The 121,896-nt window shown below is 41.0% G+C and overlaps 2 protein-coding genes and 2 long non-coding RNA genes across 7 annotated transcripts; 1 reads left to right on the top strand and 3 right to left on the bottom strand.

The window, feature by feature from the left end:
• Positions 1 to 4,155: 4,155 nt before the first annotated feature.
• Positions 4,156 to 94,523, top strand: pitpnm2 (phosphatidylinositol transfer protein, membrane-associated 2). 4 transcript variants are annotated; one of them, XM_080418879.1, is made up of 28 exons: positions 4,156 to 4,307; positions 14,436 to 14,545; positions 19,657 to 19,962; positions 29,350 to 29,564; positions 30,634 to 30,755; positions 33,153 to 33,386; positions 38,268 to 38,600; positions 40,218 to 40,313; positions 40,707 to 40,811; positions 41,707 to 41,771; positions 42,834 to 42,924; positions 44,453 to 44,606; positions 45,761 to 45,950; positions 47,897 to 48,016; positions 57,970 to 58,190; positions 74,271 to 74,446; positions 75,779 to 75,949; positions 77,898 to 78,035; positions 80,030 to 80,212; positions 81,032 to 81,298; positions 82,531 to 82,679; positions 84,139 to 84,255; positions 84,445 to 84,561; positions 85,612 to 85,760; positions 87,106 to 87,255; positions 87,730 to 87,913; positions 89,275 to 89,403; positions 90,574 to 94,523. In XM_080418879.1, the coding sequence occupies exons 3-28, from the start codon at positions 19,885 to 19,887 to the stop codon at positions 90,967 to 90,969; spliced, it is 4,350 nt and encodes a 1,449-aa protein (XP_080275005.1). In that variant the 5' UTR covers positions 4,156 to 4,307; positions 14,436 to 14,545; positions 19,657 to 19,884; the 3' UTR covers positions 90,970 to 94,523. The 4 variants fall into 4 exon arrangements, with proteins under 4 accessions (XP_080275005.1, XP_080275004.1, XP_080275007.1 ...); XM_080418878.1 differs by lacking the exon at positions 4,156 to 4,307 and adding an exon at positions 6,792 to 7,083; XM_080418880.1 differs by lacking the exon at positions 4,156 to 4,307 and adding an exon at positions 13,067 to 13,195.
• Positions 94,524 to 99,152: 4,629 nt separating this feature from the next.
• On the bottom strand, positions 99,153 to 103,610 carry LOC308078441. Its single transcript, XR_013932517.1, has 3 exons — positions 103,525 to 103,610; positions 99,368 to 100,509; positions 99,153 to 99,337 (listed from the first exon to the last, which is right to left on the bottom strand). It is a non-coding gene; the product is annotated as an uncharacterized lncRNA (long non-coding RNA).
• A 1,006-nt stretch (positions 103,611 to 104,616) lies between these two features.
• On the bottom strand, positions 104,617 to 106,065 carry LOC308078440. Its single transcript, XR_013932516.1, has 3 exons — positions 105,870 to 106,065; positions 105,593 to 105,692; positions 104,617 to 104,664 (listed from the first exon to the last, which is right to left on the bottom strand). It is a non-coding gene; the product is annotated as an uncharacterized lncRNA (long non-coding RNA).
• A 1,597-nt stretch (positions 106,066 to 107,662) lies between these two features.
• On the bottom strand, positions 107,663 to 115,568 carry LOC308078753 (uncharacterized protein). Its single transcript, XM_080420087.1, has 3 exons — positions 112,144 to 115,568; positions 109,908 to 109,986; positions 107,663 to 109,540 (listed from the first exon to the last, which is right to left on the bottom strand). The coding sequence occupies exon 3, from the start codon at positions 109,501 to 109,503 to the stop codon at positions 108,313 to 108,315; it is 1,191 nt and encodes a 396-aa protein (XP_080276213.1). The 5' UTR covers positions 109,504 to 109,540; positions 109,908 to 109,986; positions 112,144 to 115,568; the 3' UTR covers positions 107,663 to 108,312.
• Positions 115,569 to 121,896: the final 6,328 nt, after the last annotated feature.

Below are 121,896 nucleotides of genomic sequence, written 5' to 3'. Positions count from 1 at the left end.
GCAATTTTGAGCAGTTTGAAAAACACTTAAACCCAGGGTTTTTCAGCTATTTGCGTGAAACTGTATCATCTGTGTGATCTCCTTTTTCACAGGTTCTTGTCTGTTCAATGGCTTCTCCCTTAAGTGAGTGCCTCATGACTGCAAGGTTGCCGATTCAAGCCTCACTTGATGCAGACTCAATTAAGTTGAATTGCAAAAAACATGACTGTATCAATGAATACATGTGCAAACGGTAAAAATAACATGAAATGCTTATTTGAGAGTATGTTTTTTCAATGTATGACGTACTTCATTGTTAAAATAGCCGATCTACAATCTCACAACTTTTCAGATAGCAACGTTTTGTGAGCTTGTAGATCGGCCGCTTTCACTGGTTTCAGTTTCGAGGAGACATACAATTTCTCCATTGGTAAATGGTTTGTGAACGAGTGATCTTAGTGTTAGTGTTAGTGTAAATTCTTTTTTCACTGGTTCTGTTTTGTTGGTCCAATGGCGTCTCGCTTCAGCATCAGCCGCTGGATAGCAGGGTCGCCGGTTCAAGCCTCACCTCTTGCTGGCTACTTTTCAATTGTATCGCACAAAACATGACTGTATCAATTAATGCATGTGCAACTGTTAAAGGTAACATGAAATGCTTCTTGGAGAGAGTATGTTTTTGCAATGTATGACAAACTTCATTGTGAAAATAGCCGATCTACAATCTCAAAACTTTTCAGATAGCAACGTGTTTCTGAGCTTGTAGGCTGCTTTCACTGGTTCACTTTTATCTTCAACAGACAACCTCAGCCTAGACAAAGCTATAGCACTATAGGTAGTGTTGCATCCTGTCAGTCCGAAGGTTGAGGGTTCGATTCCTGTTAATGGCAATAGGTTGAGATGTCCAATCAATCCATTCTGCTTCCATCTCTCTCTCTCTTCAATCTATTATGTTTCCTTGTCTCTCTCTCTTCAATCTATTCCGTTTCCATGTCTCTCTCTCTCTCTCTCTTCAATCTATTCCGTTTCCATGGCTCTCTCGCTCTCTCTCTCTCTCTCTTCAATCTATTCCGTTTCCATGTCTCTCTCTCTCTCTTTCTCTTCAATCTATTCCGTTTCCATGTCTCTCTCTCTCTTTCTCTTCAATCTATTCCGTTTCCATGTCTCTCTCTCTCTTTCTCTTCAATCTATTCCGTTTCCATGTTGCTCTCTCTCTTTCTCTCCAATCTATTCCGTTTCCATGTCTCTCTCTCTCTCTTTCTCTTCAATCTATTCCGTTTCCATGTCTCTCTCTCTCTTTCTCTTCAATCTATTCCCCCTCTCTCCCCCCTCTCTCTCTCTCTCTCTCTCTCTCTCTCTCTCTCTCTCTCTCTCTCTCTCTCTCTCTCTCTCTCTCTCTCTCTCTCTCTCTCTCTATTCTTAGACTTACGCGTCTCCTCGGAACAGAAACCAGTGAAAATAGCCGATCTACAATATCACAACCTTTCAGATAGCAACATTTTGTGAGTTTGTAGATCAGCTATTTTCAATGGTTTCTGTTCCGAGGAGACATACAATTTCTCTATCGGTAGATGGTTAGGGAACCAGTGATCTAGAGTAGTTAGCGAAACAAAGGCCTGGTCCGTCAGGGACGGAAAGACTTATATATATCAACAGACACTACCAGGACTATCATATCTCTAGCTCAATGAGAAGAAAGGCAGCCTATGAGTCCGGAGGTCACCGGTTCGATCCCTGTCCCCGACGATGTGTTGAGGCAATCATGATGATCTGTCTCTCTCTCTCACTCTTCAGTTTCCATGTCTCTCTCTCTCTCTCTCCAGTTTCCATGTCTGTCTGTCTCTCTCTTCAATCTATTCCGTTTCCATTTCTCTCTTTCTCTTTCTCTTCAATCTATATTCCGTTTCCATGTCTGTCTCTCTCTCTCTTTCTCTTCAATCTATTCCGTTTCCATGTCTCTCTCTCTCTTTCTCTTCAATTTATTCTGTTTCCATGTCTCTCTCTCTTTCTCTTCAATCTATTCCGTTTCCATGTCTCTCTCTCTCTTTCTCTTCAATCTATTCCCCCCTCTCTCTCTCTCTCTCTCTCTCTCTCTCTCTCTCTCTCTCTCTCTCTCTCTCTCTCTCTATTCACTGGCCCCGTATTATCGCTGCTTGCAGCTATATTTATTAGTTTATTATTCTACAGTATAAAATGGGAAGGCCAGGTTGAAAGTGGTTAGTGACAAATGATGATGAGTAAAGGGACCAGATGCCACTGTGCAGCCTGTGTCCCCCCAATGCTATGCAAGGCTAGCAGGCCAACTGTATATTACCCAGCTTCAGGGGCCTGGAAGCAGGCCAGACAGTAATGGTATTGGATGGTTAGCGGAGCTCCATCTCTTGTCTTGATTAACACCGCTGCCAACCTCAGTGGTGTTAGTGGTCTATTGTCTCTTTCTCAAACGATAACGTTCATAATCATTCTTGCCCTCACACCCTCTTTTTATTGCGCATGCAACTGTATGTATGCTCTGAGTGACCAGTTTGAAAGAGGATTAAAAAAATGGGTTGATTGGTTGATTGATTGATTGACAAATATGCTGGTCCTTTAATGGAAACAATGATGGAATAGAAACCAATATGTTCCATATGAAATGGCAGACAACTGCATCTTCACAGACAAACCTTGTAGACATAATATTGCAATAATGAAGGATAGGATACAATGTATTTTGTGGAAAGCCAACACCACAGTTGACTTTCAAGCTGGCGTCCCTATTTTGGGCACGTCATATAGTCATGCATTTCAAAAATAGCGTATATAGCTGATCTACAAGCTTGAATGGCTATTTTCATTACTTATGAAAATGCTTCTTTATAAAACAACGCTTAAGCGAAATAAAAGGTTGTTTGGTGGTATCATTCTTGTACTCCTGTACTGTCTACTTAGAAGCGGTTTTGTTCCACATCAGTGTTTTGGTCGATTTTAGACGTGCATTTCCATAATGTTCAACAAACATTCACATTTGTTTGCATGCACAGTACATTTACATAACCAAAAGGGAACAGGGCCACCTCTGTGCTTCACCAAGTGAGTTATGCCAACACTGCAAAATAAACATTAAAGTATGATCTCATCCAGGCCTATAGCACCAAAAGCTGAGATGCTAACACGACAAGATAACAAGATTAGCGATTTTACAGTCTGGTTTATGCCTTGGATTTGGGCCTAGAAACCTTCTGAGTGATTCCTTTCATCTTTCATGGCAGTAGTATATTTCCCACACAAAACAGTCAAAGCAAAGCTGCGCCCTTCCTTTCTTACGGCTAGAAACTTCAAATGAACCAAGTCATGTCAGGATAAAACGTAGAAATGCCTCCTTTCACTGTTGCTCCATCACAGTAAAATGAATGAATGTATTAATCCATTATTATAATTTATCTGTTTGTGCAACTCTGAGCATTGGTAAACGCAAACAGTGGAGACTTCACTGTGTCGAATGTGTGTTTTTGTGTGTGACGTAAACCGAGAGCTACAAAGCATGAACAGATGAACAGACAGTGTTTGATGATTCGCTGAGATCCCCCGCCTCTCTTAGGGGGTCATTTATTGGCGTCACTTAACAGAACCAAGGAGACATGTCACAAATAATATCCCTCACCAGCCCAAATGCCAGCAACCACACACACACACACACACACACACACACGCACACACGCACACACGCACACACACACACACACACACACACACACACACACACACACACACACACACGTGCCAGGTCTAAAAATAGACTGTCTTTGCTCATCATCAGTCAGTTCTCACTTCAGGGGCACGTTCGCACTTATTGACTGTGTGTGTGTGTGTGTGTGTGTGTGTGTGTGTGTGTGTGTGTGTGTGTGTGTGTGTGTGTGTGTGTGTGTGTGTGTGTGTGTGTGTGTGTGTGTGTGTGTGTGTGGCCCAATCATCCCTCACTTCTTTCTTTTGTTATTGTGACATCATGATTGCGTCTGTTTAACCACATCCTTTCTGCGTCTTTTTTTTCTCTCCACATCTTGCATCCTCCCCAAGAGAAGTAGAAAAGCCGTTTTGCAAGTTGTTCATAGGCTTAGGGGCTGTTCATATAGCTGTCTCCTTTAACTGAATAAAGGAAGGAAGTTGGTGGATCATTTCAAAGCTGTTTCATAACAGACAGCAGAGGGTGGCCTCTCTTCTATATATTTTTTTGGGGTCAAACATGGAATTGATTAGACAATCCATTCTTTGTTTTGTAGATGATAATTGTTTGGCGTAATCGTATATTTCTCATTTGCAGGAAGAAGAATGGAATTGAAAAAGGACTCTGGGTAGGTGGCAAACACTTCAGTACTGTATGTTACCAAATCTGACATTCATTCAAGGATGCTTTGATCTAAATACGATTTATGTTTACCTTGTGTTATACCTGATTACTTACTTTTCATGGTAAAATTGTGCTGGACTAAATAATCTTAAGAAATGTACTCATACCCCAACAATGATGATAACAACATTGAAGTCAATAGATCTTATCTTTAATCAATTCAACTATTAAGCGTGACCACCACTTTCCACTACACTGGCAGTCTAATTATGTCACATTTATTTAATGTGTATTGTGGCTCTGTCACCTAAATAATGTGGGCTGAACAGGTACAAAGGGACACTTTAAACCCATGCATCCCTTTTTGTTGCATGTCATTATAGACATATTTAAATGCTTTTAAAACGTCATATAGTCAATCTACAAACTCAAAATGCGTCATGATGCGACGTAACATTTTAAAATGTACATCTATGTGACAATATTTTAAAATAGGGCTTAGGTGGTTAATGCAGGGATTGGTTGGGGGGGCGTGGAACCAATGAAACATGTTGACTAAACGTGTTACTGTTGCTAATATCCAGTGGTGGGAAGTAATTAAGTACATTTACTCAAGTACTGTACTTTAGTACAATTTTGAGGTATTTTTTACTTTACTTGAGTATTTCCAATTTCCTGTACTTTAACTTCTACTCCACTATATCTCAGAGGCAAATATTCGACTTTTACTCCACTACAATTATTTGAAAACTTTAGTTACTAGTTAAAATAACCAATACTTTTGTCCTTTGCCTCAAGTACATTTTGAATTCCGGACTTTTACTTGTGTATTTCTACATTGCAGTATTGATACTTTCACTTGAGTAAAACATGTGAGTACTTTTTCCACCACTGTGTGTGTGGAAATGGGTCTGGTGTGGAACACTGATAAGGTGTAGATGTAACATCATTCACACAGGAGCAGCGAGTGACATTCATATGCAGGAGGGAGCCCAGTGGAACGGAGGTGTTTAGTGTAATGTAATAGATAGAACGCAGGCTGATTCTGTTAGCTGGCTTCTGCTGATCATCCGATAGGGAAGGTGTGTGTGTGTGTGTGTGTGTGTGTGTGTGTGTGTGTGTGTGTGTGTGTGTGTGTGTGTGTGTGTGTGTGTGTGTGTGTTCTGGGTGGAGTACCCATCAGCAAGCCATTTCATTGTGACGATGTGTGTCCGTCTCTGCAGCTCTGAGAGAGAGAGAGAGAGGGGGGTATACGGAAGGATTTAAGATTATTCATTTAGGATTATATATTGTATATTTAATACTGACGTCATAACTATGCTTACCTTGCTAGTCTCTTTATCGTTGTGCACCAGGCGGGATGATTGTATACTATAGGCCTATAGGGTGTGTGTATACTGCACGTCTGTATACTTTTGAGGGTGTCTTTATTGTGATGTTGCTCATCTGTACCTACTATACTTCTATGGCCTGTATCTGTAACTTTTACTGCTGCGCCGTCTGGCACCTGAATTTCTCTGATAATCTGTCTATGTATTAGGATTTGGCTTTCAAAGCAGTGGGCATAGGTTTGTTTAGCGGAGGTTCTTGCTGCTGTTCTTGCCAATATATTGAATTTAGATTTCCCCAGATGTATCTGTAGGCGGAGAGGGTAAATGGTGCATTTATATGGCGCCCCTTACAGTGTGCATCCCATTCTCTCTCTCACACACACACACACACACACACACACACACACACACACACACACACACACACACACACACACACACACACACACACACACACACACACACACACACACACTCATTCACAGATGGCGTGTGTGTACCTCTAGAGTGGAATCCATGTGGAAAAAAATAGGTCTATTTGTAAAACACATTTGTGTTATTCATCAAGAGCACAAGCACATTGTTCATTCACTGATTTGATAGTCAAAGAGCCGAGGCCTCACGACGGCACGACACAGATGGTTCATTCAAATTCTGTGGATAGTGCAGGTGAGTAATGCCTACACCAGGAAAGACAACATTTCTAAAACACTTGATTTGATTTTTATTAAATATACATGCTTTTTTATTGGTTTTATTAATATTTCCCCTCTTGCTGCATTATATAGGAGCATGCACTTGTATAATAGGATATATCAATACATAATCTTGTAACCATTCTTAATCACTATGGCGTTTGTGGAAAAAAAGGAATGAAATGGATAGGGAAAAGCATGGAAGAGCAGGATTTGCTAGAGGAGACGGAGAGAGGGAATCATTACAGAGCCTATAGTTGCATTTATTAACTAGTAGGCTGTGCCCGTCGGACTTCCTGCATCACAACAAAAGCCACCAATCGGGCGGCAGCCTCATGCATCTCCATGGTAACAGAGCTTACCCGGTCCTGAGGAGGGCAGTGACGGAGAGAGAGAGAGAGAGAGAGGGAAGGGAGAAAAACTGAGCGGTGGGTGGATGAGGCAGAGGGAGAGAGAGGGAGAGAGAGAGAGAGACCTGATACCTGCTCCTCTGATTCCACAGTGAGGATTTAAAACATCAGCGTTTTCATCTGCGTTTTGCGGTTGTTTTGAGCCAGATTTGCAGACAGCACTCTGACAGCAGCTTCACAGCAGAGCACCCTGGTCAGTAGCAATGTGGCTGCTAATACAACGCCTGAACTGCTACATGTCGTTTGTGTTTTGGGATCAAGATGTGGAATGAATGGCCCGCTCAGCAGCCTCAAACTCAGCGGAACGCTTGGTGTAGCTGGGTTTAGGTGTTTCCTACTGTAAGGTAAATGATTCTGCCTTGTTATGTGTGTGAATAATGTACTGTCTCTGTTCTGTATAGCCTTTAGCATGGGAATGCACAGCACAGCGTGGCTCTCACTCTCTCTCGCTCTCCTCTCTCCCCATGTCTGCACCGGTTTAACCACATGAACCCTGTAGCATCCCTATTCTTGAGCATGACATAACAGGCAAACATAGACAAACATCCGAGCAGGAACAGACAAACGAAAATAAGGGCGAATATTCCCACAAATACAGACGATCTACCAACTAAGTCTACAAGCTTTGTAGATTAGTTATTTTTGCTGTTATGCAACAAAGTGTATAGGGTTTTTAAGTGGTTAAAAGCACAGGTGGATGAGATGATGGGAGCTACGTGGAGGAAGGATGCCGGGCTGTTACAGTAGGTATTTGACTTGCACCCCAGAGCAGTTTAACCGCAAATGGAGGAGAGATGTGTTTGCGGAAGAAGACACCATAATTATTCTGGTTTAGAGGTAGGCGTCAGTGTTACCACAGTAGGTGGGGTGGGATACATGATGCAATGCATGGCTTTTACTGCCTTGTGGCGTGGGCAAATACACATTTGCCGTTTGTGATGAATACCGTACGTTTTTGGGTGCTTGCGATTCTATAATTGATAAGTTCACCACTAACGGTGATTGCACGCACACTAATCCAACGAGGCTTGGGGGGGGGGGGGGGGGGGGGGGCGCTCCGTTTGCTGTCCATCCGATGAGGCGAGATCGGTGGTGTGCAACATGTTTTTAATGGTGGTGGTGGTGGGGTTGGGCGGTTGTCATGTGCGGCACGATCAGTCAGGAGCGGACGTTCCTGACCACTGTACGCCGGTGACGGTGGGAAATCACCCGGAATACATAGTAAATCCCCAATGCTAATCTAACTCTGAGAATATACAAATGTAACCAAATGGACATTTGTATTCTCTCTGAGTTACAAATGGATAAATCGACACTGAGGATTTGACTGTGCATCTAAAGACAGTTTGAATTGTGCCATATTGATATTGATAGTTGTATGTGATGACCTATTACTGCTTCTGTCGTTTTCTCTGGACTGAATAAATGTACAGAATAAAGTGCAATGTCAGATCAACAGGTATGTTTGTACTGTACGAGGAGGCACAGCATATGATTGGAGTGTATAGTATAGTATATAGTACTTTGAGGTACAACAGTGCTTGTACTTGATACAGTATGTGATCAGAGTGTATATTGTAGTACTTGCCTGTTGGTGTTATGAACGTGTGTGTTGCTCTGGCGTGTGGCTGCATCTGATTCATTATACTTAAGATCTGAAGAATATTGTAGTACTGTAATCAGTGTATATCCTACCATGGTAAAAAAGAAAATTGACCAGAGGCCTGGCAAGGATCTTCGTTTGCACAGAAAAGGTATGAAAACCAGTGACTACAGTGTTGGCTACAGCAACAACAACAAAAAAACAGATCGCTACTACATCTGTGTTTTAGTGCATGACATCTTGGGAAAACAAGGTTTATAGTGTCTATAGTGTGTTATCAAGTAGCTGTTTATTAAATGGTCTTGACCAGTGGTCCTCAAAGGGGTCCCTGAGAGGGTTTCTGGGGGTCAACAGGGGTGAGGAACAGTTTAACTTCAACCCTATTTCACAAATAGAGAAAATAGCATATCTTACAAGCTCACAACATGTTGCAAATGTGCAATGTAACGATGCTGCTGGGTTTCCACTGGCAAGTCCCCACACCACACCACACAACACCACACCACACCACACCGCACTGCCTACTTGTGCCGTTGTTTCCATATACAAGTCTGTGCGAGGCCATAAGGTGTGATGTGGTGCTGGGCTAGCCTGGCAATTGGCTAGAATGATCACGTGGATTCACTCTCACGTTCCTCCCTGGTATCAGTCTGGACTTCGGCCCATAGGGAGCGAGTATGAGAAATCAGAAAACGATTTTGATGCTTTTCACTGTACTGTTGTACGGACTGCAGTTGAAACGCAGTCACTGATTGGCCCGATCATTTTCTGATTTCTCATACTTGCTCCCTATGGGCCGAAGTCCAGACTGATTCCGGGGAGGAATGTGAGAGTGGATCCACGTTAACAGTCTGGTCAATGCCAGGCTAGTGCTGGGCTGCTATGTGGAAACTGGAAACCCTGCATTTGTGAGCTTGTACTGTCTGTAGGTCGGCTATTTTCCCTATATCTGAAACATTATTCCTATGCACAAAATAGGGACGCCCATTGAGCTATATTATATCTGGAGAAGGAACGCAAATCCCTGCTCACTCATCTCAATGAAACCTGCTCATCCAGCGCATACTTCCTGGGTTTGGGCCAGTGGGTTTGATGACATGTTGGGCCCATAAGCTTGTGCATTATTGTCCTTTATGCGTCTGCGTTATGAACGACCTCGATGCGCAAGCCCGCAAGTCGAGGCCATTGGTTGAGCCCATTTAGGTCGTTTATGTTTTGGGTCCAAACTTGCAGGGCCAGAGTCGGCCACTTGTCAACTCTTGACAACTTTAATTTCCCCAGCTACTGTAGAAGCCAAGGTAATACAGTGAGCGAATTGTACTGTATAAGGATGACAGTTCAGATTATAGGTTTCTAATTCTGGCTCAAAATATTTTCATGGCGTAACACGTATCAATTTGGGGGTCCTTGGCATGAAAATGTGTGAGTACCACTATAGTCCACAATAGACCTTTACACACAAGCAGAAATCTGGCTTATGTAGTAGAAAAATATACACCTCACATAATGCAAGAGGTAGTACCGTTGCAAGATGTGAGAACAGCCCACTGTGCAGTATTCAGTCATCAGTGAATCTTCTTGTACAGTATGTCTCTTTTCTATTGCTATTGCACAGGTATTGACTCAGCCATCAGCTGATATCTCTCCTAGTGTGGTCGATGTTTATTCTTTGGCCTTGAGGCAGAAGTCTAGCCTGGTAAACTATCCCTGTTGCGTGAAGACCGGTCTGCAGAAGACGCATGATAATGTGAATTCACGCGACCGGGATGGTTTACCAGGCAAGCAGAACTCAACCAGACTGTGCTTTTGGGTTTGAGCTAGGGCTGGGCAATATTTTGATATTGCCCAGCCCTAGTCTTTATACATTCTAATTAATTAATGAATTCATTTATTTATTAATGAATAATATAGAAATCAAGTTTCAATTCAACGGTTCAGTGTCTGCTTGCCTCGGAATGTTTCCTGAAACTGACAAGAGAGTAATGGCTGAAAACAGAATTCAAAGAGGATACAAATCTAACCCAGGGAATAGAAATAGAACCAAATGGACCCGATACAGGGTTTGGATCTGCATTCCTCCCTCCCATGAACACTACGCAGGTGTACATTCTTTCTATCAGCCTGTTTACTGTCTATGCTAGGACACATAATAGCCCATTCAGATTTCAGACGTACCCATAACAATGTGAACGTACAGTACAATGAATTAAATAATGCAGTCATACAGTATGAGAATGAAGCTGACATTCAAATGAATAATACAATTCATAGACGGGAATTATAAAAATGTATTGGCGTCATAGTGCACAGGCAGGGTATATTAGGGTAGGCCTAGACCAGCTGTTTCCCAAACAGTGGTCCATGGACCATTAGTGGTCCATGAGATGGGGTGGGGGGTGGTCCTTGGAAGGTTCATACTAGTGGTCCAGAGCTCAGAAAGGTTTAGAAGCAGTGTCTAGGCGCTGGTGAACAGGTTGGGTATCGGCGTAGGCCCAGACAACAGAAAGCATTGCCCAGACTGGCTCGAGTGAAAGATGTAATTGAAGTGCAGTTCATCATTGGTTCTCAAAGTGGCCCCCAGTGGTCCTGTTGTACATCTGCCATTTTTGGACATTTTTGAAAAATATCAAATATTTGGATGATTTTGAATAACACAAATCTTCTCCTCTGGGGGTCCCTGGCACAAACTCTTTTCGGATGGGGGTCCGCAGCCAAATACATATCAATTTGGGGGTCCTTGACGCGACAAAGTTTGAGAACCACTGCAGTACATGAGATGTGCCAGGCAGCTCAGAGCCCATGCTGCAGAATGTGTTTATGTGCAGGCTAGTAGTGCTCGGCTCATTAGTGGTGACTGAACCATAACCTGCAGTGTTGTGTGTGTGTGTGTGTGTGTGTGTGTGTGTGTGTGTGTGTGTGTGTGTGTGTGTGTGTGTGTGTGTGTGTGTGTGTGTGTTGCTACTGGGTATGCAACACAATATGTTACAGTTGAAACACAATACAGACAACGCACTGTATTACGCACACAAGGACACACACACACACACACACACACACACACACACACACACACACACACACACACACACACACACACACACACACACACACACACACACACACACACACACACAGTGTACAGTAGTAATGTGTAGAAATGACATCTATCATATACAGTATGTACAATGTACATAGTGTACAATTTGACTCACTCTGATAGGATTTAAATAACGATTTCAGTTTTCTTCCTTGTCCTCGATTGATTGCTTGTGTGCCGGACAGACGGTTAGACAGACAGACAGACAGACAGACAGGTTTAATTAGCATGGCCCTGAAGGTAGATGATAAACTGTTAAGTCATGTAATATCGCTGGTCCAAGTCGTGGCACACACTTTCCTTTCAGAAATGGCTTTGATGTGCTGATTCACCAGGATGGAGAAATGCATGGTTGTCCAATATGTCCATGCATGGATCTGTCTGTTTCACTCTTTGCTTAATGGGGGTTTTATGTCTCTTTTTCTAGACACTTCATCAGGCTGTATAAAAGGCTTGGTGTTTATGGGTTTGTGGCTTATGTTAAGTGGTCATATAGCTTGGTTATGTAATGTAGTTTGTCAGAGATCTTAGATTAAAGCACAGAGCAGACGTGATATGTTGTGGATAAAGAAAGACACGCAGCTTTATTTGCAAGCTATGATACCGCTTAAACCTGGCTTATACTTAGATGACGGTATTCCCAAGGGCTATATATACTAGGCCCCCCTCCTGTTTTTGCTCTAAATATCTTTGCCGAAAATAGCCGATCTACAAGCTCAGATCGGCAATTTTCGCAGAATGCTCCATCAGAATAAAGATGCTAGGGTTCATGTGGTTAAGTCTTGCTTTCTCTGTAAGTCTCCTTCTGTAATCATGTTGTTATTCAGAGATTGCCAGGTGACTCTAAACCAGTGGTTCTCAACCTTTTCTGGGAAGAGGCCCACTGGGAAATCTTGAAAGCGTTCGCGACCCACCCATGGGTGGGCCATGTACATTTTTTGTGTTTATTTTAATGATCAATCAATCGACTATTCTGGCTAACATAAGTTCCTATTTATCCTACCACAAAGAAACCTAATTTCTTTCAAGGTTTTAAAGAAAACATACCATGACTATGTTATATTATCATAAAAATGGTACTGTTTTGGCAATTATTCGGCTGTACCACCAATCCTCACAACCCTCCAGTGGGCCCTGGCCCAAAGATTGGAGAACCGCTGCTGTAAACCAACCACTGTGTGTCTCATCACTGGTACAGCAGAAGGTCACTCTGAGGCAGGTGAACTAATGCGGCACAAACCTCTAAGACCAAACCAAATGTCAATAGGTAGCATAGACCTGCACCCCCCCCCCCCCCACACACACGCACACACACACACACACACACACACACACACACACACACACACACACACTGTTCCCCTCTCACGCACGACACAGCCTATAAAATGCATCTTGCTAATCCCCCCAAGATTAAACGGGCGAGGTCATGTGACTCCTCAACTGGTCTATGGCATTGGCTGCTCCTTAGTGTGTGTGGGTGGAGTCTGCTGTTTACTGTGGTGCTTTGGCAGGTGCACACATACAGTACTGTACAGTACTACAGTCTGTGTCCACCGAGGTCAACATTGCACACTACACCTGTGGGCAGCTGAGGACACCTTTGCTGGAGGAAATGGACAAGAAACCGGCTTATGTGGATAATGGCATGTTGACATTGGATGGCTAGCCAGCAGTTTTTTTTCTAAGAGGGGGCTGAACATTCCACTTAACCACTTTCTACCTGGCCTCCCTATTTTGGGAATGGCACTATACTGTAGGTGAAAATTCTATTATACAGTACATTTTTTAAATGTAAAAAAAAACGTTTAAAACAATCTAAGATTGCAGATCAACAAGCTGTTGTAGATCTAATATCTTTCAGAAATAAGTGGTTCAAGGGGCATGAAACCCTAGGCCGATTCTGTAGTTTGTTTTCCGGTTGATGTTAAAAACTACAGTGTGGCAGGCTAGTGGGCAAAGCAGCTGCAGCTAATCAAATTCATAATGGGTGTGTGAGATTTGCATGTGCCTGTGCCATGTGTGCAAGCGTAGTCAGTATTGTGAACGCACAGTGACACACCTAAATCGAACACACCCTTAAATAATTGTATCAGCTGCAGCTGCATTGCTCATGTCTCAGTGTGCAGTGCAGGTCAGACTGCCATGTTTTTTTTACCCTGCTGCATTTTTTAACCAAAAACAAAATCGAAAGTTGGACTAGGGTTTCCTTCCCCTTTTAACGCTCTCTCTTCACTGAGGGGAGTGAGACGCACCGGCACGAGGGCTTATAGGTCTCTAGAGGTGTATCTACTGTATCTGCTGGCAGAGGCGTGGCCGTCTATCACTGCTCCCTGTGCACAGTCTCTTAGGAACAGCCTTTGTTACTTTCTGACTGGTACTCTGTTACAAGTAAAAGTCCGGAATTCAAAACGTACTTGAGCAAAAGTACAAAAGTGTTGGCATCGAAATGTACTTAAAGTACCAGAAGTAAAAGTACTCATTATGCAGAATGTCCCATTTCAGTTTTCAAATGTATAAAAATCCTTAAAAAATAGCAGATCTACAAGCTCACAATGCGTTGCATCGCGGCATTGTTGTAGATCGACTATTTTCAAATGGCCGAAATGTATATAGGGCTGAAGTGGTTAATGTATGTTTTGTAATAGCAATCTGAATCTACAAAGTAACTAGTAACTAAAGTTTTCAAATGATTGTAGTGGAGTAAAAGTACAGAAAATTGGAAATAGTAAAGTACAATTTTTTTTTTTTTTACTTAAGTACGTAGCCTACTTAAGTAAATGTACTTAGTTACTTAACACCACTGCCGGCACACTCGGCATAGTTCCTGCACCCGACGAAATGAAGGGACCTGCTTTTTGTACGGCTACAGACAAAGAACCGTCTCTCTCTCTCTCTCTCTCTCTCTCTCTCTCTCTCTCTCTCTCTCTCACCCTCTCTCTCTCTCTCTCTCTCTCTCCCTCTCTCTCCCTCTCTCTCTCTCTGTTGGGATTTAGGTTGCCTGAGCATTATGGGGATGTCACTGGGTCACTGGATTACCTTGTAATATATCTGGAGCAGGGATGGTGAGCCACGCACCAGGACACACATGGGAAGTAGCTTACTAGTAAGTAAATGATATATAAATGAAGAAGACAAAACAGTGGGCTGTGGTGGTGTTGGTTTGGATGCTTTAAAGTTATATATATTTTTTTGGTTATTAGAAAAAGCTTATTGTTTAAAAGCTGAAGCTCTGTTATTACACATTCCATCCAACCAGGAGAGAGAACGCCACAAAGACAATTTAGCAGCTTGTGTTCCAGTTCTAATTTTGTGTGCTCATTCATCTGTTTCATCACTTCCAATTTCACTTTGTTTGGTCCTTTATCCATGTGTGAGTTCTCTCTCCTGATTGGATGAAGTTGTTATCCTGACCTGAAAATGTATTTTCTGTTTGCTAAAGAGCTGTAGAGACAGGGAAACCCCACTTGTTATTGAACGAACACTCTAACAGCACTCTATTGTATAGCACTCTATTAGCACTCTATAGCAGTGGTGTAAAGTAACCAAGTACATTTACTCAAGTACTGTACTTCAGTACAATTTTGAGGTACTTTTACTTTACTGGAGTATTTACAATTGTCTATACTTTCACTTCTACTCATCTCAGAGGCAAATATTGTACTTTTACTCCACTACAAGCTTTTTTCAGACATTTTAGCACTTTTACTTTTGGTACTTTAAGTACATTTTGCTACCAATATTCTTGTACTTTTACTCAAGTAAATGTAGAATTCTGGACTTTAACTTGTAGCAGAGTATTTCTATCATAGCTGATGATGAGCCACAGCATGAAGTTACAGTATGAGAAAGAGTAGGTTAGTAGAGGCTATAGCTAAGAGGAGAGGTGACATTTATCTGCTATTTTTTTATCTTGAACATTTGTGCAATTCTTTGAATATATATATATATATTTTCAAACAACATTTTTAACCACAATCTTTGACCCCCCAGAAGCAAAGATTGTGGTGGAGGCTGGAACAACATATCATTTTGGGGGGTCTTTGAAAAGTTTGAGCACCACCGATATAGCAAGATATATGTTGAGACATTTGACAGTTACAAATGTTCGCTTTCAAAATATATATATATTCAAAGATTTGCACAAATCTTCAGGTTTTTTCAAAAATAGCAGATCTACAAGCTCATGCTATGAGCTTGTAGATCTGCTATTTTTTAATAGTTGATGAAGAAGCACAGTATAGAGAAGGTCAGGAGGACTTACACTGTGTCTTTGTGGACCTAGAGAAAGCATTTAGGGTGCTGACTGCTGAGCATTGGTGGAAGAAGTACTCGGATATTTTTACTTAAGTAAAAGTAAGACCACAATATAAACATACTCTTGTTACAAGTAAAAGACCTGTGTTCAAAATGTTACTTGAGTAAAAGTACAAAACTATTGGCAACAAAATATACTTAAAGGACCAAAAGTAAAAGTACTAAAATGTTTGAAAATAGCAGATCTACAAGCTCACATATGCGACGCGTTGTTGTGAGCTTGTAGATTGGCAAATTTCAAATAGCCTAGGTATAAAATAGGGCTAAAGTGGTTAATGTATGTTTTAGAACATAATATTTTATATCTGCAAAGTAACTAGTAACTAACGTTTTTAAATAATTGCAGTGGAGTAAAAGCACAATATTTGCCTCTTGAGATGTAGCGGAGTAGAAGTAAAAGTATTGAAAGTTGGAAATACTCCAGTAAAGTAAAAATTGTACTTAAAGGGATATTTCACTTTCAAAAAAACTTTTGGTCATTTTATCATCTACTCAGGCTTTTGTGAGCCCCCCAGACCGTTTTTAAGTTGCTTGATTCAGTATTTAGATATATGATATTCATTTTATCAGACACGCCCCCTTCCTATACAAACCCATTATAACTTCAAACTCCATTTTAACCACGTTAGATTTATCAAAAACACCCGTCCTTGGTTCTGGTGACTCACCCTGCCCTCCTAATACGCGAGGGGGCCGTGTTTTTTTGATAACTTTTTCCATTTCTTTTAATTTGTTTTTTTTATTGTATTTCATTTTTTTCATTTTCCAAAAATAATATTAAAAATAAATGAAAAAAGTTATCGAAAAAACACGGCCCCCTCACGTATTAGGAGGGCAGGGTGAGTCACCAAAACCAAGGACGGGTGTTTTTGATGAATCTAACATGTTAAAAATGGAGTTTGAAGTTATAATGGGTTTGTATAGGAAGGGGGCGTGTCTGAAAAAAGGAATATCAAATATCTAAATACTGAATCAAGCAACTTAAAAACGGTCTGGGGGGCTCACAAAAGCCTGAGTAGATGATAAAATGACCCAAAGTTTTTTTGAAAGTGAAATATCCCTTTAAGCACTTGAGTAAATGTACTAGTTACTTCCCACCATTGTTGCTGAGAGAGGCGAGGTATTGCATAATGAAGTCAGGAGTGGCAGAGAATATAAACACAAGTGTCCAAGAAGTGCTGCTTTGTTTCCCCAGTGTGGTGCAGACTGCAGACTAACAAGGAAAATAAATCCAAGGCACTTTCTGTCTTCTGGTGAAAATATTGTTTTAATAGAGGAAAGGCAACAGGTGACAGCCCTACGTGTGTCTAGGGCTGCCTGTCACGATCATGACATTTTATTTACTTGACGATTACTTGTCACTCAAATAATTGGGATAGACGATTTTAATTGCGTTTTTTGGCATTGAACATTAGATAAAAATGTGATCTCTGTTTGGCGTAAACAGAAATTCCACAGGGCAGATTATGACAAATAACTTAAATTTGCAAAGAATTGACTGACATCATTTAATGACTTTATACTTTCAAAATAAATAAGAAAGTGGAAGTAGCCGACCTACAAGCTCACAACACGTCAGGTCTTTTGTTTAACCTATACAAACAGGGAAAGCATCTGTGTCATTTTAAAAAAACTTGATTTTTTTTTTAGAACAGTGGTTTAGAACAGGGGTTCTCAACCTTTTTGACTCGGTTCCACAGATAAATATTGTGAAAATAGCAGATCTACAAGCTCACAACGCCTGGCGTTGTGAGGCATTGGGAGCGGCCGCTATTTTCATTTTTTTTCCCTCTTTCTTATATTATTTAACAATTTGGCCAATGTTTGACCGGTTTGTTTGTTGATTACTTTTTTATACAGTAATGGTCATCTTCTTTTAGTTTTTTGGTGTAAAGATGTCTTAAAAGTCCTTAAATTGTCACTTCACTGTCATCTGGGGACCCCCCCAAATCATGTGGGGACACCCCTGGGGGTCACAACCCGCAGGTTGAGAACCACTTGGTTTAGAACAGGGGTTCTCAAAAATAGCAGATATACAAGCAGATGTACAAGCTGCAAGCTTTTTGTTTACATTTTAGAAAAATCGTGAAATTGTTTGAAAAATTCAGATTTTCTTTTTCTTTTTACACAAATCTTCTCTTCTGGGGGGGTCCCTGGCACAAAACATTTTCAGATGGGGGGGGGTCCTCGGCCAAATACATATAAATGTGTGGGTCCTTGGCACGAAAAAAGTTTGAGAACCCACTTATTTAGAAGGCATTTGTAGAATTGGCCTCAGGTCTTAATGGGTTAAATGGCAGAAGAGTATGTCAGAATGGTGCAGGATATAACATAGCCTCATATTATGAGGACAGCGTTGACAGTGGTGACGGATGGATTCAAGGTGGAGGTGGGTTTACGCCAAGGATCGTCCCTGAGCCCTTTTCTTGTCTCGTCTGGAAGGGAGGAGAGAAGAGGAATTTTATGCAGCAGCAGTATGACAGTATGTTTGTATGCATGTATGCGCGTATGAGGTGGTGAAGGTGAAGGAGTTTAAATACTCGGGTTCAATTGTATCCCAAAGTAATGGGGAGTGGAGAGGGGAGAGATGAAGAGAGTGCGGCCAGGGTGGAACGGATGGAGAACAAATTGTCAGGAGGAGTGATTTGTCACTGAAAGGGTACCAGCCAGAGTGAAAGGGAAGGCGTATATAGGCCCATAAGACAGCAGTGAGACTGGCTTACGCTGTGCGGCTGGGAAATGGTGGCACTGATGAAAAGACAGGAGGTGGAGCTGGCGGTGGCAGGACTGAGGGCGCTACGATTCATTCATTAGGAAGTGACAAGGAGGGACGAGATCAGGAATGGACGACATTAGAGGGACAGCCCGGGTTGGAAAGGTTTGGGTGATAAAGCAAAAGCAATACTGAAGATGGAGCTGCCAGGCAAAGAGGAGTAAGAGGAAGGCCAAAGAGGTGGTTTTATGGATGCAGTGAGAGAGGACATGCAGGTGGTTGGGACTGGGAGTGACCGAGGAAGATGCACAGAACGGAAATAGATGATGGCCCGCTGTGGCGACCCCTGAATTATAGCCAAAAGAAGAAAAGGAAGACTCTATCGCAGTGATTACTATCTGAATATAGAGCAATTTAATAGTTCACCCCCAAAATGGCGTTTTTTCTATCTATTAGTCACCCCATGGAGACTTGAATTCATGGATATTTTTTTGTTGTTGTCGCATTCCTAAGCCAATAATTTGATAACCGGCAGCGGTTCCGGTAGGAGACACAAATAGTCTCCTTTGTGTCTCCTACCGGGACCGGTGGACCGCTGCCTACCGGTCCGCTGGTCATCAAATTATTGGCTTAGGAATGCGACAAAAACAAAAAATCTATTATTCAAGTCTCCATGGGTGGACTAATCGATTGGAAAAAAAATATTTTTTGGGGTGAACTATCCCTTTAACACTCATTTAACCACACACAGCTGGGTTTCCACACAAGTAGCCCAGCACCACTCTGAAACACACCTTATGGCCTCGCACAACCTCGCACGGCCCAGCACCCAAAATATCTCCCGTTTCCACAGTAGTACCCCCCTCTCAAATCCACAGGTATGCATAGCAGAGTCCGGTCATTGACACTCCTTTGTAATGTAAGTACATAGTGTAGGTGGAGGTCATTGCTTCTTGCCTAACAATGTAACGTAGACAAGTGGCCAACTGTCCTGTTTACAAATGCAAATCTGTAGAGCAGAGTTTGGCAGACAAAACAGTGGACTGTGGTATTGTTGGCTTGCTGTGGCCAGTAGATTTTCCATTTGTATGTATCCTTATGCTGTAAATATCTATACCCTGAATTGATATTATATTCGGAGTATCATATTTTTTTTTTGCACTGTGCTTCTTTCTTCTCCTCGACAGGCCCGAGTGACAATGACGTCAAGCTGTTTGCACATGGTGCTTGGGTAGTGCACCTCCACGAGGTCCGCTCTCCTCATATACTGTAACCACACACACACACACACACACACACACACACACACACACACACACACACACACCACACACCACACACCACACACACACACACACACACACACACACACACACACACACACACACACACACCCTACCCCGTCAAGCACAACCATGTTAATCAAGGAGTACCACATCCCCATGCCGATGAGTGTGGACGAGTATCGGATCGCTCAGCTCTACATGATCCAGGTGAGTTGATTGATTGATTGATGCTTTCAATGACAGCTATTTTCTGCGAAAAGATTTAGTGAAGGGGCTGAAAAAAGGAAGGGCCCTATTATAGAGCCCAGGGGAACCCCGGTCAATTACTTACACAAGTGTTTTAAGTGGTTAACCTGGTGAGGTGAATTCGGGTTGATGAGGGTGGCGAGGTCACTCACAGGGGTCAGAGACGTCATAGTATTGTTGAGCAGGAGAGGGTCAAGAGGGTAACGCAAGTTCCTCTGCAACACCTGCTGCACCATATGTCTTCTGGGTTGTGTTTCTCTTTGTTCACACACACACACACACACACACACACACACACACACACACACACACACACACACACACACACACACACACACACACACACACACACACACACACCATTTTTTTCCCGTATCCTGAGCAAACCTACTGAGTCGTGTGTTTTTTTTTATTTTTTTTTATAGGTGCAGTAAGTGATATTTATTTCTTAAATTAAGTGTTAAATAGCTCTATGTTCTGATAGTACTCATTGCTATTGTGTTTGTTCAGTAACAGGGTCTCCCTGAATCTCCAGAGAATACATTTTCAGTTCAGGATACCAATTTTATCCAATGGAGGAGAGAGAGCTCATATATGATCATATCATTTATGATGACATAAACAAATGACCGCACGTAGTCGTACACATGCATGCGACACACACGCACGCACGCACACACGCACGCACACACACACACACACACACACACACACACACACACGCACACGCACACACACCATCACAAATGCATACTGCTGGACCCCACCTCCTTCTATGCATCACAGTAGACTGCTGCCATAGTAACCACCAGTGACATCACCTGTAGCATAGCAATACTGTATATTCTGATATGTACTGTATAATTATGTATTTGAGAGAGAGAGAGAGAGAGAGAGAGAGAGAAATTGTTCTGCTGCATTTGTTATGACAATATTGTTACCAGTTTTGTTCATTGTTTATATCTATTTGTACAGTACACTATATTTCTATACGTGTACTGTACAGTGGTATGTTTTAATTCATTAATTAAATGTACTAATCTTTACTCATTGTGGTATTTATTCAAGTATATGTAATAAAATAATGATAGTTTTGCAGTTTGAGGAACGATGGTAGGAAATTAATTTCTAAACGGTAATGAAGTGTACGTTGTCACAACAAAATCAGACAGGTTTATGCAATCATATAAAACTAATTACAGGTTTATGAGACACAACATCATTTCGTCGCTGTTGGGTAGAAACCTTTGCCAAAGACTGTAACACGAAATGGACAGAAGAACCTGTATTCTAATGATCCAATGTAGTTATTATTTATCATCACAAGCTCTTGTTAAAGGGATATTTCACTTTCAAACATGGCTTATTTTTTTGCCTTTATTGATAGTGAAGTGAAGTCAGACAGCTTGGAGAGAGAGATGGGGAGTGACATGCAGCAAAGCCCGTCGGGATTGGGACTCGAACCCACGGCGTGCTGTCAGGCTACATCAGAGCCTAGGTGCCCAGACCACTATAGCGGTCCGGGCCCACTTTCAAACATGTTTGGGGTCATTTTAACGTCTACTCAGGCTTTTATGTGCAGTTTTCAGACAGTTTTTAAGTTGCTTGATTCAGTTTTTAGATATTTGATATTCATTTTATCAGACACACCCCCTTCCTATATATAAACCCATTGTAACTTCAAACTCCATTTTAACCATTTTAGATTAATTGAAAACACACATCCTTGTTTCTGGTGACTGATATTGTCCTTCTTTTGCATGAGGGGGCCGTGTTTTTTCAATTACTCTTTTCATTTATTTCATTTTTTTATTATTTTATAATTCTTTCTTCCCCCAAAATTATAAAAAACGAAGGAAAAAAGTTATTTAAAAAACACAGTGAAATATCCCTTTAATACTTTTCATTAGTTAAATATTTATAACACTCACAGCCAGATGTAAACTGCGAAAATAGCAAATCTACAAGCTCACAACGCGTGCCATTTTTGACACGTCATGAGTTGTCCCTACTTACTGTATGTGCTACACTCTTGTACAACAACGTTATTTCATTGTACTAAGAAAAAACGAAATGTTGAAATGTGGAGAGCAACAACTTGCATCCAAGATTCAAAGACAGCGGAACAAAGAACGCTCTGCCCCAGTTAAAAAAACTATCAAAAGATGACTCACAAACTGTGACCTCAATTCCACCTCAAAACAAGTTGAAAGTGTTATCATCGCCGGGCCAAAAGCTACAAAGATGTCACTGTTGGCCGGAAGAAAGTCTGGTTCAGAGATTCATAAAAATGTTAACTGTACGGTTGTAATGGTCAGGCGTCGGCTGCATGAAGGGTTAAATCGGCATACAGTCAGTGGAGGTTAAAGGCAACATTCTGGTTCATCCATGATTTGCACGGGATCAACTGCACACTGACCAAACACAAGTAGGCTAGCACTTTGTACTGTCATTATTGACCACAAATAAAGCACACATTGTGCAATCAATTAACACTATCGGTTAAATGATTGATTAATTAATTAGAAAATGGGTCCTGGCCCACTGTTTGGGAAACACTGCTGTACATGACAGTGTCAATAATGATGGTAAAGCACACCCAGTGTAATAATGGAATTATACAATGTTTTTTTCTTTTTAATTTAGAGTATTCAATTCTTTTTTTTACCTCCGTCCCACTCCTCCCGCACAACACTCCCTGCTGACAGGTGCCGCCCCAGCCTTGTAGGAGTACGTACAGTGACAAATATCACCCTCCCCGCCCGGCTACCCTCCCCTGAACACGGGCCAATTGTGTTCATATACGTATAGACACCCGACAAAGCCTGATGCACTGATGGATTCAAATCCCTAGACTCCACGGTGGTGGGCAGGTGCTTACCACTGTGCCACCAGAGTGCTAATTATATAATGGTTGCCAAAAAAACTAAATAATATAATATAATATATATATATATATTTTTTTTTTATATTTTGCGGCAATTCGCTCTCAAAATAGAAACGTTTTGCTAGTGTTATATCTGAAATACATGAGGTCTTGAATGAGACTATAGCCAACTTCAGCTAATGCTTTCTAGAGATCATAGGATTTCCGTAAATCCTATGATCTATAAATACAACACATACAGTACTGTATAAAAACATCAAACTTCCTTTTTTAGCTTAATCTTGTTGTAACTTCACATGCATTTCTAAAATGGTAGCGTTAGCGCCGCGTCACCAGCACAGCTGATGGACGATGCCATTAGTCATATCAAGGGTGAACAGTTGGCTTTATTTCTAATCATTGGCAGACTAATATTTTATAGTGATGTATTATTTAATTTGAACACGGCTAGGTTTCCTTCATTGTGTTTTGAGCACAGCTGGAGAGCCTGTTCCAACTCATCAGAATGCTTGGCCGGAACTACCCGTTGTATAATCTGGCTTACGGTTGTGTGGGAGAGGATTAATTTCCCGACAGCACAATGATTTGAAGCACGCATCAAAGATTTGCCAGGACTATTAATGTCAAGGAAGAGCAATGACTGTTGGCTGTGGTATATGGTTTAGCTTTTCCTCCACAGTCAATAGGCTTTAACCACTTAAGCTCCACATGCTTTGTTGTACAACGAATACCAAAAATAGCTGACCTGCAAGCCCACGTAACATCACATTGCGATGCATTTTGGGATTGTAGATCAGCTATTTTCGCTATTGTATTAAAAAAAAACGTGTCCAAAACCGTTACTTTTCAGAATTCTAATATAAAAATGGCCAAAATAGCCGATCTACATGTTCAAAATGCTTTGAGCTTGTAGATCGGCTATTTTTCCTACTTTTGTGTGACACTGTAGTGGCGAAGTAGGGCATTAATTTACTAAAAAACATAAAAAGTATAAAACATGGTTTCTGCAACCAATAATAATAAAATAAAAATATTATATATACATATATTATACGTATTTTATTAAAATCTATTATTTTTTATAATCGATTAAACCTATTAGTTTGATTAACTTACGCACCCCTAAAATTCTGGCCATCCAGTGAATCCAGTGAAGGCTGATGTGGTGGCAGCTAATGTTTGCTACAATAGGACAGTAGCGACCAGAGGATGGAAGGTAATGTACAGCACAGTGTGACCTGCTGCTCTATATGGTCACCTTGCTGAGTCATTAATTATTCAGGGTTCAGTTCAGCCTCGCAGAAATGAGACCCTCGGCAAAGTCAGGCCCATGATGCTGTCCCCAACGTGTACAGTGATACCCTCTATTTGTTCTTGGACCATTTGTTTCTCTCATCCTTTTCTCTCTTACTTAACTTGTGTACGTTTCATGCTTGTGTTCTTTCTCTCATTTCCGTCCGATAAGCCACAGTTAGACTGAAACATTTTTATTTATAAAATGTAAACATTATACTGTGAATGTGATATTTGATCTTGGTGTTCAGGCTCGGCTATATATTTCTCCCTGCTCAGCACATTTAGAAGACAACCATTTAAGAGCACAGAGGTTATTATTTTACAGAATTATACAGAACCCTGGCGGTGCTGGGGTGGTGGTGGGAATAAACAAACAAACGCATACCAACCTTCAGTGACGCTGACAGCATGAGGAACAACTGTGAATGACCTGAGCTTAAATAGACCGCCAGACTGGTCAACTGCTTGACACGTCAGTGTTGCAGACACCTCACATATACATCGCCCACATAGTCTGTGTGTGTGTGTGTGTGTGTGTGTGTGTGTGTGTGTGTGTGTGTGTGTGTGTGTGTGTGTGTGTGTGTGTGTGTGTGTGTGTGTGTGTGTGTGTGTGTGTGTGTGTGTGCGCGCGTGTGTGTGTAAACCTCTCGAGTGTGTCTGCATGAACGAGCTCACAACCAGCCACGCATCATTCTTTGTCCACTATCCATTACACTCTTGCCTTCTTGCTGCGGTATTGAAAATAAAGCAAGCCAGGGAGCAAGTTCAGGCAGACCACTCGAGTAAGCACCGCTTCACGGATTCAGGTCATGTACAGTATCAGATATCCATGACAGTTCACAGTCAAATATGGAGTGTTTGGACCTATACAGTATGAGTCGATTTTTTTTGAGTGAAATTAACATTGTGGATTTTTACAGTGTAATAGGGCAGTCTCCTTAAATACTAGGGCCAATTGATGCCTAAATTATATTTATCTCATTATACTGTATCATCAATCATCAAGATATCTTTACTTAACCCATTAAAACCGGGAAAGCATCTGTCATTTTAGACTTTAGCGTTGGCTATTCAAAGCAGATACTGTACAAGCTGCAGAATCCCACCTGAGGCCCTTTGCTGCATGTCCTTTCGTCTCCTGCCATTTCCTGTCGCTACCAAATAAAGGCTGGAAAATGCTCCCAAAATAACAACCACAACAGCAACAAAAGCCTTCAAATTGTTTTTGCGTCAATTTGAAGGGACAAACAAAATAAATCTTGTTTGCATTTATCAAATGCGCCTATAGCGATTATGTCACTGGTAGGCGGTGAACTGTCCCCAGCCCTCCTCTGAGACACAGAGCAAGTAGGCACTAGACAGAAATGCTATCATCATATAATGAGCATTAGTGAGGACCAATTATATGAAGACAAGGCTGAAAATGAGTGCTCCTTTAAGTAGCATGAAGTACTTTGCCCCTGCCACAAAGTAAGTGTGTGTGTGTGTGTGTGTGTGTGTGTGGGTGGTGTGTGTGTGTGTGTGTGTGTGTGTGTGTGTGTGTGTGTGTGTACACGTGCACGCACACGCGTGTTATTGCTCATGAGACACCAACAGCAGCAGCTACACCGATTCTACATCCTCTGTACTAATCCTGTGTCTGTTCTTAAAGGGATAGTTCAAAATGACTTGTTTTCTATCGATTAGTCACCCCATGGTGACTTGAATTCATGGATATTTCTTTAGTTTTTGTCGCATTCCTAAGCCAATAATTTGATGACCGGCAGCGGTTCTGGAGAGACACAAAGAGTCTCCTTTGTGTCTCCTACCGGAACCGCTGCCTACCGGTTGGCTGGTCATCAAATTATTGTCTTGCGACAAAAACAAAAACAAATCATGAATTCAAGTCTCCACAGGGTGACTAATCGATAGAAAAAAAGTACATTACATTTGTACACTCTTCAGAGTTGAAATTAACACTAAGGATTGAACTATGTCGTTTCCTGACAGTGTAGCAGGGAGATCTGGGTTGAAAGCAGACCAGATTCGGGTGAAGGTTATGTTCCTATGGTTATTGAGAGGTGTACAAATACTGCTGTTCCCAGGGTGGCATGTTGTCACTGTCGGTGTCAAATGTGGCCTCGAGTATTTCTAGAGGTGATGTTGTCCCAGACTGTTGGGGGAAAAAACAATGAATGGTGTTGTTTGTACCTGATGAGCTGTCATTCTGGTCATGTATTCTAAAGCAGTGGTTCCCAAACCTTTTAGCTCGAGACCTAATAGAGAAATTTGATGTCTCCCCGGGACCCAAACAGGGAAAATAGCCGCTCTACAAGCTCACAACACGTTGTGATCCGATGTGTTGTGAGCTTGTAGATATGCTATTTTCACTATTCTTAAATGTATTTTTTCCCCTCTAATGAATGGATTATTATATATTTTTTAGAAAACCTATGTTTTTAACTTAATTTCGATTTTTTTTGGGGGGGAAATCTTTTGAAATAATATTTATTAAAAACAAAAAACAAAGGATAATGTGTCCGCGACCCACATATGAACACTGTTTGGGAAACAGTGTTCTAGAGAGCTCTGGATCTCTTAAAGCTCCTATGCTCAGAATGTTCATAAGCTCATCACCTTACAGCACCTTCATCACCTCTTGAATCAGTCTTATGCCTGCCATGGTTTTACCTTGCCGTTTTGACCTGAACTGGAAAACCAAACTACATAATCAGCCTGTAGGGTTTCATGCTCCTTTAAGTGGTTAAGAGGTGTATGGTACAGTACATTGAATCGGAGATGATTTGTTACCGATCTAATTCTGCTGAAATCCAGCCCTGTGTCTCAGAGAAGGCATGCAGAGATCAAGGGAGATGATGTAAGCCCTTAGCTCCTTTCCTAAATTACATTGTCTGCAAGATTACATTCATTTCCAAGCTATTTGCCTCCTACAGCCTTCATTACCAGCAGTGTTGATTTCGTCGACTAAAACTATGACGAAAAATTTTCGTTGACTACCTTTTTTCACTGACAAAAACGAAAAAAAAATCAAGATGACTAAAACTATGACTAAATATATTGACAATTTCGTCAGCAAATAAAAACTAGACAAAAATGTTAGGGAGGGACGAGTGGAGAAGAGATCCAGTTGAACTAACACAAGTTATCATACATGGGTGCGCGCGGGTGTCACACACCGAAAATAGCTGATCTACAAGCTCATGAAATAGAATATGACTAAAACTAAACAGAATTTTATCACAAGACTATGACTAAAACTAAATCAAAATTTGCTGTCACAATCAGTGCCGATCCTGCAGTCCTGCTACCTCCTCCCCAAAGTATTGAGCAGATAAAGCTTCTTGAGCAGGGGCAGTCTTGACCATTCCACTATGACTGTTAATAATGACCCATAATATGCATTAATCTAACTTTACCTAGTTACTAACCACGAAACATTAATATAGCAAAATACATGAATGATCACGTAAAGGTGCAGCAAGTGATGTTTTTGCTAAAATAAGTTAAATAGGTATATAGTCAATGATAGTAATCATTGCTATAGAGTGTTCAGTAACAGGGGTTCCCCGGTCTCTTCGGCTCTTTAGTAAACAGAAAATACATTTTCAGGTCGTAGTGAGCAGCAGGCAAAATTGAAACTGGAACGCTATAAAATTGAAGCTGATAAATGGGTTCTCTTTCCTAATTGGCTGAAATTGGCAACCCGCCTGAGAATGGGTTTTCTGTTTATTAAAGAGCAGGAGAGATGGGGAGTCCCTTGTTACTGAACAAACACTCTCTACCGCAATGATTACTATCTGAATATAAAGCTTGATTTTTTTCTCAAAAAGTTTTTGTTTTAACCAAAAAAGATCACTTGCCCTGCCTTTTAATAGGAATACTAAATACGTGCGTGTGTGTGTGTGTGTGTGTGTGTGTGTGTGTGTGTGTGTGTGTGTGTGTGTGTGTGTGTGTGTGTGTGTGTGTGTGTGTGTGTGTGTGTGTGTGTGTGTGTGTGTGTGTGTGTGTGTGTGTGTGTGTGTGTGTGTGTGCGACTGTGCGTGCGTGTGTGTGCATGTATCGCTGCGAGCTTGGGCTCTGCTGTATTTGGTCAGCGATAATGTCGTACAACAAAGTATTAATCAGGCTTCAGGCAATGGTCATGTCCTTGTCATACCGTTGATTGCTACATCTCAAGTAAATGCCATAGAGACTGTTGTGTTTATAAACTGAGTTGTAATCCCTGGCTTAGTGTAAGGAGCAGCAGGCTCCTCAGACAGTTTTGGCTTATACAGGCTCTGTGGGGCTAAGCCATCTGCCGGCCCTGATTTTGAAACATTTAGTTTGGAAGACGGAATGTATGGATCTGTCTATGACTATTAAACTCTGACTATTAGTGAAGCACATGAAATCTGAAGTGCAAGTAACACACATGACAGAGAGGGAAAGCAACACATTGGTACTTTTTTTGTCCGTAACCCAGACTGAACATTCATGTTAATTTATGTAACCAGTTTATGGGTCCCAACACACAGGTTGAGAACCACTTCCTCTGCTTCTTGGGGTGATTGTTTCCCAAAAGTATTTTTAAAGCTACAATCGGGAATTTATTGTAATAAGTAAAATATAATAAAAAAAAGTAAAAGCAGAAGAAGTACTCACATTTTGTAGTTAAAGTAAAAGTACCAATATCACAATGTAGAAACACTCTGTTAATTTACTTGAGTAAGAGTAATATACTCAAGTACTGAAAGTAAAAGTACTCATTTTGCAGTATGTCCCATTTCACAAGTTTCAAAATGCTTTGAGAACAGCCGATCTACAAGCTCACACGTTGTGAGTTTGTAGATCGGCTGTTTTCAAATAGCCTAAGTATGCATAGGGCTGAAGTGGTTAATGTATGTTTTATAATAAAAATCTAAAAAGTAACTAGTAACTAAAGTTTTCAAATAATTGTAGTGGAGTTAAAAGTTCAATATTTGCCTCTGAGATGTACATAGTGGAGTAAAAGTATTGAAAATTGGAAACACTCCAGTAAAGTAAATAATCCTAAAAAGTGTACTTAAGTACAAATGTATTTAGTTACTTTCCACCACTGCATAAAAGTTACAAATCTCAGCTTTTAAGATGGTCAGTACAAAGTGCAATGCACTTAATACCAAAACTGTTGTTTTGAACCCCTGCAGAAGAAGAGCAGAGAGGAGAGCTGTGGCGAGGGCAGCGGCGTGGAGATCCTGGAGAACAAGCCTTACGAGGACGGCCCCGGGGGGTCGGGTCAGTACACCCACAAGGTGTACCACATCGGCAAACACATCCCCTCCTGGTTCTGTGCCATCCTGCCCCAAGCTGCCCTGCGAGTGGAGGAGGAATCCTGGAACGCTTATCCCTATACCCGCACCCGGTAAGAGACAGCTTGGCTTTCTGTACTGTTTTTGACCTCTTAAAGGGATAGTTCACCCCCAAAATGACTTTTTTTTCCTATCGATTAATCACCCCATGGAGACTTGAATTCATGGATATTGTTTTAGTTTTTGTTGCATTTCTAAGCCTATAATTTGATGACCGGCAGCGGTTCTGGTATAGGAGACACAAAGAGGTCTCCTTTGTGTCTCCTACCGGAACCGCTGCCTACCCGTCCGCTGGTCATCAAATTATTGTCTTAGGAATGCGACAAAAACAAAGAAATATCCATGATTTGAAGTCTCTATGGGGTGACTAATCGATAGAAAAAAACTCCTTTTGTGGGTGAACTATCCCTTTAAGGCCAGACCGCACCAATGCAACTAGTCGCAACTCCTTGCAAAAAAACGGTTTCAAGGCCAGTCCACACCAATGCAACTTCTGGTTGCAACTGCCATTGGGGATAATGGTTGCAAGTAGTTGCATGTAGTAGTTGCATGTTGCAAGGAGTTGCATGTTGCAAGGAGTTGCATTGGTGTGGACTGGCTTTTAGGCTGTTTACCTTTGTGAGATTTAATTGTGTCATTGATGGTGATGCAAGTGATATTTTGTGGATAAAATAAGTTAAAGCTCTATATTCAGATAGTAATCACTGGTTTCCCAAACAGTGGGTCGGGAAAGATTTTTTTTATTATTATTTCAAAAGTCAAAAATCACACTTTCCAGAATTCTGATACATAAAAAAAAAGAAGAAATTCCATGAATTTTAAAACCACAAGTGGAAATAGCCGATCTACAAGCTCACAGCGCGTTTCACTGGTTTGGGTCACAGGGAGACATCGAATCTCTTCTCTTTTGGGTCTCGTGCTAAATCGTTCGGGAACCACTGCTATATGAATGTTTGTTCAGTAGCAGGGGTCTCCCACTATCTCCAGCTCTTTCGGGCTTGTAGATCTTCAGCGAATGTTCGCCTATTATGACATGTCCAGAATAGGGACGCTATGATTCAAGTGGTTAAGTAAAAAAGGTAGGGACACATCCCTGACGACCTCTCTGTCCCTTTCTCTCAGGTACACGTGTCCCTTTGTAGAGAAGTTCTCTATAGACATCGAGACTTATTATAAACCAGACACTGGGGGTCAAGTGGACGTCTTCAATCTGTCTTCTGCAGAGAAGAGACAGAGGACAATAGGTTAGTGTTTCACACACACACACACACACACACACACACACACACACACACACACACACACACACACTCACACTCACACTCACACTCACACTCACACTCACACTCACTCACACTCACACTCACACTCACACTCACACTCACCCACACACACACACACACACACACACACACACACACACACACACACACAAGCACACATGCATTCTGTTGTTGTCCTGTGTGCATGCATGTGTGCGTACATGCATGTGTGCGTACATGCATGTGTGCGTACATGCATACGCACGTGTGTATGTGTGAGAGAGAGAAAGATTGTGTGTGTGTGTGTGTGAGAGAGAGAGAAAGTGTGTGTGATGCCCCAGCATGATGTGGGATGCTGATGAGGTGAACACAGACATTCCCTGCAGGGGGTAAGAGTCCTTGGTGTGATTACATCACACACACACACACACACACACACACACACACACACACACACACACACACACACACACACACACACACACACACACACACACACACACACACACACACACACACACACACACACACACACACACACGTATTGCCATCTACGTACGTGGAGACTTTTTCCATTAAAAACCCAACCCCTAACCCTAAAATCTACTCCCTAAATGCCTCATCTTAACTCACACAACCTGAACGTTTTCTTAATTGTTGTAACCAGTGGTGGACAAAGTATACACTCTAGTAGTAAATACTCAAGTATTCAAAAGTACAAATTACGAAACACATTTTTAGAAATGATCAGAAATGTCAGACATTTTCAGAAAATAGGGGAAATAGCAGATCTACAAGCTCGTGTCACGCCGCAGCGCGTTGTGAGCTTGCAATTTTCACTATTTTATGAAATAGGGCTTATGTTTGAATTGTAGTGTAGTGAAAGTCATCAGCTTGCAAAAAACAAAAACCTAAAAACAAAAATGTACTTTAGTACAGTACTCAAGTAAATGTACCTAGTTACTGTCCACCACTGATTGTAACCTTGGCTCTAAAAAGCTTTATTAGCCATGAAAGTGAGCATTTCTCTCAAGGTGACCAGAAACATTTCCCCTTAAGTCACATTTTGTTTGGTGTTACTACTTGAGAGGACATTATGTCCCCATTGTGGCATGCATGCCACAATGGACCACATGCACAGCAGGTTTACAGCATGCTATGGCGGCATGCTGGTACTCTTCACTCATATGATTTGCATAAATTAATCTGGATATTGCAGATGCTTCTGCTGCCCTCTCTCTTAACATTAAACCTGGCATCCTTATTTTGGGTCTCATAATTGGTGAAAGATTTCCAGAAATTGTAAGAAAACAAAAAAAGGACAACAATCTCTATTCGTCATAATATGACAAAGTAAATACAGTATATCGTTACTGATATATATCGTTAATATCTCCATATTTCAATTTCTTATGTTTTTTCGTAAATTAATGCCCTATCCTCATACAAGAGTGTCGCACAAAAGAGAGAAAATTGCAGATCTACCAGCTTGTAGATCTGCTATTTTCACTATAAAATGTATAAACTAATAATAAAAAATTAATGGTTTTGGACATGTACAAAGTTTCCACCCGACAGCAACGATATAGTGTTTAAGTGGTTAAAAAACTGGGAAGCAAACACTTCCATGTATTTTGTGGGAAGATTAATAGTCCTATCGGGGTGAACGGGCTTTAGCGGCCCGGGCCCCTATAGGCTTTGGAACGCCCTCCCTGAGGATCTGAGACTAGCACAATCAGTGCTCTGCTTCAAATCTTAAGTGTTTCTCTTAGGACTATTTGCCTTTAACCCATTAAGACCGGGAAAGCATCAGTGTCATTTTAAGATTTATTTGGCTATTTTTTTTAATCTTTGAATATATATGTTTTGTAAAGCGAACATTTTAACTCAAATCTTTGCTTCTTGGGGTTCTACAAATGTCTTCTACATTCTATACACAACAGTTTAAAAAAAAAACGTATGTTGCTATAATCAATGGTTCTCAAACTTTCTCATGTCAAGCACCCCCAAAATGGTATGTATTTGGCTGCGGACCCCCATCTGAAATATATGTTGTTCCCTCAGATTTGAGTTACAAATGTTCGCTTTAAAAAATATATATATTCAAAGATTTGCACAAATTTTCACAATTGTTCAAAAATAGCAGATCTACAAGCTCATATTATGAGTATATCTGCTATTTGTGAATAGCCAAAGTATAAAATAATGGTTAAAGTGGTTACACAGATGCATTCCCGGTTTTGCTAGGTAAATTGTTTATTCCGTTGATAATGTGTTGTTTTTGTGTGTGTGTTTTTTTCGTGTTTTCAACACTTTCTGTAAAGTAACTTTGTTTCGAAAAGACGAATAAAGGCATTATCATTAATGTGTTCCATACAGACCCCATAGACATAGTGAGAGACTACATCCCTCCACATGAGTACCTGGTGGAGGAAGACCCCAAGCTGTATCAGTCCGTCAAGACCAAGCGAGGCCCGCTGACGGAGGACTGGATCGAGGAGATCAACCGGAACCATGGGCAGACCCCCGTCATGTGTGCCTACAAGCTCTGCAAGGTGGAGTTCAGATACTGGGGGATGCAGTCCAAGATCGAACGCTTCATCCATGATGTGGGTAGGTACTGTTGTGAGACAGCCGGTTCCTCAGAGGTTTTCGCGTCAAGGATCCCTAAATTGATACTGTAAATTGTCAAATTTACTCCACCCCAAGTAAAATTAGCTCAGTCAAAATGTTACCCGAGTAAAAGTACAAAAGTAATTGCTTTTAAATATACTTAGGGATTCAAAAGTACATGCTTTTAAAAATACCAATCCAATATCAATGCATTGCTGTAATGTTTTCACAATGAATTTATAGAACCTTGTAAGCGATGCAGTTTGGTATGTTTTTTTGTCTGTGTGTGCGCTTTTCATAACATGGACTTCAGATAAGGCCATGGAGTGTTCTTGGAGGTTTGTCAGGCTGATTCAGCTGCTCACACTCAGCTCATTCTTCTCCTGCTGCTGCCATTACCGTGTTTTGTTTTGAGTTGAAACAAGAACTCAAAAAAGTGGTGGATATATGGATACGTTTGCACGCCTGGATGACGTATTTCCGCTTTTATGTAGATCAGGGGTCTTCAACGTTTTTCGGGCCAAGGACCCCTTAGCTGACAGAGAGATGAAGCAGGGACCCCATACGATTCTTATATTTTAGAACGCTTTCCATTCTGTCATACAGAAACGTGAATGGCACCTGCATTGTGGCCTTGCATAGAACTTTAAAATTCTGTTCAGCTCACAACCCAGACATTGAAATTGGAGAAGTAAAAAATTGGAGAAGTAAAAACTTCTGACTAGACACATAACTTCAACATGCGTGAGAACACTGTTCCGTGTGAAATCCATTGAACCTCAGAATGGTGAAATAGAGAGCAGTTCTTCACAGCTTTCATGACATCTGACAATTCAGCACTAATTTCTTTGGCAACGTTACGTGTGACTCCCTAGTCCCTGTGTAGCATGCAGTTTAACCTGTAACCTGTGTAGCCTGCAGTTTAACCTGTAACTTGTGTAGCATGCAGTGCCTCCATCAGGTGCACACATACTGTAGGAGCCAACCAGTGCTCGAGCACCTGCCTGCTTTCATAGGAGAAATTGTAGCCCTTATCTTATTTAAATATCGATCTTGCAGTTGAGCAGTTGCTCTCCACCCTGCTCCCATTCAATACAATGTAGGTTAGGTCGCTTTGTTTTCTCATCCTGATATGTCTGAAAACGTTTTAGTTGAGCATGGATGTCTCCATGTTTCTTGTTAAAACTAGAGTATAAAGGGCACGAAAATAGCAAATTAAAGTTGTCAGCACTCGCTATGCAACACTTTTAAAAACTCACAGCAGAAGAAGGAAATGTAAGCATTTCTCAGACATGAAGTATGTTCACATTATAGGACATTATGCAAGTAACACTCAAAAGTGTGAACTTGCTACAGTAGGTTCTGTTGACAGGCTTTTTATTAGGGCTTATCTATGAATCATTATCATTCATATTTGTAATTTTATGAAGTATGCACACTTTTACTAGACTGGGTCTATATTGTTTAACTTATCTGTTTAAGGAGATACAGAGGTTTTTATCAAGGAGATAGAACGGAAGCGGACGGGTAGCCATATTTTTTGGCACGATGATCCATCTGTCCCTTCCTTCTCAGAGTCACCGTGGGTGATTCCAGAGCTGCGCTAGCCCCCCCGTGTGGAAAAAAAAACAAAAAACAAAAAGACTGATAACACGTTTTTTACCGTGTTCGGCACCTAAGCGATACTCTCTGAAAACACGTTTTTTACCGTGTTTGGCACCCGATGTGTTAAGTACAGTACTCAAGTAAATTCACTCCGTTACTGTCCACCACTGCCTCTGAACAATGCATTGCCACAAGCAAAGCAACAATGATGTTTTCACCAAATTAGGTACAAGTATTCAGGCATGTGACAATGAGCATCAAATAGGGTTTTGATATTCCATACTATACTGTTTGCCTGTAATTGGCTTCCAAAACATCCAATCCTCCCCAAATTGGAATCGCACGTTGAGAGGCCTCTATGCAGCACACTGCCAAAGGCGACTTTTACTTCTAGGGTGCCACAAATGTTGAAAAGTTGCTCTGTGTGTTCTATAAATGCTATTTCACCACACAGCCCAGGCAACTCAGCCTGATGGAGATATACGCTCCGTGGAGAGCCCTTACACTAGTTTAAAGCAGCAATCCGGAACTTATTTTAGTTAAAGACGGGGTGCCGTGATTTTCAGTGATTCCCCCCCCCCCCTAAAACATAATCATCAGGTATTATGGTTATACTAGGAGGAAGATTTTTTTCAAAAAAGTGTACAGAAATTGTTAAAATTATTTTTTTATGTGGACACGCCTCCAGTTCATTAAGTATACCTGGTTCTCACCTTAGCACCTCCTCCACCACCTTAGCACCACCCACCCGTCCTAGTCCCTCCTCCTCCTCATGCCCACACCTGTTGTGTTATGATAATGAGGGGGAGGGTATATATTTACTATGTCACTAAAGGGCTGTTTTCTCATGAAAAACAGAAAAAGTGCAAAACCATGGCACCACCTCTTTAATTCATTGTTATTTTAACCAATGTATATGGAAAAGTATGTTAATACAATATACATAACTAGTACATCTGCAGTGGTTGGAGGTTGTCTTTCCCTACTCTTCCATTGAGACATTTAGATTGTGGTCAGGCAGGACCTACTAGTTGACAAGAGGCATTGTATGAAACTCAAATCGAACCAACTTGCCTTCCCAAGGCGAGTTGTTCTAGCTGACGAGTGAAAGAATAGTTCATCTCTGTTAGCTTCTGCCCTTGCATGGCGGATCTGGGTTTGAATCCCGGGTAGGTACATCTGCAGGGCGTGGACGTGGTCTCCCTACTCTTCCACTGAGCCATTTTAACCCTGGTGTCGGCTAGGAACTGGTTAACAAGTAGTAATGCCTTTAAGCTGATAAGACCAATATTATTTCCTGGCCAAGGGGGGTTTCATGCAAGATATTCGGGTTCGAATCACTTTCCGTTATCTCTCTCTGGCAGAATAGGACACAACATTTACTGATTGTAGTTTTGACTCTTCTGACCAGAATCACCGTCTTTCGATTGCACTCTCCCATATGTTTCCAGTAATAAAAGCCGGCAGGAGAAGCAGGGAGCAAAATGAGACAGAAAGAGCGTCCACAATATAATGACGGAAGAAACGAGGTTAAGCAATTATATCGCAAGAGAGAAGTGTAATTTTGAAAGAGTAGAACCAGAGAGAAAAGAAGAGCGAACACTGGCTCTCTGAGATAACAGAGAACAGCAGACAGGATCATTTGCTGCCTGTGTTTGGCTGGCAGGTTAATCACAGTAATCTGGGTGCTGTTTATACACTCTCTCACTGCTCTCAGACCATTCTCTCACATACTATGATAGACACACAGGAGCTCGGAATCATTAACCACTTTAACCCTGTCGTCCCAATTTTGGGGCATGTCATTATAGGGCGGAAATGAAAATGTAAACTCACACAAGGTGTCGCAATGGCCAGTCTTCCACGAGGCCACTAAACCCCTAGGGGGTCCTCAGAGTTACTACAGGGGGGCTGCCAAATCTTTGTGTGATAGGATTTTTTTTTACACCAACCACTTGAACCCTAGCATCCCTATTCTGAGGGGAATATTAGCCGAAAATAGCCGATCTACAGCAACGATAAGCCGGAAAGCACTGGAGAGCTCGGGCAGTTTTAAAGGCTTTTTTTTATTATTGAAGGTATTAGTAGTAGTTTTATTTTGTTTAATTTGCTTTAAAAAAATTAAAAGCAAATTAATACAAAGCCTTCATTTGTTATCATTGGGTTAGGGTTAAACATAGACAAAAAAGGTGTAGGCTGAAGCCTTAGCTTATTGTGCCTACCCTTTTAACCTTTCAATAACTATCATAGGTAAGAAAATACAACAAAACAAACAACAAAAAAACACAAAAAAATCACTTGGATTTTCAAAACAGAAAAAGAGAAAAATAGTAACAGAAACCAACCTTCTGTTTTTTTATTATAATTGATAGTATCTCTCAAGTATATTTTATGTCATAGTAAAATTATATAGCATATAATATATATAATTATATGAAATATATTTCATATCATACCAATGTTCTATATTTATATATTATGTTAGATCTGTATTCTGCACATCTTTTTAAATTTGTTTATTGAGCTAAAACATTTTTGTTCATCATCTAAGCTATTTCATAAATTGACCCCTTTAACCGATATACATTTACCTTTATTATTGATTTTGCATGCGTTCGTTGAAAACAGCAATTCCCCTTAAGTTGTACCGGCTCTCTCTAGGCCGGAAAAGGTGCTACTGTATGTACAAAAAAACAAAACAAGACTGACATTTTGATGTCGATCATAGTCAGATGGCAGGCAGAGGCTAGAGTGGCATTTAACCCATTAAAACCCAGAAAGCATCTGTTTTATTTTAGATTTTAGCTATATATATATATATATATATATATATATATATATATATATATATATATATATATTTTTTTTTTATACTTAAATGCCACTCTAGCCTCTGTCTGCCATCTGACTATGATCGACATCAAACATTTTTTTCCAGAAAACTCTTTTAGAACAGTGGTTTAGAAAAGTAGTTCTCAAGAATATCAGATATACAGTGGAGGGGGGGGGGGGGGGGGTTCTAGTGTGCATTAGCATTTTAACCACTTTAACCCCTAACGTTGGCTATTCAAAAATAGCAGATCTACAAGCTCATAGCGCGGCACTCGGTGCTGCGCTATGAGCTTGTAGATCTGCTATTTTTCTAAAATCTTGAACATTTAGTGAACATTTTAAACACAAATCCTTGCTTCTGGGGGTTCCTGGCACAATATATTTTCAGATGGGGGTCCGCGGCCAAATATTTATCAATGTGGGGGTCCTTTCCGTCCCTCCCAGGCTTACGCAAAGTGATGGTCCGAGCTCACCGGCAGGCGTGGTGCTGGCAGGACGAGTGGTACGGCCTGACCATCGACGACATCCGGCTGCTGGAGCTGGAGACCCAGCTGGCCCTGGCCAGGAAGATGGCCCAGTACAGCCTCACCGAGGAGGAGGGAGCCGAGACCAACGGAGGAGGGGGGTCCTCCGTGGGCCACCAGGACCAGGACCAGGGGGGGGCCGAAGGCCAGCTGCTGGGGGTCATCCCCGAGACGGGTACGGATGAGACGCGGGGGGAGCTCACCAAGCAGTGGTCCATTTCTTCTAGATCCTCCAACCGGTCTTCTAAAAGAGGTGTGGAGTCACGTATCTTAACACATTTTGGGCGGGAACCCCATTTTGTAACTATACCTTTCAGGGCGGAACCCCTTTTGGGGTTCCTGTTGCTATATGTACAGTATATAGCAACATACGTTTTTTATCATTTTTGAATAAATATTTGAAGTTTTTCAGAAAACTTAGGTCAGGATTTAGACGGCGTTTTTAGACTCGGCCTCAGGTCTAAATGGGTTAAAGGAGTAGTTCACCCAAAACATGACTTACAACATGAAGCCTTGATTTTTTTTGTTTTTGACGCATTCCTAAGCCAATATTGACTGGGTGTAAAGAGACTCCCTTGAGTCTCTTACCGGATACTTTAGCATCAAAAAAATCTCCATGAATTCAATGCTTCATGGGGTGTGTAGTTGATAGAAAATAAGTAATTTTTTGGGTGAACTATTCCTTTAACTATACCCAACGCGTGTCTTACTGTACCTTATCGTTGCTGTCGGGCCAGAAACCTCTTATCTCCATATTTTAACTTTTTGTGTTTTTTCGTAAATTTATACTTGATCATACAACAGCGTCACACTAAGACTAAAGCAAAAGTAGCAGATCTGCAAGCTCGAAATGCGGTGCAAAGCAACACGTTTTGAGCTTCTGCTACTTTTGCCGTTTTTGAATCTGAATCCTGAAAAGTAACAGTTTTGGACATAATGGGTTTCCACCCGACAGAGACGTTATGTAAATGAAGTATGATAAAATATAACGTGTCTGTCGGGCAGTAATCTCTCAAGAACTGATTCTGCTCTCCGCTTGAATCTGTCGGGGGGGTTCGTCATAACGTGTACGCACTGGCCTACAAGTGGGCGTGCTTTCAGATCAAAGGCGCTTTACCCAACCAAATGTAGTGGGCGGGATTTACTGTCTGCTCTCGCTTCCCACTGAAAACAAAACCGAAACTCATTTAACAATAGCGTCCTCGGAGCAGACAAAACCACGGAAAGATATTCACATTTTAACTTGCTCTTTCCTCATAGAAACAAGTGGGCTTATAACCAAAACGATCCATGTTCTCTGGGAGAAGTGGTGTTAGTGTTCCGTGTAGAAATATTGTTAGTGGGAATGAAAACATAAGCGCACCACCGGAAGTGGAGCGCTGAGGGCAGACCAAAAACCCTGGTTTCCTTGCGCACGGGTGCTCCATTTAGCTCCCCCCAGAGCCAAGTGAAACAGTAAAAAACAGCAGAGGGCGCTGTTTTTCCTTTGTATTTGGCAATGGGTTCCCAGATTGGTTGGGCAGAAACCTTGTATCTCCATATTTCAACTTTTTTATCCTACTTTGTCGTACAGCAGTGTCGTGCAAAAGTAGCACAAGCTTTTGTTAAAAGTGAAAGTGGTTAAGTCTGTATGTGGGTTTTATAAATATTAATATTGAACCAGTGAAAAGTATTTAAAAGAGCTCGTTAAATAATAACTACATTGGATCCAGTGGAACACTTTTTTTCTCTCTATTTCCTGAAAAGTAACCGTTTTGGACATACAAGGTTTCTGCCCCGACAGCGGCAATAAGAAAGATAATTAATTCTCTTATGTAAAGTCTGTTGTATGTTGTCGTGAAGTTTGATCCAGTGTTTCCTATGTGTACAGGCAGCCCATCTCACCAGAGCATTTCAGAGTGGAGAATGCAGAGCATTGCCCGGGACTCCGATGAAAGCACAGACGACGAGTTTTTTGATGCACATGGTACGCTCAAAGACCGTTTCTGTGTTGTACATACTATAATCCTAAAAGTGTGTGCAAAGTAGGCTATTTAAAAAGATAATAAATTGTTTGCTCTAATTAACTTGGCCCAGTCTTTGGTCACAAAGCGCTTTGTACAATATACCCTTTGTACAATACACAGCTAAAGCCCAATTTCTTTTAAGACACAACTGCAAATTCCTTCTCATTAAGTGAACTTGCATTACTTAATTGGAAAGCTGTTAATGTTGAATTGTGTCAATTGTCGTCTTATTTTAGTGTTATTGTTATTGCATGACACTGCAGTTAAAATGTTTCTGTACAATACTGGTGCCAGCAGTATATATTACTCAAACTTTACATGCCTTTTACATGCTCTTGTTTTTCGTCCTGCAGAAGACTTCTCAGATAATGAGGAGATATTTCCCACAGAGATCGCTAAATGGAATTCCAATGATCTGATTGACAAAATAGAGACGACAGAAGTAGATGAAGGAAATGGTAGGTTATTATACATGTGTATATATACACTGTAGAGTATCACCCATCAGGCTGATTAAACTGTGCCAGAGTGCTGGGTGATAATTTCTCATACCCATAATAATATTTATTCACACGGTCAATAAGAAAGAAAATAGTATTTGATCGACCCTTTAATTTAATTGATAGATAATTCAATAGATCCTGGTTTAACTATTTTGGGCATGTCAAGTCTGCAAATAGATGTCTCCGCCAGGCCGAAGGCATGGCCGACACTATATGTGTTGCACCCTGTCTGTGTGTGTGTGCGTGTGTGCGTGCATGCGTGCGTGCGTGCGTGCGTGCGTGCGTGCGTGTGCGTGTGCGTGTGCGTGTGCGTGTGTGTGTGTGTGTCCGTGCGTGCGTCCGTCTGTCCGACTTTCTGTGAGCAGCTAATCTCCAGTACCGTTGGGCCGATCGCAGCGAACACACTCCCTGGATGCCTGCATTTTTCAGATCGGCCTGTTATAGTGCCACCAGGAGGTCGATTTGTGCAAAACAAATGTGAAAAGGAATGTAAAACATTTTTTTTAATAATACTCCTTCAGATTTTATCAAAATTTCACGGTACACATGATCTCTATAGTCATGTGATCAAGACGGATCTGTTAGATTTTTCATATTCCATCCTGATTGGCTAAGATTGACATCTAAAGTTTGCAGAATTGGCCCGTTTTGAACAAAATGCCTCAAATCATGAACGCAGCGTTTGCGACGATTGCGGTGAAACTTTGCACACACATTCGCACTACGTTGAGAAACAAATGCTACCCTTTTAACATTGCCCTACAAGACTTTGATAATTGCTGTATGTATGAACATAATTTCATAGTCTGTCTAAATCATTTCTCCTCTGTGTCTAAATGTGTTTTCACAGAATCCCTGTATCAAGAGTCTGGTGAGGAATACACAGTCACAAGTAGTCAGGACACACAAATTGAGGTATGATTTCTTTACTAATATTACTCAGGTCTACGTCAAACTAATATCTATCATTGCCTGTATCAATAAATGATGATCACTTCAAACTAACCTTCACTTATTCTGATGATGTGGTGAAATTATGGCGCAACTCTACCCAGTAAAATCCTCCAGGGTCTAATGACATTACAAAAAAGTCAGTTAGACAGTTTCAGCAGTAGTTCTATTAAAATGATCCCTGGCTAATGAGCCTCATATGCCTTAATATATTATAATTATCCTCTATAACAAAAATATAAAATGAAAAACACCTTCAATATTTTATTTATTTTAGAAATAGATCATCTTTTACTCAAGGGGGACAACGCCCGTCGCAAGTTGATAATGTAATTTGTCGATGTGTGGTCCAGCCCTATGGAGTGTATGGAATGATAACTAAAAACCAACTTAATACTTAACGCTAATATGAGCACAAAACAATATTTTAAATACCTTTTTATTGGAGATAAAACTGTGAATGACTCTGTTTAACATTCAGATAAAGCACATGATGTAACACATAATTTTGGATGTGTATCGGTGCTCTGGGCGACATAAAAATCTTCAATTTCAAGGTCCCTGGGTTTGATATGCACCAGGCAACGGACCCCCATTTTTGTTAACAGGGTTTTTAGTTGTTGTTTTTTATCTCTAGAACTTCAATCCTCAGTGGTCCATTTGGTTCCATTAGTGCACTCTCTGAGTTACAGACCCGTAAGGGTCCATTTACGTAATTCCTAACTATCAGCCATTTAGCTGGGGACCCCCTGGAATGAACCCTGAGGGTACCTCGGCTCCACGTTGAGAACCAGTGCATTAGTAGAGGACACTGGGAAGCATGCATTATGCCACTGTACTACTCCACAGAATTAGATCACGCCCCCCCCCTCCCTGCATGTCGTTCATTTGTCTCTCTCTCTCTCTCTCATGTTCTGTTCCTTGTTCACCCTCACCACACACTCACTCTGCACTCTGTTGTTGTCTCTTCCCCTTCCCTCCCTGTCTCCACTTCTACCCTGTTTTCTGTCCCCTTTCAACCTGCAGGATGGTTCGTCCCAACAGTGTCCTCAGTCCTCTAAGATTCATGTACTCATTCTGGTCCTGCATGGAGGCAACATTCTGGACACAGGCTCTGGTACACACGGATTTCAGACAAGACCTTTGTGTAGAAATCACTGTTTGGGGGGGGGGGGGCTTCCGGTGGTGCGGGGGCAAAGTTCCTTGCCCACCGTGGCGGAGACTAGCTGTTGGAAATAGCCTACAAGCTCACAATGCCTCATGACGCATCACGACGCAAGTCTGTGTGGCGTATACATTCTGCATCTCGGTTACGAAAAGACCTGCCCTTGCCTGCCGCTGATTGGCCTACGGAACGCCCCCCTTTCTGTGACGCACGCGTAACTGCTTCGCCAGTCCCTGTGTCTCATTCCAGGAGGACAGCGCTGGCCCGTTTTCCTCTATGCTGGAAAATAATGCTCGGCGCTCACACTGCCTGGGGGGGGGAGGGGCGATAATTTACGATTGTGTCCCTATCGGTACATAACTCGAACGCCGCTGAGTCGGCTCTGGCGGAATTTGCAAAGTTCGGCACGGCGATTCGCTCATTCGGCGGTGCCGCTCGTTGCTCAAGTCCGCCAGAGACGGCGCGCCCCTGTCGTTGTAAAGTTTTTTTTGCCTAGAACTACTGCTGTAGTCTGTTCTCACAGAGTGGGCCTAAACCTAACCTTAATCCTAATAAAATTATTTGCGACACATTTTAGATAATATAAATAAACAGCACTGGGAATGGGATTCAATCCTGTGGTGCTGGGATTACTAGTCTAATGCTTAACGGTGCACGCCACGGAAAACATGTGGTATTGGGAGTTATTTAAGGCATGTGACAGGCAGTTCTGCGTGTGTCACGGAAGTTGTTGACAAGGCAACAAGCTCTGGCCAATCAGAGGCAGGTGGGGCTGAGTCTTTTCGTAACCCAGATGCAGAATATATTTACGCGTCTGTGTGGGGATCGAGGAATTCAGGAAATGGGCTCTATGCACAGCAGCCATGTTGGAAAAACCTTTGATCGCATCCTTACTTCCTTCACAGGTGTTACTAATGATTCTAATGAATGTTCTGTGCCATTTAGTGTAGCATAGTGGTTCTCAGATGCTTTCATTTCAAGGACCCCCATAATTCTGAGACCATTTGTACACTCAGAGTTACACACCTGTAAGGGGCCATTTTGAACCCCCCCAAGGAACCATGAGGGTCCCTGGACCACACTTTGAGACCCACCGGTATAGCAGAGTGTTTCCAGTGAGCCAACATGCACAATATCAGCACGCTGACTCTGTTTGACCAGAATGGAACAGAGCCTTACCATAATCAGTATCATTGGTAACCTGTGGAGGAAGTATGGAAGAGGCCCAATCTCTTTCCAATATGGCTGCTGTGCATAGAGCCTAATGACCAAATTGGGAGAAAGGGAGAAACATTGGGGGGAAATTACTGTAATCAGTGTTTAGGCATTCTAAAGTCATGGCCTAAACAGAATGATAACATCATCCATGTTATGGATGAGACAGAAACAAACGACTGGAAAACACAATACACACATCCTAATCATGATAATGATCTCGTTCTTTTCGAGAATCCCACAACTCTGTTGTGTTTTTTTGCAGGCGAACAGACCAGCAAGCAAGGAGATGTGAACACGCTGAGCGGGGCGTTTGAGACGGTGATGAGACTCCACTATCCCACAGCGCTGGGTCGCATCGCCATCCGTCTGGTTCCCTGTCCTGCTGTGTGCGCTGATGCATTTTCACTAGTATCCAAGTGAGCAACACTCGCACATTATCGTCGCTGTCGGGGCAGAAAGCTCTTATCTCCATATTTTATATTTTATATTTATATTTTTCGACGCATTTTGAGTTTGTCGATCTGCTACTTTTGCTGTTTTTGAATTTGAATCCTGAAAAGCAACAGTTTTGGACATAATATATGAGGTTTCCGCCCGACAGAGACCATGTTCACCACAGGTGTATCATCAACTGTCATTTGCCTAATCAAATACATGGATAATGCATTGTTTAAAGGGAAAAAAATGGCAATCAGTCAATCAAACCTTATTTATAACACACAGTTCATGCATTAAATGCAACTCAATTTGCTTCACAGAAGATAGTGATTAAAAAGAGTATTTTTAATCAAAGGCTCGCTTTCAAACCACAGCATCCTTCTGGGGGAAAACGTTCCCAGAAAATAGCTTGTAGATCGGCTATTTTCAGAGAAGATATATAATGTAGAGCAAATACGGAAAAAGACACTAGTATGAGGGACTCCACGCTGCTGTTAAACGCTACTTCTCCATGCCCTTTTCTTCTAGCGTTTGGAACAGTTAAGAGACCACTGTCACTGTCAGAGGTTCTAACAGTACGTTTTAACAGCGGGCGACTCTCGGGCGATCCCGGGCGACATCGTCCAAAAGATAAAGAAAATCCATCTTTCATCGCCCCCCCACCCACTTCGCCCTATCGCCAGTAGTCGCCGGCTCTCATAGACATATAATGCACTTCCGGAAAATACTATCCTGATCGCCCGCTGATCGCCCGCTGTTAAAACGCACCGTAAGGGTCTTGCCAGGCACACAAAGTACATACTGTACTGTACCTAAATGCATCTCAGATAAATAGACTGTTTCATTGCCATTTTAGTGATTTAAAAACCAATGAAAGGATCTTAAAATTGATTCTTAAACTAACAGGCGACCAGTGCAGGGACTTCAACATACATTCTCTCTCTCTCTCTCTGTGTCTCTCTCACTGTTTTTAACCATAAAACAAACTATTTATATTGTGAGGACCAGTAACATTGTCCCCACAATGTCTATTTCTCAAATTCTGCTTTAATTGTGTGGACACAAGAACAGTAATACAAGTACAAACACACTGAGACACCCAACTAACCATCGTGTCCGTTCTCCCGTCCAGCCTGAGTCCTTACAGTTACGACGAGGGCTGCCTGTCCAACAGCCAGGACCACATTCCACTCGCTGCCCTTCCCCTATTGGCCACCTCCGCACCGCAGTACCAAGACGCCGTGGCGACCGTCATCATGCGAGCCAATCAGGTCTACGGTGACTTCATGAAGTCTATGGAAGGATCTTCTTTTTCTGGTCAGGTCAGTGTGGAATTAAGAGGGGCTTTCCAGCGGTGGGAAGTTATGAAGTACATGTACACAAATACTGTACTTAAAGGGATAGTTCACCCCAAAAAAAATCTTTTCTTCTATCGATTAGTCACCTCATGGAGACTTGAATTCATGGAGATGACCAGCGGACCAGTAGGAGACACATAGGAGACTCCTTGTGTCTCCTACCGGAACCGCTGCCGGTCATCAAATTATTGACTTTGAAATGCGTCAAAAACTAAAAAATATCCATGTATTCAACTCCATGGGGTGACTAATCGATAGAAAAAAAGTCATTTTGGGGGTGAACTATCCCTTTAAGTATTTTACCGTATTCTAATCCCTTCAAGATTCCATTATGTTTAGTTGATTCAGATTCCCCAAAACCGTGGCCATGATTCCATCTTTCTATTGGCCGTGCGTTTATTATTTGTCATGGTGTGCAGCAGTCAAAGTTTAGCAATGTCGAACGTTGACCTCAACTCACGCTGAGCGCACCAACAGAGACTCCACAGAGCTCTCTGTGGTGCCCGTGCCACTTTGCTCGACAGAGCAGCAAACAGTCCTTTTGGTGCTGTGCAACCCACTGGAAATAATGGGTTAGAGCCCTGCGGTGCCGTTGCCACGCCCATTAACACATTGAATGCCAGTCGCGTAGATCTACGCGAACCTATTTAAAGCCGCAGCGTGCCAGTCGCGTAGATCTACGCGAACCTATTTAAAGCCGCAGCGTGCCAGTCGCGTAGATCTACGCGAACCGCCGATTCCCATTGAAATTGCCCCAGGTGCACTTTCCGAATTTTTTTGATCCATTTCCGTTTCCGGTTTCCGGTCGGAAACAGAATTATTCGGGTTCCGGTTTTTTCGATCGTATCCGCTTCCTGTCTGGGATCCTGTTTAAAACTCGATTTTCTCGGTTGTTGTTTTTCTCCTCGCTGATCACTGTTTAGCGTTGATCGGCTGTATCTTCAAGATGGCGGCTCGCATTTGGAAACTGTTTTCGCTGGCCGTTTCTCACGGATCCGCTGTGTGTTTAGAACCAAATGAACGCGCACTTTTAACTTATTTAGCGAGGTCTGTGGCGACATGAAAAAAACAAAAAAACAACAATAAAACGCTGGCACTGGTGAGTACATTATGAGATTAAACTCTGGCATGGAATGTGTTAAAGGAATAGTTCCCCCCAAAAATGATTTTTTTTCTATCGATTAGTCACCCCATGGAGACTTGAATTCATGGATATTTTGGGGGTTTTGTCGCATTCCTAAGCCAATAATTTGATGACCAGCGGACCGGTAGGCAGCAGTTCTGGTAGGAGACACAAAGGGGACTCTTTGTGTCTCCTACCGGAACTGCTGCCGGTCATAAAATGTTTGGCTTAGGAATGCGACAAAAACAAAAAAATATCCATGAATTCAAGTCTCCATGGGGTGACAAATCGATAGAAAAAAAGTCATTTTGGGGGTGAACTATCCCTTTAAGGCCCATAGTTCTCAAACGTTTTCGTGCCCAGAAGAGAAGATTTGAGTTAAAAAAAAAAACACTTTCAAGATTTTTTTAAAAATGGCAGATGTACAAGCCGGCTGTGAGCTTGTACTGTATATCTGCTATTTGTTAATAGCCATATAAAATATGGATAAAGGGGTTAAAATGATTGCGATGCTGTATTAATACATTTTGCTGGGGACTTCCCAAGGAACCCTGGGGGTCCCCGGTCGGACCCCACTTTCAGAACCAATGCATTAATTAACGTAACCCTCAAAATTGCATTCAAGTGCTGTACTTGAGAGTAAATGTACTCATGGTTACTTTACACCACAGGGGATTTTCATTCCCTTCCCACCCATCCAAGTATGACGTAAGAGCATTGGCTTCCATGTGGATGTTGTCAATGGACACTGGTCCAGTACGAACACGCGTTTCTTTCTCTCTGGCAGGTGTGTGTTATTGGAGACTGTGTGGGGGGCATCCTGGCCTTCGACGCTCTGTGCAGCAGCGCTGTGACCGTGTCAGAGAGCCAGAACAGCAGCCGGAGGGGAAGTACCATCAGTGTGCAGGTATCAACACACACACACACACACACACACACACACCAGTGTTGATTTTGTCGAATAAAAACATAAAAAACTACCTTTTTTCACTGACAAACGAAATAAAAACGAAATAAAAAGCAAGCTACGATGACTAAAACTAAGACTGAATATATTGACAATTTCGTCAACAAATAAAAACTAGACTAAAATGTTAGTGAGGGACGAGCGGAGAAGAGATCCAGTTGAACTAAAAGACAAGTCATTTTATGTTTGGTTGCGCTCGGATGTTGCACTCTGAAATTAGCTGAAAAATTGGCTATTTTCAGCATGCAACCTGTACAAATGTACCTTTTCAGCATGCAACCTGTACATTTACTCTCAAGTACAGCATGCAAATGCTGTACTTGAGAGTAAATGTACTCATGGTTACTTTACAGAACAAATAAAAACTAGACTAAAATGTTAGTGAGGGACGAGCGGAGAAGAGATCCAGTTGAACTAAAAGACAAGTCATTTTATGTTTGGTTGCGCTCGGATGTTGCACTCTGAAATTAGCTGAAAAATTGGCTATTTTCAGCATGCAACCAAGTGTAAAATCAGCCATTACGACACCATCAAGGCACCGCCAAAATATATCTTAGTCGACTAAATCAATTGTAGATTTAGTCGACTATAATCTTATGATATTTACACACACACACACACACACACACATACGTAGCCCCTCTCTCCTGCTTCTGCCACTGTAGAAGCTGAATGTGCACATAACACCCTGGGGCTGCTCTCCTAATACAGTATGTCGCTTTCTTTGAATTTCTTAAGAGAAGCTCCCTTACTGATCCCATGGAGATGATTACAGTTTGTAGTGTTGCATCTAAGAACTGCATGTAAAACACAAGATGTAGGTCTTTCTTCTGGGGCTGAGAAGTTGTGTTGTAGACTTGGACAGTGTTTCAAATGTGATGTTCTTTGTGTTCCTATCTGACTCAAGGCAAAGGAATAAGGAGGTATCTACAGTAGCAGGGTAGCGGAGAGTTCCCTTGTCATCCCCCTATTAACCTATTAAAACCAGGAAAGCATCTGTGTCATTTTAGATTTTAGCTATATAGCAACATACGTTTTTAAAAAAAACTCTTAGGATTTAGAACATTGGTTTAGAACACTAGTGGTTCTCAAAAATAGCAGATATACAAGCTCACAGCACGTCACTTTGTGCCGCGCTGTGAGCTTGTACAACTGCTATTTTTGAACATTTTTGAAAAATCTTGATGTTGCATTTTTTTAACACAAATCTTGTCTTCCTGGGTTCAAATACATATCATTTTGGGGGTAAAAGTTTGAGAACTACTGGTTTAGAAGGCATTTATAGAATCGTCCTCAAGTCTTAATGGGTTAAGACAGCATTGTTGGTGGTTTCACAGCTCTTTACTTGCCGGCGCTGCTCTCGTAATACAGTATGTCGCTTTCTGTGAATTTCTTGAGAGGAGCTCCCTTACTGATCTCATGGAGATGATTATGTAGTGTTGCATCCAAGAACCGCATCTAAAAACAAGATGTATGTCTTGTTCTGGGGCCGAGAAGTTGTTTTGTAGCCTTGGTGTTCCAAATGCGACGTTTGTTGTGTTCCTATTTGACACAGGACAACACAGGACAAAAGGGACAAGTCGTGGGAGGTATTGGCTAGCAGGGTAGCGGAGAGTTCTGTGTTATCCCCTCATTAACACAGCACTGTTGGTTGTAGAACACTCAGCTCTTCACTTAGCATAGATGGAAATTGCTGCCTGTTCTGCCTGCTAGGCAGGAACTGTTCCGTCTGCATTGTGACAAGCATGTCGGCTGTGAATGTCACAGTGGCGCCAATCGTCCCTTCCTTTGGACCCTCTGTTGTGTGTCATGTCCTTTGTATTGTTACTTTAATACTCATCAAACACAACTGCAGCCTTGCCATGCTCCTTCTTGTGGCGTCTTCATTTGGATCCATGGGGCCCTGAACATGCGTTGAAGAAGTGCTCCACCATCCAAGACATACTTGGCTGCCATCAACTACGTTATCTGCTGTTATAAAGCAGTAGGGCACTTCGTTTTTCTTTGAAACAAACTCCGTACTGGGTTTTGTGATGTTATATTGTCAGAATCAGCTTGGTTTGCTTTCACTAAAAGAGTGACTTTGAGAGCTGTTTCGACTAGTGACTAGTTTCGACTACATCATGACAAGGTAACCACACAACCCAAAACTCTACCAAAGTGTCCTATTGCTTTAAGGCCCAATCTGGGAATGCATTTGATAAAAATAATACATTTTTGTATGCTTATCTGGGGATAAGCATATTTTACTGCATGCATAAGAAGAAATCAGTTTCTGCCGGTTGCCTAATGCAAATTTTCAGCAATATTAAAGAGGTGGGTTTTGAGGGCAGTTTTGAAAGATGGGAGGGTGGGGGCTTCTTTAATATGGTTGGGGGGTACATTCCACAGGACAGCAACAGAAAAAGCCCTGTCGCCCCAGGTTTGGTGTTTGGTCCTGGGGACCACCAAACGGTTGGCGTTGCCAGACCTGAGGGAGCGGGGGGGACACATGAGGGTGAAGGAGGTCAGAGAGGTAGGGGGGAGCCAGATTGTTGAGTGCCTTTTGAAGTGGATTCTATGCAGTGTTGATTTCGTCGACTAAAAGTATGACGAAAAATGTCTGGCGACTACCTTTTTTCACTTACGCAAACGAAATAAAAACTAACCTATGATGACTCAAACTACGACTAAATAATTTTGACTAAAATGTTTGGGAGGGACTAGTGGAGAAGAGTTCATTTAGACACTTCAGCTCAGAAATAACCAGACCGTAATAAACCATTAACCATTTATTAACATATAACCGTTACCATATATGCAATGATATTGCATTCGAGTTTGGCGGTGTGACTCTGCTCATGTGATATTACAGATTCCTGTGCAAACATGTCACAGATCATTCATTCACAAACCCCAGAGCAGAGCATAAACACAGTTTTACATAAACATTGAACCTTCAATGCCTAATTAAACTACCACATATCATAGTACAATCCATAGAAGCACAGTACAATACACAGAATCATAGTATATCCATAGAACCACAGTACAATACACAGAATCAATCAATAACAATATGAACTAAAAGCCACAGGGAGGAGGCCGGGGAGGTGGAGGGAATTTGAAAACCTACAGCTGTACAACCGGCACTGACAGCCAAGCACATAGAATGAACAGAGAACAGGCTGCTTAAATGAACCACCTGAGATGCACTGTGGGTATGAGGGCGTGAGTGAGTTAGCTTGTAGCAAATGAGAATGACAAGGGGTTGAACGTATGCCTTAAAGGAGTACAACTGAATAAGCTTGTTGCGAATGGGGGGGTCCGGGGAGTGTGAATGAAGTATATAAACATTCTGCCTTCCGTGTCTACATGAACTATCGTTACACTGAATTTCATTTAGACACTTCAGCTCAGAAATAACCAGACCGTAATAAACCATTAACCATTTATTAACATATAACCGTTACCATATATGCAATGATATTGCATTCGAGTTTGGCGGTGTGACTCTGCTCATGTGATATTACAGATTCCTGTGCAAACATGTCACAGATCATTCAATCACAAACCCCCAACACGCGCTCACTTGCAGTGAGCAAATACAGACCAACACCTTAACCTATATGAGAATGTTTATCAGTGAAAGCATCAAAGTGACACAATTTCATTTAAATCCATTTGATATAAATGAAATATGCTACATGAATTAACTATGTGAGTGTCAACGATGACACATTTCCTTTAAATGCATACCGAAGATGCCCTTCACATCTAAAGCCGACATTCTGCGCCAGCAGCAACTATTAGATGCACATTTGGCAAAACACTACCGTGTTTTGATGTTAAAGGAAATAAACTATGAAATTATGAATAACTATGTGTATAGACAGCAATGTCTAATTCCTTCTATATGATGGCAGCAATGCGAACCCTTTAGGCAAGTCCCGCTCGCCCGAACGGTGACCTGATATAGAAGGAATACACTATATAGTGATTATCAATAATAACCCTACCTTCTAGACCACCATTAAGCAACGTGAGACCCAACACGACCAATGCTTAATGGTGTACCATAATAATACCACTGTAGCAACGTGAGACCCAACACGACCATGCTACTAGTGGCTTACCATACCTTAGTGATTTACCACCTACCATTAATACCACTGTAGCAACGTGAGACCCAACACGACCATGCTACTAGTGGTTTACCACCTACCATTAATACCACTGTAGCAACGTGAGACCCAACACGACCATGCTACTAGTGGTTTACCACCTACCATTAATACCACTGTAGCAACATGAGACCCAACACGACCATGCTACTAGTGGTTTACCACCTACCATTAATACCACTGTAGCAACGTGAGACCCAACACGACCATGCTACTAGTGGTTTACCACCTACCATTAATACCACTGTAGCAACGTGAGACCCAACACGACCAATGCTACTAGTGGCTTACCATACCTCCCATTAATACCACGGTAGCAACGTGAGACCAAACACGACCAATGCTATAGTGTTTTACCTGACCCCCAACCTGCGCTCTGGCAGGAGCAATTACTTAACCATACGACATCAATAATGCAACTCCTGACAATTCCATAATTGATTACACATTTTTAATTCTTTCTTTTGAGCTGAAAGAATTTCATCCGTATTTAACGGATATAACGTTCATAAGCAGCAGATGACCGCGTGAATGATGGAACCAAAGATGCTGCTGAGTTGCAGCACCAATCTGCTGAGTTGCAGCACCAATCCGAAAGGAGTGAACAACTTGGGCAAGTCCACATCTGAAGCATCCTGCTTCTTGGCAGCGAACCAAGCCTTGACATGGCCCTCCCAACATCCGAACAAGGTTCATCTCCCCCAGGATTTAACCGCCGTTGAAGGTAGCGAGACATAGAAGAGAACGGACAAAAGCGGTATCAGTTCTTACAATAATTGATATTCCATTAGAATAAAGCGGTATCAGTTCTTACAATAATTGATATTCCATAAGAATAATTAACTGATTTAGAGTGCTTAAGAGGAATTGAAACATGTGACTGAAAGAGAAGACAGGAATGGAAATGTCATGCAAGGGTTAAAGCTTTCAGTGCAAGAAATGTATTCCCCAAATCTAAGAAACCCATAAGATACTGATAGAACTGCTTCCAAATAATATCTACATTAGTTAAGATTCTTTCCTCCGCCTAGTAATTACATAACTTCTCGCAGCTAGCTACGTTCATCAACACATGAGCAGTGTGATCCAAAGCTACTTTTGAGTCGAATCATGCATTAACTTTCACAAAATTTCACTATCACAATCCCAACATAGAATGGAGCGATTTAAACACCCATGTAATAAGTTCAATATAAAGCAACCATCCCAGAATACTTAAATGTCCGAGATCATTAAACGATCCATACCATTTGACATACGCCTGGATTTTATGGACGCCGTTTCCTTAGAACATCAGTGTGGGTTACACAGATCAAGCAGTGAGCAACCGACATGGCTTTCAGTAAGCTTGAACCAGAATAAATTTAGATTTGATTAATGATGACCTGCCTCTCATGACTTCAGCAGAAGTAGATCCAGTTATACCACCAAGGTGATCTTGAGAACTGCTCAGCAATGACCATATCGCTGCAGTAGTTATGAAGACCGGCAGCAACCCACAACCTGAACCTTCCCAGCATCCATGATGGACAGAAGTTCATGCCATCGTCAGAATTGGATCACCATAATGGGCAGTTGCTCAAGAAACATAAAACAGAAGCAGAATACGTTTAAGCAATGAATGAATATCCCTTTACAAAGACATGTTTAAGCTAAAAGTGAAGGTAACATGCAAGTTAGCTCATCAAACAATGAATCCAATCCATAATGCTGATAGGAATTGAAGCAGCAGAGAAGAGAATCAGATTAACCTTTGTATGCCCTCTAAATGGCACCCCCTAGAGATAATTACAGTTAAAACAATCACCCCATTCACAAGCTTCAATCCACAATGAATAGAAATAGCTACCATTATCTGCTCTCCTTCCAAACTACTTCCATTAACCCTTCTTACATATACTACAATCCTTACCTCACATTACCTGTTAAGCTTTTGACTTGAATAGCAGTACGGTGTCAATGCTACATAATGATATACAACAGCCCAAATAACTATCACAATTTAAGAACAATGACCTTGAGTACAGCTCGAATTGAACTTGGTGGCAACCAGAGCATAATCAAGCTAAGCCTCAGCAAACTATCCATATTATTTTATTTGAACCGAATGATTCAACCTATTATAGCTACCTTTACTTGAGCAGCTAGGCAGTATTAACAGATAAGCCTTTTATTTTAACCCCATTTAGATCTTTTGGCCCTAATGTACTCCAAGAGACCACAACAAATACAAAAATATAATACTACTACTACTATGAATGGTATCATGGTGGAATACAGCCGGGTAAAAGTATGTGCCATACCATCAACCAATCTTACAAATACTTCCACAATCCTTTTAATTTACAATGACCTTACATTATCTGATAAACCTTGGACTTTAAAATAGCATAACATCAATGCTTCATTAATATAAAACACAACCAATTATACCTAATGAATCAATTAGAGCCTGTTCTGTCCTCAATAAGTGTGGAGGTAGACAAATAGACAGACAGCTAACAATAGTTTTTTTTTTTTAGTAGTAGAATCAGTAGCTCGCACTTTAGAACTAACAGCAACCCAACCTGAACCTTCCCGGCATCCGTGATGGAAAGAAGGTCATGCCATCAAAAGCCTTGGATCACCATAATAGCAGTCAATCATGAAACGAAAAACAGAAGCAGTGTGAATTCAAGCAATGAATATCCCTTTACAATGACATGGTTAGCTAAAAGTGAAGTAACGTGCAAATTAGCTTCAGTGCACTAATGAATCCACCTGCATCTGAGAATCAGATTAACCTTTGTTTGCCCTCTAAATGGCACCCCCTGGAGGACAACCCACTACAATTGAAGCAATCGCCCCATTTCACAAGACTTCAAATCCACCATGTAATTATCTATTTAAGCATCTGCAAACTAATCCACCCACATTATAGTTACCTGAACTTGAGCGTTAATTAAGTGAATAGAACAGGAATGCAGAAATAACAGCTTCACTGAGTGGATTAAATTAACTTGAATATCCCATGATAGTTGTGTACCTATTTAACATGACAGTTACACTGCCATAATGCCTGCACATGACCAGTTAAGAAAGAAAACACCCTTGCCCTTTCACCTTATTCTCACACGGTAGCATTGAACTGATCCCCATGAACAACTGTCAGTTGCATAGACTACAGTACCCAAGATGCATTGCTGTATTGTATGAGACTTCCTGATTACTCCCAAGGAGTAGTCACGTGACACCACCACACCGTGTTGCCAGATTGTAAGAGAAACAAGCGGCCAAGTCTATAAAAGTCACAAAACAAATGTTTAGAATATTAAACATTTTTTGCACCATGATTACATATGAATCTGGGGTTCCTTCACTTGAACACTGTTTAGTAGTCATATTTGCTGTGACTTACAGAACACAATCCCAAAGTCACTTATAATAAGCAGACATGGCAACACTGATTTGATACACATGCTGTGTTTTCCTATCCTGGCTTGAGTACATGTCTGAATTTGACTTCTTGTCTTATATTAAGCCCCGTTGCACACTGATTGTCTACGACAGCCTTGATAAGTATAAACATATTATAAAAGCATTTGAGCAAGCAGTAGCAATACAACTGTTGGAAGCTCTGCTTGAAGCTTCAGAGCCAACTAGATAGCACTGCACCATTGTGGGTATTCCCAGAGTCAAGAGTGCCTCAGCAGAACAGCATTAGAACTTAGAAGCAGTACTTATTTTGGAAAAAGATTTGGCCCAAAAATAGCTCCATTACTTCTATACCTTAAGCAAACAATAATAATAATAATAATAATCATCTAAAATAGCCAAGTTTCATTACCTGATGAGGTAAAGGGGAGTAGCCTACATGGGAAGCAAGCCTGCTGTGTTAACTGTGCAGTGTTGAACAAACAAAGCTTTTACATGGCAACAAGCATGCTATGTTAGCTTTAAGCTACAAACAATTCGATTTTTCCACATGGGAAGCAAGCATGCTATGTTAACTGTGCAGTGCTGTATAACAAACAAAGATTCTACATGCAGCAGTATGCTATGTTAGCTTTAAGCTACAAACAATTCCAGCTTTCCACATGGTAAAAGGGAGTAGCCTACAACCAAGCTTCTACTGTACATGGGCAGCAAGCATGCTGTATTAGCTTTGAGCTACAACAATTCCAAACTTCTACATGGCAGCAAGCATGCTATGTTAGCTTAAGGCTTAAGCTATGAGCACAGTAGTGTTAGCAGCAATAATAGAAAAAGCATTGGCTGCTGTAGCAGTGGTAAAAGTCAGCATCATTAGCAAAATCATCTCCATAGCACCAAAATATCATAGAGCAGCACACAAAGCGTAGATAAGCAGCAGATGACAGCTCGCAGCAGCTAGCAAAATGCATTGGTTCAGCAACCAAGGAATTTGAAAATTTGAAAACCTACAGCTGTACAACCGGCACTGACAGCCAAGCACATAGAATGAACAGAGAACAGGCTGCTTAAATGAACCACCTGAGATGCACTGTGGGTATGAGGGCGTGAGTGAGTTAGCTTGTAGCAAATGAGAATGACAAGGGGTTGAACGTATGCCTTAAAGGAGTACAACTGAATAAGCTTGTTGCGAATGGGGGGGTCCGGGGAGTGTGAATGAAGTATATAAACATTCTGCCTTCCGTGTCTACATGAACTATCGTTACACTGAATATCCAGTAGAACTATATAGTCATCATGGGTGCGGGCGGGTGTCACAGACCGAAAATAGCAGATCTACAAGCTCACAACACGTCGCGCTGCGACGCGTTGTGAGCTTGTAGATCTGCTATTTTCGGCATGCAGCTACTGTAAGTGAAAATTTCGATGGCATCACGGCCCGCCAAAAAGAAATTTTAGTGGACTAAATCAACTGTAGATTTAGTCTACTAAAATCTTATGATATTTAGTCAACTAAAACTAGATTAAAGTAAAACATTTCAGGTGACTAAAATATGACTAAAACTAAACAGAATTTTATTCAAAAGACTATGACTAAAACTAAATCAAAATTTGCTGTCAACACTGATTCTATGACTAGTCTTTGGAAGAGACGACTTTATTTAACTAATTTTAACCTCATGGATCCTTACAGAAGACTTCATGCCAGGAGTGGCAGCTTGATCCTTTCTCTTAAAGGTGTGCTCAGCATGGGTTTATTCCATCCTTAGACTTCAATATCGCAGCGCCATGAACTCACTGTGCTGGATCAATGGATACGCATGCTCCCCAATGGCATTGCTCCACATTACTGTGCTATAATTATTTCTAACACATCTCTGTTATTGTTGTTTTTTGCTGTTGAGGAACCAAAACCAAAGAATTGTACCCTTGTGTACCTGGAAAGGCTTTCTCTCTGTTAGGGCTGCAACTATATTATTTCCTTGCAATTTTTCTATTGCTAACTTTTTTGATTAATCAAATAATCAAGAAGCAAGTTTTATATAATTTATATAAAAAATATATACAGTATATTTACATTTCGACAAATCTATTAAACACTAAAGTCCTATTTAATATTTTGTCGCAATAAAAATAATAATGAAAATAGCTGATCTACAAGCTCACGATGCTTTACATCAGCTATTTTCACCACTCAAAAAGTTAGTTTTAAAGAATTTCACATACAATGACATGCCCAAAATAGGATAGATTATTAATCTATCATTTTATTAATTTGTTTGATTGACTGTCTCTCTCCTTTCCTCATCTCTCTCCCAGGAGTCGGAGCTTCTCTCCCCGGGCATTGTTATAAACAGTGTCTCCTCCTCCCCCTCCTCTCCTTCCCTGGAGGGAAGCCGGCATCTGAGCCGCAGCAACATTGACATTCCTCATAGCAGCTGTGGTGCTGAAGACACCAGGAAACAGCTTCCACGCAAACGCAGCGACTCCTCCACGTACGAACTAGACACCATCAAACAGCACCAGGCCTTCCTGTCCAGGTCTGATGGAAAAACGCACACACACACACACACACACACACACACACACACACACACACACACACACACACACACACACACACACACACACACACACACACACACACACACACACACACACACACACACACAGTCAGATAGCAAGACAGGTAGACAGACATAGACAGATACACAGACACACACACACACGCGCGCGCCGAGAACCCGTCTAATTTATCTAAATCTACAATGCGCTCCTACATTGCAGGGAAATACTGCACTGGGAGACAGCGCTACACTTTAGACTGAGCTGGTCTAAGGCGCTATCACTCTCTGGCTAACTGAGTAATGCGCCAATAATGCGCCAGACCACACCTCACTGTAAGACCAACACGCCCCACGCACAATTGGTAATTATAAAACGTGGGTGCTGGGCGGGAAAATGACAACTGCGTCGGTTGGAAACTAGCAATGACAATGGCACTGCGTTTTTGTGCCCGTATTGCGCCGGGTGTAAGAAACTGAAATGCTTTTTGACACCAAAGGGTCTGAATGACAAGCCAAAGAAAATAATAAAGGCGGCCACAAATTGATATAAAGACGAGCTGCAATCTAAGCTGAAGAAGCACAAACATGATGCTGAAGACTATCAAAGAAATGAGTTATATGACTGGGAAACAGTGGTGGAAGTGCTTCACTTTTGAGTATTTCAAATTTCCAGTACTTTTACTTCTACTCCACTACATCTCGGAGGCAAATATTATACTTTTACTCCACTACAATTATTTGAAAACTTTAGTTACTAGTTACTTTGTAGATTTTGATTATCGTTACAAAACATACATTAACCACCATTTTTCGGCCATTTGAAAATAGCCAATCTACAAGCTCACAATGCATTGCGATGCGACGCATTGTGAGCTTGTAGATCTGCTATTTTCAAAAAGATGTGAAATGGGCCATTCTGTATAGTAAGTACTTTCTACTTTTGGTACTTTAGGTATATTTTACCAATATTTTTGTACTCAAGTAAATTTTGCGGACTTTTTACCTATTATTTTATTTATGGGGGCGGAATCTGCCAATGCTTTGTCGATGCAAATGTGTGGATTCGAGTGAAAGATGCGTAAGACCATGAATCCACGCATTTGCATTGACAAAGCATTGGCAGATTCCACCCCATAGGTAAAATAAAAGTGCGATGTGACCGCGCCCTAACAGAGTATTTCTACATTGCAGTATTGATACTTTTACAGTACTTAAGTAAAAAAAAATCGCATTTTTTTCAACACTGCTGCAATAAAAGACATGACATCCTCCAAGCCAGCTGGTGGCAAATTGCACACGGGAGGGTGTGAACTCAGTGGAGCGTCCTGACCTGTAGCAGCACAGTTTATATTCCCACAGGAAATTCATCCATGGAGAAGGTTATCTGTTTTGATAGTGACTCAGGTGTTCCCTCGATCCCTCTTTTTTTTTGATGTACACAGCATTGTGAGCTTGTATAGATCTGCTATTTTCAAAAGATTTTTATACATTTGAAAACTTGAAATGGGACATTCTGCATAATGAGTACCTTTTAGTTTTTGTGCTTTAAGTACATTTTGATGCCAATACTTTTATAGTTTTACTCAAGTACATTTTGAATTCCGGACTTTTACTTGACATGGTATTTCTACCATGCAGTATTGATACTTTTACTTAAGTAAAACATTTGAGTACTTTTTACGCCACTGGTCACCTGACACGTCACCTAGTCCTAATAAGCTCCCTTGGATTGGATGCATACAATACATTGGCCATAATATTGCGATATTTATAATACAGTAACATCAAACTTCACACATTAGTGCAGACTGTCTAATAATAATAAACTCAGCACGGACATAGCAGAATCGGTGGTTCTGGACAACCGCGTATCCAACCGACTCGAGGCCGGGCACGGCACTCCCACGCAGTGGTGGAAGAAGTATTCACTTACTTAAGTAAAAGCAGCAATACCACAACATAAAAATACTCTGTTATAAGTAAAAGGCATGTGTTCAAAATGTTACTTGAGTAAAAGTATCAAAAGTATTGGCATCAAAATATACTTGAAGTACCAAAAGTAAAAGTACTAAAATGTTTGAAAATAACCGATCTACAGGCTCACAATGTGTTGCATTGCGACGAGATACGTGAACTACAGACACATGCACACACACACACACACACACACACACACACACACACACACACACACACACACACACACACACACACACACACACACACACACACACACACACACACACACACACACTCGGACAGAGATTTTGCATTTAGAGTAGCATCATGAGTTTATCACCTCAACGACAGTTTGATGTCCAATGTGATTTAGATAGCATGATGTTTAGACAGATGCTATGTTCATTGTTTGCCTGGTATCCTACTCTCTTTGAGGCACTCCACTGTTCTCTCTACTCTCTATTTATGGGACTATTTACCTTGTTGTTTATTGACTAGAGCTCATGCTTACTCTGCTCATTCCCGTCTCGCATTTGTAAGTCGCTCTGGATACGAGCGTCTGCTAAATGCCCAAATCGTGTCTGAGAGAAGAAATGTTGTACTCTACTTGTGTGAAAAGCACTGCCGCTGGGCTTCTAAATATCATGAATACAAATTGTGGATCTGTGCTCAGAAATTCTCTCAGCTCTTGGTTTTTCTGATGTAGGCCCAGGCCGCAAGGGCATTTGAATATGCAGTAGATCAGTGGTTCTCAAACCTTTTCATGTTAAGGACCCCGAAAATGTATTTGGCCGCGGACCCCCATCTCAAAATATTTTGTTCCAGGGACCCCCAGAAGAAAAGATTTTGAGTTACAAATGTTCCCTTGAAAAAATATATATTCAAAGATTTGCACAAATGTTCACGATTTTTCAAAAATAGCCAAAGTATAAAATATGGATAAAGGGGTTAAAATGATTGTGACGCTTTATTAACAAATTTTGCTGGGGACCCCCTGGTACCCCCCCAAGAACCAATGCAGTAGATCACATTATTGGTGTTGCATGTTATGACTGTCGCATGTTATGACTGTCTTGATTATTGAAAGGTTTCCTTGTTGGTACAGCAGGCGATTGAAAGCAGTGGCTTTGTGTGTGAAATTACATTGTGTGCCTTAATCCATTTAGACCGGGAACGCATCTGTGTCATTTTAAGATTTCTTGGGCTATTCAAAAATAGCAGATATACAAGCTCATAGCGCGGCACTGAGCTTGTAGATCTGCTACGTTTTTTAAATCGTGAAAATTATTTTGTGCAAATCAGAATACATATATTTAAATTTGTAAAATATTTTGTTCCAGGGACCCCCAGAAGCAAAGATTTGAGTTACAAATGTTCGCTTTACAAAGTATGTATTCAAAGACTTGCACACATTTTCACGATGTAAAAAACTATGTAAAAATATAGCAGATCTACAAGCTCATACACTCGGTGCCGTGCTACGAGCTTGTATATCTGCTATTTTTTCAATAGCCAAAGAAATCTTAAAATGACAACCGGTCTTAATGGGTTAACTGTACAACACACTGTCAATTGCTGTGAGGAACAGTCTGCAAGAAATGTTGTCTGGGTCAGTGATGGAAGGTCAGCTCCCACCAGCTGGTTTCTCAGATTGGATGCATGGTCTCTTGTTGACAATAGGAGGTCGTGCGGTTAAGCACCATTTTATACTTTCAAAAGTAGTGAAAATATCAGATCTGCAAAATCACAAGGCATCTCGTTGTGAGCATAGATTGAAAAAAAAAGCAACCCGCAACTATGAATATTTACAAGCGACTTTAATGGTTAGGATGGGTAAATGCAGAGGAGCAGTGGACACTGTTAGGGGTTAAGTGTCTTGCTCAGGGACACTTTGACACATAGACTGGGCCAGCCAGGGGCGATCCTGGGACCTTCTGATTCATCTTCATGTCCAGCTGTTTTCTATTCTAGCTATTTCTTTGAATATTTTTTGAAAGATTTGCCTATAATGACATGCCCAAAATAGGAAGGGATGCCAGGTCTAAAGCGGTTAAACATTTGTTGAGTGCATGGGTTCAGATTCTATGATGTGCCAGTGTTTTCGAATGATGGATTCAGAATCCATTCATCCCTGCCAAGGCATGAATGCTGGATTATACAATCAAATCTAGGCTCAGATACTGTGGATCTGGTACAGTTAAAACAGTCTGCTTGTGATACAATTTCAAAGTGGCAAATGTGTCTGCACAAACTGTTCGTGTTCATGCCGTCTTTGTTGAACATGTTTGTCTAGCTGTAGGCAGACTTCTCTTGAGTGGAATATGGGATTGAAGGATTGTCTTGTAACACAGAATTTATGTCAGTGCTTGCAGAACAAAGTCTGTTTGATATGGAATCAACACAGTCTCATAAATATTTGTATCTGATGGAGCGCCGATGGCCGGGTGGTGGGCTTTGGTGCCTGCCTGGTAGCCAGCGTGTCCCAGGTTCATTTCCCGAGACCAGCGGCGTGTCACTCCACAGCTCTCTCCCCTGTTTCCTGTGTCTCTCGGCTATGCTGTCGAAGTGAAGGGCGAAATAAAAGATGCTTTCCAGAGGAGAGAAAATGTCTTTAGTGTACATCTTCCAGTTGGAAATGAAGCGAAGGAACAGGTTGCATTGGTTATTGAAGATGATTTCTTTCTTTTTTTTAAAGATTTTTTGGGGGTCTTTTTATGCCTTTATTTAGAGAGGGATAGGGAAAGTAGGCTGACAGGAAATGGGGAGAGAGATGCGGGGTGACACGCAGCAAAGGTCGTCGGGAACGGGAGTCGAACCCGCTACACGCTGTCAGGCTGGCATTGCAGCCTTGGGTGCCTGGACCGTCACGCAACGGCCCAGGCCGAAGATGATTTCTTGTTTGAAGATACCATGCACAGCACAGAGAAGCAAAACTGAGAGCCAATGCCATTTGTGCCCCATGCTCGTGCCTGACACCTGGTGGTAGAAATCAGAACCGAACAGAAATACTGTTCTGTGTGCTGATTGAAGGGAAACTCGTCAGTCTGTAGGACCCATTCAAATGGTACATTTGTATTGATGTATAATTTGTGTGGCAACACCGTGGATTAAAGCCGTGGAGCAACACAAGCCCTTAGTGAGAAAGTTAGAACAAAGGAGACATCGAATCCGAGGTGATAAGGTTAATTCTCTCCTTTCTTTATTTGTCGACAAGGAGAATCCAGAATGGTGACTGCAAGGGTCCAGGAACGCAGCACACTGCTACTCTCTAAACAACATGTTTATATACAGTATATTCGAAAGAGACGCTGTTTAACAAGAGCTCCTCCTCTGTCTCTTATCAGCCAATCGGGAGCTGAACCGTCGTGGCCGGGCGGACAGCTACTGCGCATAATGTACTAAGATCACACAGTACATGGGAGTCAATTTTGCAATATCTAATTTCAGTACAGAACCATGTTTCACAATGAAGTTTTGTTATTAGATTAATACTTTGTACAACATACACTTTAGAATGATACCAGGAATTACATTCTTATTCATCTGTAAACAATAGTTAACTTAAAAGACTTTAATGACACAGCATCCATTCATGTGAATACGTTTTACTTCTCCTGGCTTTTTACCTATATTAAACCTACACAGGCCGTAGTTAAATACTTTTGTTCATTTTAACTTCAGTATATATTTTCACATTTCAACCCAGTATTTTAACTGAGTCTGTAGCTCTGTTAGTAAAACAGGGCTGGGGGAGACACTGCTCTCACAGACATGTTAACTAGCTCCACAGGGTGGTGAGCCTCAACCGAAATGAATACAATGGGACAAAAGCTTTCTAGTCCAGGTGTCAACACATGCTTCTTTTGTTATCCAAAGTGAGGTGTTGTCTCTGTCACAGAGGCTGTCTTTACACTGTAAATGGCCAGGTTTCCCCCACTCTTCCTGTCCTGTCTTTTTGGGGAACATTGGGCAGACTTCTATATTTTAACTAATTCTGTGTACTAATTAAACAAGTGGAGTTCTGGCTCATTTTAGGTATGATTATGGCTGGACGATATACTTCATAAACCCCTCTCGGAAGACTTATAACGTCTTCCGTAATTCAGAGCTCGGGCGAAAGAAGATATCTTTCAGCACAAAATCATAATCCAAACCTCTGACTGGAAAACAACCTGCAAAAACGATTAGTTTATACCCCTCTTGATTGTAGAATGGTACCTATACAAAGCCACAAAATAAAACCAAAATACTTCATTAAAGAAACCAATTAATATCATTCAGAATCTGTACCTCAGTTCAACCTGCAAAAAGACATCATGAATACATTATGACATGTGGTTTACATAAGGGACTGCGCGCTTACAGAAGGACAATTTTCTGTTTTTTCTCCTCTTTTTTCGCTTAAACTAACAAACGCAATTCTTCTTCTTCCTGTATTTAGGAAATGTTCAGTCCTTGAAGCAAAAACTGTTCACAGCTTGGGGCAAGAAAAAGAAAAAGGGTTGAAATTGATGAAGATCTTTGTTATCTGCGTCAACGGGCATAGGGTATGGGCGTGATGTGTCATTCTTCAAGAGACACACCAGCTTTCTGACACGTGCATGGAATCCCCTTGACCTGGACACCCGTTATCCTCTGTTTGTGGCCTCGATCTGTAGATTTGAAGGTTTACACTGCTTCTGTGAGGTCACACCCTGGGCTCCTGTAGAGCTGACTGGGGGAGGTAGAATCCTCTCCTGGTGTGTAGCTCACTTTGGCAGCAGAAACAGTGATGGGTAGAGGTTGTCTCATAGCCGCTGTCATCTCCACCAACATGATTCGTTCGACCTCTCATCGACACCTGGTTCTGCAGCCTGAGTCCTCTGACAGCCGTTCCTCTCCTCAGCCGCTCTCCATCTATTAGCACGAGAACATTTGGGGAAAAAACGTCCCTACTCTTTCCTAGAAAGTACCACATGCACCTACCCACCTCAATACACACACACAAGAGGTGTTACTCATTCACTCAATTTAGTTCATGCAAAGATATTAGTGTAGGTCATTAAAAACTCAAAATTAAATATTAATCTGGCCTATGAACTGGTCAATTTGTTCCAAAAAATACTATGTCCAAACCCCAATTTTTAAATGTTTCCCTTTATACCTCCCCTCTTGAGACATAAGGCAATACTATTGGACATTATGTCTCATCAAACCCCAAAAGACCAATAAAGAACTGAAGTTCTCCTGAAAAGAATGTCATACGGACGTGTTATATGTTTCATTTCTCCACGGTTTCTCATTACTGACAACTATTTATCATTTGTGTATGCTCACCGAACCAGTTTACTGGATCTATCCCAATCCACACCTTACTGTGGAAATGGTTAAACAATTTAGTCCTAATTTTTACAATAGTTTTACACGAAATTCCTGTGACACTTTCCTATAGCAGGAAAGAAATACAAGTGTCAAAAAGACCAACAGCACCTCCAGCTCCTTCCAACAATCCATCCTATACTAGGTTCAGATTTTGTACAAATTTAGTCAACCACCTGAAAGCATATTAGACTCTATGCTAAATCTCCAATTAGAATATGGACAGTGATCAGTATTATGTTTCAAAATAGGTAGAAAATGAAAGTTGCTGCTTTTTTTTTTTTTTCTTTTTTTTTTTTTTTCCTCATCAAGCCATAGTCTGATCATGTCAAGTTCAACGGTGACTCAGGGTTTTCTTTTCTTGTCAACAACGGTTTATGTATTCCATCATTGCCCTACGTCACCTGTTCCAATATGTCCAGCCTCCATCACAGTCTAAAGTAATGTCTCTGTACGTTTCTTTTCAAATGTCTCTAGCCATGTACCGCCTTGTCATCCATGCGGCAGGGAGCAATAACTGGAGTGAATTGTCCAGGTAGTGGACAATCTCGTGCAAAATGATCCATCTGATAACATCTGTAACACCGCTTGCCCATGGCTCCAGACAAACGTTTGGACATACGACGTAGTCGATCTGTACCTTGCAGTGCAGGTACCGGGGGCACCCGTGGCACCAACTCTGACTCAGTCCATTGCATGTAAGGGGTGTGAGTCTGCTGTGGTGCAGACTGATAGCCACCTGGATGGGGACCGGCCGTTGATAGACTGTGTGTACCTGTTGCACCACCCGGTCGACTCCCTGGGGTGAAGCCGGAACATCACTTTGCTTAGGACCAGAGACAGACGGCCTGAAACCTGGTGAAAACTGTGGGGTACCTTGAAGAGCTGGGGCTGACAGTGGGGCAATGGGGTTGACAGCCGGTGGTGTCTGGTTACACTGGCGCCAAGCATGTCCATGTTTCTGACAGATGTAGCACGGCCCTCTGAAGGGACCATCATGATGTCGTCGTAACGGCCGTGGGTTTGCTTGTCCGTCACCTATTTCCTGGACACCTGCTCCCAGCCCGTCTCCACTGTCACTGCAATGCCCTGTGTCCAGGGCTGACAATTGGTCGATAGGTTTCTCACCCGGTGGCGTAGTGGGATCAGAAGATGAAACGCTCTTCTCAGCTGGTTCTGGGTGCACCTGTGCGGTTGTCATCCTGGCTTGGTATCTTACATAAGCCTTATTTAATTTTTTACCCTTTTTGAAAAACAATTTAAACACTGTATTCTCCTTTGCCCCTGTGTCTGAGCAATCTTTCTGATATGCTCTGGCAAGCATTCCTAATGTGTCAATAATTTCTGGGTCGAATATGCTGTCTTGTGGCCAAGACCCATAAAAGTTTTGGCCAATTATCCTCCCATTGTCCCAAAATCATATTGATCACGTCAATGAAAGAATCATTTTGTTCCAAGGAACTCTGCTGCTGCCCCATAATTATTGATCAAATATCCAAATGATATTAAATCACAATTATTGTTACGTTATTTCGACCTCTATAGGTGTTCCCCTCTGGAATCAGATCTTACTTACAATATGGTTATTCTTTATCTAAAAATCACACACAAATCATAAATGTCTTGAGTCCACAACGGACCTCTGTCAGTACTTTAAGAACAGTTTTGAAGGAGTATTGATATGAGAATATTATAATGCAAGTGTGACGTGTCTTTATCACTCAGCACACATGTGAGTCAACCCAATAGCGTTGCTCATATATCCTAAGTATAACAGTATAGAACTATAAGTGTGTGTATGTATGAACGATAATTAAAGATTAAATTACTTCAAAAGCTTACTTGAACTGTCTCTTAATATTCCAAATCAACCATAAGACAAATGTTTGAATTTGTATAAATTTGTAAGTCTGGTCAAGACATTACTTTAATCCCAGACATGAACCGTCCTCTATTAGCCAGGACTGGAAACAACTCGAATGTGGCGCTCCCCTCCCACGGAAAGCTATTGATAGACATGAACGGATTAAATTAGAAAAAAATAATCATGCAGTACAGACAAACAACATTAATCAAACATACTTAGACACCATAGAATACCAATAGGCTGAATAACTTGTTAGATAAAGACTGTGAAAAGAAGAGTTAACTCTATAAGTCAGAAATGTTAAAACACTAACGAGCACAGACCCTCCAAGCTTCTCATTCATACAGTGGAAATGCAACCTTCGTCTCGACCACTAGGTGGAGTCAGTCAAATGTTTGGACGTGTCAATCACTGGAAGGGGCGGTTTCATGAATACACACCATTCCCACTGGAAGCCACGTCACCACACACTAACCTAAATATATCTCTCAACCACCAGAGGGCGACAATCGACGAACTAAAATGAGAACACAATGTTCTGTAGTTCTGAGTTCTACCTTTGTGGTAGAAAACTACAACTCCCAAACTGTCTACTTGGGAAAGAGATGGACACTTCCTGTTCAGACGTCATAACTAACGCTATGTACACAAAATAATTCAAGTGGGGATTATTTTTTACAAACCGTTAAAAAAATTAACAGATTCCAACTTACTTCTTTGAAAAGATACTAATCACTAAATCTTCAATTATGTACACGGTCGTTCCGACGTTTATAGGAAAAAAACATCTTAAAACGTGCACTCAAAAACGGTGACCTATACTTTTACATTCAGTATGAGCGAATTCGTCAGTCTTAAAAATAGCCACTCTAGGCTTCACAAAAATTTTATAGTAGAATATCTGCTTCTAGCAGCCAGGAGACTGCGACTGCCTTTATCCAAAAACATCAGTCAAATAGCATAGAACAGCACCTCAGTAAAGAATTCAAACCAATACACCTCTGTACTAGTACAAATAAAATTAAGGTATTCTCAGTCTGTCAAAGTAATATATAGTATCGCTCAGCCAAACGGCCAATACACTAAAAAACTTTTAACTTAACACCCAACCTTAATTATCCTTTTTAACACTTCTTTTCCTCTTTATTATTATTATTATTTCACGTACTCAACACAATACTTTAGCACAAATCGAAATAATTAATCTACTCCTATGTATTTATTACATTTAACAATTATTTTCGTCCTTTTTTTTTTACAACTACATTCAACAATCCAAAAGGATCATTTTCATTGTTTTTTAGGCCTATATAGTCACATCTATGTAATTTCAACACAAGTCCTTAGATAATAATTTCATACTATTTATGTCAGCTTAATCATCCCCTCACGACACATAAAACAATTGAAATGTGTCGAAAACGGATACCAACACGCCAATAAGTCATTTGTGTCACCACCACAAATATACCCATTGAAAAATGAATCATGGGAAAGTCATCTGCATCAACACTGCAAATAAATTCCCATTAAAGCCATTTGCATCAACACTGCAAATAAAGTCACATCAAAGCCATCTGCATCAACACTGCAAATAAACTCACATTAAAGCCATCTGCATCAACACTGCAAATAAACTCACATTAAAGCCATCTGCATCAACACTGCAAATAAACTCACATTAAAGCCATCTGCATCAACACTGCAAATAAACTCACATTAAAGAATGACTTCGAGTTTACGCGACCAGCGCATATGCCAACTCATCCAACAACACTGCATCAACAATTCTCATCACAACTAAGTGCTTCAATCACCACAACAGACACATTCCTAACTCATCCAGCACAAGCCTACATCACAACACAAAGCATCAAACACATACTTGAGCACAGCTACCAACCGTCAAACCGAAACAACTTCACAGAACTATAAGTATGAACAATGGAAATACTACGAAATTAAATAAAGGCCACACCACTTTCTCCACATGCATAATAGCAACCAACCATAAATTGACGAAATATACTGCTACCACGAAAGCAGAATAAACCGCATAGAAGAGTTATTGTAACAATGTTATAAGTGAAAAGAAATAAAGCAAATACAATTTAAACCACACACACCATAGCCGTGCTACTATGAATGCAGTAAAAACAGCATATAGAAACAATGGAAGTCTATTAGAAGGGGAGAATTATATTAACCAAGCTATCCTAAAATATCACACGCATGTAAATGGCTTAAGGCACAATTCACCCAATATGAAGATTAGGTTTCCTGTGGCAAACGCCTTGCGAAAAAGCTCACAATATTTGTAGCCTACAAGCTGTGAAATAAATCATGAAAAGCCAATCAAAATAAAGAAACTACACCAAGATGTGTGAAAAGAAAAGAGAATAGGGGAAATAAAGCAGACGCATAACAAGCCTACAAAACAAAGGTCCCTAAAACTACAAAGCAAGATGGCCGAAAAACCGCAACACAATGGAGCTATAGCTTTTTAAAATCTGATCTCAGCACCAAACGTAATCACCAAAGGACAATTATCACACGCCGAAGCCCAACAAAATATGCTTCACCCGTGTGTCTAAGAAAGGCGAAAAAAATTTAGGCCTACTACAAATCCAATCGCCATTACCCACAAGATAATAACGGTTATAAGCAGCACACACAGTGTAGCCATGAATGGGACATGTAGAAATATACCCGAAAGACTCCGTGCTCCTGAAAATGCACAAAGACATTTCAAATAAGCACTAAGAACTAGCAAAAGCTAGCAAGAAAAGAAAAAAGAAAAGAGTCAGAAGAAAGACAGACATGAGCTGTGTTTTGACAAAGAGAGCATAATGGAAGAAAAATGAGAAATAGCCAGCCAAATTTTCATGCAGAGAACTGTGTAACCTTAGTCACACCTAACAATAAGAGCATGTTTTTAGTAGAAAAACACAAAGTGTTTGCAGAGTCACTGTACAAGCCCCAACCATAAACGCAACGTATTTCGCAAGTATTCCTAGACAGAAACAAAACATCTATTCGCCAAAAACATCACCTACATACTTTTCAAATATAACCATACAGCGACACGATCACACTTTTTCCAAGGGAAAGGTCCGAGTATGATGGGACGTTGAATAACTCCCACTCTTCGCAACTCAAACAATGACTTCAAAGAAAGTATATATCTGCCGCTGAACAAAAAATCCTGCCTCTTAAGCCAACCGCACCTACATACAGTGGCACTTCTTACACATCTATCATAGACATTTTACGGGCTAAGTATCACACTAAGTATACCGCGCGCCTATATCTCTGAACGCTTGTACACACGCTCAGAGTTTATAACAGGGTCTACGTAAAAAATAAACATGGCATCCCAGACGCCACACATAAGCACTGAGTGTTGGCTCTATACTCTCACGCTCAAAACTAATATCATTGATTGTCCGACTTCATACGTCAGTGCGTCGCAGTTCCCGAACGCATTTCGAGTACACACAATTTGCCACTAAACACTCCATACCATTATAACAACTCAAAGGATGAGGGAAGGGCAGCCGACAAAGCAAGGTCCGACCTGTCGTGATCCCCCAGTTTCAATCTGCAGTATCAAGATACGCTGAAGTCATATAATATGAAAGTCCCTGCGTCCTATTCATGCGCATAACGAGCGTATCCTGTTACCAGATATATTGACCGCCTTACCAATGTAAAAACAAAACAAACAAACTAAAACAAACCGCATGAATCTTCTAAGAAGACCCACACAACCCGTTCTATTGTACCCCAAAGTACCCCTTTATCCCCTCAGCTCCCCCTAAACCATACACCCCCCATAAAGGCAGCGTATCCACGAGCGTGCACACAAAATACAAGGTTCTTTAACGAATATCCCCTTAGAAAAAACCATCGTAAGACTGTGGCTAAGCAACTCACCGTTTTGAGAAGAATTCAAACTCCACAGACCCACAAATAGTCCTCTCCAGCGGATAGTTAAAACCGTCTGCCGACATACGCCAATTGACGTATAATCTGTGTGGCAACACCGTGGATTAAAGCCGTGGAGCAAAGCAAGCCTTTAGTGAGAATGTTAGGACAAAGGAGACATCAAATCCAAGGTGATAAGGTTAATTCTCTCCTTTCTTTATTTGTCGACAAGGAGAATCCAGAATGGTGACTGCAAGGGTCCAGGAACGCAGCACACTGCTACTCTCTAAACAACATGTTTATATACAGTATATTCGAAAGAGACGCTGTTTAACAAGAGCTCCTCCTCTGTCTCTTATCAGCCAATCGGGAGCTGAACCGTCGTGGCCGGGCGGACAGCTACTGCGCATAATGTACTAAGATCACACAGTACATGGGAGTCAATTTTGCAATATCTAATTTCAGTACAGAACCATGTTTCACAATGAAGTTTTGTTATTAGATTAATACTTTGTACAACATACACTTTAGAATGATACCAGGAATTACATTCTTATTCATCTGTAAACAATAGTTAACTTAAAAGACTTTAATGACACAGCATCCATTCATGTGAATACGTTTTACTTCTCCTGGCTTTTTACCTATATTAAACCTACACAGGCCGTAGTTAAATACTTTTGTTCATTTTAACTTCAGTATATATTTTCACATTTCAACCCAGTATTTTAACTGAGTCTGTAGCTCTGTTAGTAAAACAGGGCTGGGGGAGACACTGCTCTCACAGACATGTTAACTAGCTCCACAGGGTGGTGAGCCTCAACCGAAATGAATACAATGGGACAAAAGCTTTCTAGTCCAGGTGTCAACACATGCTTCTTTTGTTATCCAAAGTGAGGTGTTGTCTCTGTCACAGAGGCTGTCTTTACACTGTAAATGGCCAGGTTTCCCCCACTCTTCCTGTCCTGTCTTTTTGGGGAACATTGGGCAGACTTCTATATTTTAACTAATTCTGTGTACTAATTAAACAAGTGGAGTTCTGGCTCATTTTAGGTATGATTATGGCTGGACGATATACTTCAGTATCAAGAGATTCAATCGATGTCTGTGGTCACAAGAAAACACAGAATCATCTGTATAAACTCCATCAAATCAACAAATACTGAAATGATCTCTGTCAGAGATCCATTATCTGCTACAATTGCTGTGCCTGGGTGTGTACTGTACATCATACACTCCCCACAAGCGTGTTACAAAATCAGCTTAACGGGAAAAAAAAAGAAGCATTTTCTGGATGCATGGGTGAAATTTGAGCTCAAATCTTTTGCTCAAATTTCACCCATGCATCCAGGATTGCATCTGCTGTACACTGTGAAAAGAATGGTAGGAGGATCTCTGTAAATTTTGTCCTCAGAGATAGAAATGTCTTAATTTGATTCATTTAAAGCACCTGAGCAGGTCGTCTTTTAACCCATTAAGATCGGGAAAGATCTGCTATTCTTGAAAGATAGTGAAAATGTTTGCAAATCTTTGAATATAACATTTTTAAAGCGAACATGTGTACTCAAATCTTTGCTTCTGGGGGTCCCTGTAAGAAAAAAAGAAAAGAAAAAAAATGTTAGGATTTAGAAAACATTTTTAGAATCGGCCTCAGGTGGTCTCCTTAATGGGTTAAGCCAAAGGCATTTACACCACTGAAGGCCACAGATGATGACCCTGGGACAAGAGGGACACTTCATTATTTGAGAGGAGAAGCAGAATTGTCTCTATATCTTCATAAAGCTGTGGGTTGGAAGGTCGTCTTGTTCGCTGTTGACCTCTTGCCACCGGCCTGCATTTCTTTGTCTACATAAAAAAGAAAACAGCGCCCGTGTGGGAGGGAACACCTGAGTCACTATCAAAACAGAAATCCTTCTCCATGGATGAATGTCCTGTGGGAATGTAAACTGTGCTGCTACAGGTCAGGACGCTCCACTGGGTTCACACTTCACACCCTCCCGTGTGCAATTTGCCACCAGCTGGCTTGCAGTCATATGACTAATTTCTTTAGTTGTCAGTATCATGGTTGTGCTTCTTCAGCTTAACCACTTAAACCCCATATGGTTGAGAGAACCATTATGTTCAGGGCTCTATGCTAGTGTCTTTTCTGTTATGATGGGGGAAAGCTTTTGCTGAAAATAGCCGATGGACAAGCTCACAACGCGGCGCAGCGCGTCGCGTTGTGAGCTTGTCGAACGGGTATTTTCCCCACAACACGGAAGTGGTTAATATTGTGCAGCTTGTCTTTATATTAATTTGCAGTCTTTTGTGGCCTGATCGATCGAGACAAAAATTGGTTCGCTTGTCATTCGGACCCTTTGGAGACAGCCTGTGGAGTGGAAAATCCCAAATCGATTCGTGTTCCCAGTCCGCCCCTGTACAAACATAAATGACCCAATTAGCATTAATGATCAGCATCCTTTATCATAGCCATTCCCCCCATTGCCCTGTGTCTTTTCATACGCTCACTCAACCATAAAACATTGTCATCACACGAAAAGACATTGGCGGACATTGCAGCTAGTCTTCGGTGTGATCTGATTTGTCCATTTGTACAAGTTCGGAAACGTGCAACGCGTTGTGAGCTTGTAGATCAGCTGTTTTTTTTGGTGCATGACACTATATCAAAAATAGCAGATATACAAGCTCATAGCACGACACCGAGTGCCGCGCTATGAGCTTGTATATCTTCAATTTTTCAAAAAATCTTGAACATGAGAGAACATTTTTAACACAAATCTTTGCTTCTGGGGGTCCCTGGCACAACATATTTTCAGATGGGGCCATGGGGGGGAGGAGGGGGGGGGGGGGGTCCGCGGCCAAATATTGATCAATTTGGGGGTCCTTGAAACGTGAAAAAGGTTTGAGAACCACTGCTGTAACATGCTTTGTTCCCCCCCCAGCCTCCATTCCAGTGTGCTGCTCACAGAGCAGGGCTCTCGGCGGTCCAGCAACAGCACCATGCTGGAGGCGGGCTCTCTGGGGAGGTTGGACTTTGAGGTGTGCGACTTCTTCCTGTTCGGCTCTCCTCTGGGACTGGTGCTGGCGCTGAGGAAGACTGTGGTGCCGTCTCTGGATGGTGAGGAAGGCTTTCTTGCTCACTATTCTCATACATATTTATTTTTTATCCTTGTTTGCTTTCCTCCTCCTCCATACACATAACAAGAAATAATCACCAGTTTGCACAATCGCCTCTGTCGGACACTCTCCAAAACTGTTACTTTTCAGAAAAGGACTTTCCAATGGATTTTATGTAGTTATTATTTAGTCACAAGCTTCTGTTAATTGTTTACATTGGTTAGATATTTATAAAAACCCACAGACAGACTTAACCACTTTCACAATGTTTTCAAAAGTATTTTTGCAACTTTTGTGTGACACTGTAGTATGACTTGTAGTGTAGTCGAAAAATTGACGAAAAAACATAACGTTCAAATGCAGAGATATAGAGATGTATATCAAAAATAGACACAAAAAGCCAGATACAGTATATACTTTGTTGTATAACAGTGTCACGTGCCAAAATGAGCAGATCTACAAGCTAACAAAACGTTGTGAGTTTGTATATATTTGTAACACCTATTTAAGTTGAAAATGCATTATTTCTGTTTGGTGACCTGTCACACAACACTTTGTGCCGGGCCAGTGTTTCCCAAAAACTGGGTCGGGACCCATGTTTGGGTCGTGGACCCATTTTTATTGGTCATTGGTCGTACAAAAAATATATATATTTCAAAAGATTTTCAAAAAGCAATTCAAGAGAATTTCATAAATTTTCAAGAAAAAAATAAGAAATCTTTTAAGAAGTAGTGAAAATAGCAGATTGGCTATTTTCACTAATTTGGTTCCCCGGGAGACATCAAATTTCTCTACTGGGTCTCGAGCTAAAAGATTCGGGACCCCTGGTGTAGGCTACATGAGACCTCTTGAGGAAAGTGGCTTGATCATATCTCTGCTGTTCGGCAGAAACCAGCTAAACTCCAAAAGTTAATTTATCAGGAAATGAAAAAAACAAAACAAAAAGTGGACTTAGGAGGTTTTGTTCATCATTGATAAGAACAGCTGAATGGACCTCCAAGCTCACAATGAGGTTGGAGGTCAAAAGGGGGTGGAGCCTGGAGTCAGCAAAACCAGCTAACTCCACCCCCCTTTGGTGGAGTTAGCTGGTTTAGCAGAACGTTTGAGGATTCAATGGAGTTAGCTGGTTTTGTCAGAAGCGCTTTTTAATACTTTTCATTGGTTCAATATTATACCAACACACAGACGTAAAGGGTGTTCAATAGCACTGATTTATGGAAACAAATGCAGAAGCGGAAAAATTGAGTTAGCTGGTTTCTGCCGGACAGCAACAAAATATGTTTGATCATTAAATGTGTGTTGTAATGTCTCGCTGTCCCACCCACTCCCCCAGTACCTGCACTACGGCCGGCATGTCAGCAGGTGTATAACCTGTTCCACCCGGCGGACCCCTCGGCCTCTCGCCTGGAGCCCCTCCTGGAGAAGAGGTTCCACGTCCTGCCTCCCTTCAGTGTGCCGCGCTACCAGCGCTTCCCTCTAGGGGACGGAAACTCTGCTCTTCTAGGTACAGTGACTCCATGGTGTTTTTTATGGGTTCATTCAGACCAGTGCGGTGTTTTTCTCTCTTGTTCTATAAGGTTCTAGTGCTCAGTCTTTGTTCTGCACTAGGCTTTAAATTAATGAACGCACGCACGCATGCACACAGTACACACAGTACACACACACACACACACACACACACACACACACAGTAGTACACACACACACGCACACACACAGCCAATTGACCTGGTGTTGATTTTGGGGTTGGAACCCCCCCCCCAGTACACCAAAAGGGCACTGTGTGTAGGCAATACTGTCATCTTGTTCCCACCCAACTACTTTTGTGTAAATGATGTTGTGCCAAAGGCCACTTATTGTTATGGTGGTATGGGGGCGGGCCCAATGAATGTGTACAGTCTATTGAAGAAAGAGAAAAGAAATAAAAGGATCTAGAGAAGAATAGTTGCCGACGCGTTTCAGCCAAGCGGCTTCATCAAGGCAGAATCTGTTTGCACAGCTGTGCTGTCAAGTCAGGGTAGTAGCTTCCATTTGGAAAATATGAAGAGTTTCAGTTTTTAACCACTTGAACCCCAGCATACCTATTCTGGGGGGAACAAAGCTGTCTGAGTAGACGGAAAAAAGCTGTCCGATTACAGTTGTAACTCACGTCTGTTTCACTAAGATTAGAGTAATGGCATTATGGCCTGAAATCAATGTCTTCGTTTAGGCCTGGAAAAACCATGCCATCTAGTTAAAAAAAAATCAGAAAGTCTCTCAATTTTCAATTCAATTCAATTCAAAGGGCTTTATTGGCATGAGAAAACATACGTTTACATTGCCAAAGCAGAAAGCACAATACAACAATACAGAAATACAATCAAAACAAAAAATATGTACATTTGAAAGTCAGAATCTTCAATAGATCAATTTCTATGTACCAAGATCACTGGGTGATCTCTCTCACTGTAGGATTGCCCTCGCCCTTTGTGGTCAATTTGATGTGTCCAGTTCCCACTGCTTTTAGGGACTCATTGCTTCTTTTGTGTTTTTATTTCTTAGCCAAAAGAAAACAACAACCATACAATACAATATTGTATATTGTATGACATCCGGGTAGGACATGAAACTAACTGTAGTTGTACGGATTGCAGCTTTTTAAACATGCAGCGTGCACTGCCTGACAATCAAGACATGTTCAGGCCGCCTAGCCTAACCTTGGTAAAAAAAATGCTGTATAGTCTGAGCACTGCATTTTACACACACACACACACACACACACACACACACACACACACACACACACACACACACACACACACACACACACACACACACACACACACACACACACACACACACACACACACACACACACACACACAGGCTGATACAGATCTGTTCTTTATTCATGAATCATGTGTTCAGATTCTTTGTACTACTGTATGCATCTATGTAGTCTATATGTTGTAATTGTTGCCAGTCTTGCTAAATCACTTCAAATTCCTATATTGTCCAGTACTGTATGTTAGTCAGCTCATGTCTTTTGTCTTTTGTCTAGGGCTGCAACGATGGATTATTTTCTTGGCAATTATGTTACCGATTCCTTTTTAGATCAATCAAATAATAATAATGTTTTTGTTTGTTTTTTGCAACGAATTGACACAAAAAATCTAATCGATTTTTTCCCTTCACAATAAACTAAATAGTTTAGTCTAATTAACATTTAAGACCAGTGTTATACTTTGTTGTACAACGCTGTGTTGCAAAAATAGCGAACAACGCGTCACATCAGATCTGTTATTTTTTTAGAATGAAAAAAGTATCAATTGCACCTCCAAAATCAATCATTTTATTAGATTTTTTTTTCAAATGATCAATGAAATGGATTCATTGGATTAACTGTTGCACACCTACTTGTGTCTTCCATGTCTGTCTGTCTCTCCCTGCCGCCATCCACCCTCCTCCTATAGTGGAGACCATGCAGAGTAACCCCCACCTGCTGGACTGTGGGGGTGTAGCCCCCCACCGCTGCCAGGAGGGTGGTGTCAGTGAGACCTCCATCCCTGTCCCCGTCCTCAACTGGCAGGCACTGCAGCCCCCCGCAGAGAGTGTGTACCCACCCATTTGTTTTAACGTTGTCTGCTTCTCGTGTGTCAGTCAAACACCTTAGTGTTCCTTTTTAAAACACTGGTTCTCAAACGGTTTCATATCAAGGACCCCCAAATTATTTGGGAGCAATTTCAATTCGTTATTTTTGGCAAAGGTATACAGTAGATAGAGGGTCTTAAGTGGTGATTGGCCAGTTCATAGACGCCAAAAAAGGCATGTGGACTGATGTCTGCAAGGTCACTTACAGTATAGGACATACTGTACTGAAGTTCAGTGATTCTTGATGTATTTGGCCACGGACCCCCATCTGAAAATATTTTGTGCCAAGGACCCCCATACAAGATTTGTGTTGTTAAAAAGTTTCAAAAATATTCTAATTTTTGTAAAAAATAATAATAAATCACAATTTATTTTAAATAGCCGATCTACAATGCATCGCACCGTGATGCATTGTGAGCTTGTGGATCGGCTATTTTCAAACAACCGATGTACAGTATTACGGGTTTAAAGTGGTTGAACAGTTTTTTTATGCTATATTAACTAACTTGTCTGGGGACCTCCCTGTCACCCCCTCATGGACCCCCTGGCGGTCCCAGGACCCCCCTTTGAGAATCACTTATTTTAAAGCTGCAATCCATAACTCTTATGTCCTAAGCCGCGGATTCGAACCCCGGGTCTCCCTCCCGCAAGAGAGACTACATTTCTGCCGCTCTTCCAAGGTGCAATCCCCCCACTTGTCCATATTTACTATACCTTATGAGCTTCAGGCAGTACTAATTGGCAACCAGTGGGTGTCCTACCCCGGCACCAGGGTCAAATGTCTCAATGTCACCCACTGCAGATGTTTTGTATTAACATACTCTACCATATAGATTGATTAAGATAAAGTTACAAAAATTCTAATAAGTTCCGGATTGCAGCTCATAATAAAAATAACAATATAATAATAATAATAAGCTTTTACTCCGAGAGCGTGCAACTGTAACCAAATCTACCCCCACGGGTCCATTTGGTGACATTTGTACGCTCTCAGGGTTATAATTGGATACATTATCACTGGGGAGTTTAGTGTGTAGCTGCTAATAGCATTAATAATGTAATTGGTAATAATGGTAATAATCATAATTAAGTGAAGAGCTTCAATGCATTAGTCGGCACAGAGAATAATAATGTAACATAACATTATTATTATTTCTTTTCATACTAAAAGGGATACTTCACTTTCAAATAAAATAAACATTAAAAACAATTATTTAAAAAAAAAGAAAGAAGTTATGGCAAAATAAAGGCCCCCTCACGCATTAGAGTGTCCTACTAATGTGTGAGGGGGCTTTTATTTTGCCATAACTTCTTTCATTTTTTTTAAATAATTTTTTTTAATGTTTATTTTATTTGAAAGTGAAGTATCCCTTTAAGTAACGAGTACCACACCTGCATGTGTTGATTATCAGTGGTGTTAAGTACATTTACTCAAGTTCTGTACTTAAGTACAATTTTGAGGTATTTTTACGTTACTGGAGTATTTCCAAATTTCTGTATTTTGACTTCTACTCACTACATCTCAGAGGCAAATATTATGCTTTTACTCCAAAACATTTTTTAAAAACATGAGTTACTAGTTACTTTGTAGATTTGAATTATTATTACAAAACGTACATTACCCACTTCAGCCATACATTTCGGGCCATTTGAAAATAGCCGATCTACAAGCTCACAATGCGTCGCGATGCGACGCATTGTGAGCTTGTAGATCTGCTATTTTCAAAAATATTTTGTATACATGTTAAAACGTGTGAAACAGGACATTCTGCATATTGAGTACTTTCTACTTTTGGTACTTTTAAGTACATTTTGATACCAATATGTTTGTTCTTTTACTCAAGTAAATTTTGTATTCCGGACTTATACTTGTAACAGAGTATTTATACATTGCAGTATTGATAATAAATCAATTCTGTACTTTTTCCACCACTGTTGATTATTACCTCCACAGCGGACGTGCTCCACTCGCACTGTGGCGTGTTCGTGGAGGGCCAGTCCCCGTCCTCGCCGCTGCCGGGGGTCCCTCTCCTCAGGGGCCTCCGCAGGGCCAGCGAGGCCAGCATCGCAAGCCAGGTGTCGGGCATGGCCGACTCCTACACCTACACTCAGTACACCGCCTCCAGCATCACCAACAGTGAGTGTCTCTTTCCCTCCGTCCGCTTATTGTGTGAGGCTGTCGCTCATAATATCGTGCTGTAAGTCAGTCAGTGGTTCTCAAGTGGTTCATGTCCAGGACCCCCAAATTGACACTTATTAGCCCGCGCACCCCCATTTGAAAAGATATGCCAAGGATATATTTAACATGCATATACAGTTTAACATGCATTAGGCTACGGACACACATTTAATGGCATTTCTATCTCTGGGACCCCAATTTATATTGTAAAACCAATGTTAATTTAACTCAGAGAGTGTCCATTTGGTTCCATTTGTACACACTCTGAGTTACAGACCCATAAGGGTCCATTTGGCTCCTAACTATCATTTAGCTGGGGACCCCCTGGAACTCCCTCAAGGACCCCTGGGGGTCCCCGGACCCCACTTTGAGAACCACTGCTGTAAGTGATATTTCAATCATTGTGATATAGTGTTTGTTCAGTAATTGGGGGTCTCCCCTGTCTCTCTGGCGCTTTAGTAAGCAGAAAATATTTTGTTTAAGTCGGGTCACAAATTCTATCCAGTCAGGAGAGAGAGCTCAGGGTACAGGAAGTGAAACTGGAAGTGATGAAACCTAAACAATGTGGAACTGGTACACTATATAATTGAAGCTGATAAATGGGTTCTCTCTCTTGATTGAATAAGTATAAATCAGGCTCTTGGTTGTATGAAACAAGAATACCTAGCACACGACATCAACGCATGTTAGCCACAACTATTGTGTTACAGAAATTGATGTTTGGTGTTCATAACTGTCGTATTTTCATTTCCCCCATCGCCGACGGCCGCACCCCAGCACTCACATGTGAAGGTAGCACGTCTAAAGGGGTCAGCCTGTTGTCTCAGCTGGCAATAAACTACAATAAACTCGGCTTCGGGAGCCCATCCCCTCAGTCGCTTAAGAAAGTCCACCGCACTGTGATCCTGAGGCCGAATGGCGTGGAGTCTGAGCAGGGCTCTGACCTAGCCGTTGACCACACTGATATCTCCTCTGTCGTCACTGACACCGACGCTGCTGCTCCCCTACCGCCACCACCAGGGGCGCTGGAGTGCATAGAGCAAGGTACCCTGGACCCGGTAGTAGAGAGGATGTACAGGAAAGGAAAGACGCTACTGTAGTAGCCGCGTACACTTTCCTCGCCTTCCTATTATCTCCGCCAGGCCGAAGATAGGGGGAGATTACGTTCTCCCCTCTGTCTCTGTATGTCTGTCAGCATCAGCGTCAAATTTCTTGGGCACGCTGCCAGCAGGTCAAGGAACTCAATCCCTGAATATTTTTCAAATCCTTCAACGTGCGCGCGTGTGCGTACGTGTGAATCTGTAGCCTTCTAACCCACTGACTGTCCTCGGCTATGGGATCAGATCAGAGTACCCCAAGTCATGTCTTGCCCAATTATGGAGTTCCACCCAGCCTGGCGGAGATAAGCGCCTCACTGAGCGCACCTTTCTAGTTTCCTCCTACTGTATCTGTAATGAGTCTGACTCAACACACTTCCCACGTTGCTATCCACAACCTCCCTTGTCCTCCTGCTCTCCTCTGCTTCTCAGTAGACGACTCTTCAACTTGAACAAAGTCCTTATACTGTATGTTTGTGTTTTTGTTTCCCAGTGTGGAAGCTAATAAACCTCTTTAGAGCTACCTTCTCTCTATTAGTATGAATAGTGCTCCTAGTGCTGCTTTAAATACATTAGAAAAACACATTATACATTTTGTAGTGAAGAAACCTCTGAAACTGTGTTTATTTTCTGTACCTCTTTCAGCCTTTCTCAAACCTGAGCTACAGCACACAGTCAAATCCTCAATGTAAATTATACCTATTTGTAACTCAGAGAGTGTACTGTACAAGTGTAACCAAAAGTCCATTACTTTTGTACTTCCTTTTTAACCACATGAACCCTAGCTTCCCTATTCTGGGCTGAACATTCTGCGAAAATAGCCGCTCTACAAGCACACAACTTGTCGCAACGCAACATGTTGCGAGCTTGCAGAGCGGCTATTTTCAGTGAAGATACCTAGGGGGGGAAATGGGGCCTAGTATAGACCCCTGAGGGGTGTATACTAGCGTTTCGAGCTTGCAGATCTGCTACTTTTGATACTTTTGTGTGACGCTGTAGTATGATCAAGAAGGGCATTAAATTACGGGGAAAAAAAGTTCAAACATCGGAGATAAGAGGTTTCTGCCCTGTAGCCAGATGATCGGCGATCTCCGCCAAACCGAAACGTCTGGGAAATTGAACATAGGGGCTATAGATCGATCGACCACTAACAAACCTACCCCCCACTCTGTGTTGTAGTCGCATCGTGTTGGTGGGGCAGTAAGAGGATGGACTTTGCCCTGTACTGCCCTGACGCCCTCACAGCCTTCCCCACCGTGGCTCTGCCCCACCTCTTCCACGCGTCCTACTGGGAGTCCACTGACGTCGTCTCCTTCATACTCAGACAGGTGACCCCGTCATTCCACAATGAAAACCCCACCCATGACTGATGGCCAACAATCAGTGATGGAGGAAAAAATACTCACATTCTTAACTAGTAACTAAAGTTTAAAAATAATTGTAGTGGAGTAAAAAATATCATTTTTGACTTTGAGATGTAGTGGAGTAGAAGTACAGTACTTGTATGTAAATGTATTTAGTTACTTTACACCACTACCAACAATTATATCAAATCAAGTTTTATTTACATTTATAGCAATCGAAATTGACCAAAGTGCTGTGCATAGAAGGCATCAACAGAACAGACCTGAGCAACGACATAGTCACAGGACATGCAAAAATAAAAACATATGAAACAAGATAAAAGACATGGACTCAAACAACATTAAAAGCTAGAGAAAAGTCTTAAGGAGAGATTTAAAAACCCCAATAGTCTGAGCACTTCTAATGGGAAGGGGTAGGCTGTTCCAGAGCCTGGGGGCAGCAGCTGCAAAGGCACGGTCACCCCTGGTTTTTAGTCTAGTTTTGGGAACCTCCAGGGGCAATTTGTCAGCAGACCTCAGAGCCCTGACTGGGGCATATGGTTCCAAGTTCAGCGAGATAAGGAGGTGCCAGCCCTTGTAAAGATTTGACAACAAATAAGCGGACCTTAAAATCAATTCTGAAATGGACAGGGAGCCAATGGAGCGCAGCTAAGACAGGAGTTAAATGGTCTTGCTTTTCTCACGAGACCATATGGATAGTTCACCCCAAAAAAAAACATTTTTTCTATCGATTAGTCACCCCATGGAGACTTGAATTAATGGATATTTTTACGTTTTTGTCACATTCCTAAGCCAATAATTTGATGACCAGCGGACGGGTAGGCAGCGGTTCCGGTAGGAGACATAAAGGAGACGCTTTATGTCTCCTACCGGAACCGCTGCCGGTCATCAAATGAACTATCCCTTTAATTATACTGTTAAATCCTGAGATCAAATCCTGAGATCATTTAACTCTGAGATGGTACAAATGGTTAAATGAACCCTGAGGATTTTACTGTGTAGTTATCCTACAATTTTTACTTCCTGACACAATAATGCACGTTTCACCTTTTTTCAACCGAATCGTCATATAATTAATATCATATAAACTCACTAATGCTCATTTATATAAGATGGTACTATTTCTGTCTACTCACTCTGTGTCTCAGAGCAGAGGTGGGCTGTGGACAGTTAAGAAACCTGCTTACCAATGATATCATTGGTGGGGACTCCAAGCTAATAGAAGAACTACAACCCTAGAGAGTTGGCTCACTGAAATATGATGTCATCGGTAGGAAAATGACCAAACTATCCACAGTCCACCTTTGAGACCCTGATTATGTAAAGAGAAATGGCATGCCCCATTAGTGAGTACCCATTAGACGGAGATAATGTTGAAAAAGGTAAAATATTTATTTAAAATCTAAAATGGTCTTTGTTTTAGGTGATGAGACATGAGAGCTCCAGCATTCTGGAGCTGGACGGGAGAGAGGTTTCTGAATTCACTCCATCCAAGCCCCGCGAGAAATGGATCCGCAAGAGGACGCATGTTAAGATCAGGGTGAGGCCTGATAAATAAAGATATGTCTATTGGCAGATCAGAATAATCATCTGAACTGAATTTGGACACTGTGCTGTAATTCGTGTCACCTTCTCTCATTGGTCATGCATTTCAACTTATGTGGGAATTAGTGCAGTTTTGCCTGTATTATATTAGAATATTGACGTTTTCCATGATTGTGTGTATCAGAATGTGACGGCGAACCACAGAGTGAATGACGTTGTCTTCACGGAGGACGGGGTTCAAATGGTGACGGGACGCTTTATGTACGGTCCGCTGGATATGGTCACCCTGACTGGGGAGAAGGTAATGACAACAATGATACTGAAAGATATGGGTTAACCCATTCAAACCGGGAACGCATCTGTGTAACCACTTTATCCATATTTTATACTTAGGCTATTCAAAAATAGCAGATGTACACGCTCATAGCTCATAGACATTTGTAGAATCCCCAGAAGCAAAGATTTGAGTTACAAATGTTTGCTTGAAAAATTAAATATATATAGATATTCAAAGATTTGCACAAATTTTCACGATTTTTCAAAAATAGCAGATCTACAAGCTTGTACAGAGCTCGTAGATCTGCTATTTTTGAATAGCCAAAGAAATCTAAAAATGACACAGATTCTTTCCCGGTCTTAACGGGTTAAACAATGTTATGATGATACATGTTTGTAATTGTTAAAGTATAAAGTATAGAAGTAGGAAATTAGGCTGTCCTCAACTACAGTAATTTAATTCTTGGTCGACTAATATTCATAAGAATTTGTTGACTAATCTATTAGTTGATTTAATCAACAAATGTGTTGTTCATGTTTGTTTGAGTCGAGCCTTTTCAGGTCGGTGAGGTTGACAACTGAACATTCTAATTTCACAATGGCTACTGACTATTGAAAGTTATAGACTAGGCAGAACTAAAGGAAATCTGTCATTTACAAGAGGGTGTGCTCATCATTTCTGAAGAACTAATTAATTCAGCATGAAAACGGGAGAGGGAAAAACCTTCATTACTACAAGGGGGGACATTCAGTTTCAGCTACACCCAGCTGATGGCTGCTCAGATGGTTATGATGAGCGTTCGGGAGGAGCTGTTATGGGTTAAGTGTCTTGCTCAGGGACACTTCGACACATAGCCGGGGCCGGGAGGTGAACTGGCGACCTTCTGTTTCCCAGATGGTCTATCTACCCATTCAGCTACTATACGGCCGCCATGAAAAAAGCATTAAAAAAGACTAATCAACCGACTGATTAATTGATTATGCGGAGACAGCCCTAAGCAGTGTGTGTGTATGTGTGTGTGTGTGTTTTCATCCCGCTGAAAGGTTTTTTTTGTATTGTTGTTGTTTGTGCCAGATTGACATCCATATCATGACTCAACCGCCATCTGGAGAGTGGGTGTACTTTGACACAGAGCTCACCAACAGCAGTGGACGTGTCTCCTACATCATTCCTGGGAATAAAAAACTGGGTATTGGCGTATATCCTGTGAAAATGGTGGTCAGGTAGGCTTCGTTATGGTTTTTCATAATGACAAATGCCTGTTAAGCAATAATGCACTTGTGATCATGCTATACCCTGAGATATTGGCACTGGTGTGCTGCTGTCCCAGGCACGAGGCTGAAGGAGGCTGAGTTCTGTGCTGTAGATTCCCTTTTCGACTGCACCCAGGTCTTCATTTATAAGTGGGATAAACCACTGATTCAGCCCCTATCTTGGCTATTTTTAGACACAGGCTGGTCATCAGTTTTAGGTTCGTTGTCATCAAACGTTACATGTAAATGAATTTGCTCGAAGCTCAGTGGATTTGTCAAAGTCGTTTCTGACAGCTCTGCAGCTGTTGCTATGTTACAGGTATAATAAAGGAAATAAGGTGGACTGATACTTTATTATTATGCAGTCTGAATGCTGTTATCAGGACATATTGGATGTCTTTAGGGTGTCTCTCAGTGTGAGGTCAGAAGTAAATGTGTTATAATTGAGTTTTTTAAACCCTTTACCAGAGTCCCCCAGGAGTCTATACTAGTCTATACCTCCTTTTCTTCTCTTTACACTAAACCTCTTGAATGCAAAAACAGGAGAGATGGGGCCCAACAACTGAAAGAGAATCAATTGATTAAGAACACTTTTCAACCTATACAAGTCTTGTGTTAGGGGCCGTGTGTTCTGAGACATTCTGAGTGTTTTTTGAGCTTCAAGCTTCTTTCTGCCATGCATTTCTAGGGTAAAGACATTCTAGGAGCGCTCCTCTTCCCTGCGCCGAGCATCGCGTTTGGTTTGAGCACTCTCAGCGTCCAGCGCTTTTTTTTTACCAGAGCGCTCTGGGCGCCCCTCAAGTAGAAAATAATTCCATCTTTGGAGAGGAGCACCGCTCAACAATGTCACTTATTCCGAACGACCACTTCAAATCGGGGAGAGGCGGGACCAATGTGGAAAACTGTGATTCACTGTTATCAAACGCTTTCTGTGGATACGGTCCATGAAGCTGTACAGTATATCGTCGCTGTCGGGCAGAAACATTGTATCTCTGTATTTCAACTTAGTTTTTTTTTGTAAATTGATGCCCTACTTCATCATACAAGAGTGTTACACTATTTTATATATATTTTTTAAATAGTAATAAAAAAAGAACAGTTTTGCACATCACAGCAACGATAGTATACAGTACATACAGTGCTGTTGCCCATGAATGATGTGAGTAGTCTACTGCACTATATATAAAGCAGCGCTATTATGAATAAAGAGACTGCTTCCTTGCATTGGAAAAAATATAATTTACTTTTTCTATTTTTTCTCAAAGTTATACTTATCATCCATGTCCCTTTCCTTCCCTTTGTTGTTCTGTCACAGAGGTGACCATACGTTTGGTGACAGCTATCTGACCGTGTTGCCACGGGGAACAGAGTTCGTGGTCTTCAGCATTGATGGGTCCTTTGCTGCCAGTGTATCTATAATGGGCAGTGACCCCAAGGTCCGAGCAGGAGCTGTGGATGTTGTCAGGTAACACATATATCATTTTATACTGTCTGTCTACTCTACTGTGGGTTAGGAGTAACTTTGCTAGATAAATATATAGTACACACACAGCCCATGGGGGTAAATGTCAGATACAGATTATTTGCTTCTTGCTCATTTTATTTGTATTACATTGGTTTCTAAAAATGTTACTCTCTTATAGCATAAATGGAGAAATACAGTATATAAGGGCTTTCTAATCTGGTACAAAATCTTAATTGTATTACCAGAAACCTAGAAAGGTGTCATTTGTATGATAAATATTTCCCCATGTATAGTGTACCAATGCCAATTCATCTTGCCTAGAGTCTTGTATTAGGCTTTGAGTAATGCATAATTTCCATCATACAACATTGTCACCAACTGAAAAGAACCAATCTACAGACACTTTTGGAGTGTGACATTGGCACACATTGAGGTATAGTGTAAATCCGGCTTGTTTTTCTTCTTCCCTGGCAGACACTGGCAAGACCTGGGCTATCTGATAGTGTATGTGACAGGTCGGCCTGACATGCAGAAGCAGCGTGTGGTGGCCTGGCTGTCTCAACACAACTTTCCACATGGGATCGTCTCTTTCTGTGACCGTCTGGTCCACGATCCACTCAGACACAAGGCTTCCTTCCTCAAATCCCTCATCTGTGAGGTATGTATGGAAGGCTATGTCATTTACGTACGAAATCACACATTTTAACTGTGAAAATAGTAGATCAACAGTACAAGCTCACAAGGTGTCTCAATGGCATGCCTTGTGAACTGCTATCTTCACAATTTTCTGAAATAGTGGTTTATTCATGTGTTCATGTATTTTTGTAAGATTGGTTCCCGGGGGTCCCTTCCTTGAAATGTAGAGGAGTCAAAAGCAATAAATCTTACCATTTGGGTAACACTTTACTTCAAGGTCGGGTCTATAATGCATTATAATCACATTTATAATGCATTATAATGCACTTATAAGGTGTTATAACACTCGTTTAAATGTCCTCATGAATGACAACTTATAACAAGGTTTATGAAGTATTATATTGTTATTGCGAACGCAGCGCAAGTGGAGCTTACTATGACACCGTGCTCGGTGTGTGTCTCTCTGCGTCTCTGTGTGCAGTATTGTGTGCACTGCCTGTGTGCAGCCAAGTAAATGTCCAATATAGACGTACCATACATCAAATGAAAGGTCTTTGAAAACTGAACACACCTGTCAAGGTTGCGTTTAAGCCCGCCCCCTCCCCCGGAAGCCACGCCCCGGAGAAGGCTCCTAAAAACTCCCCATTGAAACCCCATGTTAAATGAAAAGTGCCCGAATCGCTCCGAAACTTTTTCTACCCCCCCTAAGTGGGGGTCTACGAACAAATGTCTCGGGCTCGGATTTTGGCTCCGCCCCCCGGAAGTGGGTGAAACAGGCACTTCAAACACTTTGTTGAATTGTTAACATAAAAAGTTTTTTTTGTGAATTTGTATTTTTCTAAGATGCTCCTTTTAACGCAGATTATTTTTGTATTTTTTATATATTTTTTTATTGGTTACTTTTTTTTTAATAATATTTTTTCATTATTATTATTATTTTTTGGCGTTTGCTTCCCGCGTTCGCGCATCTTACTTGTATAATTCTAGTTTAACTTTGTTATAAGTTGTGAATAATGGATAACTAGAAAAAGTGCTCCTCGGAGCACAGGTCTCCGCCAGGTCAGGTAGGTTATTGTGGCCTCGGATGGACGGACAGGGTGCAAAACATACTCTCTCGCCATGCCTTTCGGCCTGGCGGAGACAATTATAAACATTTATAACAAGTGTTATAATGCCTTATACTGTAAGTGCATTATAATGCATTATAAATGTGTTTATAACGCATTATAGACCCAACCTTAATATAAAGTCTTATACAACTAAACAAAAAAATAATACTGAAGTAAAGTACAGTAGTCGGGTAAATGTACTTTGTTACTGTCCACCACTAGGGATATTCAGAGCAATATATGATTTATGAAACCAAATGTGTTCTTTTTTTAGGCCCATATGAAGATATTTGCTGCATATGGCTCCACTAAGGACATCTCTGTGTACACGTCTATTGGCCTACCACCATCACACATCTACATAGTTGGAAGACCCACCAAAAAGATGCTGCATCAGTGTCAGGTATGCTATAGTGCAGTGTTCCTCAAATGGGGTACTACTACACCTTGTGGTAATTTGTGGTACTCCTACGGTTACATATACTCTCATAATGGTTATTGGTTATGACCAATTTAGCCCATGTTCATGAAATCAGATAAATCTGGAAACTGACATACACGTTTGAAAAATATTTTATACTGTATGCCATATACTTTGAATGCAACCAATAGTCAATATATGGCAGCCACCTGTCAATACAAAAAAAAGAAGTTTCCATTTTGTGAATATTAAAATCAAACAAAAAAATATATATATGCAGTATGTGGACAATTAAAAGCTAAGACAGAAACACAAAACATCAGTCACAATCAGTATCAGGAAGAATGGTTTGTGCTGTTGAAAAAATTAAGCAAGAATGCAAATTTCCATCTATAGCCCCCTACATAAAAACAGGCAAAAACAACATAATACACTACAAGAAACACAGTAAAGTACAAATGGAGGAAAGCGGTAAACAGTAGAAGAACGTAATTTTAGCCTATTTTGAAATGTTCACAGCTTTGTTTGTCCATCATCCATTTGATTGTTCCCGCTAATGCTTCCCTGAACTGAATAGTGTATTTTATGCAAATGTTGTGCGTCTGAACTGCACCTCACAATCCCCTCTGGTTGCTTGCGCTAATGCCCCTGTTTGGCTATCGAATATCCACTTACAATCCGGGAACGCATCTGTGTCACTTTAGATTTCTTTGGCTATTAAAAAATAGCAGATACAAGCTCATAGCGTGGCACCGAGTGCCGCGCTATGAGCTTGTAGATCTGCTATTTTTGGAAAGATTGTGAAAGTTTGTGCAAATCTTTGAATATATATTCCACAAACAGTTTTTTGGAAAAAAAAACAATTTTGCTATATCAGTGGTGCTCCAACTTCTCCATGTCAAGGACCCACAAAATTTATATTTGGCCGCGGACCCCCATCTCAAAATATGTTGTTCCAGGGACCCCCAGAAGCACAGATCGGAGTTAAAAATGTTCGCTTTAAAACAAAAAAAATAAATAGCCAAAGACATAAAATGACACTGATGCGTTCCAGGTCTTAATGGGTTAAATGTATTTTAGTGGCTTTGCTCTAATTAAGTGTATTAACCGTGAAATGTTCTGAATGACCAAATCAATTCAATCTGGTCCCAGTTCATCCCTGACGGCTACGCCAACCACCTGTCCCAGCTGGAGCTCTGCCAGAGGTCCCGCCCCGCCAAGTCGAGCGGCGCCCGCATGATCCTCCGCAAGGGGAGCTTCGGACTGGGAGCCGCCGGAGGAGACTACCTCCGAAAGCGCAACCACGTCTTTCGCACAATTTCTTCTCAGCCCGGCGGAGGAGTGGCGACGGGCAGCGGCACTACCGCCGCCGGCTCTCCCTGCCAGCCCGGAGGACGGACGGAACGCACGCTGAGCCAATGCGACATCGAGCGGGAGCGAGGGATCGCGGCGACGGCGACCCAGAGGAGCATGAGCATAGCGACAGGGTGCTGGGGCCGTAGCGGGAGCCAAAAGGAGGGCAGCGGAGGGTTACTGAGTCCCAAATAAAATTCACATACTGTAGACTTAATATGGGCTTTTCACACGGGAAGACTGACGCGGCTAGTAATTCATTTTCAATGAGATGTGAGCGTTCAGGTAGTGGTGGGGGGACGGGACAGGACGTTTGTGTCGCGTTCGTGCTCGACTTGCGCACACTTTGTCAAGAGTTGAAATATGTTGACTTTTTTTTCAAAGAAATGCATCTGTTCACATGAGGCGAGCAGTGGATCCCCACAGATCCAAGTGAGAAGGCAGGTGTAGTGCCGCTTTCCATGTGAAAAGCCCTGGTACCTATAGAAATTAGACCACAATGATCTCTGGATTACTACTTGAAGAGAGGCAGAGGAAGAGGATGGGTTAACAAAGGAAAACTAGCAAAAGAAACAACAGATAATGGTCAGGGATACATACAGTACATGAATGGCTCACGTAGACAGACGATCGGAAATTTCTGGGGACATCTAAACTCAATGTAGTGGCGAGAATTGGGTGGAAACTATTCAGATATAGAAGAAGAATAACTACAGGGCGCCCCTTAACATTGGGACTGTGATATTTGTTTTCAAAGCAATGTGCGTAGGTTTGTTGGCAGACGTTTTTTCCAACTGTTCTATCCACTACACTGAATTTAGATGTCTCCGCACGTATCAGTTGGTGGAGATCTCGGGTCGTCTGGCTACGAGAGAAGAATACAGATGTAGAAGAAGCATGACAGCTTTGGAATATAGCACGAAGGACACGTTTGATTGTAATGGAAGAGACAACCAAGATCCTTTGAACAATGGACAATTCTTCTGTAGCACGAACGACACAGTAAACTTTTATAGAAACACAGTACATCATCACTGGCCAAAAACGAAGACAAAGACGACGAAATAAATGAAATATTGTAAGCCTTAATCAAATCTCCTGTCACAGATATCCCTCAGTGAACACATTTTACGGGCCAAACTCACAGACACGCACAAGCTCAGGACAAATTAGCCGGACACGCTCATAAACATGAATGTCAGGACAGTCATTTTGGTAGCCATGGCAACAGCTAGGCCAGCTATTTTCAACTCTATTTCTCTGACTATTTCAGCCGAGTTATGTGTGAAAATGCGACCCTCCAACTGCCTGGCAATAAGTAGCAGAAAACATTTCACTTTTCACAAGAGAGACATTGTGTGTCCCAAAAGGAGAAAGGAGACAAGAAGAAGAGTTGTGAATCCTGCTGTGACTGGGGCTGTTACAGAGACGTACCCTGTGCTCGTCTCTTTCACGGAGAACATTTTACTAGTGTTCTATTTTAAGAATGTTGCGTCCAAAATGAAGTTGCAACCTTGCTGCAGCTCCACCCTTTACAAGACACTGGACTATCATTTATTTAAGCATGGTCTACGGGCCATTCAAGGCCTTAATATCCAATGACAGATTTATAGTAATCCACAGACAGAAATTAAGGCAGAAAAGAGGGCATGCAGTGACACGGTGACATTTTTAATTCTGTACAGTCCACAGCAACAATCCCTTTATCTGGTCATCTGCTTGCAGTACCTCCGAGCCCCCTGCTGGTGGTGTTCTCTGCTCTCCACAAAACGTTGCTGCTAAGAGACATTTCATCGTGATGTGCACCCTTGCTGTTTTCTTTTAGCTTTTTTAAGCTATTTATTTTTGTTCTTACTTTCACATTGCACAGCACCCAGTAAAGCTCAACTTATACTTATGATATGATTTTAATAAAACAATATTTTATGTCGTACTACCATACTTTGGGAAAGGCCACACAAGGCCTGTGTGGGGCCTACTTGGCAGGAAGTTTTCCAAACTGTAAAAACGAACAGACCAAGAAGTGGGGGTGAAGCAGGCGAAGTATATCCGTGAATATTGGCGGGAAAGGTCGCAGAAATTCCCCCTTGCTCTCTTTGTGGCGAAGGCGGAATCTGACAGGAGCAAACGTGTCTGCTTGCATTTTGTTGTACATTTTAATACATGGGTGTGTGGAAAGGGAGATGAGAGAGATGTACAGTAGCCTACACCTCAGATTCCTATACTTCAAAATCAGATGTGTAGCCTATCTGGTGAAGCCACCATCGGTCATTAGCGACCTATTGCTTAATTTATACACTGTCGTCTTCAACGAAGTATAAATCAGGCTTATCAGTGATTTTACTAGGCTACAGCTGCTGCTTGTACTTCACAATGTATTATAGTCTACCTACTGCTATTTTATGGCCATGTTTTTATGAGCTATGAGCAGGTACATTGTACAGTAGAAGAGAGTGCCTAAGTTTGTGCTCCTGAGTGTAGTTAACATTAACTATCTGCAAACCCAAACACAAAAGCCGAAATCATTCTCAAATACTTGTATTTATTCAACTGTGTAGCCTCATTGTTGTTTTGCACTAGTTTTACGGTCGAAAATATATTTACCACCTCATGTTTCTACATGTTATGTGACGTTTGTAGTGCATGCCTAACCTTTTATTTATTTCAGGGCATAATTGCTGGTATGCACACTTCTTTCTGTACAATTTGTCAGGACAACATGACATCTAAGTAAACGTGCCAAAACTAAACAAACGTGGACAGCTTCAGGTTGAGAAGCCAGTGTTTCGGTCATATCCAACCTTTCCTTATAGTAGGCTAGTCTTGGGAGAAGCCATGGCCATTTGTAACGAGAGCATGATTTTCTGAAACAAATGGATAGATCTTTTGGTTTTTTTACTCAATTTTAAATGTGCCGCTAATATGATCTGATGACTGTAATATTTTTAATCCGTTGTCCGCATCAACAATGAATGTACTGTATGTCAGTTCAACAAAGTATATCGATGTCCATTTATGAATTCAGAGCATTATAGGTGAAGCATGTCGCTGTAACTCTTAGACTATGCCACAATTATGCTTGCAAGTAGTACAGCTGTAAAGAACTTATCACCGTAGCTATACCATAGATGTTATGCTGTAGTTGGCATTATCCTAGCGACTGTAGTTGTAACCGTGGTTTTATACTTCGTCGTAGGACGGTATCATTCTGCCGAAAACTGCCAAACTAGAGGCGTTGTGAGCCTCTAGATTGACTATTTTCTGCTATTTCCGTCATACGACGAAGTAGCTTATAAATCAGGCTTTTGGATACATCCCTGTTGCCAGCTTTAGGACTACTGGCTGTCGATGAGTTGAATGTATGCCTGTTTGAACCTCTAGTAGTCCGGACTGTTGATGAGCCATGGATGTGTCAATGTACATACTGTATATGTATTATATGTGCGTATGTAGTACTTCAATGGTTATTTATTTGCATAATACAAATCATAAAAGGTAAAGGTGGAATTTTCAGGTGAATTACATTCGAAATATGTAGCATTTTGTCAATTTGTCAGTCATTTTGTTTAAATGTTCTAGGACCAACTGAATATTTTTGTTATTTTCTTTTTATGATTCTACCAGTCAGTTCTAACCAGTGCAATATTATTGTCCCAATCATAGTGAGGCATAACCTCCACAAGTAGAGATCACTGCAGGGGTGTTCTCTGCTGTGTAAAGCCACAGGGAATTCCAAGTATGAACACACACGCACACACACGCACACACACACACACACACACACACACACACACACACACACACACACACACACACACACACACACACACACACACACACACACACACACACACTACTGTACCTACAGTATAGTTAGGAGAATGTCACCTTTTAAAATGGATTTATATTCTAGCCACTGTTGACCTATTCTGCAGTTTCGTTACAAAGTGTTCAACGATACACATTTTATATCGCAGACTAAACTATTTTTCAAATTGGGAGTATTTTACAAAAGCCTTTGACCAATACCGTTGGCACGTTTTCAATCAGTAGGCCTAATGGAGTGCACAGGGAAGTGAAGCCCCCACCCAAACAAAAGCTGCTATCTTTCAACAAGCTGTTGCGTGCGTCATCATCCACACAGATTGGACCTACTTGACTTGTCTTTCTTTACAAATATAAAACAATTATGTTAACCGCATGAACCCTAGCCTCCCTAATCTCGGACCGAGCATTCGGCTAAAATTGCAGATCTACATATATACATATATTGTAGTGGGAAAAAAGGAGGGGGTCTAGCATTGACACCTGGGGGACTCCGGTCTACTAAGTATGGGTTCAAGTGGTTTTAATCACCATAAATGTTTTATGAAATACTACAATGTGTAATCCTGAGTGTTAATTTTACTCTGAAATGTACAAATGTAATCAAATGATTTGATTACATTTGTACATTTCTCAGAGTTACAAATGGATACATTAATTTCAGCAAGACCATGCTATTAATTACATTTCCCTTAATATCAATGAAACAGGAATGACAGAAATAACAGAAATGATACACTCACAGGCCTCCATTTTATCTTCTCTAGTGCCCAGTCCAGTATTACTTGTAGTTCTCACAATAATATTATTGATAAAGTACAATCTTGTTTTTTACTATGTTAATCGCAGAATATAATAGGGATGTACTGCACAGCAAATTATCTACAGTATTTCACCACATGGCTGCCTGGCAATTTCCAACTACAGTATACAATAAAGGATTTGGTACACCTAGTAATATACTCAGTACATACAATTGGAGTATATAACATTACAAAAGTAGCTACAAACACAATTATTGTAATAGATCTGTAACATAAATTAACATGTAAAACTGCATATGGTGGCAATAATTAATATATTTTGGATATACGGTATGCAGTGTGTTTAAGACGATACTTATTTAATGGGTCTGACTAAAAGTAGTTATCCGTATCTCTTGTTTCCGTTTTCTGTTTTTATTCATGTAAGTGGTCGGATAAAAAAAAAAAGTTCAATCATATACCATTAGAAAATCACTGTGTGTTATTGAAACAAACGCCAGTAAAATCCTCAGTGTTAATTTATCCATTTGTAACTCTGAGAGTGTACAAATGTAACCAAATGGACCCGTTTAACTCTCAGAGTTAATGAACACTGAGGATTTTTACTGTGTACTAATGTTCATTAGTTTCTTCTTTGCTTCATGTTCTGTTCAGGCTGGTTATCTAAAGTATTCCCAGTCTGGGCAACAGCTTGCTCTATCATTGTCTTTACTGTGAAATAAATACATTAGAATACAATATACAATCCTTTTGTATTGTCTTTTAATTGTGCTAAATTAATCAAAATCCTTGGCATGCATTGCAGACTAATACTATGTCCAACATGACTGATTCTCTGGGCCCTGAGTACTGCAGCCCCCTGCAGGGATACATTATGTTATTTATGGGGATGTGTACTAGCACTATCAAAGGCAAGGGAAAGTTGAACCCCTTGAAGAAGCTCCAAAAGAACCCCAATTACCAGAAGGCTTTTTGTGAGATTGGCACATTGTGGCCGGTGATAGAGGAGCACCAACAGGAGATGGAGTCCTTCACATGTGTTATTTATGGCCATGCTCAGATGAAGTCAGTCAATGCTGTGCAGGCCTGGATATTTCAATAAATGGTGCACGCTGATAAAGTGCTGGACTCAAACTTAAAAAAAAGACCTGGAACACCTCCCCCCAAAGTCTGTCTCATTCATTCCCCATGTACAGCACAACAATTTCAGTTAAGGAGGACAAAGAGACTTTGACGACCTCTTTATTGATGATGATGATGATCATCGACGATTAGTAGTAGTACAGTAGTAGTAGTAGTAATGGTGTGAACAGAGAAGATTGCATGAGAAACTGTTCACTAGTACTAGTACATGCAGTATATACAGTAGTATAACATTTTAAAGGTAGGGTTTTAAAGGTAGGGTAAGTGATATTATTTTGTTAAAATAAGTGTTAAATACAGCGGCTCTATATTCAGATAGTAATCATAGCTACAGTACAGTATAGAGTGTTTGTTCAGTGACGCGGTCTCCCCTAATCTCCACCTCTTTAGAAAACAGAAGAGGCATTTTCAGGTTTGGATACCAATTTTATCCAATCAGGAGGGGAGATAATTCTTGGTATTCCGAGAGAAGGTACAGGATAAACAAATGCATCGCGATGAAGTTGAATTCTTTTGGCAGATGGCATCCTGAGCCTCGAGCTGTTCGGTAGCCTCTTCCACAACTTTGCCTTTATCCAATGCTAGCATGCCAACAGCCATTTCTCCCTGCAGGAAGTTGACACACAAACAAAAACAAGATCTTTATGTAGTTGGTAGAAATGTATTGTAATGTGGGATAGCAGTACAATGACATTACAATAACAAAGTATGAAAACAAATACGGTGGTCTAGTACTATACAACATAGAAACACACTCACTATACTATAGCTCCATAGGACTGATAGTGAGTACTGTAGGCATTAGAGGTCTTCATGGGTGTACCTGAACCGAAAATAACTAACAATGTCCGAGACCCGAATGTTTTGAGTCCATGTTTTATTATGGTCATTTGGGTCTGGGTTGGTTCAGATCTTGGTCTGTTTATCATTATGTGTAGGATAAGTGGATCCGGGAAGATCTGCACACAGCACTGATCAGGAGAGAAATGCATGAAGTGCTGTGTAACTCGTCTGATGATTTAGGCTGACCTATGATTAGATTATTGTGGTGTAAGTAAGGAGGGAAAAAGTTGAGCTGTGCATGAGTGCCAGGCTGCTAACTGAGTTTCCGTGATTTGAGAGCCTACACAAGGTGAGCAACCATGAATTTCTTTCATTGAGGTGAAAACATGCAATTGAATGGCATTGTCCCTTATTGTGGGCTCCCACATAGCTACTAGATTCAATTATGGAGTAGCCTATAACTGGCATCTAGACTAGAGCAGCATTTTAATAGCAATTGTAATTATTATGTTTGTCAGGTCCATACCAACAGGGATAGCAGTACCATACTACCAACAAGACCAAACGGTCAGCATTAAATTAAATGTATCACAACATTATCAGTTTCTTTCTATATTGTGTGCAAATGAGGGAAGTGTAGCATGCACATTATAGGCCTACTCTTAGTTAGTTACTGTAGTTATTTCGATCTATTTAACAGAATATTGATACATTCAGTTTCTACTACTGTAATTCGTTAGTGGCCCGAAAAGGTGTAGGCTGAAGCAGAGGCTTATTTATTTTGGCTATCCTATTTGAAAAGTTTCAAAACAAAACAAAATAACACAGTTTCAAACATTGATTTAACGAAACTGAAAACAAAGGATAAATCTAAGCGAGACACTGTCTTAGAACAAAGAGCAAAAGGAAATTAAATGAGTTTGACTAATTACAATTTGTAACAATGCTTCACCATAATCTGTAGCTTTCTGACCGCAGTATAGGTTCTAGTTCTACACATAGATATGCATACACATACATACACACCTAAGCACATACACCTATACCATGCTTACACACATATACACATACATACGGTACATACACACACGACATGATAAGCACATACATAATATTCCTAAATATATCTATCATATAAAGAGAAGCACAATATGAATTACATAATATATACATACTGTACATAATGTACATGTCCAAGGCTGGTGCCAAGTTTATTTTTTTATTTTTAAGGGTTATACAAAATAATACACCTATTACTCATTAATAATAAATGCATTGATCTATGTATTAAGCAATTACTGTTATTCCATAAGTTAACCCCTTTTACTGATATACACCTACCTTTTGTGTTGGCCCTTGCCTTTCTTTTCTTAAATACATAAGTTCCCCTAGGTGCATACTGGGATTCCCTAACTGCGTGGAAGTATATTATTAGTGCCTTATACATGGTATAAGGCACATAACAGTTTTTCTGTACATAGGCCCCCCCAACTATTTTCCGACATGCAAAACAAGTGATCAATAATGTTACCAGGAACACATAGTGTCTACTCTATTCTACTACACATTTTAAAACGAGCCACTTATCAAAACAATCTAATAAAAATAAAATCAAACTTATTGTGTGGGAAAGGCCAATCTTCAAGCTCATCACGGCATGTTGTGAGCTTGTAGATCAGCTATTTTCTTTTCTTTTTAGCCTATTATGGCTAAATGGCAGGGTTAAAGTGGTTAGCTATACTTTAGAAAACCTGGAGACTGTGAAGTCATCCTCTGTATACTGGCAGCTAGGGGGCAGTCCTGAAACAGGCATTAAATGTGCCAAGGTCCAAGTATATTCCATGTTTGGGATTTCCATAATAGGCTCTATGCACAGCAGCCATATTGGAAAGAAATTGGGCCTCTTCTTACTTCCTTCACAGGTGTTACCAATGATACTAATGAAGGCTCTGTTCCATTCTGGTCAGGGTGCTGATATTGTGCATGTTGGCTCACTGGAATCACTCCATTTTGGTTCCCAAATGGCCCCTTATGGTGGGTGTGTAACTCTGAGAGTGTACAAATGGAACCAAATGGACCCGTGAGGGTCCATTTGGTTCCATTTGTACACTCTCAGAGTTATGGGGGTCCTTGAAAATAAGAGACCACTGTGCCACACTAAATGGAACAGAGCCTTAATTAGTATTATTGGTAACACCTGTGAAGGAAGTAAGGAAGGGGCCCAATTCATTCCCAATATGGCTGCTGTGCATATACTCTTACCAGTACAGGCAGTGCCTCCATCTTACATTGCAGGAGCAAAAGGGCCACTTAGCTGCAAAGGTGAGTGGGTGCGTACATGGTTATGTTATAGGTGGCTTTTCAGAGGACAGTGTTACTTGAGAACAGGAGGTGACGGGAAGTTCTACCAGCTAAACTAGTTTGTCAAGGTAGCTTCAATAGTTGAGAGTCAAAACAGATAATTATGTACATGATGAGAGATTAATGAAGTCATGACAGGATTGAAAGGAATGCAGTGTCACAATAGTTTGATGCAAAGGTGCCTAATTTTGATCAGAGGTGAGGAGGAGGTCTGATAGTGAGACTGTGGATCAAGGGTTATTATGATGTTATTATAGTTGTTATTGTTATTATTGGACACTTTGAAACACTATCTCAACTGACGAAAATCAGCTTTACTTGTCCAGTTCTGCCCTCCTTTGCCTTGGTTGGTGACATGTCATCTGTTTTTGCTTTTTTCCTTTTTCATAAATTTTTCACTGTGGTCACTCGCATACCGTTGACTTTAATTGTTTCATTGTCTGACACACGTCAAAAAAATACTATCCCACGAAGGATTGAACGCACATTTTGACATTTTCAGGGAATTAAGGCAGCTATTAGCAAACATTACTTCTTGCTGTCTTGTTGTCCTGATGCAATCATGTACGGGTACCACTTACAACAAATCTCCTGCAACATGTTAATGAGCATCCCGACACTAAAGAGTCACCAAAATTATTCAAACATATTTTTTTTTATTAGATTGTGAATATTTAGGATATGTTTTTACATTATAATGAAAAATGATCGACAGTATTTTTCATTAAAAAAAAGAAGGAAAAAAAAAGAAAGTGCCACGGACATAGACAACTTTAGGCAACTTTTGCGCGGGAACGCCCCTTGCGCAATGCTAAATCCCTAAATGGTGGGTATAGGAACTTAGGCCGAAAATAGAGCCCTGTCGGCCCCATTCTGTGGCGAAAAATTCCCCGTTAAATCGGGATAATGGACCTGCGCCGCCCCAATAGGTTATTCTAGCACCTGCTCTACCCGTCACCATTATGCCGACGCCGTTATTTGCGCGTGGAGGTGTGCCCGTGGGCGTGTTGCTGCTATATCCCCCACATTGAAATTCTCAACCCACACATGGGTACGGCTTGGGGAGGGGGGATAGTGGATTCTAAAAGCACCCGCTGGTTTATAAAATCACCCGTCAAGTGCACACAGACACTACAATGGCTTTGTGCGTTGGACCATGAGCCATGTTGCCAGCCTTGGAGAGAAATAAGCAACCGCAGTCCGCAGGTCTATGAAAACAAAAAGAAGCAACTAGCCACATGAGCACTTCAAACTACTAACTAGAGCTTTCATATCCCCTAAATATTTCAGCCTGGCTCGACTAATAATTGACAAATTAGACCCAGCCCAGCCCGTCAGTCATTTTTCTAAAGAAGCCTTATTTCTCATTAAATCTTGGTAATTCGTTAAGAACAGGAGTCATTCTACCCTAACAGTCTATATTTTATTTAAAAAACAGCTTGGAGCAAATAGGGCTATATAAATATATACACTTCCCCATAACCATTTTAAAAATGATTATGGTTATTCTATGAAATATATGTTTCATAGAATAACCGTAATCATTTTTGCAATGGAGAAATCACAATGTTACCTTCTGGCCGCTGCCTGTGCTTTCATTTGAAGAAGTAATCCAACATTTACTTTGAGGTGAAAAAGACATGAAGAAAGTTCTGAAGATCCATTATTTATGTCATGTTATGGTTTAAACTTTAAAGGGAGCTCTCTACTGCTGCGTCATGACAAGACAGTGATTGATTTGACCTAGGCTACTTTAGCGTTGCGCTGCCCTGTTGATTAATTATTTGGCATCAGCTGTGTAGGAATATATAACTATTTTAAATGGCTTTCATATACTCTTGGGGATCTGACTAATATGACAAGTTGCTTATTGTGAACACAATAGCCTACGCTACAAATTAATTAATATGTGAATTTATTTGGATGTAAAAAAAACGTAGACCCAGCTCAGCCGGTGCCGACGGGCCGGGTCGGGTCCCGTTGGGTTTGGGCTAAAATCTTAAGCACTTACATTTTTTATAAGATGATCGGATCATAGTGTGATTTTCATTTTGGCTGCTGTCTCATTAAACCCATGCTGCGGGACGTGCGGGTGAATATTATATTATAGCCTATATTATATATATTAGCCTGCTATATTATTATTATATTCCCTGCGTAAACGCTACGTTCATGACCCCCCAAAATAACCATATTTGAACTGGGGACCCCCCCATTTTGTTTGACTCGGTTCCACAGATAAATATTGTGAAAATAGCAGATCTACAAGCTCGCCAGGCGTTGGGTGCTCCATTGTGGTCTCGACCCACAGGTTGAGAACCACTGCATTAAAAGCTCCAAGCAAGTTACATGTCTAGTAGGCTATGTTGTTGACCACGTAATGTAATGTTTTTGGTTTAGTGATAGGCTACTCCGTGGCGCGCGCGCGCCTCATTGTATGCTGTCCAAAATAACAGATCTGTAAGCTGTCGACACGACATGATGCAGCGCCGTTGATAGCTTGTATGTCTGTTATTTTGGGTAGGTAGGCGACGCACATACGCATCGCAGCAATGTGTCTGGGTTTGAGAGGCTTTGATTGATGTAAACTTAAAATTTAGCTCTGTTCGGGATTACTGAACAAAGGTGGATGATGAAAGATAACGGGGACAATATGGATGTAAGTTAACTTTAACTGCGTCACTTCAGAGGTAATCTCTCAAGAACAGATTCTGCACTGCGTGAGAATCTGTCGTGAAGGCTCGTCGTAACATGTACACACTGGGCTACAAGTGGGCGTGCCTTCAGATCAGGAAGCAGGCCGCGCTTTACCCAATCAAATGTAGTGGGCGGGATTCACATGTCCGTCGATCTTTCCCCCTCGAAACAAACCGAAACTAATTTAACAATAGCGTCCGCGGAGCAGACAAAACCACGGAAATATATTCACATTTTAACTTACTCTTTCATCATAGAAACAAGTGGGCTTATAACCAAAACGATCCATGTTCTCTGGGAGAAGTGGTGTTAGTGTTCCGTGTAGAAATATTGTTAGTGGGAATGAAAACATAGTCGCACCAACCGGAAGTGACGCGGCATAGGCATACACAAACACCGGTCTCCTTGTGCTCTGGCTCTACGTTTTCTTCCCCCCAGAGCCAACAGACATAGAACAAACAGCAGAGGGCGCTGTTTTTCATTTTCAGTTGGCGATGGGTTCCCAGATTGCTTCAGAGGAAACTATGGAGCAACTTCAGAGATGTTTACACACCCCTGGAATCCATTAGAACGGTGGAAATAGAACGATAACAGCCAACGTGAGTACATAGGCTATAGACCTTTCCTAAAACTGTCCAATTTATTATACCCATGTGCTACTGTTTGTCTGTGTACCACGTAGGAGCGTTGTCGCAACATGATGTAATTAATTATTTGGGAGCAGCCAGTGTGTACCAATAGTATACATATTTTAAATGGCTTTCATTTACTATTCCGGATCTGACTAATATGACAAGCTTATTGTGAACACAATAGGCTACAAATTAATATAAAAATGTATTTGGATAAAATAAAAAAAAAGAAGGAAAACAAGCCCAATGTGGCTTATAATAATCAGACCAGGCAACAGTGCAGACAGGTAGATAGGCTAGAGCATATATTGGATCGGGATGACGGCTAGCGCAGTCTTCTCTTAAAGGCAATGGCTTCTGGCACGTGATTGGTTTTATCATTGTAACGCCCAAACCACACCTATGCATAATGTAACGGGTAGCTCAGGTGTTTGGCGGGTCACGGGGGTGCCATAGAATACCGAATTTTGCGGGGAAACGCCTCTTGCCTAGTCCGAAATCCCTAATTAGTGGTTTGTTCAAATGTCCCTGGGAATAGGGCCCACTGTATGTGTTCCCCCATACCTCCACACAGTAGTTTAGGTATGGAAGTTCACTGAGATTTTATGGAAGAAGCTGAAATGACACCTACCTGCCAAGAGTGTGCCTCGCCATAGCGCAGCTTAGTGGTGAAGTGCTCACAATTCTTATTGAGGAGACTGTAGTCAACCTTCCTCCCCACCTGTGCAAGGGCCTCTTTGACTATGACATCGACTGGTCGTGGCTTATGTTTTTTGTCCCAGTAATTGTTGACTTGCCACTGGTCATCCCCGACCACGTCCATAAGCTTCTGTTTCTTTACCACAGACCATAGGCGCCGGAGGCGGGGTCACACGGTCCTCTGTGTCCCCCCACTTTTCAGCTATCGACTTCTTTTTTTTATATATATAAAAAAAACTTTTGAAAAAAAAACATTGTCTTTTTTTTTCTCTACCGGCGCAGTAGCTCCGCAGCCTCCGCCCACCCCACCGTTCGCATTGTCAAGCGGCCCCAGCCAGACATGCTAATTGCCTCTAATAAACAAGTCTTGATCACTGTGGCTGTGCTAAACATGTTCTGCAGGTTTTGGGGAGGGTGTCATTATTGTCATTATTGAAATGAAGGGTCGCTATGCTGTGTCCCTCAACTCCCTCGTCCTGTGTGCACTAACAGTCACTCACTGCATGCACTGAATACCAGTGGTGGAAAAAGTACTCAAATGTTTTACTTAAACAAAAGTATCAATTCTGCGAAGTAAAAATACTCTGTTACAAGTAAAAGTAAGGTATTCAAAATGTACTTGAGTAAAAGTAGAAAAGTATTGGTATCAAAATGTATTTAAAGTACCAAAAGTAAAAGTAGGCTACTCATTATGCAGAAGGTCCCATTTCACAAGTTTTCAAATGTGAAAAAAAAGTTTTCTAACCCTTGATACTTTTACTTAAGTAAAACATTTGAGGATGGGACACACTGGGATGGGTAGAGTGTTGTTAACTGTTTTATGGTCATTTCATGAATTAATTACAAGCCCGCAACGCAGTGGGTGGGGGGCGGGGGGAAGGGGGGAGTCATGACGTCGTCGCTGTCCCCCCACTATTTAACCCCTTCCGGCGTGCCTGCCACAGACCTGCTGCTGTCAGCTAACCCTTTGCTGCTTTCTCCATCCTCTATAAGTACAGATAAAGAGACAAGGGGTTACAGAGACATTTGTGTTCGAATTCTGCAACATGTTTTGAAACAAAAACTTTTAGTCACTTTTTTTCTTGTGATTACAATGTTCTGTCTCCCTCCCTGTTCTTTTATTGAGACATTTAGATCCTGTGTCTGGTTTGACACGACTCGTTGACAAGCAGTACTGCCTGAAGGTCAAAATTCAATTCAAGCAAGCATGCAGGCTCTATTAGCTCAGTGGTTACAATTTCAGCACCTGCACAGGAGACTTTTCTTCTTTTTCTTTTTTAATCCCAGGCCCTATTTGTTTTATTTATGGTCCAAATGGCCCAGGTTAAAGAATAACATTTAATTACAAAATGCTTTCCTGCAGAACAACAAATAACAACTAGAAAGGCGCAATTCTGGGAAATTGCAAGTGTGGTTGCACCTAAAATAAATAAAGATTCTACGACCTACGGTTCAAGAGTTATACGCCGAAACGTAAAGTGGGCTGTTATAGCGCCAACATGCTGTAATTGGTGTAATTATTTTTTTCATAATTTGGGCACTGGACTATGAACTTCCCCTCTAAGTGTTGTAACTGTAGCCCTTACGGTTTCCGAGAGAAAAATACTTGAATGGGAGTCTTTGCATTTTCCTATTATAAGTCAATGGGGAAAATTAATTCATATCAATTCAACTATACAACGTGTCTCTTAGCAAATTACACGCACACGATTCACAATGAAGCCGGTCAATTTGACATATGGCTCGAGTGTGTGCCACACACTATAGTGTACTACTGTATAGTGTAGTTGCCCTTTCGGGCAACCACTAAACTCCTGGATCTCAAATAAATGTTATTTTCTGTCCAGCATTGACTTTCATCAGTATTTGAGTTGAGGAAGACTGCCCTGACAGATGTTTACATGACAGACTCACCAGCTTGCACATGAACGACATAGCCATTTCCAACGTAAATAGCCCAGTGCCAGTAGCGTCCTCGGAAGATGTCAATCATGTCTCCTGCCTTTGGCTTTTCCTGGAAAATACAATGTATGGAAAACAAAATGGAATGTTCTGATTGATTGATTCAATACTTTATTAGCAAGTTTGTTAACAGTACAGGTAGTACAGTCAAAGGTTATGCCAAAAGGATAACCCAAAAATGTCCCAGTTTGACTAAATACAGTATATGAGATATAGTCAGTTCACTAACCTGAGTTGTAGCCATGGTACAGTAGTTTTGTTTCTTTCAGACAAATGATGTGATGTCTTTTTGGATTACTCACTCTCAGATCTGTGGTCAGGCTTTTTATTTATTTTTATCCTTCACCTAGCTGCTTTCACTTTCCATATTATGATCAGATACTACTTTCCATTATTGTTGTTACGACCTTTGGTCTAGAGCAGTGTTTCCCAACCCTTTTGGTGCCAAGGCACACCTGGCATAGCCAACAGATCCCAGGACACACCAAGATATATGGGGGGTGTATGTTTAGAGAGAGAGAGAGAGAGAGAGAGAGAGAGAGAGAGAGAGAGAGAGAGAGAGAGAGAGAGAGAGAGAGAGAGAGAGAGAGAGAGAGAGAGAGAGAGAGAGAGAGAGAGAGAGAGAGAGAGAGATTCAATCAACCTTCCCATTGATTGATTGAATACTTTATTTAGAAGTTTGCATAGAAAAGAGCACATGGAAGTACAGTTCACAATACAAGGTCAAACTAAATAGGATTGAAAAACCCAGAAAAGCCTACTGGCTTGTTTCAATTGGGGTCCTCACATACTCAATTCCCAGAGCAAAACTTCTTTGGTACTAAACCCAATACTCCCTAATCCTCCTATAATTTGACAAACCTCTGTCGTCATGGTGTCATGGTGTCATGGTGAGGCCAAAATTGTTCTGCCCGGTTCTCCTCAGTGGCTGGAGCAATTGATCTGAATTTGCACATAGCCATTGACCATTACCATGTGCACCTAACAGCGAAGCCCGGTTTTCAATTTCACGAAGGGGGGGGGGGGGCATATCCCCCCACGGGTATGGACTAGTATCTAATAATCTGATCCTGATAGCGTTATTGTGGACGCATGCGCAGTTGCCCACTACAGAGTACATCAAATAACAAAACACTCGCCCCAAAACACAGTCGCCCTGGGGCAAATCTGGCGGTATATTCACCTGGTATTCTTAAACGTAACTTCAGTTAACTATGCCTAAACCTAACCTTATTCATAAACGTAACCTCAGGAGGTTAGTCATAGTTTTACTGAGGTTACGTTTAGGAATACCAGGTGAATACAGCAGGATTTGCCCCAGGGGATCATAACAAGCTAAACGGTGGCAAGATACTTATAAACAACGGAGTTAAAATTATGCAATCGTGGCTCAAAACTGGAACTATAAGTGTGGATCAAGAGGAGAATATTTTGACCAGCAGCAAGTAGAAACTGTAGTGGTGGTGGTGGTGGTGGCCAAACCTAGTAGCGCATGACTATTATTAATCTGTTTTGAGTCGACTGAAACTTTCCTTTGGTAAAGCTCTCATATCAAGAAGTGCTCACATAAAATCAATGAATTTTCCCAAACCACTTTCAAATATTTGGAAAAACCTCACGGTTCTGGCTAAAAACGTTGTCAGACCTGGTACGTTGCCTAGTACTTTGTTGGCCATGTTTATACCATCCGTGGAACTCTAAAATGCAGCCCAGGTTTTTCACTGATGAATTGACTCATTATTCATCCTAACCTTAAAATGTAAGTAACTCTACAAGTTTGCAACTCCTAAAGCATTTTTCACTGCGTGAAAGTACAAATTCCACTGACAGAGTTGCTGGTTTGTTTAACAGTTTGTTACTGGAAGAAATGCGTGTTGGTAGTGATGCTTTAATCACACTTGATTTTGATCAGACTATGAAAAGAGTAGATATATTATGTATTATATTCTAAATGTAGCCAAACAAGACAACTGCCTCCTATAAAGTTTATTTTGAACCATTAGGAAGGAGCCACACAATTACTTTCACTTAACATAATTCTTAATTTATTCATTTTTTAATTTGGGACAGTAATGAACATCTAAACATTTACAGTAATTATGGCAGAATTAGCTATTTTGATTATGTACTACCACCTTAAATCAATAGTGATATCAGTATAATAAAGCATATATATTCGGATGCATGCTAATACAAATGTGAAGAGGGAGGCAGTAGACAATGTAGAACTGGTAATCACATACTGTGCTACAATATATCATGGCTGCAGAAATGTCACAATAATTTTTTGCATGATTCACTACTATTAGTAGTAAGACTTTTACAATTATAACATATCACCTGATATTAACATATCTCCTAATATTTAAGGTAATCACAATTATTTTTGGCATAATTGTTAGAATAGTTTTCCATTCATTTTTATAAAACAACTAGATGAAATTAAAAGTAAATGTCATATTTGATCATTATATTTCCATCTGTCATTTCCATTGCAGAAATGTAATTTGTTCCCATGTTCAATGTTCAAAAACACAATTAAATCATTCATCACAATTCATGGTATGACAATTAATCGATCAACAAAAATGTCATGATGGTAACATGGTGTACATCACTATATAGAATGGCATGTCTCCTAATGGAGATTTGTGCTGTGTGAGCGCACCTCTCTAGTTTGCATCCTGACTATGTAGTTCCACAATCTTGTTTCCAGCATTTAATTTATAATATGATATTTGCAATTCTGCAATTTGAATTGAATTGACTTCTGCAACAACCTGTTTGATAACACTTTCAATACACTCGCAGAAATATTCAATTCCGGGAATTTTTGAACTTTTTTTGGCAGCTATCTGGAGGATCCTTGTCTCAGCTTGCCTCGCATCATCACACGCAAAGACTTTAATGATTTTGTCTTGCTTTGGTCTGTGTTCTCGTTTTTCTTTTCTCTTGTGTTCGTTAAGCCTATACATGATGTCCCGCTTGGTCATGCCAACTTTGTATAATCCACCTGCGCAAAGGAAATAATAGATGTATCCATTTTTTACATGCTTTACCAAATTTCCACCTAATTTATCATCATAAGACTCATTAGATGAGTCCTCCTCATCACTACTGCTCAGCATGTATTCACTCATGGTTTTATGTGATGATTGTGAAGATGATTGAGATTGAGTTGTGTCTGACTGACTGGGAGATGTAGACCTTTCTCTTTTACCTGAACCTGCCTGACTAGAAGTGTTGCCACCGTTAGGTCTACGCCTTATAGCTGAATCTGTCTGAATATATTTTGGTATGATTCTGATTTTGAAAATGTGCTGGTATGATTCTAATTCTGATTCTGTGTCACTGAACAGTTCGGACCTTTTACGAGAATGATCGAGAGCTGCGTCAGTGACAGATTTCACCATTTGGTTTACCGCAACCTTCTTAACAACTTGTTTTGCTACCGTTTTCGAGGTAGATTTCAGCACTTGTTTTGTTGCCTGTTTTCCGACTGACCGGGTCGTTCCCCCAGCCGCCATGCCACCGGAAGTGTCCAACCCCATGTCCAGGCCCATTTTCCCCACCCCAACGAGTGCTTCTCCCAGACCGTTTGCCTCACTGATTCTCTCAACATTTCTGATGAATCCGACCGCTTCTTTGGTCACAGCGGACACCAGCGAGTCTGTCAACACCCCCGCAACAGTGGCCCCTGCTGGGCCGGCCACCACTGCACTAGCCAGGAGCACCATACTCCTGCTGGAGGCCATGTAGGCTTTCTTCGCCCCTTCATGATCTCCGGCGATATTGTGAAAGACACCTTTGACGTGCCCCACGACCGGGATGCTGTCCAAGCTGTCAGAGACCACGTTCCCCATTTAGTTCACGTGTCGCCCAAGCAAAGAGGAAGAACACCTTGGTAGGAGAAAAGAAAAGTTAAATATAATACGGTGGCGTCCAAAAGTCTGAGTACAACTACTTGAAATAGTTTTTTTCGTGATCGTCTATCGTCTTTTCACTTTCACTTTTTAATGTATTTTTATTGCAAAAATAGCAGATCTGCAAGTCACAACCATAGTCTGTAAAACAAAATGGACACAGGGAACATGTGACCATGCATAAGAGGTTTGATGCAAGTTGCATCAAACCTCTTATGCATGGTCATGCAACAATACTCCTGTAGCTCTCCTGTTGTTGTTTTTTGTACCAACTAACAGAGACCAAGGATCTCTTGATAAATAATTCAATATTACATTAATGCAAGCAATAAGCCAAGCTGTACCTGTTACAAAGGTGAAGTATCTCTGTGTTGCAGTCAAATGTGGCTTTCACCTCCAATCCAGGTTGTTTTTAGTTCACACCTTGAGTCAGAGACAAGATACAATAGATCAAATCACCATGACATCACCACAACCAAATATGTATTTCCGGGTAGATAACGCTGGCAGCGTCACATTAGAAGCAGTAAGCGAATAGATTAAAAAATTCAATTGAAATTAGAGAAATGCTTTTTAATCTTCAGGAAATTAACGCATTTATTTAGACAAAATAAACATAAATGTAAAATGCAATAGTGTTTGCATTTTATCTACAGGTTTGCTCATTCTATGACGGAATTAAAACGATAAATAAAAGATCATTTGATTTTGCCCCGCAAAATGCCCCGCTAAATAGTGGACAATATTCAAATGAAAATGCAATTTTGAAAATTTAAATTAAATAAGAGAAAAATGCTTTTTAATCTTCACATAATGAACGCATTTTTGGAGACAAAAATGAATATATAATGCAATAGCATTTACATTGAATCTTCAGGTGTCCTCATTCTATGACAGAATTAAATTAATACATAAAAGGTCATTTGATTAAAAAAAATAAAAAGAATCCCCGCTAAATAATGGACAATATTAAAATGAAAGGGCTATTTTGAAAATGTTAAAGCTAATTCGTTTTAATCTTAAAGGAGGAGTTCACCCAAAAAATTACTTATTTTCTATCAATTGCACACCCTATGAAGCCTTGAATCCATGGATTCTTTTTTGTTATTGTCGCATTCCTAAGCTAATAATTTGATTCCCTTCTCCTACCGGCTAGTGTATCCGGTAGGAGACACAAAGTAGATTATTTGTGTCTCCTACCGGAAATACACACGGTCATCAAATTATTGTCTTAGGAATGCCACAAAAACAAAAATAAATCCATGAAATCAAGGCTTCATGGGGTGTGTAATTGATAGAAAATAAGATTTTTTTTGGGTGAACTCCTCCTTTAAGCTTATAAATGTTTTTCTTGAGACACAAATGAATGTATAATTCAATAGCATTTACATTTCATCTCCAGGAGTGCTCATTCTATGACCGAATGAAAAAGCTAAAGAAAATTACATACAATGTTTATTAGCTGAAGATTAAAAAGCTTTAGCCTTATTTAATTAATGTTTTCAAAAATAACCTTTTCATTTGAGAATTTACCATTATTTAGCAGGCAATTTTTTAAAAATGTTAAATCAAATAGTCTTTTATGTATAATTGAATACATCATAGAATGAGCACACCCGAAGATTAAATGTAAATGCTATTGCATTATATATAAATTTTTGTCTCAAAAAGCGTGTTCATTATGTGAAGATTAAAAAGCAGTTCTATTATTTCATTTACATTTTTTAAATTAGCCTTTTGATTTTAATATTGTCCACTATCTAGTGGGGCATTTTTTTAAATAAAAAATAAAATTATCTATTATTTATCAATTGAAATCTGTCATAGAATGAGCATACTTGGGAGATTCATAAAAAATTCTATTACATTTTCATTTCAATAACGTCACAAAAATCCCTTGACATCCTGAAGATTAAATAGCATTTATCTTATTTCAATAGAATTTTTGAATTTGCCATTTAATTTGAATTATGTCATCTATTCGCTTCCATATGGAAGCACAGGACACTTAAGATATTGTTATTGACTATTAGAGATATATTATTTTGTTCTAAATATCTAGAGATAGGTACAGAGCTTTAACTTTTTAACAAAATAGAAAAGAAAAGAAAAACATAAAAGCATATCACACACCTACAGCACCTTTAAACAAGAACTCTTTTGAGGCTTAGCAAATATCACCCATACAATAAAGTTGGATGCCAAATGTTCTTTGGACCATTAATCACTGGTGCACAAAGTACAAACATAATCACAGGTGCACAAAATACACAACATAATCACTGGTGCACAAATAACACACTCATTACTTGACTCAAAGTATACAGTACATACACCTGGTGACAAATATTAGCCTATTACTCCACTACAAGTGAAAGTTGCTCAGTCACATTGTGACTTGAGTTAAAGTTCAGGGAGTACTTGCTTTCGAAAGTAATATTTCTTTTATATCAACGTCTTGCAGTACCGTTTTCACAATTCAGGGTTTCGGTCAAATGGACCTCCATAACTCTCTGGAGGTCCTTAAAAATAAAAAGCCACTAAAGCAGTGGATTAGAAGAAGTCCTGTATGTGACTTACCGTGTTGAGTTTGTTGCTGCTACCAAACAACAGGACAGATTGTGAGCTGCGCTGCTCTGTGCAGCCTCTTAAAGAGGGAGAGAGAAACCGTGTGTGTGTGTGTGTGTGTGTGTGTGTGTGTGTGTGTGTGTGTGTGTGTGTGTGTGTGTGTGTGTGTGTGTGTGTGTGTGTGTGTGTGTGTGTGTGTGTGTGTGTGTGTGTGTGTGTGTGTGTGTGTGTGTGTGTGTGTGTGTGTGTGTGTGTGTGCTTGCATGCGTGAGAGAGAGAGTGTGCGTGCTTCACAGCAGATCATGCCATTTCTCAGAAATACAAGTAAAAGTATGCAGCTGTTTGCCTGGTAGATATGGGAACACAACCATCCTCTCTGTCATCACTCATGTACTTTTTTGTCTCTCAAGTTTCCTTGTTCTAGTGTTCCATTGGCATTTTATCCTTGACGTTTCCGTGAGAAGATAAATCAACAAGTGTAGCTTGTTGTGTGTCTTGTAACATTTGCATGCCTTGGACTTTCTCATCAACAGAGAATACCTGATCACCTTAATGGAAACCACAACTAGCTACCATACCTTGCCAAACCAAACCAATGGTTTAGCTGGTAGAACTTGATCTCCTTCTGTCCTCAAGTAACCCTATCCTTTGAAAAGCCAGCAATCTCTATAATACTATAGACTCACCTTTGCAGCTAAGTGGCCCTTTTGCGATGGAAGCACTGTCTGTACTAATGAGACTTCTTTAATGTCTCATTTTTATCTCCTTTTCTTTTGTTTGTTTGTTACTCACTTTTGATCAGTATTCTATACCACTCTTATCTCATTGTTGTCTAAGTCATATGTATCTGTAGTAAAAGCAGGTTCATTGTCAATGTCAGTGATAGTCAAAAATGTTATATCCATGTATCTTGATTTCTTCTTTTGTATGTGACTCTGTTTTTGCCTATAATGGCATGCACTAAAATTGGGATGTCATGTTTATAGAGATTGGCTTGTCAAAGGACAGTGTTATTTGAGGACAGGAGGAGATCAAGTTCTACCATTGATGCAATTTTTTTGTTCTGCACGGTACCTTAAATAATTGTGGTTTCCATTCAGGTGAACAGATTTCTATGTTGATGAGAAAGTCTAAGGTATGCCCCACATACCAGTACATGTTGAGTGATTAATGAAGGGCATGACAGGACTTTTATTGAATGCAGTGTCACAATAGAAGCCGCCTAGCTTTGATCCTTGATTGTCTTTTTAACCTTGTTTGTTGGTTGCAATGAAATCAATCAAATCAAATCACCACTGAGATTACAAAAGAGTCTGCTTTCCACACTTCTTCCACCTTCTTTACCCCATAGATAGCTGAAGACTTGTAAGCTGGCATTTAAATAAGTGTTCTGATTTGTATAAATATTTGTGTATTTGTAAATATATCATTTGTAAATCTGTAACCTTGCGTGTGAAGTGTTGATTGTGCATTTGTTAGAAACTATCTGTCCCTCTCTGTTGACTGGAAGATGCAGCATCAAATACGTTATTACACTGCACTGCACAACTATGTGTCTGTTTTCAATGTCAAGTAAATTTATTGTTCCCTTGCAGGGGTCATCCAGCATGTCCCATACCCTAGGTGGGGTTGGCGAAAGGGCCTTTCTGTGTGGATTTTGCATGTTCTCCCCGTGTCTCCTAGGGTAGTTAATACCCTCACAAAAACATGCAGAAATCCTGGTCACTATACTGCCTCCCCCGGGCCAGCCGGCGCGCCTGATGGAGGGGAAATTAACTGGTTGGAATAACGTGTTCCTTCCACGCGATACGTCCAACCAGGGAAACTCTCCCCTGTCAGGTGATAAGAAGGTCAGTTAGACCCTCCAGAAAAACACGGGCAAAAATCCTTGATTATGCGGGCTAAAACTCTTGATTATGCGGGCTAAAATCCTTGATTTTGCGACGAAATATGCAATTTTATGCTGAGACATTGCGGGAAGTTGCGAAATATGCGGAAAGTTGTGAAATATGCGGCAATATGCGGCAATATGCGAAATATGCGTTATGCGAAAAGTTGCGAAAAATGCGAAATATGTTAAAAGTTGCGAAATATGCGGAAATATGCGATGCGAATCGCATATTATGCAATGCGATGTGCGTATTATGCGATGCGCATATTATGCGATTTCTAGACACACACAGATTATGCTGGATTCTGGGTAGACCTCCTGTCCTTTTCTCCTGTATCTGTTGAAAAATAGAGGCTTTCAATGCCTTTCATTTACTTACAATACACACATACATTTTCTACACATTTTGCTAGCATTCAGGGGCGTCCCCCTTTTAGAGAAAATGGCTCCATTAGAAAAAATGGCTGGTCCGTGACTTTTTCGATCTGTGGTTAGTTCATCTGGGGAATGATCAAGCACTTAAGTTAACAGATGACTGTACAACAGTTAATACAACTTTGAATTGAAACACTATTGTAATATTGTTTTGGGCTGCTACCTCCACTTTCATCATATCTGACCAAATTATTTTTAGAATGTATTCACTCTCAACTAAACATGCGCCACGCCATCTGCCACTTGTTAAAAAACATTCCTTGTTCTTATCATATATTTTATTATTATTTATGTTCCTTCTGACATTCAGTCCTACCCCACAAGACAATGATATACTTTTAAATTACTTATTGTCATATCAAACATCAAATTCAGAGGCCCTTACTTGGAACCTCCACTATATTTAATTTATTCCATACTGTACCCTCCACTATATTTAATTTATTCCATACTGTACTCCAATACTCATTATTTTCCCACTGCTCCCCTTATAAGCTTGCATTATTTTATATCGTTTTTATTGAGCTTTTAATACAACTAAACTAAACTAAACTTCTCTGTCTGTTCAATCACACCACTTAAATACAGGCCGTGGCAGTCAAATCACCCTCTTGGCCTCCTTAGCTCTTTTACTTCTAAACATCACATACAGAAGCTCTCCCTCCTCTCTTTCTCTCTCAAGCCCTCTGATAACATTCTTTTTTCCATTCAACGCTCCTCATTTAATATTTTAACAAACTTTCTTGTCCTATTGTTCCAAACTTCACCTCCACTACGCCTACTTACTTAATTACTACATACCCTACTTGTAATCTTTGGTCAGGGTGCCAGTCAGTGTATAGTGTGAGTTTTCTATGTACAACAATGTCTCTGCCATGGTCGTATACTACAGTATGTGTGGTTATATATGGTTTGTCTTAAATTTTCCATTGTAACACTTAAATAATGTAACGCAATGCTTCTCTCTCCCCCTTTTTCTGAAAAAAAAGTCAACGTTATCTCCTTTTTCAGAAACATAAATAAAAGGGTGTTGTGAATAAAACCAATTCTGCCCTACTTTCGCCATTTAATACTTTAATTCACTTAAAGGAGTAGTTCACCCCCAAAATGACTTTTTTTCTATTGATTACTCACCCCATGGAGCCTTGAATTCATGGATTTATTTTTGTTTTTGTCGCATTCCTTCCTTTATTATTTGATTATAATAAATTTGTCCCCATTGATTCCGGTAGGAGACACAAATGCATTTGTGTCTCCTACCGGAATCAATGGGGACAAATTTATTATAATCAAATTATTGTCTTAGGAATGCCACAAAAACAAAAATAAATCCATGAAATCAAGGCTTCATGGGGTGTGTAATTGATAGAAAATAAGTCATTTTTTGGGTGAACTCCTCCTTTAAGTCTTTCGGACCTCCCCCCCGGGGTGCAGTCCCAGGCTAGACCCCTTTCCACTTGAGATCTACACCCAGGAAACCCTGGATAGAGAGTTCAAGCCTCCTGCTTCCCGGCGTCTTCTTTTCAAAGCCCACCGATCACAGGAGCACCACTCGCCTACTAACTCACTCGCTTTGGGCTTATGGTGGCCTGACTGTACATTGAGCCGAACGCAGCGACCACAGCACGCCATGGCTTTAATGCTGTATGCGGCAGGTGACCCAGTCGATAGCGATCCCTTACCCGTAGGCGTGGTTGGCGCCCCAGGCAGGAAACCGACGGTCTTGTCCTGGCCCCGCTTAGCTACGGGAACCAGAATATTAACCGTTTTCACCCGCCTTGCCTTTTCACAGAGGCCGTCCCTCAAGACCGCACCCTCTGCTAGGTGTGGACTGTCATCCACGTACCACGCAGTTGCCCGACACACCACCATGTGCGACAACCACGCAGACTAGACGGAGACACAGCTAAGATGTTAATTCATCCTTGACAGAACACGGGGGCCTTCAGTATCTCCCCCAGCACTATATTCAGTCTTTAACGTGCTCTGGGAGCCTTGCGACCCCGCTGCCGCCTGCTGTTGGCAAGGGATTGGAGAGCCTACCTCCTAACCTCACCAACTTGCCAGAGGAAAATTTGCTTTCACATGCTTGGGCCAGAGAGCCTGGTTTGACATCTTCCAGTGGCTCGGTCAGGTGACACACTCCTCCACACTCCTCCTGCCGGAAGACAGACGCAAAACAGTTTATGTTTTCCTGAGCACACCCCAAAAAATGCTCATTCGATATTGCAGACGTATCACAGGTGCAGTTATGTGTCCTGCATGTGCATTGCAAACAATCCAGCAGCATCGTTTATATCCCAGGTCGTATAGACTGACCCCTTCACGCCTGTAATGTCTCGTCCAAGAGCTGCAGACAGTGTCACTTCATGTGAAAAAGCAAATTGTCCAGACCATAAACATCGTGGACCCCTCGGATGTGAACGCAATTATCCTCAGCATTCGGGTTATTTACTTTGAAAAATGGCAGTTATAATAATCTGGCAGTTATAACATTATTAATATTTATTCCTCTAAAATGTTTGCTTCATGTGTGTGAAATGCTGTTGTCGTGTGTATGGTTTCGTATGTGTACTGGCACTTAAGCAATGTCATGTTGTGTGTGTCCGTGCGTGCATGCACTCTGACCTCTCTCCTACCCTGTCATACTCTCTTCTAATCACTTTTCTCTGCCTTCTATGCTGGTCCTGCTTAACCCTGTAACCTTCCTCTCCCTGCCTTAACACCCCTATAACTGGTCTGTTCTATTCTGTCTCATCTAAAAATTTTGCTGGCTCTGACCACCGTGTGTTCGCTCCCTTCTGGGTTGTATGCAATCACGGGCAAAGTGCCCCATATCATTGCAGTTAAAACATCTGACCTGAGACATGTCACGGGGACCCCTATAACCTCTTCTACCTCCACAATATCCTCCTCCTCCACCCATATAGTACCCACGGTTGTCATTTTGCTGTTGTAACCAATTATGTTGCATTAGCAACATTTGCTGCATTTGCTCAAATGAAAACATGGGTGTGGACTGTGTGTTCGGTGCCTGAGGTTGTACCGGCTGTCCGGAGGTGGGTGTGGGTGCTATTGTATCACCGGCTGTGTAGGCACTGTGTTAAGAGCAGGCGCATTCTTTTTGGCATTCTTTTTGGTTGTACTAAGCTGTTTTTTTTACCACTCCCTAGTGAATGGCACAACAGTATTTCTCATACAACTGTCCTTCCGCAGTAATCTGTAACAAAGCGGCTGGATGTGGCACTTAATATGATTCTCACTGAAAATGCCAATTTTTATGAACCCCCACGTTACAATCTATATAAGATAAAACATGAGACTATTCAGTTAAACACATTATAGCAGTGATTTATTACTGGGGATTTCACTGCCTGTGTGTGTGCGAGTGTGTGTGAGAATGTGGGAGTGTCATGTGGCAGCACCACTACTAAAATTCTGTCTCCCTTTTTTATTCTAACTTTCTCAGGGAGTTTCCAAAAATGCTCAAAAACTCTCACTCATTTGCGCCTTATGTCAGGAACCAATGACAAATATTTGGCTCGTACAGAATGTATACAGCTCCCATGAAAATTACTCAAAGTGTCTGCAAAATATTTTTCAATAAACTTTTAGTGTTTATTCTAAAATTCGCCAGAAGCACCCAAAATGCATAAAAAACACACAGTTCCTATTGCCCAGAATTGTAATCTCTAGTAAAATTATTTAGAAGTTTCACAAAAATCGTTTTCACAGTTTTTAAGAATAATTTGTGTTGCAACATTTTTTTAATATATTTTTTTAAATCCACTTTCTAATTTTATTGTAAAAATTGCTAGAAGCGCCCAGAATGCATAACCTGTAGTATGTTATAAAATTATTTACAAGTTAATTATTTACAAGTTAACTACGCGCTCCAACGAAACCACCCTTATATCCCACACAGTAAATATGATATATGCCAGACTCCGCGAGTCTGTATAACTCCTCTTGAGTTATTTTTATTGCCGTCTCGTACGACTGTGGACCCCCGGCCCATAAATCTCTTAAATAACACTATTTTATCCACTTCGTATACAGCTTAGATACTATAGATCAAAGTAAATGCTCAACGTATGCGTTTAAAATAAGCCAAACTCCCTATTTCATCAGCCACTTATACAATTTAGATACCGGATCATTGTAAATACTGTACGTACGCTTCAAAAATAATCTGGGAGTTCAGCAATTCATCTCATTATCTCATTGCCGCTCTGCACGACTCTCCAGCTCCCAGAGTCCTCTGGTAACTTATCTCGTTATCGTCCACGACGATTATAGTTTATACTGCACAGTTCAAACACGTTAAAACCACACTGCTTAATGACAATTCATTCACACTGCTAAATTTGGTTATAAATCAATGTCCTACAATTGCTAAATTTATCTCAAATGCTTTGGGATTACGACAATTGCTTATCTCAGTCAAACAAACTCAGGTTAGAGTGATCAAACACTGAATTCGTCGAAGCAGGTTTCAGCAAGCCTTATCTTAAACCTCCGGAGGCAAGTTTGTCCAACCAGAAAGCAACGTCGCGACCGTAACAGCTGAAATGATGTTCAGGCGGTCACCTGTCAAGGATGTCCTCCCGAAAGAACCGTAAGGGTTTCGGCACCAATTTGCTGCTGAACCTATGACACCATCAAAAGTAAATCTAGATAAGGTACTTGGTTCAGTGGTTCTGTGAAGTGGGGAGACGTTAAAACACCCTTAAATGAAAGTGACAGGAGATTTACAATTGTAAGATCAAATCATTTATTATCCTTTAAACTAAGTTTACAATTATTTATGAGCCTATGAAACTATTAGAATGAATTATCAAACAAACATAAAAGATACAATACCAATCAATAACAGCGCGCTGGATACAAAAATCTATCCCTCTCACAGAGTAATGATGCTCGAGACAGGGCGATTTCTGCACTGAAGCATCCTTTCCCTAGACCAGCGTTACATCATAAAAACATTATCAATTAGATCTTGATGTTGGTTTCAGAGGATGAGGCTTCCTGCTGTTCCCACGCTGACCAGCCTTCGCTCTGCACGCCTTCCCGTCACAGGCCTCTGGGCTCCCCTCGATGGCTACACTCCCTAACTTTTGGGTGCGATAAGCGTCTATGAAACCTTTGTCTAATATAATTTGGCCAAGGTATATGGCATTTTTAGTTTCTATTTCCTGGGAACTAACACTCTGAATACTGCTGTGTAATTTTATGTCATTTTGTTATCCATATTAAAGCTTTTAGTATATTACTATAAGAGTATTACAACAAGAGTATATGATTGTTATGACCTAATATTACTTTTTTAGGCACCACTAGTGCTGTCCAGTGAGACATTCCTCTGAAAAAGGGAGTGAATGAGAGAGAGGGAAAGACAGGGCCCCTTTCACAGGCCCCCCTATGATCTCCTCTCATCCTTGGTAAACACATTTTCTTTGAATCAGGTTATAATGACACAGTTAAACTAAAACTTAACACTTCTAGTCATACTAATGATTAAAATATACGGTATATATACAGTACACAGTATAATAGTCTATATATATCAATGTGTGGCTTAAGTGATTAGAATAGCTGCACTTAAAGCAGTTATATGTTTAAACAGCAGGATATAAACAGGAGCCACTAGAAAAAATATCAAACCATCATATGACCAGGCCGTAGCCATAAATGAAAGGTCCTCTATTCTAGATGTATGTGTTAGTTCCCCCTTTTTTACTCTTGTAAACTCCTACATTTATGCAGTTTTCTACAGACACATTTATCATACTTATAGACTTTAAATCTAATTTTCCTAACAGAAGGGGTGAATTCGCTTCATGCGCTGGGTGAGCAACTCAATGCAAGTGGATGGGAGGGGATTTCGGGTGCCCTCTCTATTATTTTTAACTCTATGTGCAAAACATACTCTCTCGCCATGCCTTTTGGCCTGGGGGAGACGATAAAGAAAAACATGTAAAGGAGAGACAAAAATAAACACATCTTCATTGATTGAATACTTAATCAGACAGAAATACATACACCAGCAGGTAAATAGTCTGGAAACCAGACAAATCTGCCAGTGCAAATCCGCCCCTTGGAAATGCAGGTTCCACACAGAGATTCCAGATAAGTCTAGCTATGCCATGACTAGCAGGTACAGTAAGTACATGAGGTTAGACATACGTTGCAAGGTGGTAACACTTGGGTGTAGATCCACATTAGCAGCAGGTCTGTACATGAGATTAGACATTAAGGTGCAAAAGTGTTCACAACACATTGTCCGGGTCACATAGAATGGTAGTCTGCATTGGGCGGTAACTTTCACAGGTAAAATCCACACGCTAGATCCACAAGGAAAAGTAAAGTGCATGGCCAGCCTAGTGACAGGCAGTGGTCAGGCCTTGATCAACAGTCAGCAGCCGGGTGGAAACTGTTCAGAATCCTGGTGGTGTTGCCCTTGATACTACGTTAAGCTTCCTTGCCTGGCTGCAATAATAATAATAAATATAGCTGCAAGCAGCAATAAGCGGTTTCGAGGGATACGGCAGAGGCAGGAAGAGGCAGGCAGAGAGAGAGAGAGCGTGAGAGCGAGAGAGCGAGAGAGAGAGAGAGAAAGAGAGGCAGTGAGAGAGAGAGAGAGAGAGAGGCAGTGACAGAGAGAGGCAGAGAGAGAGGCAGTGAGAGGCAGTGACAGAGAGAGAGAGAGACAGGGAGAGAGAGAGAGAGAGGCAGTTAGAGAGAGAGAGGGAGAAGAAGTGAACATGCATTAATTAACAAAGTCATGTATGATAAGGATAATTCCTTTAACAGATCCGTTCATGAAAGTCCTTGCGGCCTTGTTTCCAATGAGGGCCTGAGAGCAATTAGGAGTTAAGAGTCTTGCTCAGGGACACATTTCATTTCATCGACACATTTGCTGGCCTGGCCTGGAATCGTACCTGGGGCAACCAGGGCCTCTGGCCCCCTAGGTGGGCTAGGACTCAGCTATGGTCGCAGTACTGACTGAGCCATTGGATAGACAGAATTAGATTTTATGTGTGGTAGGTTGTCATACAGCATGGGTTGCTTATTATATACATACAAGCTCATAACTGCATATGAGTAATCCTTTTCCCTGGTGTATAGAGCATTGTTACAGGTATAGACTCATTTGTTTGTTAATGTTGCTACCCTTTAAATGGCCATGGCCAATAGCGTGGCATTGGGCGCTTTAAGTTAAATATTTGAAAAACTAAACATTATTTCAAAGAAAAAGCCACCAGGCCACTAATGAGTTGTGAGTGAAGACAGGTGTGATTGGTGATGAGTGAGAGCAGGTGAGAGGGGTGGATCCAATCCATGGGAATAGAGAAGAAGTGAACATGCATTAATTAACAAAGTCATGATTTTTGTTCAGTAAATTATATTTGGACTGGTTAAATTGGGGTTTGAACCAG

The sequence above is a fragment of the Gymnoscopelus braueri genome (genome assembly GCF_963280865.1).
Source record: "Gymnoscopelus braueri genome assembly, chromosome: 22".
NCBI lineage: Eukaryota > Metazoa > Chordata > Actinopteri > Myctophiformes > Myctophidae > Gymnoscopelus > Gymnoscopelus braueri.
Note: the sequence above shows the minus strand (reverse complement) of the source record. Positions and strands in the feature narration are given on the sequence as shown.

Coding starts and splice junctions, on each gene's coding strand:
- pitpnm2 (XM_080418879.1), top strand. CDS start 19,885: ATGTTAATCAAGGAGTACCACATCCCCATGCCGATGAGTGTGGACGAG. Junction 87,914..89,274: donor TCAAATCCCTCATCTGTGAG/GTATGTATGGAA, acceptor TTCTTTTTTTAG/GCCCATATGAAGATATTTGC. Junction 89,404..90,573: donor AGATGCTGCATCAGTGTCAG/GTATGCTATAGT, acceptor ATCTGGTCCCAG/TTCATCCCTGACGGCTACGC.
- LOC308078753 (XM_080420087.1), bottom strand. CDS start 109,503: ATGGGGAACGTGGTCTCTGACAGCTTGGACAGCATCCCGGTCGTGGGG.